At 42.0% G+C, this 121,896-nt stretch overlaps 2 protein-coding genes across 3 annotated transcripts; one reads left to right on the top strand and one right to left on the bottom strand.

Annotated features, from left to right (window-relative positions):
• Window positions 1-1,211: 1,211 nt before the first annotated feature.
• On the top strand, window positions 1,212-2,950 carry gbx1 (gastrulation brain homeobox 1; the record flags this gene model as incomplete). Its single annotated transcript, XM_083990627.1, has 2 exons — window positions 1,212-1,861; window positions 2,436-2,950. Exons 1-2 carry the CDS (start codon window positions 1,411-1,413, stop codon window positions 2,948-2,950), a joined length of 966 nt encoding a protein of 321 aa, XP_083846753.1. The 5' UTR covers window positions 1,212-1,410.
• A 5,512-nt stretch (window positions 2,951-8,462) lies between these two features.
• Window positions 8,463-120,249, bottom strand: agap3 (ArfGAP with GTPase domain, ankyrin repeat and PH domain 3). 2 transcript variants are annotated; one of them, XM_083992269.1, is made up of 18 exons: window positions 119,425-120,249; window positions 69,879-69,937; window positions 66,622-66,709; window positions 63,168-63,253; window positions 60,569-60,710; window positions 59,957-60,091; window positions 57,142-57,269; window positions 56,688-56,843; window positions 51,344-51,427; window positions 46,778-46,882; window positions 44,856-45,027; window positions 38,788-38,937; window positions 32,843-32,998; window positions 23,711-23,865; window positions 23,137-23,227; window positions 21,997-22,219; window positions 12,721-12,976; window positions 8,463-11,617 (listed from the first exon to the last, which is right to left on the bottom strand). In XM_083992269.1, exons 1-18 carry the CDS (start codon window positions 119,792-119,794, stop codon window positions 11,384-11,386), a joined length of 2,790 nt encoding a protein of 929 aa, XP_083848395.1. In that variant the 5' UTR covers window positions 119,795-120,249; the 3' UTR covers window positions 8,463-11,383. The 2 variants fall into 2 exon arrangements, with proteins under 2 accessions (XP_083848395.1, XP_083848396.1); XM_083992270.1 differs by lacking the exons at window positions 8,463-11,617; window positions 12,721-12,976; window positions 21,997-22,219; ... (5 more) ...; window positions 46,778-46,882; window positions 51,344-51,427 and adding an exon at window positions 53,477-53,671.
• Between the last annotated feature and the right edge of the window lie 1,647 nt (window positions 120,250-121,896).

The following is a 121,896-nucleotide window of genomic DNA, read 5'->3' as shown; positions in this document are numbered from 1 at the left end:
TATGTTTATGTCCTCATGCAATCAGACGACCAGTTGGAGAGCCCGGGCACCCAGGACTCAATGGGGCTAATCATCATCAGTTCCCATTGCCATTTAAAAGGTGAAATGATCTGCGATTAAACCTCTGCTGAAAGAAAAAAAGAGGAAAGTGATTTCTTCTTCTTCTCCACATGCATTTTTGATCAGAGGATGAATTGCTGCTCTTATAAACGCAAAACAAAAACGCATCTGTTATTTAATTGATGAAAAAACACTGGGATGCCTAAAATGACAGGCGATCTACATAAGAGCTATTAAAGTTTATGATTTATTAAAAAAAAAAAAATCTTCTCCGAGTTCATACAAAGTAGAAATCTTCTCAAATTTGACTTTGGCCACTTTGTGTCCGTGTCCACACTGCAGTTGACCTCGGGTAAACCACCTTTTATCTGAATCTAATTTCGCACACTATCGCTCTCCAGGGAACAATTGTTGCAGCACTTCTTTTTTTCATTCTGGGGCCAAACGCATTGTTTTTAGCCGCGGAGAAGAGGACAGAGAGCGAGAGAAACATCTGCCTCTCCTCCCTCCTTGACTCTGATGCCCATCGGCCCCAATATTTCCAACAAAAGCCACCGTTGTTTTACGCCGTCCCTTGAATCCCAGAGTAATTACTTATCATCAATCAAAATTAATAATAGCTGATTGGGTTGGTGTGGTCAACGATTATAGAAGGGGAAGGGCTGGAGCAGTCTCTCACACCGTTTTGCAGTCAATGGTGAACCTGGCAAAAGGGGAGGAGGGCCGTTGGGGAGGGAGGGGACGGGGGACTGGGGGGGGGGGGGGGGTGCGACTCGTCTATTTGGTTCTCCACTGGGAAACTACCGCCTCTCAAGACGGCCAAAAAGTCAGAGGCTGAATAAGGAAATGAAGCGTAATTTGAGGAAGATGGATGAGCCCCCAGGGAAACACCCCCTTTTCATTCCTCTTGTATTGCAGATGATAACCAATGTGCACTCGCCCTCTCTCTCTCTCTCTTTCTCTCTCTGCGCGCGCGCACACGCGGTGCACAGGAAAGGGGGCGGAGGGAGGAGGAGGAGGAGGAGGAGGATGGGGGGGAGTAGATAGATAGATAGATAGGCTAGATAGAGAGAGCGTGTGTTTATGTCTCAGTGTGTGACAAATAAGAGGGAAAAGGTAGCGGTGGGGCTCACAACAAAGCGCCCCACTGACTGACGCATATAGAGCGCACAGATCCGGAGAAGCAGCCCCACTCCCAGAGATGACAGCACGGCAGAGGATCTACTTTCATCCCACTCTGTCTCTACACTGAAAGTTTTTTTTTTTATTTTGCGTGTCGCCGAGGGAAAAAAAAGGACACCTGCTTCCAAGTCTACACCGAGTACAAAAAAAGGCTTTACACCTGCAACCATGCAGAGACCCGGCGGTCAAGGGACGGCGTTTTCTATCGATTCCCTGATAGGGACCCCTCAGCCCCGGCCGGGACACCTGCTCTACACGGGCTACCCTATGTTCATGCCCTACAGACCTTTGGTTATACCACAAGCTTTAGCCCACTCGCCTTTATCCTCTGGTATACCTCCACTTGCGCCTTTGGCTTCTTTTGCGGGACGGCTCACCAACACCTTCTGTGCCAGTTTGGGACAGGGGGTGCCATCCATGGTCGCGCTCACCACGACGATGCCAAGTTTCTCGGATCCTCCGGACAGTTTCTACCCGCCACAAGAACTTCCCGGTCCCCGTTTAAGCGCCGCCGATCCCGGAGCGAGAAGACAGGAGAGTCCGCACTCCGATGAGCTGCACAGCCGGGACAAGGGCTCCGAGCTGCTCAACTTCTCCGAAACTTTTCAGACAATATCAGGTAAAGGCTTGGCGGCCCGTTAACTTCAGTGTCTTGACCTAAAAGTGTGTAAAAGACATCCTCAGAGCACAGGTCGCTGGGAAATCATTGGTAACTTCAGAGGAGTGGAATCAGAGAGGGTGATTAGAAAGGAAACTCATTTCACATTGTAGTTTTTTTTGCCTGTCACAAATATTAATGACACCTTTCAACTCAGTAGAGGATGCAACTCTTAAGAAATTAGGTTGAAGCTGCCTCTAAATATTGATTATGCTGTTTTGGATTTACAGCAACATGTACCCAGGAAAAGTTCAGGAAAATTGTTTTTGCTGAGAGGTGGAAGTTGCACCTTTGACACAGTAGCTAAAAATCAGTGGAAACTTCCACAAAAATGCAGTGTTTACACACCTGCCCAGGTCCAGTGTGACTCCAGCTGATGTTTCTACCTACAACAAACACATCCTTGTGAGGGTTTTTTTTCCAGAGAGGTTTTGTCCACAACATGTGATTGATGGCCAGTGTAAAACAGTGCGTAAAGGTTGTTTTTGGTTCACAGACTAATGAATGTGAATGTGTTTCTCTCTCTGTATCTTAGGTGAGACCAAACTCTACAGTTCAGACGACGAGAAGCTGGACCTAAAGTCAGCGGACACCGTGTGCAGCGATCGGGAGGACAGCTCCGCGGACAGCGAGAACGAGAGTTTCTCGGACGGGAACAACTGTGGCTCCATGTCCCAGAAGAACAAACTAAAAACCGGCTCTCAGGAGGCGCTGCCGACCGGCGGCTCAGCGGGGAAGAGCCGCCGGAGACGAACAGCTTTTACCAGCGAGCAGCTGCTCGAACTCGAAAAGGAGTTTCACTGTAAAAAGTACCTTTCTCTGACTGAGCGCTCCCAGATTGCACATGCACTTAAACTGAGCGAGGTGCAGGTGAAGATCTGGTTTCAGAACCGCAGGGCCAAGTGGAAACGGATCAAGGCCGGCAACGTCAACAACCGGTCAGGAGAACCGGTGCGAAATCCCAAAATTGTGGTCCCCATCCCCGTGCACGTCAACAGGTTTGCTGTGAGGAGTCAGCACCAACAAATAGAGCAAGGGACCAGGCCATGAACTCAGACGAAAAACAACACAACAAAAAAATATTAATGATGTTTAAAAGAAAAAAAACAAACACTTACACTGACTCTTTGTTCCACTGATTTGTTGAACGCATGAAGCACAAAAAGGAGGATTCAGTAACTTTGTCTGAGGTGAGACTGAGAGGAGCAGACAGACTCTTTGAATTAACGGGCAATATGCTGTCAATTTTTATTTATTCTTGTGTGAATATGTAAATATTAAATGGGTAAAAATTGGTACAAATGGGCACTATGTGATGAGAGACTGTAAAGATTTTTTAAGTATTTATATGTAGGGCCAAATCGTTCTGTTGGTTATGTGCATGTCCTCATTTGGTGAAAATCCTCTGATTTTATTTTGTATGTTTGTTTTTATTTGTTTCGTGTTTCGTACAATTTGTTGAGCACATTTGCATGTAACTTAAGACGTTTTACACATTTCTTTGGCAACTGTAGGAACCACCTCTGACAGCTATTTGTGAAAAAATAATAATAATAAAAAAAGATGTGAAGGAAATAATGACCAAACAAGGGACAACTGTAAAGTATATTGACCTAATAAATTGCTTTATACGAAAGTTGGAATCCAGGTTGAATCTTTATTACTGGGAGGAGAGAACAAATATGTTTGTTTTTTTGTATTTATGAAATTATTTTATGCTGTTTAAATGAAAAATGTGGCCTCCAGGGTTCACTGATATGAGCTTTTAACAACTCAAACATCTCTCTGACAGTTATTATTAATATATATTTTTTATGATATTATCAATTTTATTCGGCAGATTAAAAAAAAAAAATATTGAGACATTAGTTCAAATTTTATTTTGAAAATAATGATACATTTGCATAGGTTATATTGACAACAGCGTGATAGGCTGCTTTAATCTTTGTTATTCAAACAGGTTCATCGTGTTTTTTTCCCCACTGTAGCAACATCATGTTATGTTTTATTTCTCCCAGAAAGGTTGATGGGGCTCCCCCCCCCCCCCCTTTTTTTTTTTTTTTTTTTTAAATAGCAGCAGTGATTGATTTCTCTTTAGGAGGCCATGTTGTCTCAAGTGGACTGATGGATCTTCGTTAGACTGAGCACATTCAACACACTGTAATGAACTTCTCTATCAGTCACTGCACAGGAGCAAAGCGACAGCAGCTCTTTCTCATCTGATGGATAAAAATGTATTGTACTCACCCAAAAAATAAAAATAAAATAAAAGGGACTCCACGGTAATTTCAGGCGACTCACAGAGGTACATGCTATTTTAAAACTCGCTAATGAAGATAAATGTGTTGTTTCTGTGTCGTATCACAGTTTATCATACAACGGATACAAGACATTTCCTAAGATGTCATTTCTTTACAGAAAAAAAAAAATCTTGAGAGGTTTGATTTGATATACAGTTTGATTGCTGTAGACAATTATAACAAAATAAAACTGCATTGGAGTATTATTGCCCCACTTAAAGACAATCTCATGAATTTCGAAGATTTATTTTTAAAGCTGTGTATAAGCTTCTAAAATTACTACAGACATAAAATCCTTTAGCCAATAAATACAATTATTTCCTGTAGCTACAAACCTCATCTACAAGATAGTGACATAAGCAAATAAGTGCCATGGCGTGCACTCAGACCAAACCTGGAAACTTACATGGCAATGTTAAATGATAGAGCAACAATATCAAAATAATCTGTAACTAAAATAATGTCTGACCACATAGTTATCCTATTACAGGAAAGTGAATAATAGACGGCTTGATGTTTCCCTACAAACTTCCATATGCATAATTCTGGGTTTTTAACAGTTTCTCTGAACTGTTTCCAGAAAAGTCTCATGTTGGAATAATTTCACTTCACCTCAAATGGGAGCAAGTGATTTGTTTCCTCACTTCCAAAATAGACTTAGGCCTCCAGCCATGTTTAAGCTACTGCAGCAGCACCTGTTGAAGTATGATGATAGGGGCGAGACTCTTCAAATATTTTATTAGTATTAATATTTGATTAAATTAACCTGCTCTCATTTAGCCATAATATGCTGGGTTAAGTGACGTCATAAAAAAAAAACTTCAGGAATACACAGGAAACACATTATTATCTCACATTTCATTTCCCTCAAGCCTCTCATGGATGAAAACAATTTTATCTCAGCTTTGACCTCAGAGCATAAACAGACACTTCATGACCTGGGCACCCATGAGTAGTAAAGTTTATTTCACTGTCCACCTCATACATCAAGACTGTGACACTTGGATGGGGATTCAAGGAGTGATGATCGCGCGAAGGAGCAGTGGAAGTTTTATTATGGTCCAAGAGCTGACTAATATAGATGGTCAATTCCACGACGTTGTGCCAGAGTGCAACGGCTATTTCAGTCCCCATGAGCTTGCATGGTGGAGATGACTATGAGGAGCCATGGCACAGCTCAGACACTAATTTCAATGTTGGTTGTTATTATCACGACGCTGTGAGCGGGACTATTTCATTCCAGTTTTATGACCAAGTCAGTTTAGTTAAAGCAAATCTGTTCATAATCATGTAATGTTTAACTAAAAAAAAATCAACATTTGGCACTAAAACACAAAATTAAAAAATGCGTTTGAATATTTTTGACTGACTTTTGTTAAACACCTTAACTGGATATGAGTTTTAATAATCTCTCTGCCATTAGATTCACATCTTAAGTGAACTCCCTCATTCTGTCACTTTTGCTACTTGAATCACAAATTGAAATATCACAAGTTCTCTCCAGCAAAGACATTAAACCGTTTCCATGTTCCCACCTGGAGAGAGATATAGAGAGGGAGAGAAAGAGGGAGAAGAAAAGCGAGGGACCTCATTACTTGCTGGTTGTGTGAGTGTGCAGGCTGCTCAGCACCGACTGGAGGCCTGACTTCTTGGGAGGGTCCGGACGGTCGTGGCTACAGTGATGTATGGGCAGATGCATCAAATCGCACAAGATAAACAAGCGATGAGTTTCATCAGGGCCATCATAGCTTTAATTTGGCTGCCTAATGAGTCAGATCTAGTGGCGGAGATAAGAGTTGTCAGAGGCCCGGCTCTAATGAATTTCTTGCCACTTGTAATCAAGGTTGCCTGTCTGAGGGGGGATGATTAATGGAACCCTGGAGGATTCCCTCGGCCCTCAGCCTTCATTACAGCTAATGCATTCTCAGGCAAATTAACAGAGAAATGCAGGCAAAAGCCAACGGGGAAGGGGAGAGAAAGAGAGAGGGAAGAGGAGAAAGGGCGAATGGGAGAGAGTGATGGGAACAGAGCGTTTATGTAAAACAGAGGAGAGAGAGGAGGATGAAGAGGAAGCATGGTGGGTAAGGCAACAGCCAGGTTGGCAGCAGGAGAGCGACAGGGAGGCAGAGATGAGCTGTAATCCGCTGATTAGTGAGAGGTTCAAGGATATGGAAATGAGAGCGGAGACATGGGTTTGAGGCAGTCAGAAAGGGCAGGGTGCAACATGGATGTACTGGTAGGACATGATGGAGCTGAAATTGATAAATGGATGTTCAGGTCTGGGGGGATTCGGGAGAGGTGAGATGGTCAGATGGAGAGAGCAGGGTGGATATAATTACTGGTTAAAGAGGTTAAAGCGGTGATGGGAGGAGGAAAAAAACAGGAAGCAACAGTAACCCATCCAAGTCAAGACAGGCAGAAACAAACATGTATGACACACCACTGCTCAATGCCACCTTAAAACAACATTTATGTTATGGCCAGGCACATCACTGACTGCTTACTAAACATGCTGTTACAGTGGCCTGTGGCCAAGCAGCTCCTACATGATATGGAAATATGGATTTAATGTTTGCAAATATGGTCTCGTCAGGTCTTTGTGTACCCATCCATCAGCCTCAGACCCACCTCTGCAATCTTGGAGGCAATTTGTCTGAGAAGAGGTGGGCGGCAGAGAGCCCTCCTCACTGTTTAGCAGGCCCTGATGAAATATCAAAACACACAGCAGTGCAAGCAAGCTCTCTAGTCTCACCACAACAAACAGTGGCCGGGGTCTGCCAAGACGTGTGGCATGGTAATAAATTACCGCACTGATTTTTTTTCTTTCTTTTGGTCCTCAGGAGATGAAGAATAAATGGCCATCACTTTAAGTTAATGTAAGCGAGGCCTGATAGTATTGACATTTACAACCCTTTTTGACTTAATGTTAAAGCTGCTGAATTCATATTATTGTATTAACAAAGGGTTACATGTGAAATGGGCTGTCTTCAGTTCTTCTGAACATTTAAAGTTTTTTTAGGCATCTAATCTCAATCTCATAATTTTGGTTTTCTGGTAAATTTGCTAGTTTGTCTTACTCAGTTTTCCCTTAAGTGTCATTTAATAAAAAAGAAAAACTCAGTGGGTGATCCCTGCCCAACACAAAATGTCAGACCAATAAGGTAAGGCACAACCTGGTGGTACCTCAAGAGCCAGATATTTCCATTAGGAGGTGGTGGAGACCAAAATGATAGCAAAAAAATTGACAAATATGTGTCAATTAAATATGAATGTTGCTGCACATTTGTTGAATGTATAAATCTGTAATTTGCAAAAGTTTGCCATATCAAACTAAGATATGGAGGAAGAGATGACTACAGGTGGCTACAGGTTGTTTTATCTGCACTAAATGAACAGAAAAGAGGAAACACAATGATGAAACTTGGCTACAAATCATCAGAATTTCTCTATTAAATAAGGGCTGGTCATCAGATACTGATTCAGATGTTACTGAATCCTGGTTGGTGCAAGAACATGTGGTATAAACATGTAAGAAGAGCATAGAGACTCAAGGAAATGGACAAATCTCTAATGAAATAATCATTCTTAACTGCTCAAACTTTGGCAGAACTGATGTGGCTGATTGAGATAATACGTTATCATGGCCTTTTAGCAGGGCATTGTTTATTGGTGTCATGCCGACACCTTGGGAGGAAGAGGAAAAACTAAAGAGATACCAGGTGATCAAGCACAAACAATGCCAGCCAACAGAGAGAGGAAGGGGATGAAGATATGCCGAGACAAGATTAGCAGGAAATAAGAAGTGGATTAGTAAGGGCTTGACTCCTCTGAACACTGAGACCTTTCACTTTTCCCCACGGTGTTGTGCTGCCTGACACTAAGCCCGGCTCTTTATCTTAATCCTCTTTCGGCAACTGTTGGGGGTCTCACAAGCAGGAAGTGGAGAGGTTGCTTTACTTACCTCGACACAGGGCCTGGTTGCGCGCTCTGCACTCTGCTCTGAGGTTTGGTTTCTCCACGTGGTTCATTGAGGGAACATGCATGCAAAAGGGGGACAACATGAAATGGCAGTGCTTGGTGAAATGATTGAGAGACTTTTAATTTGAAAGTGAGACTCACCTCCTCTGCTTGGTTCCAGCAGGTCAGATACAAAACTGACAGGTGCGGGATGGATGATGAATGAACAACACGTACAGACAAATGCGTCGATTTCCCTAAATCCAGGGAAGGCTACATCGTTTTATTTGAGTGTTTATTAATAGGTCAACAGTCAGCCAAGCATCCAAGCATACAACAAGTTACTCTTTAGCTTTTGCTTTGTTTCACGTTCTGAACGTAAAAGGAATTACAATAGGAAAATTAACATGAACAAAAACAAAACAGAAACAAAAGAAAAAAGATATTTACATACTGCATTATAAATATGTCAAATGTACATCATTATACACAAGTACCAAAGATGATCGGTTAATGTTGAGACCAAACAAAAGTACCTTAAAAATATGCCTAAAGAGAAACAAAAACAACATATCAAAATATGGTTCATGGGTCAATAGGACCAAAACGATTTCATTTAGTTTCTCTAGGAGGAGCTTGTCTTCAGATAAAAGCCTTAAGCTAATATGTACACTTCATGTTGTGTTTAGGGGGACACAGGCAGTTTCTAGTGTTTTTTCTTCACCTAAAGTATGTAAATAAAAGGTTCAGTAATCACTGTGCACATTTAACTCCTCTCATAAATCTCCTCCTACACTGAAATGAACTTACAATAAGTTGGTCAAGTAAAGATCAGAAATAAGGCCAGTACCAGAATACAGTACAGAGAAATTTCAAGGTAAATGGTTGGATTTGTGTTTGGTTGTGTCATGTATTAAGAGGATGGTTTGACATTTTTGAAAAAAAAGTACATTTCCTTTCTGTCTGAGAGTTTGATGAAAGGACAGTCAGGTCTCCTTTTGTCTGGCCTATGTTGAAGTGCAGAGTCAGAGCCAGAGATGGTTAGCTTAGCTTAACGTAACTAGCCTAAAGACAGGAAGCATGCTACTCTGCTAACATATTAACACAATATATCTTATTTGCTTGATGCACACAAGAAAGGAAATGTTAAAAATGACAATTGTGTTTTTAGAGGGAACTAAATGGTGTGCTACTATGCCAGACTGCTTACCGGGCCAGGCTGAACACCTCCCGGCTCCTGCTGCTCTGTAGCCTACTGAACAGACATGGGAGTGGTGTTGATCTTTTCATTTAACTCTCGGCGACAAAAACAGAAAGCACATCTTTCAAAATGCCAACATTTTTCCTTTAACATTTAGCTTTATCCTGGATTCAAAAATGTCCATTTAAACCACATATTCATTTTCTGTAGAAAACAACCAAAAAAAAACAAAACCAAAAAATATCGGTAAAGAAACAACAAAATGGTATTTAAGGTACCAAGTTAATAACTTGCTCTGTAAACTTACATCCTGCCTTTGTAAACTTATAAAATCAAGACGGTTTAAAACCTTAAAAATGGCAGTTCAATAAATGGGAAAATACATTGTAGACATTGTGCCACCTGAAATTATTTCTCGCCCAAGCTCTATTTACTAAATGAATGAGCTTATCATCTCTGTGGAATACTGTACATTTGTATTAATGCAAAGAGAGTCAAATTAATTATACTTCCCTCTATGAATCTCCTTGCTTATTTTAATCCCTAAATGTCACACTGATTTCACTCACTTGAATGCATTTAGTTAACTCCCTGCTTTTAGGCTGACAGGTTCTCAGGATGGGGGGAGAGGGGCACGTAAGGGTTAGGAGGAAAGGAAATGTTCTCTTATGGACTCTAAAAGTCAGAGGAAGTTCTTATAAGGAATAAGGTGAAGGAACAAGAACTACTTTTTACAGAGGTCTGTACATTAAAACACAGTTATGTTCCCAAGTCATCACTGTAGGTGTTTGTCCTCTCTGCAGTGTCCTTTCTCCAATGTTTATGAACAGAAATGCCCAGTCGCTCTCTGCAGCACACGGTCACAGACGAAGATGTAAGCACACACGTATCGTACAGTATGTACGGACATACACACACAGTACCATATATGTATTTCACAGCAACAATAGAGGAAATGCACTCGAGGGTACCAGGTTTACAGCCACAGGAGGTGAATGGATGTTCCAGTAATGTGTGGAAATGTGTGAATCCCTGTCAAACAATTATCAACACAATCTAGTCAATTGGAAAATTACTCCAACAATGACATCATAATAGTACAATTTCACTGTTTCAACCAAACCCTTGAATTTGAATGAATTCTGATTGAAGAGGCACGCGTACAAAGCCTTGTGGCTCAATGGTCATGAATGATCGTGCCCTTTAATTCCTTTACAGTCGTGGACATTTTTACCGGAGAATCACGTTAAAGATGGCGAAGAAAACGACTCACTCTCAGCCCATAGGAATTCTGCAATCAGCTCCTTTCGATGTTCCAAACCCATTTCCCTGTGAATTAAGTATCTAAATCATTTGAACTTCTCAACTATAATTGCTTTGCCTTTGTATATAAATAGTATGTCAAGAGTTTGATAGCTGTGTTGAAGACATGCATCATTACTAAAGCTGCAACAGACATTGATATCATGGAAGATTTAGTTTCTTTCCTACATCAGTGTTTCGTCACTTCGAAAACTATTCCTCACAGTTTTGTGTTATTATGCCGTGGCTTGAAAATTTGAAGGAAGTTTCTCATTCACGCTCATTATAAAATCAATTTACGCCGCAGAAGGGGGAAGACATAAAAAGGAAATGTTCAAGCATTAAGGAAATGCTTTTCGTAGGGTAGGTATGAATGCCAAAGTAAGTCATTTGTTTGGTTGACGCTTAAAAAACATAAAGCTTAAAGCTGATCATGATCTTTTCAGACCAAGACTGAATGAATTTAACTAACGAAACAATTAAAAAATAATAATATAAAAACAAATGTACAATGTCCGGAACCCCATACACCCACTCCTTTCAGCATAGTGGGATATCAACAATGAGTCCGCCACTCCTGATATCTTCCCAATTGGTACTGATTCTGGGTTACACAGTGTGAAACAGAGGAGGAAGTACTGGGAAAAGACAAGGGTGTGAGTGCAGGGTTGTTTTTTTAAAATGTTTTTTTTCTAATGTCTGTCTAGGGCTGCTCTGTGGCTCCTACATGATGCTGATACTACGGTTGAGCTCACACTGGGCATTGTTGTTGATGTTGGGATTGGGGTTGGGGTTTCGACGGCTCATGTTGGGCGTGGGCACCGAGGTCAGGGTGCTCGTATCGTTGGGGCAACCGTGCTGAAGCAAGATGTCTGCGCACTCCTGGCTGCCAGCTCGCCGAGCATAGGACAGCGGGGTCTGGCCACGGGCATCCCGGCTCTTCACATCCACACCGTACTGTAAGAGGACATGAAAGGTGGAAAAGGCAGATAAGAAATATTTAGTGTCACATATATGGGAATTTCATAGACATTTCAGGGAATTTATCAGTATTCATTTTGACTGTGAAAAACATACTGTTAAGGAATTATAACTTAGTAATATAAAAACAAAGTGAAAATGGGATTTTTAAAATATCATTTGCAGTCATTTGTTTCTTTTTTTGCTCAGTTTATCATCAGCAGCTCATTTGAGTTTCCCCATTTTTCCATTTTTGTTATGACTTGACAAACAGAAACATTCCCAAACTGATCACCTCTGGGTGACAGTTCACATTAGTTAGAGCTAAATTTGCTCAGTTTAGATTAAAAAAAACAAAAAACAAAACCCACATTTTTTTATTGTTGCAGTATTGTTGGAAAACTATACACTAAAATATTTAGCCTTTTATAAGATCTTTCTGACTTTTCCTTTTCAATTTGAGTTGGGAGAACTAAACATTTTTTTCAAATTTTATGATAATATCACATGTTCAATATAGTCTGTAGCTAACAGTGTCAACAGTGCACTTAAACTTTAGTATGTAGGCAATTTGATGTTTTTGTTGGTATAATGAAACACTTAAAGAAATACACTACACTGCTTTTTCATCTTTGCACACGTAATATCTTGCTGTTATATTCTTTTTTTTTTTTTTTTAGCAAAGTTTAGAATTTAAACTACGAATAAGTTTAAAAAAAGGGAAAAAGTTTTATTGTAAGAGTAATTTGTAGTTTCCTACTCATTTTTCTGGTAAATTCTATGCAATCTGGTGTTAATTATAGGGACATAATGACAAATGTCTATGACCGTTATCTTAGTAAGTTAATTACAAAATATAAATATACTTTTCTTTGCAGTATCTTGGGGTGACATGGATCTATAACCTCTGTATTTTCAACTGGACCTGCCCTGTTTATAATGAGGAGCTGGCACATCTGGCAAAGTGGTTAACCAGTTGTTGGGCAGGCACTCCTTTTGTACTTCTAATTTTTGCTCACTTGTTTAATAATAAACACAAACACTAACAATGTTCATCTCCCTCTGATGGTTCCCTCACAGAGTCAGAGGAGGCCACTCACCCAGATGAGAAGCTGTGTGATGACCACGTTTGCCATGGCGCAGGATAGGTGCAGAGCGGTGCGTCCGTCCCCATCCCCGTAGGTCTCGTTAACCTCCTCTTTGGTGCCGTGGGCCAACAGCACCACCACCAACCTCAGGTCATCCTCCACCACCGCCCGGAGCAGCTGCTGCCCCAGGGGTACGTCCGACTGGGGCAGCCCCACCAGGAACAGCTTCTGCTCGTACTTGGCTCGGATCCAGCGCTCCTTCTCCTCCCTGGAGGGAGAGAGAGAGAGAGAGAGGGGAAATGACAGGGAAGCTATAGTTCAGGCTGGGTAAAACATGATGAACATGCTCTGTGCATTTTAGCACCTAAGTTAAAGAACTTCCAGCGCATATCTCATAATTCAGCGGCAGCGATTTGAAAGGCAAAAACACGTAGAAAAGGAAGAACGCAGACACACAAGGGAAACATTACAGTAATTGGCCTAAGAGACTCACTGGTGTGAAGTGACATTTCTAAATTATTAGAGCACAGGAAAGGCACTAGCCTCTACTATCGCAGTGGGAAATAATACAGTGAGATGGGCTGGAGAGATGAGAGAATGCCAAAGGGTGTGACGCTTTGGGCAATATTCCACTTTCTAGCGATTACAGTCGACAGCAAGACGGTAAGAGCCTGGCCAGCTTTCTAAAGGTTACATATCTTGAACAGCATGTCTGCTGCGGACAATACAGGAAAGAGGGGGACGTTTTTTCTTTCTCTTTTTTTATTTTTTTATCAGTGCTGTCGGCTGTCAGTCTGAACTGATGGATCCCCTCCACAAAAGAGGCAGTGTGTCTCCGGGCCCCAGTCTCCCTTGGGGTGGCTGGGCCCTGAGTCAGATCGATGGGGCTGAATGGCAGCCAGAGAGGGAACGGTGGGATGCGGGGCTCCTTCTCTCCAGCCTGCAGCAGAGAATAGAGGCTGAGGGAAGACTCCATCCTCTATGGCCAAGCAGAATTCTATCTATTGCTCTTCATCTTGACCTCCGCTTCTTTCACTGCCCACATACAAACTGCCCAAATAAGAAAGAAGTACAAAAAAAAAATCAATATCAATATGTGAATGACTGAGCATGCCCAGTGTGGCACTAACCCTGTGACCCTGTCAGCCGGTGTGATAAGAGGAGCAGAAAGAGGCTGTTGTTTGGACTTGTGGGTGAGTGACAGAGAGGAATGGTTGGTACGGATAAGTTAAAGTGGCGACGCTGGCTGGAGTGACAAGGCTCTCGTGGGACTCACTGTGAACGGACTGAGGCTCGACACCAAGTGCCAACTGACAATCCAATTCAATTCTATTTCATCATAATCACAGCGAGAACGAGCTCCAACAGTACAACTTAATTAACCTTTTTAGATGAGCAATGGAACATCACACGTGCACATTAAATTGTCCATTCATCATTATTTGTCATTATTTGTAATTTGGGATGGTTGACCCAAATTTAGAAAAGTAGTATTATGCCATGCAGGTAAATTTGGTTTCATTTGACCAGGTTTTCAACTATTCATTAGAATATAATTGAAATGTTTAATTTAAAGGATTAGACAGATTTTGTACATTTTTCTACATTTTATATCTCATTGCACACAAACTCTGTAAAAAGGCAGAAATTAACCTCAAATCTACTGGTTCCTATTGAGATTTAACCATTTTAACCAGACTGTCCTCAAAAGAGTATACATCTGTCTGGGACTATTTTCAGCAGTAGATTAACACACATTTAAAGCACTGGTGAATTTACAGCTGTATGTCAGAATTAATGACTGTTCTCTTGTTTGTCATACTGATGGAACATAGTTATCATCGCGGCTTAACCGCACCGCAGGCGATCAAGAACATACTTCTATATTAGACATGATATTGTTATATAGGTGAAGCTGTCCTTTAAGTAAATCCCCAAGTAGCTCATTTTCAATTAACAGCAGCCGTTTTAACAACTGTGACCGGTTCAGCATTAGTCACTCTCCTTGATTACGACCTTAGCGGCTAAGTGTCAGGGCTGCCAACTTGCCACAGACAGCAACCGTTTTCAGACTCATATGTCAGCTGCCAGACTCACTTCACAGAGCAGTTCGTCTTGCACAGAGGAGCCTGGCACCGGCCCTAACTACATGAGTTAAGGATGGGGAGCCTCTATCCGTGAATCAAGCACAAACTGATTAACTGCAAAACACAACTGGAAGCTCATAAAAGCAACTTCACCCTCAAGTTAAAATTGTTTTAAAGCCATTGATTCTGTAAGCTCATGGGAGCTTCTTTTTTTTTGTGATGACCTGGAGGAAGATGTGGAGGAGAAAGTCTGTTACCCTGCTCCACCATAAGCAAATCTTTTCTTAAGGGTGAGGGTATTATGTGAACAACAATACACCCCTAATGGCAGGCAATTGCAGTGGCTCAGAGTTTTATGGTGTAAGACCTCCATCAATCCCTACTCAGTCATTATGTGTGGACAAGCCTGTTAGCAAATCAATTGGCCTTAGAACCAGTGGACTGCTCAGAGCAGGAAGGGGCCGTCCCGCCCTCCCCTCTTATTTCCGGTGGACCCTTTGAAAACAAGTGTCTTTTTGGAGTTGATAAAGTCTGTCTGAACACACTACAACCTATGGAGTAATCCTAACAGCAAATTCTACCACCTTTCATGAAAAAAATAAAAGATAAACATGGTTTAAAAAACAAAAAAACAAAACAATCACTGTCTAAAAGTTTGTTTCAGAAAGCTAGACCATGAATGAGATGCTGAATCTGTAGAGCCCAGTGAATTGATATGAGCTAAATGAGGCAGAAAGTTAGCACCAAGATGTGAAACAAAACGGCTGAGGAGAGCCATTAAGAAGACGTCAACATCTGAGAAAGGAGCCCTGAGGACACTTTGTGTTACCCTCTGCTACAAAACCAGCCCCTGAAGACCTGCAGGGGAAAAGGCCTCACTCACTGCTGACGCTGAGCTCTAAATTCAACCACAGCTCTTTTTTTTAGGATCGTCCACTTTAACAAAATAAAAAATAAAAAAGGCAACCAGGCAGTGGTTTTTAAAAAATTCCCCAGCTGCTGCCACTTGAAAGAAAGAGTGTGAAAGGAAGTGAAATGGTAATCCCCCCTCTGTCTTTTGTTTGAAATAGAAAAACAATCCAAACAGAGGTAGGGTTTAGACAGTCAGGGGGAAAACTGAGACCCTTGAAAAGGACACTTCCTCACCACAGGAGGAAGAAAAATAAAATCAGCAGATTTAGCATGTCAAAAAACGCCTGGTCAGGGCTGGAGCGGAGGGGGCAGAGAGGGAGAGCAGAGTGAATTTTCACAGCATGGGGGGATATTAAGGAAATTGAACTGATGGTTACTCTTATATACACACACACACACATACGCAGACATGGTTTTAGCAGACACCACCCTGGCTTGAGCACATACTTGTTCGAAATTTCTCTGTTGCTTAGGGGACAGAGGGGAGCTCAAAGTTCCCAATAAAAATGCCTGTGTCTCTCTCAGCTAAAAAACAAGCTGTGTTTTGCTTCGCAGTGACCGTCCTCCATCATTCAGAGTTATCTCGCAGCTGACCAGCATTGTTTGACTTTCTTTCAGCGAGTTTTATTTGGAAGAAATCTTGGGCAAACATCAAAATGCTTACTGGGTCTTGAGTGGAAACTGGATTCCTGGTGTCCCCTTTCATTTGCCTATGCAGAGAGCCCACCTAGATAAAAGCAGCCTTAACAGTGGAGAAAGGCCTCTTTTATAATTCTATTAGAGCTCCGTCCCTTCAGCTCTGTTGAGCAATGGATCCTGACCCTGACTTAATTAAGTGGCAAATGGCGGAATGATTCTCCTAAACCCAGCCCACGGAGTCAAGAACACATGACTGAATTCAAATAAAGAGGTACAAACAAGGATAATTAGTCAAGCCTGAAAGACAAAAGCGAACGGGAATTTATAGGAAGGGAAACTGAGACAGAGGGGGTGGAGCCAGTGGTGGAGTAGCCACAGAATGACCAATCTGACCGCCTGCAATAAAGGTGCATTGGTCCATAGGAAGAGGAGGATGTCCGTCCCACCACCAGCCCATCTTTCAAACACATACCAAGTCCTCCTAAACAATCAAAGCCACTAGAGCTCCTCCTCCTTCTCGCCGAGCATCCAAATTCACTGCGGACACATCAAATAGACGCACTGAAGGGGAGAAATGGTGGTGGTGAAGGGTTTGAGGGGGTTGTAGTGGAGAAGGAGGAGGAGGAGCAGAGGAGGGGGCGCTTTGGGTCTGAGCAGCCTGAACAGACCTCACAGTGGGGGGTGGGCAGCTTGTATAGGACTGATTCCCATGCAGCCAAGCAGCTTCACTTCCACAAACCGAGGGGAGGGAAGAGACAGGGAGCGAGGAAGAGGGACAAGTGGACAGAGAGAGGGAGAGGGGGCTGAGAGAGAGAAAAAACGACAGAGATGAGAGGAGAAAAAAAAGCTCACACAACAGGGAGAGAAAGCTGGGCCCCAAAGAATCAAAGGTTGCTAAGGGCGAGAAATGAAGGAGCAACACAGTAAACGCTGGAGCAAAAAAAAAAAGAGAAAGTGCTAAATAAGGCCCCCTATGGTCCAGCGGGTACAGTGTTGACATGGTATGTTGCTGCTGTAAAAGCTGTAAAAGGCTGTAAAAGAATTAATGCAAATATTTTTACAAGTGGAATCGAGGCCACTTTTCTTGCCGAACAGATGACCGCCGATTCAAAAGGTTGTTGTGTGTGGAGCTGTGTGGATAGAGAGGCCAGCAGGAGAGCATCTGGGTGCCGTAGGCATGGCGGAGGGATGAGTTGAATATATTGTGACATTAATGAGGTTGTCAGACTCCTCCGTGATGGAGTGGCTGTGTTTTTGTGCCAGCAAAACTAATACCTTTAAATGCTCATGCTGTTAACCCCTGCTGAACCCTCGCCTCGCATACAAAGCTGAGGGGACGATAACACATGCCCTCGCTTATGTATGCAGCCTGCTCCGCGGATCTACACAACAGCCCTGGATCCTTTTTTTTTTCCATTTCACGTCATCAGTCGAGAACTCTTTGTAATGACTCAGTAACGCTAACAATATTGAAACTAAATTGCATGGTTAAGTGGACTTCGCCATAATGAATCGGTTCTTCCTCTATGTGTACCTGGCTCTGAAACCCAGTGGCATGTGGGCAATTAGCGACTGTGGTACCACTTCTCCCACACAGGGCTAATTACTGACCTGTGGGTTTCATTTAGAGAGAGAGAGGACGAGAAAGAAAAAGAGAGAGAGAGGGAAGGAGGACATGGGAAGACCCAGTCATTCATTTGTCTTAATTAATTACTCTTCCTCCACCAGGGCTCCTGGCAAGGCCGGCTATTCTAAAAGCTCTTCTGAGAGTTGGTGTTCCAGCACTCCTAACCTGTGAGTAGCCTGGACGCTTCTGCTCTGTGTTTTGGGGACTAAAGGTAGAGGACACAAGCCAAATGTGGACGTATCCTAAAAACAGGAGAGTTATCGCTTCGGCACCGATGTCGAAAAATGCAACAAAAAACAGCTCTGGGAGCACGAGGTACAGATGCCACAGCATGCCGGAGTGGAAGGGGTTAAAACAGGCAGTGGGGCCAGGTTTGGAGAGGTTAGCGGTGTGATTCATTTTTATTACCACGCAGCCCCTGCAGGCGGCAGGAGTGGCAAATTATTTCTGAAACAAAGTGGAGGGCTCTCATCAGAGCTATTACCTGCCTGTGGCCGAAGGCAGCACGGAGCCTACAGAGGGTGACAGTGAGAGGCCCGCGTCAGTGAGGGATAGCCGTCCACATCCGTCCACGCTCCAGGACATCTCCCCCCCGCCCCCCAACCCCAAATGAGAACTGGTGTCTGTGTGTGTTTTACTATATGTGTGTGTGTGTCTGTCGTCTGTCTGTGCGTGTGTGCCAGTACAAGGATAAGGGTAAAGTTAGTCGTTGGACCTCCCCCCCACGGTATCCGTCAAAATGGTCTGTGGTGTTTTCTATCATGAGGATGCCAAGCAATTAGAGGTGACGTGCAAAACACAATGACTCCCAGGTGCTAATTAAAAGAACAACTCCCCTCCGATGTGCTGACTGCAGAGATCGGCCACGGCGCACGGCTTCCACACATTTATTACCACACATTTAGCCGCGGCCAGGCAAGATATGATTTCTGCACTTAATGCAGTTAGTACCAGTCTCTAATGAGTCATCCTTTATGAATGAATAATAAAGTTGAACAAATGGCTTCGTTACTGGTTAATAAATCATTGATTATGTATAGATAAGTTGTAAGGCATTAATAGGAGCAACTTTTAGTTTGAAAAATCACGTTGTCTGGAAAAAGGGTGGAAGGAAGAATCTAGACTAAAATCACTGTATTTCTGACAAAATATGGAAACAACTGCCTAAATAATGAATTACGAGGACGTGAAGCCCATGAGCATTTACTAGGAAATGCATTATTACCAAATAGTGAGGACTGACCCCAAACACAACCAAGGTGTGCTTTGTTAAAGCTTTATAGATCTAAAAGCATTAGCAAGTGATTTATTAACCTTTCATTAGTTACAAAGTAAAGATGCTTTATAACAGCTGACTCATTAGAAAGTGGGACCATGTTCTTCTTCAAGTACTAAAAACAGGAGAACAGGTTACATACATGTCATGTACATATGCCTGGATATAAACACATTTCCAATTAAAGCGCCTGTAATCAGTCTGATGTACACCAGTAATTTCCTTGTTGCTGCACGGCTCCGCGTACGACAAATCTATATATTGTGTTCGCTCCATCTTGAATATCATAAGCTAAACCAATCTTGTGGATGAATGCTTTAAAGTTAAATCTCAAAAATGTAAAAGGGATAAAACTAGTCTTGCAAGCGACATTCAATCAGACCCTGAGTTGATATTCAGGTAGTTACTGAATCGTTTAGATTAGGTGTCACTAATGTTTAGCGGGGAGTCGGGAGCCATATACTGCCTGCCTAGGTGCCATCACAAAGCTGCTTCATGTCACCGATGTGACACAATTAAAATCCTCTCATAGGTGCTCCACTCAAGTTAAGAGCAGCACAGTGAGTGAGAGAGAGAGAGAGAGAGAGAGAGAGAGAGAGAGAGAGAGAGAGAGAGAGAGAGAGAGAGAGAGGCAGGTAAGGATCTATTGTGTAGAAAGACAAAAAAAAACACTTTATCCCATTAAGTTGGTCATGATTCATCTTTCATGATAAAGCAAAAATAATTTGATACTAATGTTTACCCCACAAGGCTACATTATTCTATCAGTATCAGTATCAGCAGCACCTCAATAACCAGTGGCCATATGTGATATTTACAACAGCTGTTTTTTGTCTGAGGATTAGTTATGCTGCAAATGAGATTTATTGTTTGACAGTGAAAACTAATGGACACGCTGCTGCGGGATAAGATCGGATTTTTAAGACAATGAAGAACCTTCCTGCTCGAGGCGACGTGGGACTGACAGTGGTAGGGAGAGGAATCAACATCAATAATCTTTCATCAAGTCTACAGTGCAACGCTTTAGCACAGATACCATTCAATAAATAACTGTAGGCCATCACTCAGTTTTGAACTGGCCGGAGAGTGGAGAATAGGAAAGGCCCAAGATACAGCGGACAAAAAAACAACGCCAGACATTTGCAAACTGTGACGATGTGTATGTTTTTAGTAGTGCCATACCTTTTATAACACATGGACATGATTGAAGCCCTACAATGATGAGCTGCAACTCCTTAAGGGATCTGTTCACATTTTTTTTCCAAGTGTGGCTTTAAACAACACTGACAGGTCACTGTAGTTGTTCCTCTTGCCTGCAAAGGCTGTGAAGATTGTCATAATGATTGAATGTTTTTTTTTTAATCATTGATTAACACAATGTTAAGTTTTGTACCATTTTCACTGATTTAACTGGTCATTCTGCCTCACATTATTTGTTATTTACAGCTAATGCTACTAAAGCTAAGCCCCAAAAAATATACTTAAAAAAAAAAAAGGTTAATAAGATATCAAAATGGCTGAAATTAAATATATATAAAAAAGCACCTATATAGCATTTATAAAACATAACAAGTAAATAATTCATCCATATGATGTCAAAAATACGTAATTAGATGACATCACAGCTTCTCTGTAAAGCTTTAACATTGGATTTCATAAAAGTTTGGGTATACAGTAATCAATATTAATATCTGGTAGCAGGACTCTCAGTTAAAAAAGAAACCTGCTATGTCTTTTATAATCACTTTTCCTAACAAAGTTATAAAGCTGTGATGTGAAAACAGTCTAATGCCAGCAGGGAGACCCTACAGACAGTCTTTGCTGTGACACACAGAGTGATGACCCAGCCCTGTGTGATGGATATGTGACAGGGCAGCTTGGGGCCCGAGGGCCCGGCTCTTGGGGTGGGGTTTAGCCATAATGGTGTGCTTAATTACCTGCACAGCCACACAGCAGGTCATTAGTCAGACTGGGACGCTAGGTCTCACCTGTCACCAAGAGATAAACAATCCTCCTACCAGATCTGGGTACCGCAGAGGAAAGGGAGCAGACAGTCGTCGTGGTAAGTTGGAGCGGGGTGGCACAGGGTGAGTGAGGTTTTTTAAGAGATGCACATCAAAATTGAAAGCTACTTGAAGAGAACAGGTTTGGAGTATCTTGTGAGTGTCTTCCTACTAAACTGCTGTCTGTATCTACTGACACTGTGCAGGAACAAAGGAACTGTCCTGGTTTCATATGTGGTTTAGATTACATGATCTTTTCTTGATTAGTGCTAACACGTCAAGTGACAAACTTGATGGATTTGGACCTGGTCAGGGCATTTATCAGCTACGTGCTAAATGTCGCACACAACGCTCCCTCCGTGAATTATGAGTTCCAAGCAGAGTTAGTGGAGGGACAACAGATACTGTGGTGGAAAAAATAGACATTGTATCCTTAAAATGAAGAGACAGAGGGATAGAGCTGCCAGCAACACTACTGCCTCAAATAAAACAGAGGCATTGTGATCACTGTGTACAGAATGGACTCGTACTGAAACATAAAATACTGTGTTCTTGGCTCAATAGACTGACATTTATGGACCCCTGGTGCTTCTTATGGAGCATTTTGTGGTGTGAAGTGCCTGTACTGAAATGTGGGTGGCTAATAAATGGCGGCTAATGGAGAGAAGACATCGCTGGCTTCTCGTTCTATAATCTCTGTACGCTTCATTAAGCAGCACCTTTTATTTGCAGAAGGATGCTAACCTGGTGCTGTCGCTCCCCGGCTTGTTGTAGCCCTCCAAAGCGCCCTCCCACACGCTGTTGGCAATCGCGTTTCCGATGGCGGTCATCACCATGCTGAGCTCCACCGGCCAGTCGTCCAGGTCCAGTGAGCGGACGCGGGACAGGTGGGTGCCCAGGTTCCTATGGATACCCGAGCACTCGATGCACATCAAGGCGCCCAGGTTCAAACTTGCCCAGTCCGGGTCTGTAAGAGAAGTGGACAGGACATGATCATGACGATGGAACAGGAGACGTGACAGGAGAAGCTTTATCTATTCATCTGATTGATAGACGATCTTATAGTTTCATAAGGATTACACTGCATTCATATGTTGCAATAAATATTTCTGAATAGGTTTAAACTTGAAAACATTAGTCTACATTTATCACAAGAGTTTTAAACATCTTAACACCCTTCAGTTTTCAAGATTTTGATTTTTAGATTATTATAGGCAAGGAAAGAACCAGTCTGGATGCCAACAAGGAAACGCTTTAAGATGCAGCTTGACTCACTGTGTGGTATTGCTGATGTTCCAGTGTTAATGCACAATTTTGACTGTGATGTGTTACTATGTGTTACTGTCAGTGACCATGACTTAGAGCTGAGTTGCCGAAATAAAGTCCAATCTGAACCCGGAAACGTGATATTATCGTGACAGCATTTTAGAAAACAAAACACACATGTCAAGGCCCCACATCACAATTCTTAAGTCACAATCTGATATTATTGCGATTTTAAGCATATATGTGATACCCTGGGGACATGTTGTGATAAATCACAATTTAATAAAATAAAATAGATACAGGGCATCAATGTTTTGATACAACATTGCCACACAAAATATCATGACACTGTGCTGTACTGATTTTTTTCTTTCAACTCTACTCAATAGTATAAGTAACAGCAGGTTACATTATAATAAGGTGACACTAATATAAAAGAATAGGCTATTGAGCTCTGAAAAAGTTCTGAAATAATGTGAAATACATTTTTAACCACTAATCAAGTGGTTGAATATCAATGAATATATATATATACAGATCAATATCTATATCTTGGTTTTTGATACAGTACCTTTACCAATTAGATTATTATCTTTTGAGGTGAAGAATTATACTCACTGGGTGCATCACAGTCCACACAAAAGCTGTTCCCCCTCACGTTTCGTATGGACTGAATGGCCATCGCATCACTTTGGCTTCCTAACCGAGACTGTGAGGGAACATATGAAAAGAACAAGTCAGCAGGAACTAATCACTGCAGGAGTATGAGAAGGCAAACAATTATAGCTGGACTGGTATCATAGACGAGCAGTGATGGGAGGGAGGGAAGAGGTGTTTCAAAGTCTTGGGAAAAGACTGAGGCAGAGAAAATATGAATATGAAAATGAGGCCGTGTCTCCCCCGTATGCTGACACAAGCCGTGTTCTTTCTCTGATGTCTGTCAGTTCTAATAAGAGATCCCCCCCACACTGTGGTGCACCTGTCTGACAACCTCCCACATGTGACAGCTTGAAGTGGGTGAGGAGGGGGCAAGGGGGGGAGAAGGGGGGCACAGTAAAGATCGGAGAGAAAGGAGCGAAAGAAATGAAGCAGCATAATTGTAGAATTGATGATGACGATGTCGTGATTAGACGATAATCGCCAACCTCTTTCCAGTCCTGGTGCTTCTTATCTTTCGCGAGTCCCAATGTACCTTGTTTTTTATGCTTTCACAAGACTGCAGGCTGGCGAAGATCTGGCTCTCGATGGCTTGGACCCACAGTTCCCTCTCCTCGTACGTGGACGCTTCGAAGTTCCACGTCTGACCCGTCAACGACACAATGATGAACTCAAAGGAATCCTCTTGTTCTGAAAACAAGCAACACAAATGAACGGTAAATCAGTGTAATCAAAAACTAATGTCGCACACATGTCGGTGCCGTTTCTCCCGGCTGCACAGGTTTGGGCTTCCTTTCTGCTTCACATCTGTATAGTAGAAAATCACCTGTCAGCACATTGAAGGAGGGGATGTGAGTGGGGGGGGGGCACGTTAGGTGGAGCAACACGCATGTCGGTTGTGCAATCTGACTCTGCAAATCAGCGGCACAGCTCAGTGATTGAGGCCCATCTATGCACGAGTGCACTGTGGAATGGGCTTCTGTTAAACTCAGCAACATTCAAGTGATTTCTTGGCACCTCCTGTGCTGCCTGGCACCGCTGTTTGGTTTGATGATGCCTCAAAACCTCAAAAGCATAAGTGCCAATACACGTTTCAGCTCCACCACTGCAAGTACAATTCACCAGAATGACACAATAATAATTTTGTTCAAACTATATTTTTGTGATTTTGCTTTTTTGATGCCTTTAACATATAATTCATATGAATAATGATTTTTTTGGGGGGGGGAAATAGTAAAAAAAATGTAAACTACTGTTTATTATGACAGTGCCAGTAGACCTATGGATCCACCACTGTTCCCACTGTTGGTCGACCAGGAATCCAAACATTCACTCAGCTAGCTAACTCTGCTATCAGCGCCACCCAGTAATATTCAAATCACGAGATCTGTGTTTTATTCTACAAGTTCTCTTGAATAAAGATGCTCCAACACTTTTTGTAATTCTAAATCTTTGCTCTCCTTGTTGTTACTGGTTATATGAAGTGTACTTATGTTCTTGGTATGTCAACTCCCCCTCAGTCTGACTGAGTTAGGCCATAACCATAGCTACGGTGGCCCTGAGAGCTCAAGGCACTGCAATTTCAGAAAACACATGAGAAGAGACAAACAAATTACTACAAATTACAGAAAAAATAAAATACTCAATTTGACAAACGGGGACACAAAATATTGACAGACCTGGCTGGGTCACAAATTTGTTCAATGTTTATTGACTTTAGAAGACGGATGAGTTTGCTTGGTTTATCATAACAACAAAATCCTTTTTCTCAGCATAAACTGAATAAAGTAGAGGCTGTATATCTGTTTTGAGCTCCTTTCTTGTAATTAAGCCCCTTCAAATATAGTCAAAACTATGTTGTTAAAATTAACAGGACTTAATGTTATTAACTTGAAATTCTCCCCATAGTTCACCTGAGTCAGGTACACGGGTGGAAAGTGCTTCCTTATGGTTGTTACTGCAATTTTAAAGCAGAAGTAAGCGATCCGGTCGTTTTGGCTAACTTCTTGTCAGCCGATGGAGTTAGCAGTCCCCGCCCTTCGTCCCTACGTCACCACATTCACGCGCATCCCTTGGCTGCACACACAGAGAGGACCGCCCCTTTAGTTTTCTCCTTGGCTTACAGCAGAGCAGAGTGACTGACAGACCCGTGTTTCAGACCAAACACTCTATAGAAGTGATTGCTGTCGGAAGATATAACTATTTAAGACTTATATTAACACAAATATTCAGCTTACTTCTGCTTTAACTCTGTATTTTTAAGTTATACAATAATATGAACTTTAAGTGCTTGTGAAAATTATAAAAATAAAACTATGCACCAACAGAACTGATTAATAAGTTAATAAATCTGAGGATAAACAGAGAAGGAGACAGAGGAGCAGCATCTGTCCCTTTAACCTTATTGTTGCTATGTTGTATAATAGTATTAGCACACAGCTTAACTACCAAATGCCACTAGATTTCTTTACATTCAGTCAACAACCCCAAAACAATTTATATATACAATTTTTAAATTGCAGGTAACATTTCTTTGAAAAGGAAGAACTTTGTAAATGGTGAATCAACCTTGTTTTCTTCACCTCCCATCTCTTTCTGTTTAACTAAGATTTATGAAAATGTCACCTGTCGTTTCCAAACAAGAGGTCTGACACAACATATGTTCCAACACATGCCGTAATGCCTCTGCTGTTCAGAGGCAATTCATTAACTCGGTACTGTACAATGTGACTCGTGTAACATCTCAGGTCTCTGCACATGCTTGAGCTCATAGCCAAATGATTTGTAATTACCTAATTATGTCTATGCAAATAGTCGTCTCATTTGCATAAACCATGTTTGGAGGACTGGAGGCAAGTAGACACAAGGGGAATGTTTTTTTCCCGTGTAGCTTTGATCCACCATGTCCTGCAAATAGTTCTGCTGATGCGCTATTAATGTGCTGTATTAATTACCCACATAGTTGATATCATTTATCAACACAAGTTACATTATAAAGCAAAGTTTTTTCATTGCATGCACATATCTAGACTCCTACTGTAATACTCTCAATCCATTGTTAAATCAACTCTTTGCATGAATCAAATTTAATCTTATGACCATAAGATCAACAGACAAGTCATATAACTAAATAAATGTCTACTCTTTATATTTATAATCAATTCACCCTCCTTGGTGCAAGACATAGCCCAACTGACAGATGTCTGACGGAGGCCACTAATGTTGCAATCCCTGCGCTGTGGTGTAGGGCGATCTCTTCAGGGGGAAAGCAATAATCCAATTAGCTCGACACTGACTTCAATTATCTGATTTAGTTTGTGGAATTGACTACAGGTCACAGAGAATCAATAAAGACCTGGGAGCCTCTTTATTTAGACTTTAAGTGAAAAAAGTCTTTTGGTGTGTGTGTGTGTGTGTGTGTATGTATGTGTATAGGTGTGTGTGTGTGAGAGGTTATACAGCAGCAGCAGGGATTAGAAGTCTGTCATTTGACTGAATAAAAATGGTCAGCTTGAAGGAACCTGAATAAAAGAGAATAAAAACAAAAAATATGCAAAGAAAATTAAGGTGAAAAAAAAAAAAAAAAAAAAGCTTGATTAATTGGGCTACATGGAGAAAAAAAATCATTTTTTTTCCCTAGTCCAATATACCTTCAGGTACAATAACTAATGCATTTGATTAGAATCTGTGGTTCCCAGACTCAAATGTTGTTATACTTGTGTTTTCATCTTTTTAAAAACCTGAACAAAGCTAATTATTCTGTTGGCTGCCCAGGCAATAAATTGGAGGCATTAAAACACTTTCATTATGGAGATTAAAAAAGCAACGGATGGCTGATTTCTTAAACTGATGAGTATACGAGGGAAAACAAATCTAATTCTCCATGCATAGTAATGCACATGCGAGACATACAGTAGCCACTAAAGAGACAGTGGGACTAGTGCGGCAGGAATCTTTATGGGGGAAACAGGTATTGTCATTACATGCAGCTCTGGCAGCACTGATATTACTTTTTAATGCCGTCCACAGTGTGGCAATTCAGCTCCGTAAGCCAAAGTGCTTCTGCTCCATGTAAGCATGGTGCTGAGGGTCAAAGTGCTGATCTCACACACAGTAAATCTGAGCATGAACAACGTGTCAAAGGTAACGTCGCTATCTTACAGGCACCTGCCATGATGAGCTTGTAAAAGGGCCATTAGTGCTGCCGTCATTACTCAACGGTTGCCGTTGGAACAGAGGCTAGCGGAGGGAACGATCACCTGGTCACATTAACACGAACATTAACCTCCTGACCATATCTATCTACGAGCCGGCGATCAACAAGTTCTTGCCAATTAGAAATAAATTAACAAAGCTCTGCCAGTGGGCGGACAAGGAGGAACACAATTTAAAGGCAGTGGAGGAGCCAACTGTGAAGAATGAGCGAAATATGATTTTCCTTAATTAACATGGCATAATAAAAAGGAAATTAGAGTGTAATGGCCATGGAGCCGCAAAGAGGAAGGAACAGATAAAGATACTCATCGTCCACCATTTACATGGATCATAAAACTGTTTCGGGAACCTCTCAGTTACAGACCTTCATCAGACACTCGATGGCTTCTTGAGGAGCTCTTTAATAAGCTGAACGTTTAGTAGAAAAAATAGATTGTAAATGCATGTTAGTGACCCTGGTCTAGTTGGGAACCATTGAACTACACTTCCTTTATTCCAACTTCAGTAAATGGTCTGCAATAATAAGAATCAAATAATAATGTTGTATATACATGATGTTTTAGATTTTAGATGATCGCCAGAGCTTTCACTTGATGTGTCCTTCCTCCACCACTGACCTGCTGCCTTTAGAGAAAGATCTTTCTCCTCTCTAAAATCGTCTCAGTGCTGTAAATCATACAGATACATGTTTGACCTGAAAATCAAACTGGAAAACTGGAAAGCAGGTGACGTGAGGCCGGCGATCCCCTTGTCGCTGTGTATGTGCAGCAGATGCACCACCGAGGAACCTGCGCACCAGATTATCACCTTGGGGGGGGTTTGGTGCTGAGCCCAGCTGTGCTGTCTATACAGCAGGCAGCAACACCGCATCTATTCTGTCTAAGCCTCTCAAAAGATCCTCTGGAGACCAGGGTGATGACCCTTGGAAAGGACTTAACAAACAGCTTTTAGCCTTGAGGACTCCCCCCCCCCCCCTTTTTTTTTCATCCATTTGTGTGAACACTTGGCTGAAATGATGACAAGGTGCAGGGGTACACAAGGTGAGCTATTGTTGTGGTGTGTAGGATGTGTTTTGTTGTGTCGTATGCATGCATCAGGCAGTCACTTAAAGAAGTGCTCGCCGTTCCCGTGAATTAACGAGCAGTTGGGAAGAACAGGCCAAGGCGGTGCCATCTGTAAATGTCACAGGCACTGCTTGCTCATTTTACACATCATTAAAGCCAATATTCCTAACCTGTATCAGAGCAATCAGGAGCAGGCCATTACTGCGACAGGGGCCCCGGGGGAACCACGACCAAACTCAGAAAGAAGAGAGCAGGGAGGGAGAGAGAGAGAGAGAGAGATAGAGCACACTCTTTATCAATCTGACACACACACACACACACACACTCCTGCACACTTTTCCATGCACACGCACACGCTCAAACAAACAAGGAGCACACCTTCCAACAATAAACAAACACATGAAATCAGTACCAGTACCGCTACCCTAATAGCTAGTGCATTTAACAACTGAGCAGAATGAAAACAGGGCCAATTATACATGTATCTGTGGGCAGTGTGTATAGAGCCCAAATGAGAATCTTGTTATTCCTTTCCCTCCATACTGTGGCGCTCAGAAAGCTAAGCCATTACAGGAGTGGAGGCTCCAGGGACAGCTTTCGGAAATGAGAGCGAGTCGGGGAGTGACAAAACAAAGTATTGAGATAAACACCCACCATTAGCACAGGCAGTTAAACCTCCATTTCCTAATCCTCAGCTGGACTCCAGAGGATATTAACCCTTAGTTTACTAAGGTACAGGACAATAGGATACTGGATTAAGTCGGCCTCACAGTGCAAAATGAACATTGTCGATGATAGACGGTGGCGTGGAGCAGAGAGGGAACATGATCTCTTGTTCAGGTTGATCTGTGCATCAGGATGTCGACTAATTGTTTCTGTGGTGTGTAAATCTGAGAGCAGAACCAACAAATAAAAACTTAAACAACAAGATATAAAAGAAAACAAATGTTGAAGTGAACAAAGTTCGATTCATACATCAAGGTCATTTCTGATCACTGCCGTCAATTTATTCCAGTTTTTCCACTGTCCAGTTAGTAGCAACTTTGTAATTGATCCCCATTGATCCACACAACTTTGGGCATGATGCCCCTTATCCTCACCCTCAATATCTATCTGTCAACATCCTTATTCTGTAACCCTGACAAAGACTGAGCTGAAACTATTCATGCCTGATGAACCTGATAAAGCACGCGAGCCGAGCAGTTTGCCTCGTTACTATTAAGCCCGACTGCTCTTATTTACAAAGTTTTCATTAGCAGAAAAACACAAGATTTAATTTAAGAAATCTTCCACTGTATACGTGTGTGTAAATATACACAGTACATGTTTATTTTCTGGTCACCTTCTACCAGTGATCCATATAATTTAAACTGATTTCATAAGGGCAGATTGCATCATCCCAGGTACGTATGTGACATAAAAACTAATGTTATCAACATCTTGATAAGACTCAGTTATAACGATCCACTTTCTCTAAACATGAGAATTATTTTTCTCTAATTTTGGACCCAATCCAGTGGAGGAGTGCTCAAATAATCAGTTCACATTGTACAATAAAACCAACAAGTACTTAAAAAAATCCATCATTGGATCCTTAATCAAATAAGGTTTATTAACCAACAAAGATTTTAATTGAAAAACTGGAGTTTGTTAAAGTTAACTGCCTTCAGATATGAATACGAGTGATTCTTCTTTTAGCCCCTTCTCTTCGAGCCCTTTTGCATTTGTGCTCAAAATGCGCGTGAATGCACGTTAACTTTGATGAGACTTGTTTTAATTTGATGTCTTTCTCTGAAATTGCATCAAATCAAATCCTGCTGTGGAGATGTAAATGAAGACCTTAAACACCTCCTTTACATTGAAAGCGTTCTCACAAACACTTGGCTCTTGTTTTCTCTCTGATTTCTGTGACCTTCACACAAGTAAATATCTTCATCCATAAAACTCAGAGAGAATCAGGAAGGAGCCTCGCACAACCGCCGTCTCCCTCCATCCCCGCACCTCCCTTTCTGCTCACAGTGGACAAGTTAAAACCCCAAAACAATGAGCATTTGATACACTTTCTTTAAAAGAGAAATACATTAATGATGCTCCCTGACAGTCTGCATTAATCAGAGGGGGCTCCCCCTGAACACAACTCTTTATCGGCCATCGATTTTCCAGTGGGTTTATGGCGAGCGACACACCGAGAGAGCTCGTCGCCGGGTGGCTGCTGGGAAACACATTACGAGGCTGTCAGTTGTCTCGCCATGCATCCTGCATCATTCTTTAAGCACATGAGAAGTTCATTACACCACACAGCTCTGACAGTGCATAGGATATTAGGGACTGTGGCCATTGTGCATACCAGTGGTGGAGGTGTAGCACTGTAGACATAACACAGGATTCATGGACAATCCAAATACAGACTTAAGTTGATTTGAAATAAATACGACTTTACATTAGTGTGAAATAAATGCAATTTAAAGCCAACGCATATAAGTATCATGATTAAGTGTGATTTTTGAGGGCATTTGCTGGACATTATAAGTGGTGCATCAAATGCATTGTTTGTTATTTAGCCTTCCATAATCATAATAATGTTAAATATGTCTAAGATTGTTTCAGCTGCCATGTACAAGAGTCTTGCTAAGTGCTGTGGTGCTACATTTACACGTGGTACATCCTCACACGTTCTATGTTGACCAAAATGATTTTTCACCTTAAGACGCTCATGCTGTTTTGATTTATGATGCTTCACAACTACTGAAATTCAATTTCAGCCTGCATTGCACGCTTCTGATTGCCCCGTAAATGAGACAAACTGATAGCAATTTATTCAAGGATCCCACCTCTCCTCTCCTTTCCTTCCCTCTTGCTCTCTCCCTCTCTCTCTCTCTCTCTCTCTCTCTCTCTCTCTCTCTCTCTCTCTCTCTCGTCTTTTTTCTTTCAACAGGAGACACAACTCGCAGCCCAGACTTGGGTGAATCCAATATTTTAAGTGATACGTCTGTATTCCAGAGCACTCAGCAGAACAGACAAGTTGATGCTAATAGAAAACCTCGCCGAGAACAATGAGAAAGATAGAAAACAATGTGCATGTTTGATGACGTGAGAGACATTCAGAATCTGCTTCCTGCAGTCTGATTACTCTTAGACTTCCTCCTCAGGAAGCCCAGGACTAATCTGGCTTCAATTATGCAAACGACTATACATATATACGACTGTAATCCTGCCAGGAGACACCCATTAAAGGAGTAAGTAATGTCAAATAAAACTGAAGCAGTGGACGTCTCCCAAAAAGATCAGACCTGAAGAGATGTGAAAGATAAAACTCAAACTAAAGCTGGTGATGCTCGGTGTGCCTGGTACCACTGATGCTGATGTGACCACATGCTACTAGCACGCTAAAAACACTAGCACTTATCTCCGAGATGCTGATGATGTTCACTCGAAACAACAATGTGGTCAACAGACCCATTCAGACTTTAAAGAGGAGCTGTCAGAGACCATGATAAAAAAGTGTAATGATTATAAATGCTGAGCCCCATTTAGGAGGCGTCAATGCCATTGTTGTTGTTATCCAGCGTATCAATCTTGTTGATTGATCATCGCACTCTGGTGACATCAGTTTTATGGCCTCTGAAATGCGTCTCAGTGTTTTCACAATGCCGTCCAATTAGGGTATTCCATTCATCATTGGGCTGGAGAATCATTATTAATTGGGTGGAGAGCTGCCTGCCACTCCCCTGCTGAGGAGGGCAACGGCTTCTGGAGATCGGGCCCCATTCATACGCCGGTAAAAGAAATGAGGGGGCTTTGAGGTTGGGGGGCCACATAGAGACACAAAACTGCATACCTTAATCCACTTCATGGACATATTCAATCAGAACATACAAGATTATTTGATCATCCCACAGTGAGTGGAGAAATCTGATCTGTATTAGAAGTTTTTGAACCCAAAGTGGATCATCAAAGTTTCATCATCTTCCACTTTCACCCTGTTACTCAGTGTGGTCAGTTCCCTTTCAATCCACTGACATACACACAGTAATTTACCATTTCCTTTCAGCTGTTGATTGGGAGCTTCACTGGGATGGTGTAATACTCTGGTTTGCCCACCAATATGAGTCACCTGTGCAACTCCCCAGACATGATCCCTCACTGGCTTCCCAGTGCTAAGAAGCATTAATTGTGTTGTTTGGTAACATAAATAAATCACTTCAGAAATGTTTTGATGTGTGATATTTTTCCCTATTTGCATCACTATAGGAAATGATCCTAGCTCTCTACATTGATATGCAAACATCTGGCCTGTTAGGCACCTGTGCAACCAATGGACATATATTTTTTTTGTTTCAGGAGTTTTGGTCATTTCAGAGCTAATGCGGCGATGCAGTTTTTTGTACCTTCATTGCCTGCAGATAAGCCGTCTGGCTTTGTGATGCCCGTGCTCTTTTTCCGTCTGTGTTTCTTGCGGTTGGCGTGAGGCGAAGGAGGTGGCTCAAGTTTAGGACTAGTCGCACTGCCCATGCTGGAATTTGCAGGATCAGTCATCCCATTGGCTGAAAAAAGAAGAAAAAGAGGAAAAACATTATTTCTTTGATCTTAAATAAATGTTTTGGGATTTTTTATGGTTATAAAATAATTTTAATCATTTATTTCGTTGTGACAGCTTCTGCTTGGCATAGGAGAAAGCCTCTTGTGAATTCCAGTAGTTATTTGAACACCTGCCCCCATTGGTGCGTCATTATTACCAGGTTACTAGACTTTGTTTGAAGCCACTAAAATTAGAACATTTAAACGTATTTAGACTAATAATAAACAAACTGCACTAAACTAAATCTAGGAGTAAAAATGAAGGAAAATGCTGAACTTAAAGTTAACTGGGTATTTTTTTTGTTATGTTTATAATACATAAGTAAAGACCTAGAAGGAGACAGATGGAAATGCCAAATATAAAATACTTGAATTTTTTCACTGTTTTCATAATAACTGAAGCTTAAGCATAGGATAGAATAAATTTGATACGTGTGAAATTATTCCTTTACAGATACACTAAGGCAGCTTCAGCGTAAATTCTTCAGTGAGTGAGGAATGGTATGCAGTGTTATGCATCATTGTGAAATGACACTGAGTAATGAATAATGAATGATATTGTTGAAAGCTTCATGCAAAGTAGGGGCAGACTTGTGACAGAAATGTGTCCACTGTAGGAGGAGTTGGAAATGGCTCTGAGTGCTCCAAAAGTAACAGCGTGACTCCGGCTTTAGAGGCAGTGAAGGACAGGTATGGGGCTATCAGTGAACAAATGGTTACCTACGTTAGCCTGCAGCAAAGCTCTCTATATGACTGTCTGAGAGTGACAGGGGGCTAAGAGCCGGTTTTGTTTCTTGTAAGTGATTTTATAAATGTGATATTAACCTGTGCTACCGTTGGGCAAAGGGATAGGAGGCATGGGACGATAGGAGGGAGTTGTCAGCTTGCCATCCTTCTGATTTCCTGACATTTGACATCACTTTCCCTTCTTTCCCCCTCCGGATGCCATTATGAATCTGGGAGTGGGGGCCAGGGGCCTGGGGGGAGCAGGGAGGGAGGGCCAGAAGATGGGCCCCATATTGCTCTCCTCTTACCACCCTGTGTGGTGCTGGCAGCCTCCTCCATTGTCTCCCATCAAAAGCTCATTGTAGTGTGGCAAACTCCATTCATTTCCCTGTGCACCGTCCCAGCCCCAGGGGTGGAGTGCAGGAGGACAAGGGGCTCAGGGATTATTGCTGTTGTCGTTGCCAGTTGCACATGCTATAATGTGCGGCACTGTGCCATTAGCCAGTGTACAACATTAGGCCTAATTCGGTCATTACCTTTAGGGAGATGGGGCTGTCTTGGAGGAGGGAGATGGGCTCAGCAGGGGACTGAAGATGGCAACATGGGGGAAGAGTGGAGCTCTGAGGGCCCGGGGACGCATTGTTTGAGTGTGGGCAAAACATAGGAGACAACACCTGAGATACACACTTCTGTGTCTGTACTCAACTTCAGAGACTCATCAGGATAAGACTTGATTGTACATAATGTCATTACAGGGGAAAATTACCAAATTCATTAAAACTCTATCTAATTTGTTAAATAAAAAAAATAAAAAAGTATTAATCCTTCAGTAAGAAAAAGCAGTGTGATGAAAAATAATAATATTGATTATGTGTCATCAGATTAATAAACATAACATTGGTGCTTGGGCTACATGCATTAAGCTTTCTGGTGTTTTGAATGGCAGCACACCGCCACACATGTAGCAGCTCCTAGTCGAGGCGTCTGTTTCAATTTCCCTGCTCTCTTACAACAGCCCCCCTGAGACGAGTCATTAGCTGGCTCAGACAGCTGGGGGCACAGGGGTCCTCAATGTGCTCCCCCCCTACCACCACCACCACCACCACCACCCACCCTCTGCTTCCTCCTCCCTCTCCATCCCAGCGTCTGTCCCGTCAGCACAGCTCCGTATGGCGAGTGGAAGACTTTGAGCTCCAACCTGCCTCCGACGTGACAGCCAGCATTTGTTTAATGTCGCTTGAGGTTAAAGGGGAGGGCTGCCCCACAGGGGCCCCAACCATGTCATAAACACCTCTAATTATCAATTTCTGCCCCTAATGTTGTGGAAAATTACCCTGGCCCTGCTCATCCTGCACCTGAAACATACACTGGGTGATATACCTCCCTTTGTTTGGACCAATCAGCCTTTAAGAAGAGAGTAACATAAGGTGGAGGAGCAGGGAAGGTACAAAACTACAGGACACACCAGTGAGCAACAGTATCAAAGCACCTGACACCTAATGGTTTTATGTAATGCAACGATGCTACATTATTTTACTTAAGTTGAAAATTATCGACTGATTCTGCAAGTCGAGAATTCACTGTGGCATTATTAGCTGGCTGTTAGTGTGTATGAGGGCCATCAGGACCAAGCTGGGTAATGAAGCACACTGGGGATCAGGAGTCTCTCTCCTACTTTCCAACCAAGATCACCTGGGCAGCAGAATAGGTATCAGCCTACCCTGTGATTACAGTGTATTGCACTCCCACCACGGAGATGACAGTTTAAACATGCTTCAGGATGAAGGCTATATGGGTGAGACAAAGAGGGGGCTGCTAACAGCTTCCTGCCTTTACCAATGCCACGCTGAAAATGAATGAGAATGAAAAAAGGGGTGAGAGAGAGAGGCAGAGGGGGGATGAAGAGGAAGGTGGGGGGAGTCATTTCATTGTTATTCAAGAGGCTTCGGGTGAGGAGCACTATGATTCCGCCAGGCCCCTTGACATGGCAGCCCTGCCTGTCCTCAATCAAAACCAACGGCTGCAATTAATGGCAAAAATTAGAAACAATCACCGCCTCCCCCTTATTATCCTCAATTAGAGCGTACTAATCAAGGCCTGATCGCGCTCTGCTGCTCTCTCCAAACTAAATGTCAAACTTCATTACGGCCTGGCGTCGAAATCAAACGCCCCACATGCTATCACCCTCACATCGGGAGGCCAAGGTATAAAACACAGTGCCACGGGAAAAGGCTATCTGTGCATTAACTACCTGTGTCCTCATATGCAAACTAAGAGGATAAAAAGCACTTAGATATAGATTAGCCCAGGGCGGAAAAGAAACGAAGGACAGAATGAAAAGAGCGAGTGGTGTAAACTTTTCCACATATGAAACTCTGATAATTAGCACAGATACATGAAGATGTAGTAATACTCTGTGTCCAAACTCAACTTAAAAAAAAAAAAAAAAAAAAAAAAAATCATACTCATCTAATTATTTTCATTAAGAATTCATCTCCTGAATTAATTTCCTGATTTTTTCTAGTCTGAATTTTTGAAATGTAGCAAATGTTCTTGTTTAGTGAGACCAACAGATGTAATAAAAACCCACAAGATATTTGGTTTGCTGACATACGTAAATATAAACATAAACAAATAAAATGAACAAATCATCACATCTGAGAAGCTGGAGAATGAAACACCAGTGCAGTGACTTGAGTGTCTGGGCGGATGCTGATTAATTCTTTCTTGATCAGCTTAATTAATTATCAATTATCAACTAATCATATCTGCTCTAGTCTCCACTTAGTCATTAACTGTATTTTACAAGAAGTAATGTGTAATTGCGTATTTTTTATGGTATAATTATACAAATAATAGTAGTAGTTAAAAAAAATAAAAATAATAATACAGCATTGGATTCATTGCAGTCACTTTGACCATGATTTCAGTTATCGCCATCAGCCGTCCTACTTTGCTCTGAAAACGGTTTGAACCTCTTGCTTTTAATTCAGGTTCAAAGACTGAGGTGTACCAAGGAGAGCAGAATCTAAACAAGCACCTGGTGCATTAAGAATGAGTGTCTTTATGAATGCAAGCAATAGAAAAATTGGGCCAGGATTTAATCAAAAATCTGCGCTCAATATTCAAGAGACGTTACTACCTCTGCTTCTGCCTTTGCTCAATAGGTTTACAAATGAGGACATTCTTTAAATAATATGGAAATGGTTACCTGGCTAAGATGCATTCATCCTCCAGTGAATCATCAATCTGCTGTTTTTGCATCTCAGAATCACATTTTGTGTTAACCTGCAACCTTCACCAAGGATAATGGAGTGATTGGGCTTGGTTCAAGTCAATTCAACTGGCAAAACATGAGCACCCTTCGCCGCGGAACACCCTCTATTGATTATTGAAGCCACATTAGGATGAAAGATAAGAGCGTCGCGTTTCAATCAAGTTTATATTTTCTGATCGTCCGGCTCGCGCTGCAGACATATCCTTACATCTTCCTGTTTTAATTCAGATTCTTCAGTTGTGCGGGGACATAAAAACAAGATGTTCGGAGAAAGTTTTTGAGCTGTAACGTTGTGTCCCAGCACATTACCAGCCTTAAACTGTCTGCACTGACTATCCACTGATTACAGACACACTCCTTTCCCAAGGACGAACAACATATCTATCATTTGTTTCTACTATTATTTTCAGCTCATTTGCCTCATTCAAGCTCATTTGTGGTTACCTTAAGAGTAGCATGAAAATAATTGAAGAAAGTAGAATAATGGAGCAAATTGTGGATTTGATTTAGTTGAATACTGGGTGTTGGTTAATGAGCTATGTTAATATTAAAGGCTTTTCAATTTAGCAAACATGAAAATGGGAAAATTCGAGCCACCTTATTTCCACGAGTGCACAACGTTTAGGAATTCCTATTTGTCCTGCTGCAGACCAGCCGCCGAACACACGTTCACAAACATCCAGTATGGAGCCTCTTTTTTCCTCCCACACACACATTATAATACAGACGCAAACACGCTCCGTGGAAAAAACTCACATACAAACAGCGACACAAAAATATTCAGCGAGAACACACACACACACACACACACACACTCTCACGCTCATTTATTTGAGGACCCCACGAATCTAAGTAATTCTGCTTTGGGCATGCTGCTGATGGGAGACAGGGGTAGGGGGTGATGGAAGTGCCTGCGTCCAGGCAGAATTGATCGTTTGGCAGCTCCAAATGAGAGACAGGCTTGTCTGCGGAACCACGAGGGCCATGCAGTTGGACTCCAGCAGCGCTCATAAAGTGCGCTCTTTAAACTGCCGGGGCCCCTGGGAGCCCATGGGGAGGGGGGGAGCCGCCGCCGTGCTAATGAGAACTACCAGAGTGCAAACATGCATGGAAATGACTGTTATTCTGTTGATGTGCATTTAAGTGCTTTTTTACTGCCAACCACAAAGAGAGGGAAATAACTGGTGATGAATGGTACCCCCGAAAAGCATTCATTTTCCTCTTCGGAAGAAAAGAGAGGAAAACAGAGGAGGAGGAGGAGGAGGAGAGGAGGAGGGGGGCAGAGAGTAAGATGGAAGGTAAAGACAGGATGGGTGTGTGTGTGTGTGTGTGTGTTCGAGGGGGGGGGCATGCATGGTGAATATATTATCTTACTTTACTCAAGTACAGTGACAAGGTGCGATGTGACACAAAGGCAGTGAGTGGAGATGCATCGATGGCAGAAAGTTAACCTTCACTGTTCCTCCTCTCTGAGCACGCTCTCTCCATCAGAGAGCGGCAGCCCTAAAAGGTCACAGCGATCACAGCCCTGATCACCTAATCATGAAAATGAGGCTCGTTTCACCTGTCTGAGAAACCCAAGGAAATGGCATCTCCATCACACCACTGCACCTCCACGTCGGATCCATCCAGTCTGTTTGAATTGCCTGAACTTGTAATGTGTGGGTATTTTGGCTGCACTATGCATGATGAGGGCTTTGGAAAAAGGGGGTGGGTGTGGGGGGTTTGTAAGGGACATGTGGAGGGTCTTACGGGCGCCGCTGCTTGTACTGGTGTTGATGGCTTCATTCCACTGGTCGGCGCTGGACACGGAGAAGGAGCGTTGGTGCATGCCGTCTTTGCTGCCGCCGAACACCAAGCCGCCCGTCTGCAGGGATGAGCTGCTGTTGGAGTGAGTGGCGCCTGCAAAACAAGTGACAGACACAAGAATAATGAATCCTGACTTCTCACGTTCTCACGTTCTCTGCAGCCATTTGAATTCTTAACTCCACCTGCTACGGTTTGTTTCCCTTTTGAGCGAGAAAAAAAAAAAAAAGTCTGTAAAAGAAGTGATAATGATGTAATTGAGTTCACAGTTTTTCCGTAGTTTCCACAACACTTCAATGCTGCTGCCGCCGCCTTATTTGTGCACATCTCTCTGTCAAACAACACCCCCCACCCCCCCTCTCCTCCCTTCCTTCACAGAGACACACACAGAACCCCTCTCCCTCCGCCTCTGCCTCTAATTAGCCCTTAATTAACAAGATACACTCTGAACGCTAATTATCTCGCCTCATCCCTCTGACTGCCACATCGATCTCCACTGGCGTCAGCAGGCGTTCTCCCCCTAACTTCCAATCAGGCATGCCACAGACGCCTGGCTCTCTTTACTAATTCATGGGCTAGGCTGCACCATGTGAGGTCCTTCCCTCCTGTTCATGAGCAGTCGCTACAACACATCCTAACTACTCTGAAAAACTCAGCCACACATTTCCACTGATGTGACGGGAAGCAGATTAACAGCTTAAGGCTTTAAGATGCAGCAAACAGTGTCATGTACAATAATTTGTTGCTAACTTGTGTGATTTTGTAAAAGAAAAAAAAAAACACACATACACACATATTTTGTATGTCAAAGGAAAAAATGGCTTGTTCATGAATGAAATTTGCAGACAGTTTCACGGTAAGTAACTTTAAAGTTTCTTTCAAAGTTTTCAAAGATAATAACGCCATAATCAGATTTTAATGACTTAAAGACCGCAAGGTTAAAATTTCACTGGTTTTGTTTTAGGGTGAAAAAAAGAATAAAGAGCCATCTGTAATTTTCTCAACCATGCCTTCCCCATCTTACAGGTATCACACATGAAGCCCTTTTGTTCAACAATTACAAGAGAATATCAGTTTCTGATTGAGGTGACAATAACAGAAAATATAGTGTGTGGGTCGTGTGTAAAGTAAACTAAGCGGCACGGGTGCTTGTTAGGATAATATGTCCTACTCATTATCTAGAGTAATAAGTGTATCAAATTCACATAATCATGTCTAATTAGTATCAGTAATTATCTTGTTGGGCCCAGGAATATTAATCTTCAGGTCCCAGAGGGGAAGGAGCAGAATCGCAGCAAGAATGGGCGAGAGAGCGAGGGAATCATGCTGAGGAGCACTGACTAAATTAGCATGCTGAAATCAGAGCGGAGGAGGAGGAGGAGAGGGAGGGGGGGGGGGAGCGGGGGCAGAGCCGAGGCTTTGAGGGGGATACTGAAAAGAAAAATGTGAAACTTTGTTTATGAAAAAAATAATAGATGAATGACACATAAAATCAGCTCATGACTTCCATAAAAAGGTCTCTGATTACTTGTATCATTACTGAATTAGGAGTATTTAATACTATGATTTATCAATCACTGCAGTAACGCGTCGCTTTGTTTCCCACCAAGCACCCGATATTATACAAATAAATGTTTAATCACCATCATCACTGTTTACATTGATTCCTCTAACAAAATTAATTTTCTACTATTAAAAGGGTCCACGATTTTTATCCCCAAAGTTTTGCTCTTTGACACTTTAAAGAAGAGAGAAAAAAAAAAAAAAAAAACTCAGGTAACTACGAGGCAACTTCGATTGATATTTAAAATTCAACAATCACGTCTAATTGTCAAATTGGATGCTAATGATTAATGAATTATACATGGCTGTATCCATTAGTCCCCAGAGACCACTCCTGCATAAAGGGGAGGATAATGTAATTACAGTGGAGAAATAATCAGCCTGTGGCATTAAAAGCGCACTGTACGCGCAGCTCCAGCCAGGCCTGACACCAGCACGTTTCCCAGCTCCGGCGCCGGCACGTAGTGGACTGACAGTGATGAACTACAAGTTAGGACCAGATTTAATGCAGGACGTCGCCACAGACGTCCACAAAAGTGATGTGAGGGTCACACACAAACATACCAAATATTATTTAATTTCAGTGTAGTACATGTTAATAATAACAAATAGAAGATTTAAAATGGTACTATGATGCAATAGGACATCTTAGGTATGAATACATTATACTATATTAACTTGAGAGTGTTTATTACTTCTTTAATAATTAGTAATGAACACTGTAGTGCAAAAGCTTTTTATTATGATCTTTTGTTCACAGTATCCTTCCTGACATTTGCTGAATACATCAAAGCTGAATTTGATGTGTAGCTTCTGTCGATCAACACATTAACTCCATCTTAACAATTTTTAAAAAATGAAATGGGGTTCCAGCTTCTTTACTGTGTGTAAGTAAGTAGTGTCCTACCAACCAAATGTATGGTACTACTTTACTTGAGTTTTTCTGTTACTTCATACTTCAAAACCATCATATTTTCACTAACGTTTTACACCACCTCGTGTATTTGACAGCTGTGGCTATGAGTTACGTTGAAATTTCAGATTTAATATATAATGCATGCAACTAACAGGGTGTTAAAATTAGCTCCACATCAACCTCAGCTGCAACTTTAAAATGCCTCTTACCCTTTTATGCATTAATGTAAGTAATATTAACATAATGATATGATGGGAAGCCATATGGTTACACAGTGAGGCTGTGTGATAATATTTCTAACCTCAAAGTGAATGGGGCTATTTACCTTTATTGTAAACTGTAGAATTACTTTCACTTCAGTAATAGATAAGTGCTGTAAGTACTGCATACTTCTAAAACGTCAATATTTCATAGTAAACTCCTGCACATTTTTTGTCAGAACTAATAAAAACTTGCAAAGTACAAAGCCCCATAATGAGTATTTCTGGCCGCCTGTATCATCATGTGTATAAAGAGATAACAAAAGCCATACAGTGTGTACTGCAGGCTATCCAGGGCTCGGGTGTTAAGTAGAGGCGATGGATTAGCGGGGGAGCAGCGCTGCCTTGCTTCTCATTTCTCTTTAGACCGGGCCGTCAGTGGGCTGATGAGCCGTGACGAGGCCTGACCCCTCCGTGGAGTTGTTGCCATTATGTACAAGTAGTGGGATAATGAAGCATTCATGCTAATGTGGGCCAGGCAGCACATCATCTGCGGCTGTGTGTAATCCACCACCATCATACCGACCAACGCCCAGATGCCCCCGCCTCCCGCCTCCCCCCTCCCCTCACCAGAACCCACCCAACCACCCCCTCTACCCCTGATACTGCCGCTGCTGCCAGTCTCCACACAAGTCACTTAAACATTCACACTTAGGTTTTTATACACTACAATTTCACAAAACATATGGACAACAACGACAACTTTAAATATCTACTTGACTTACGCATATATAGGCCTACAATACATATTTGTGTGGATATACAGCACACAAATAGGATTTGTGAAGTTTAGCTCTGGTCAGCTGCAAAACTTACATACAAGTGCATGGAAACTTGTAGGCCAAACTGTAATGAAGTCGAAACAGCCATCTAAGGGTGTTGGATTATAGTTGTAACATCCAACGTCAGCCAGAATAATTGGTAGAAGTACAAATTTTCACAAACATTTGTGTTCACATTTACATTACACTTATTAATTTGGCAGACTTTTGCCCAGACGGACGTACACATGAGGCACAATCCAAGACACAACAGTTTGCAGCCTCAATGTACTGTAAAAGAGACCAGATTTAAACACTGACTGCACCAGTGTTGGACAAAGACTCCCATGTTGGCAGTGGCAGTGGCCCTGCTCAGCCAGTATGTGTGAGTGTCTTCTGGTTATAGAGTGCTGAGGATCAGAGTTGGAGACAAACGGTGGTGTAGAGTGAGGAGGGACTGAGCTGAACGCTTTCCTGAAATCTCCAACCTTTCTCTCCTCTACCCTCTCGCAGGATTGATTAAAAGTGACTGGGCCCATTAATACTTTGATACAATGTATCTGTCGCCAGTGACACGGCAGGATGCGTGTTAACAGGGAGGATCATATTTAAAATGGTTCCGCTCCGCACACAGCAAAGGAATTAAACCTGGCCGCTTGGCAAACTCCTGGGCGCATGCGTTCTCTCATTTACTCTCTGTCTTCTCAACCTCTCCTCTTCATCTTCCCATCTCCCCCATCCACTCTGCCCCTCCTCCTCCTCTCTGTCGCTATCCCTCTTCTTCCAGTGATTATAAAGGTCTTTAGATCTAAGGAATGAATGAATTACCAAAGGCAAAGACAAGGCTTGTGATTTGGGCGCCGTGAATGAAAAATTACCCCTTTGTTCCCTTCATCAATTGCATGTCTAATGAAATCAAAATCCCGATCGCATAATCAGAAGAGGGTCCTCCACCCTGAGAGACACCTGATGTGATTTGTAACCTTTCTTCTCCTAAATGGAGATTAAGGCAAATCTCCCTCACATTGTTCCCTGATGCACCAATGGATGGCAACAGAAAATCTAGGAAATTCGCCATTGAGGCGTCTTTTCCGAAGAAATGATTGTCATTGTTGGGTTTGAGAAAAAAAAGGAAACTGAAGGAGAAAACAAACCAGTTGCTGCTGTTTCCCCCCCAAACCTTCTCTGGCCTGTTTTTTGTGGCTCCTTTGAACGTCGCCCCTCAACCCCACACTCAAGGTTAACAGTGTGTGGGATGAAACAACCTCAATCCGGTGTCCTCTGCTGTGTAAACTCCTACATCTTTCTGCTTGTGACTGATTAACCCGTTCAGCGGTGGCACCACTTTGGCCGAGTGGAACAGCGACCGGCCCAGACCGGACAGCGCTAATGGTCCCCGATGACCCGTCTCTGGCTCTGTACCTGCTCTCGGGCCAGTTTAGCTTGAACACGGGTGATGGAAACACTGTGCCCATTTCACAGCTGATGAAGGACCCCGCCTCCCTCTGGGGATCACTTTGCTAATTAGTATTAATTACTCTTAATCCTAAATCCAATCACTGACTTCCAGTTTTTACGCCTGCCAGACTCGCTGCAGCCTCCGGTGGCACGGTGCACTGGGAGGAGAGAACACTATTTTTAAACTTGAGGTAAACTTGAGGTGGTGAGACCCTGACACGATGCTCAGGTCCAAAATGTTATCTGATTCTGTGACCCCTCCACCGCAGGGGATGAAAAATAACTAGGCCAGTCTCATAATGATGCAATCATCCAATAAAAACAAACCTAAAAGTGATGAAATGTGGCATATTGTTTAAACACAATTCTTAAATTCCCTCTCTGGTAATTTGGGGAATTATTAGAATATCCTCATAGATGCTCATTAAGTCACCATTTGTACAGTTTACTATGAGGCAGCTAATTTCCACGAACGAAGCATATAGAAGGAAGATAATTAAGCTGTTGGGACCCATTTTTATGATTAATCATAAACTGCGATCAATTAGTATGGTAATAAAAGACTCATTGAGTAACCATTACATATTGTACCTGTGATTAGGAAATATATGATCTCTCTCTTTACCTAACAAGTCTTGTCTCTTCGCAATTATCAAAAGAAGTGAATGTGATACCAACTACAGAACTTGACCTAAAATAAACAAGATACAATTGTCATTTCCCCCCCAAAAACAAAACAAAACTTCAGGATATTTTCATTAACTCCATTTACACAAGTCTCTTCAGCATAGCTGTAATTAAGGAATATTTTTTATTCCATGTTCAATCTAGCTGTAATTTTCTTGATTGATTGATCCTTTTATTAGGAGAAATGTGACCATTTCCTAAATCTTTAAGAAATGTTTTCAAAATCATTATTTTGATGATCAAGAGTTTAAGCCTCAAAATACACAAAAGTATGAAACACTGAAAAGTGTGCAACCATCACACTTTAAAGGTTGTATGTATTACTGTGGCCTTTAGCCTTGCGATGAGGCAGGTACTCTGGACTCTTACCTGTGTTTCCTATGCCCAGCTGTAAGGTGCTGCGGTCCTTGGTGAGCCCATTTGTTTTGGGACTAGCGGTGGGGGCGACGGTGGCCACCGCTCTGGGTGGTCGCTTCCCAGGAACCTTGACTGTGGTCCTCAGCAAGTCAATCTCTTTCCCATGCACGTTCTGCATGTAGTCCTGCATAAAGTCAAAAAACAAGAAGAGCATGACATCAGTAAGCGGTCGTCACTCTGCACGAGTCCAAATATTTCTAAATATTTCCCTCAATACGGGGAAGTGATTATACACAGTGGACCAACAAGGATCCAGGAATTATGGAAGAAAAACAAATTAAAAGACTATTCAATTTCCATCCCCATTAGTCACAACCCATCTTTAGACCTTCCACTAAGGGTTTGTGATAGTGGAAAAATGATTGTGAAGCCATTATACATCACCTGTGCCCACGCTGTCTCTCCAAACAGCGAGATGTTAGGCTTAATGAATGCAAACAGTCTCACTCTCTTTCAATTTGGCTATTTGATTTGGTTTAACGCGACTACCGCCCAAATGTGGGAAGCCAAGGTGAAAATCATTGGGCTCAGCAGAAAAAGACCCAGATAGCGGCGAGCTCGGCCTTTGCCGTCCCCCCAACGGCTCCTCTGTTTTATTACCGTGTCATAAAGCACTCATTTCTTTCCCAAGCCTCCTCGCTAATTACCCAGTGAGCGCTCTCATTTCATTTTATTGCTGGAATTAACAGCCTGATCGAAGCGTGCAAAGCTATTAAGATGTGTGATTAAGCCACATTCAATTAGTTTCTACAAACAATTTAATTGATGTAGCAGATAGAATTAACAGAAGGTGATTGTGTGGATGGCTTGGCTGACTGCGAAATTAAAGGTTCCCCTCTTCCACTCTCAGTCTGTCTCCCTCCCTCTTTTCTTCTTCCCTCTCTCCTTTCCTCAATCTCTCTCTTCCCCTTTTCTCTTTCTTACTCTGGCTCTGCTCCACTGCTCAAAATGAGCTTGAGCTGTTACCGCACTAATGTAACTGTCTCCCTTATTTCACCTCCCTCCGTAAGTCAACAGACTCATAGATTCATAGATTGCCCCGATGACCTGTAATAGCTGTAATGATCAAGAGATAGCCTGTTCAGTCAATTACATACATCACTGTAGCCCAGCGCTGCTCTACTAATAACTGCTTGTAAATTAAACCACTAACACACTGTCAGTGCAACAAGGCCACACACAAGGTTCACGTCTAACTGTTGGGCTCCTGTTCAAAGTTCAAGTCGTCTCATTAGATGCAAGATGCTGCTAATAACTTCCACCTGACCTGGCCGCATGATTTAAACCTGCCAAACACCGGCGAGTGATGGGAGGAATCAAAGGGATTTCTGAGTGTGACACGGGGGCTCCTGAGCTGTCTGCTGCCAACCAGCCGAGTGTTTAAGAGGTATTAGCGGCCCAGCGGGATTCTGACAAAGATGGATGTGGGAGGCTGGTCAGGCTCTGCTGCCATGCAGTGGGAACCATTATAAATACAAGCCAGCGTGGAGTCCGGGCACAGCGGGCACGCAGCAGCACAGCCATGTCTCCATTAGCCAGCGCTGGGGATGAACACCGCAGGGGGGGTCAGATATGACCACTAGGACACCCCGTTCCTTAATACTAAGCTTAAAGTCACAGGGTTGGCTAAAACAGCCGTTAGATATGTAGATAATTCTCTATAGAAACTGTGAGGAGTTGTGATAGAGATCCACTTCACCACAGCAGTGATGTTAACTGGGTTTTGCATCAGGAGAATCATGCACGCCCTCCCCTACATTAAAAAGCTGCAGCAGCACCCTTGAGTACAAACACTAGTGTAAAACACACATAAAGCCGATTGGAAAAGAAATGGGGAAGGGGAGGAGGGGGAAAGTGGGATTTTTGAAACTCACATGTAAACTGGGGTGGTAAGTGAGGACGCCATTATCACACAGTGTGACATATTTCTTTTTCCACTCCTTGTTGAGGGATTTGCCACTTCGCTTCAGGAGGATTCCCTGTAAGAGACAAGGCATCACGGTGAGCATCCTCTCAGAGCAGCGTGGTGGCTGATGGGAGCCATTTTGGATGTTAAATACAATAAAGCAGCATTATTATTGATATTTCACATTCATTATGGTGGTCATATTGAACACTTTCAAGTCATAAAGCAAACAAAAATCAATGCAAGTGACAATTGTGCAACAGCATGGAGGGGAGAATGGAGAAAATAAACACAACAGTCATTGTAATTAAACCCCCCTTAAACTGTCTGTCGGTATTATCATTGTTATAATTTGTTTGGGTGACGCATTTGATGATTCATTAGTTTTTCTTACTATGAACAACTGAACCCCCAAAACTGGCCAAGTTCCTCTGGCTCAGAGTCCATTCAGAAAGGGAGACAATCCAATTTCCCAGACCTCCTCCCTGCATTCATACACATAACATGCTGAACTCTGGAAGACCTCTCAATCCACGGATTAGGGAGTGTGATCTCCCCTCTTCAAAGACCACTCAGGTCTTATTCTATTCTACTTTATCTTCTGGGGCCTTTTAGGGCCTCACATGGTTTTCCTTATCTGCGGAGTAAATCCACCGGTAAACAATGCAGTTCCTCTGCTGGAGGTGACCAAATGCTGCTGAGTGGAAGGGCCAGGAGGCTCTCTGGGGTTAAATAGTGAGGAGGGGCCCGCTTAATTAGGGGATTAAGACAGGAGGAGGAGGAGGGAGGGGGGGGGCAATGTTTGTGCTTTTACAGCCAGGGCCTGTGTGCGTGTGTATGTGTGTGTGTGAGTTAAAGGGGTGGGGTTGGAGGGGTTGTGTTTTACTAGCCAGCCCCATCCTGCAGGCTTTAATCCTGATTAACACATCAGGAAGAGCTGACCCTTGGTGACCTGGGCACCAGGCTGTTTGCCGACAATCATCCTAATCCGAACCCCGATTCATCCGAGGAGGGGTAGGTGAGGGGAGCTGGGGGGATGTTGTGTAAGTGCTGACTGTTGGCTGCATGCTGTGAGTCAAGAGTTTGGATTTCTTCAAATCTTATCAATATACCTTTCTGTCTGTTAGTGTGTCTCTGTGGCAGAACTTCAAATATGTCTGAAACGTAATCCTACGCCTCTCCTCTAAAGTGATTCAGTTACAAAGTAAACAACGTTATTGTTTTATTCTAACATAAGAAAAGGTCATCTTTACGCCCTATACATGACCACACAGAAAACAGACCTGCATTGATGTGTTCAATAAAATAAGTTTAATAGATTTTTCCTTTTAGTTTTATTTTGAAGTACAAAAAATGTACAATCAGTTGGGGGGAAAATAAATAAATAATAAAAATATTCAAATATCTTATGTATTCAAGGCAATGTACTCCGATTAATTGCTGTTTAATAAAAGAAAAAAGGCCTTGCTCAAAAATAACACTTGGGCATTTGAATTTAATATACACATTACTATTAATATCAGCGAGCATTAGTGGACCATTTTGAAATCAGTGATACTTCTGAAACATTGTGTTCTTCAATCAATAAGTTGCTTACTGCCCTGACTCCTCTCAATTTAGTCAATAAAAGAACTGTAAACACTTTTTAAATGGCTCTCTAATCATACAGAGTAAATGATCCTGGCACAGGGCCTCTGGCGACTTTATAATGCATGTTTTACAAGCATATACAGTATGTTTCTCATCTCGTGGTCCCACTGAAGCATACATAAATCTATACACGCAATCAGTGTGGAGTTTCATATATTTATCAGAGCTGTGAAGCAGATCAATAAAAAAACGAAGACAATTATGTGAAAATCTTTACTTGTGCAGACTAATTTTTCTGCTTTATCTGAACAGTAACTCATTACGGCTGTTATGTATCTTTCATAAACCATGTCACTTTATGTAATTGGATTTGAAATTATTTGTCATAATTGTTTTGCACACTGAATTGGCCACGGTGGTCTTAATGTGATAGTTTGACATCCAAAGGTAAGTGTGGTTCTGTGCTTCCCCCTCAATGACACACACACACACACACACACACAGACACACACACAAAAAAGATGAGTGTGTTCATCCTGTGCGACATAAGGAAACAGGCCGATAGTCAGACGCGCTCTCTGTGTCCACACAATTGTCATATCTACACAGAGGAGATAGTGTCTTTCCCTTCTTTTGTCAGACGACCAGGAGAAAAGCTGCATCCTGCCACTGTGGCTGACTGATAGGCTGGCCCTTTGTAACCGTCCAGGGAGAGGGTGTGTGTGTGTGTGTGTGTGTGTGTGTGTGTGTGCTGGGGGTGAGGGGGGGTCAGTGATGGAGCAGGAATGCACTCACTGCTGAGCCCCTCAGCAGTGAGTGCATTATTATCCTCACTCACTATTTTTATAGATGGGGGGGCAGGAGGGAGAGAGGAGGAGGGGGGGTGGTATTCGGTGTGTAATTTGGCCTGATGGGGTGAGGAGGGGGGAAGGTAAAGAGGGTGGGGGTGGGGTGGGGGCAGTGGTAATTAAGCTCACATTGACACTTTGATCTCCTTGATTGTGCATTTGACTGGCCTGGAGACCAGTGCCCCCCCTGCCCCCTCTTCCTCTGTCCCTCCCGACACATCTGTAACCAGATACCCCCACACCCACCCCCTGCTCTGAGAAAAAAACTTCTTTGGAGATAAAGAGGGAGCGGGCTTATCTTGTCAAAAGTTGCATTGATACCCCAGACTCCTATAACGTAGTGGATAAGAAGAGTGGGCGAGCTTAAAGTGAAGGCTGCTCAGAGGGGGGATCTGTTTAATCTGTGACAGTCAACCTGCAGCTCACCTGCAGATTAGCCAGGTTCTGCAGGGAATTACACTAATCTACATAAAAAAACAAGAGCTGCACTGAGATCAAACAGAACCGCCATGTTTCTGAAATGGCCTGCAAGGTTTAAAAATCTGCTGTTTTTTTTAGGACATTTACAGCCATTTTTCAAGACGTTGTGCACAAATCAAACCACCACTTTTAACTTCTGTCGTCTTATTCACTGGTAACTTTGATATGAAAAAGATACATATCTACAAGTATAAAAAATAATTCTGAATCATAAAAACTTGCAACCATTTCATGAACATCTATTTTTACTCACAGACAAATGGACTGATAGATACTGTATCGGTCTAACAGTGGTTTCCCTAAAGCGTTATTATCTGATTGAGTGAGGGGGCTTGGAGGTTTCACCCTGCCATTAGTTCAACTGGACCAAAGCCTTTGCAATTTCCTTTTTTTTCCCTTCTTCTTCTTTTTTTTTGGGCTCAATGTTAAAAAAAAGACCTTATCTTCTATCATTTGCAGGTAAAGAGGATAATATAAGGATGCTGACCCATTTTCAAAAGCCCTCATATAATCATGAGTGATTACTAATCAATGTGTCAATTACTTCTCCTTCAGTTATAACTCGGACCTTTGGAAAGGATCCTCACTCAGATGTGTAATTCAGTGTTCACTACCACTCCTCTGCTCTTTTAAAGCAATGTGTGAATGTATATAAAAAAATAAAGAAGGAAATCATAATGAAATGAAAAATTTCTCATAGATGGAAAAAAATGAACTATTTCAAAACACAAATTACTATGTATTATCATTTAATTTAGTGCAAAGTGACACAATATGAAACCACCTTTAAAAAAATTAAATAAATTGTCAGGCTAATGATCTAATGAAATTCTGCGCTAATTAATGTCTGTCTAAGTTGATTATATGGACGCGCATGAATTAACTTTTATGAGGAAATTCTACCCACACACACACACACTTATCAGCAATAAGAACATTTCCACTTGGACCAAATGCTTTTGTATTAAGGTAAAATCCATGATCCAGTTTATTATCAGAATTGATCACAGAATTGGAATGATCTTCCACATTAATGAGTTTGAATTCACAGATTAACACAAGCCAATAACATTTATTGTCATGCTGTTGGAAGTGTATTGAGATTGGTACTAAATACATTTATTAAAAATTATGATTAAAATATTGCTATATTATCTGTTACGGTCATTTGAGAGACATAGAAAATGATTATTGTCATTGGCCATGAAGGTAACTCTTCAATTACATAATTTATGAAATCAGAAATTAAACATATGTGCCTTTAAAATAACGCCGTTGTATATTTTAAGTTTTATAGGTATGTGATTTACACAAACAGGGACATTTCATCGCAAATAAGTGATCTGATGTTACGTCTGAACCCCCAGGCTTCTTCTCTCCTCAGCTACTCTGGATGTATAATGCTGTATTATGTCGACATCTAGTGGTCACAGCAACAAATGGCATTACCCAAATCACACTGGTTAGCTCTATGGCCTCATCACTGTGATTAAATCTTCAAAGCACAGAATATCAGTGTTAAACAGAAAAGGGACATCCACTGGCACAAAAGGGATCATACTTACCTACAGAGTTATGGGAAATGTAGGGGGAAAGGGATGAGTAAAACTGCTTACCTGCTTGATAGGTATGGCCCTTCCACTGCCTATGCTGTCTGTTTTACTGTCAACGCTCTTTGCTTGTTCACTGGCTTTCCGTGACTGCAAGGAAACAAGAGAGTCAGTCAGCAACTGAAGCCACAGACTGACAACGAGGCACAGTGGGTTGTGGAGGGGGTGTGAGTTGAGGTTTTGGGTGTACTTGTATGTTGGGGTGAGCGTGTGTGTTTGAATGTGTGTGTACGAAAGAGAGAGGAAGAGGGAAAGAGAGAGAGAGAGAGAGACTGGAGGTCAGAGGGGGTTGAGAGATTTTTTGTTTTGAGCATTTGCAGTATTTGTGGAGAAACTCGACGTTTGCAAAATAAAAGTCTCAAAAAGAAGCTTGAAATTAACAGACAAGCAGACCAGCAGAACAAACAGCAGTAACATCGACGTGCAAGTTCAAAATAAAAAAAATAAAAAAGAGACCAAACCAAGACCACACTAGACACATCTCAACACAGAGGAGACCAAGGACGACCACACATTGAGTCATGACTCAGCCCTGAAACCCTTTGTGAGGGGGGAGAGGGGATCCTTCCCTTGCCCTTAGTGGACCTGCAGACCAACTGCTGCTATACCCAGTGTAGCTTCAGCTGCACCTTTAGCATAGCTGCACTGATAAGGGCTTTTGTGGTGCGGTACATGAGTTAAAAAGTAATAACAGGTTAAAGGGAGAGAAGGGAAAATGGTTATTTTAAGAAGACTTCAGTACAAGTAGGTTCCTCTGAGCTTTGCCCTGTGAAACCTGGTGGGACATAACATTCTTTTGCAAGCATCAAAACAATTTAAATGTCAGAAACATGAAGAAATACATGAAAAAATGTCAAAGTCTGGTTCGTGCCTGTGGAAGCAGAAATGGTTAGAGCACAGTACAGTAAATATAACCTCACAAGGAAATAAATCATGTAAAAAAAAAAAAAGTACCTTCCCACCCCAACACAAATAAAGAGATGAGGTACAGGCAGGGACAGACATGAGTGTGTATGGTCTCACTCAGAACATGAGAAATGTCCAGTCACCAATGGAGAAGAGGTAGAGTCTGAGTTCAAGTAAACCAACTCTGGTGTTTATATTTTTTCCAACATTTTATTTTTTTATGATGACTTGTTTAGCTTCTATACAGACACCATACAAAGCAAGTCACAAATTCACTTCAAAATATTCAACAGATTGAGCCAAACATTGCAGTTCCCACAAAATATAGGATGGACAATAAAGGCATTATTTCATATATTCCTTATATGTATGTACTTTGTATAGAGTACCATTGTAAATAAAATACAATACAAGATATACAGCAGTCTATATTTTTCGTCAATCCGTTCATGATAGAAAAGCGATTATGCAAGAGTTCATAATCTCTGTACCAAACCTAAATTGAGGGAAATTAAAATAAATAAATAAATAAATAAATAAAATAAAAATTGGATGTGCAAAAGTAAATAACTTAAAATAAATAAATAAAGGGAAAATAAATGTTAAGTTTAACTACATTCATACAAGTCGGTGCAACCCAGTTTCATTTGTTGGCAACTTTCAGTATAATATCTCTTTAATACCTCAACACCCTGGCACACTACCCTGATTTTTTATGAAGGCCTTCATAAAATTATCCCCAAATTACTCTAATCTAAAATACCTCTATGATAACACATTTATACCACATTTTTCAATTCAATACTTCAATACTCCCTGGAAAATAAGAAGGAATCAAATAAAAAACAGACCAAATGAATGTCGGAAAATCTAAAAGGAAGAACAAAAAAAACAACTTGGCACCTCTAGTCCTTGAGTCCTCATTTATGGCAAAAGGCAGTGTGATGTCATGTAAGGAAAAGGTTGTGTCCTTTGGGTGGCTGGATAACAGTTCCAAGAGTGACTTGACTGTACAGCGTGTTTTTGTATGGCATGTCTGAATGAGAGTTGGCGGGGTGGTTGGGTGGGCAGGTGGGGGGCTGGGGTGGACGGGGCATTTCCAGAAGAGTCCCTACAGTCTGTCTCACTTCGTGATTTTTTGACAGTCTACTTTGAGTGTGCTCAGACACTCAATGGACTCGACTTAAGCCTGCGTTAGACGCAAAGTCCTATGGTTCCCGTATAGTGCGAGTTCTATGCATTACCCTCAATGCCATAAAACACAGAGGGTAAAGCAGTGACAAGCTTTAAGTCCTCAATCAATAATCTCCTCTCTATCAGGATAGGCAAAGCAGGGGGACTCTTTTTTCTAACCATCATGCTCTTCTAATTCGGAAGGAGTTGGAAAGCCCTTTTTGTTGAAGAAAGGTTGGAAACAGAAGCACATATCTGCAAATATTGAAAAACAGTGTCAAATGGTTATCAAGTTTGTTTTTTTTTCGTTTTTTTTTTTCTGTTGTCGTTTTGTGTCATACGTGGAGATCCAGTAACAAGTCAAGGGACTAAAAACATGAAATGGGAAACACCGAATGGCAGACATTAATAAATGGGACTAAATGAAGATGAATAAATGAGTGGGATGGATTTAGGTATAAAAAATGTCTTAATAATCTTCTAAACTGCTAAACAGTGTGCTTTTCAACACGAAAAAAGGGACAGACAGCCTGAAGACGTCAGGAAACCACAGACAAGTTACGAAACAGATTGTTTAGAGTTTTAGACCATGGAAGCACTAGGAAAGAATAATGTGTACTGTGCTGACACCTAGTGGCAGAGGACAGTTATGGTAGAAAACTGGCTTGAAATGAGTGTGGTTGGTGAGATTGATTAGTGAGGGCGGTGAAAAGACGGCGTGAAAAGACTTTCTGTAGTAAAGCTTTGAGTTTTAACTACTCACTAAAAAAAACAGCAAAACTAATATACTGATACTATAAAAATGATTCATCGTCTGCAGGGGGCTTCTCTAATAAACTACATGTGATGTTTTTGTCCTTTGAATAATCTGAACCCAAAAGGAATCATTCTTAAGGTTACTCACCAACACTGTTAACTCAATAAACTGCACATTGCAAAGGCTTTTTCCTTGAGAGTCCCAATGCCAGTCCCAGGAATGTTACAAATATTATTTTTATATCTGGTTACTGGAAAAAAGTTCTTGCAGCAATTTTCTCCTCTGTAATATTAGAACAAAATACCTTGTATGTAATGATTCAGGTGAGTCTGTTTCGATCTGACAAAGCTCATCTCTTGATGACATTAAGGCATATTTTCTTTCATTGAGTACTTCTCTTCAAACTCTCAGAAAATCAACAGAAAGTGGACTACTTACAAGCATGGCTAGAAAACATTGAATGGCAACCTGCAGCCTATCGGTGACTAGCAGGACTTTAAGGGAACTTTTTTTTTGTGAACATATGGGTCAATTTATTTTTTAAATGGACAAAAAGCTAGGAAAGGGACATCCTCGACACTGCTGATGGAATATTTTGTCTTTCGGTTGTTTTGTAAAATGGCAAAAAAAAGGTTGGCATCGTACTTCTTCCTCTCCTGAGCCCATCACACTCTTCAAGTGTCACTGAAGAAATGTCGACATCGCCCCGTTTAGTTTCCGTCCCCTCCTCCTCCTTCTCCTCCTCCTCAGCTTCCTCCTCCTCTCCTCCCTCGCCCTCCCTCCTCCCACCCTCGGCTCGCCGCTCCTCAGAAGGTCATGAGCTGAAACTCCCGCTCTGCTTGCCACTCCGGCACCCACACTGGGTAGGTGGCGTGCTTCGGCATCTCCATGATGCGGACGGGGAGAGGCTCATTTCTCTGGTGGACATGGTTAGTCACTACCTAGCAGGGGGGGAAGGGAGACAACAAGGGGAGCTAGCACACAGCCTGTACTGCTCGGAGGCCACAAAGCCTGCGGCTCCCACAGCAGCTAGGGTAACAGGGTGAAGGCGGTAGGAGACATAGAGGAAGGGGGGGAGTAGATAGGGAGGTTAGAGAAGGAGTTAGTTAGAAAGAGATGGGGGAAGAGAAGAAAGCAGGAGATAGGAGATGGGATCAGAGGGCAAAAGGAAATAGGTGATGGGGAGCAAGACAGGTAGAGGAGAAGGGATTTTAAGGGGGAGGGGGTGTATTTACCAAGGGGGGGAGTTAGGTAAGAAGACATCTCATGTAGCCTGATCCCTGCCTCATAAAGCTCACAAAGTTCTGAAGAAACTTTAAAACAGAGGGGACATCTTAAGTTTTGGGAAAGTCAACCATTCAATTAGTCGGGCTTTAGAAAATACATTTTTGGAGGCACAAACAAGCTCTCTATAGAATTATGTCCTTGGCCTAAGGAATAACAAGACCATATTTGTCAGGATTTCTACAGACCTTCCTGAGCTTGAAGAGGCCGCGGTCTGGCTATGTGAGATTAGGAGAGGCTTAGCAGCAAAGAAGGAGGCTGGAGAGAAGAGAGAGGAGGAAAGAGGGGTGCAGGCTGGGTAGAAGAAGAGGGCAGAGGCTACAAGTGAAAGACAAGCTTAGGACAGCTAAGGAAATTAGAGTGGTTAGTGCACACATATGCTTTTGGTTAGAGCAAAGGGAAAATACGACAGGACATGGGGGTAAAGAGCAGGCAGACATGGGGGGGAGTCCGGATTCTGGTGTGGTAGTGGGTCTAATCACGGTGTTCGATATCGGATTCGTGGCCAGAATAAAAGTGAGTGGGGTGAGGATTGGGAGTGGGGGGTAATCTAGACTCAGCGAGATAGTTAGTGGACAGTTAGAGCTTCTCTATGTGGGGCTGGGGGGGTTAACAGGCAGCTGGCATGCGTTCTTAGCAGCGTGTATATAGGTCATAGGCTGGCTAGGACTTTTTTTTTTTTTTTTTTTTTTTTTTTAAGTTTAGCTCGCTCAGGCAGGAGAAGTGGCATTGGCGGTTTGTTGCTGCCGTCCCTCCCCAAAAGGGAAGTCACTGCAAAGAAAGGATCTAGTAAAAATAAGAGGGGTGGGGGGAGGGAGGTCAAAGATTTAGACAGCGCAGAGGGCCCAGTTTGTTATGGGTGAGATGAGAAACTTAATCCATGTGCACTTACTACATCCAATTAGAAAAGAAAAGGCATGAAACATGAAAAGAGTTGACGTTTTTTTCCACAGTGTTTATCTTTGATATTTGCTTTAAGGTTTTATTTTATTATATATATATTTTTGGAGCGTTTTTTGGGAGCTAATGTAATTTCTATTTAGTCTTTTTCTCCTTTGCCCATTGTGCTGTGTGAACAAGACGCTTTCTTTGCCTGCATCGGAGGCAGGAGAGGTGGCTTTGATGCATTTTCGAGCTACCTGTCTCCCTCTGGTGGACAAAGTGTGCTTGGCAACATGCCTCCTAGTAGTGTGAGTGGGTGTTGCTTTGCATCAGCTGTCGCATACTTACTGTGAAAATGTTGGAGCGGCGCTTTGACTGCTTCCGGATGGGCGTGGGTGTGTTGGAGGCAGCGATGGTCTCAATGCGCATCTCCCGCTGACTTATGCTGGGGGTGGAGGGAACAGAGGAGGAGTAGTCACTGAACGCACCCCCACCGTTGGCCGCCTGGGGAGGGAGAGGGGGAGATTAAGAGGAAAATGACAGAAAGAAGAAGGGAAAATACCAGATGAAGAGAGGGAGGACAAGAGAGGAAAAAAGAGATTCAATCAGAAGATGGAGAAGGAATACAAACTATAGCAGGTCACTGTGGGGTAGATTTGCCTGGACGTAACTAAAATGACATTCATCATCATAATAACAAGAATTACATAAAGTGATTGTGGTGGAGACTTAACATAACAGCACTAACCTGAGATTAAAGTGATATAACCACTAGGTCAAACTCTGAGTTAGTGAAACTTACCTGGTTGATGTGAACAGAGGGGATGGATGCAGCGGGGACTGATGAATGGCTAGGAGAGTTAGGGAGAGATTTGCATGGACCAATTGAGAGCTGCTGCTTTTTCCTCATGGCCACAACCTTCTGGGCAACTGGAGGAGAGAGTGGCAAAGACACAGTAACAGACCGTTCATTAATCCAATCACATTCCTGGCTCCAGTGAATGAAGTGGTGAGAATAAAGAGAGCAGGAAAAATCCAACTGCCCCTGTAGATGGCTCGTTATAGCGCTCCCTTCTCTCAAATCTAGCACGGGCTACATACTGTGGTGAAATATGGGCATTTAAGAGCTTGTTGCATTTAGAAAACTACATCGTTAGCAATTTTATGTCTACATCCACTGGAGGGGGAGAAACTGAATAAATGATCAATAAAACGAAGGCAGATGGTCCCATGTGACAAGGGGTCACTGGAAGGTGTGATGAGTATGAAAACGATGTGAATCATACGCCTGCACAGTCACCAGATCTCAACCCGATTGAATAATAACTGTCGGTGATTTTGGGCCAACGGCTCGCTCCATCATACTGCATCATCAAAATACCAAATGAGAGAATATGTTTTAGAAGAGGTGTTCAATCCTGCAGTAGATGTACAAGTCAAATATAAAAGTCATATAAAGCACAGTGGATCAGCATGCGGTTGTTTATCTAAGACAGTTTAAAGTAATAAAATAATATTTTCAATATCTATGTCATATACTACATAAGAGCCTATGGGAAGTCCATTGTTGTTGTTTGTGATAATTCTGGTCAACCAAGTCAGCATGCAGCCGTAGCACAAACCACTAGTATATCAACAAATATATATTAATAGCATTGGGTAAAACTACTGAACTTTATCTGATGAGAGAAGAAGAAGAACATGCTAATCAGTGCCTCTGGTCCATGGAGATGTCTGCAGGATGTTTAGCTAACATCATACATTTCAAGGTTGAAATTTTCTTCCCAGTGCCATTTTAACTTAGCTTTCACTCAGCTTTCTGTACATAAATAAAAAATGTTGTAAACCTGGCAACAGGACACTTCATTTACGTGAGCTGCAGGTCTGAGCACACACAATAAAAGGGCAACTACAGGGGATAGTATCTCTGCAGGTTTACAGGAATACACGGTGTTTGGAAATGTCAGTAATGTGTTTAGTGTGTGCTTCTATTGTCCATTTTCCAAAAACACAACACTGGCATTAAGGCACAACAAAGTAAGCAAAGCTAATTCCAGTCAGGGGCATGAGAGTACATTATCTAAACCACCTCAAGGCCATTTGTTTCCCAGTCAGGAAATAAGCAGCATATTGTTAAGTGGCTTATACACATCTTGTGGGGGGAGGAGGGGGAGTGTGGAGGTACTTCTATTTTCAATTTCAAGAAAAGTAATCACTCAAAATGATACTTGCAATTTTTTCCTGTCATTCACTGTGCTTTGCAGTGTGATGCTGGCGAAATGAGACTATAGTCTCCATCTGAACAAGCTGATTTGCCATGCAGTTGTTGCAACCCGTCATTTAATTCATGGCACACTCGAGTGAGGGACTGGGTGGAGCGAGAGGGAGGGAGGGAGGGGGCTGTTCGTGGCTGCGTGATGTGAATTAGCACTGAGGGAAAGAGAGATGATTTGAAGTTGTGCTGACAGCTGGGACCATAACGCCTGGCTGCCTGCTGCAGCATGGCAAATACGGAAAGGCACAGGCACATGATACAGAGCGACTTCTCCAGACAGCCAGCACTCCTTCATCTCTTTTAATTATTTCAAATTGGGCTTCAGGAAGCAATTAAGGCAGGGAGGGAAGACAATGTGCCCGTGCATCAACAGTCAAAGAAATGCAAAGTGAAAGTTGTGTTACATATTCAGATGTTTTGTGAAGGGGTGACAGGCTCCTGAAAAGGAGCTGCAGCCTCAGGGGATAATGTGCCAGAGTTGAAGCAGCCGAACTTCCAAATGACAGTTTCATGACTTCAATTATGGATTCAGGGAAAACTCAAAGTTTCCACTTTTAAGACACATTAAATGTATATTTCACTATTCATACACAACTGTGTATTAACTTGTTTTTCGCCTTGAGCTTCCTCCACATTTGTATGCAATTCTACATCAGGATCTTAGCTTCGGTAATTACTTATTTGTAGTGTTTGACAATTGTAATAAATTCAATCTAAAATACCTGCTGCATCATTAACTGAAGACTTACACTGCCAATCACAGCTGCTGAGCACGTATCATTAGGAGCATTAGTGCACTACGTAAACCACCTCATCTGAGTCAGGCATGTACAGGCATTTCTGCATGTTGCTAGCAATAACTCAAACAGTTTGACGTGCTTCATAATTAGCCCGTGGTGAAGAGAGAAGAAAGTCACGATCGGTAAATTCTAATTGAGGTTCCACTGATGTTCAACAGAGTGACGCACAGAAGATGACAAGGAAAGTGTTGATTGAAGATTAACGAGTTGATCTAATCTGTTGTCGGAGGGCATATCTGATTCATTATCTTGAGTTGTTCTGCACTCACCTAAGCAAGACCTAATTTCTTGAGATGAGAAGAAACAGAAAAGATCTTGTATCTCTGTCATGTTTACATCATTCCTACAAAATGCTGCTAATTAAAAGCTGTGATATCTGTGCTTTTTAATGAATATTGGCAAGAAACCCTGTAGTCTTTCTTAACTATCTGAAATGTGACTGTTTGAGAGTAAACTAGGACTCCACCTGCTGTAACCTCAACCATCATCGTGTTCAAGTTGCACCTTTGCCCTTCCACCTTATTAGAATTCACCCCTCTCACCATCCTGGAAGACTCTCTCCACATTCAGGCCATAGGTGGAGCAGGTCTCATAGTACGTGCAGCGTTTCAGGTCATTTGACAACTTTCTGGCCCGTGAGTCATCGATCACTCTGGGGTTGGCAGCACTGATTGCATCTAAGAGAACAAGGAAAGAAAAAATATTACTCAAATGTTTCATTTGAAGGATTTGAGGGATTTTTTAAAGAATTCGCTGGGGGACTATTTTCATCTGTGGATTAATACACATTTGATGTGCTTGTGAATAAACAAACCAGAAGGTGTATGGGATCTAATTAACTACAGTGCTTTATTCACTGTAATGAACATGTCACCCCTTGTAATGTTTTGCACACTCTTACGTCCTTAAGTTTAGTTTTGGTCCAATATGAATCTCACTGCTCACACAAAAACACTAACACTAGGAACAATTCATTATTTTTTTTGCATTTTAATTGCATTTGTTGACAATAAGAAAAAAGTAGTCAGACTTATACCTTAATGATACTGCAAACACAGTGTAAGCACATACAGTATAGTAGCCTACTTCCTGTTCCATTATGGAGCAAACAATATCTTGACAAAACATAAATATATCAGGTGAAGGGCAAAGACCTTGTGTTCCAACGAGGACCATGGGGACCTCAGCTGCGTTTCTGTAGGTGGAGAGGCGCAGAAAGTAATTGTAGACTGTCTGGAAGCTGATCTCATCCTCCAGGCTAAAGACGAAAACCACCGCATCCACCCAGGCAGCAAACTGAGGACAGAGCAGAGGAGGTACTGTGGAGTAAAACCCGCCTGAATACAACACGAGAACATTCACACAGATCAGCAGTTTTTGCGTTAGAGTCACTGTGTCCATGTGATAATGTGATCAGTTTTGTGACATCACATCCCCTTTGTAGCCAACCACTGGAGATTACAAATGAAATTTTTGTAAAAAAAAAAATTTGTGTGAAATTATATGAGGCACACATTCATTTTAATATTGTTACACCTTAAAACATGTCACTGAAATAAGTATTGTTGTTGCAGACATTCACTACCGATTCCATGTTTTTGCAGGTCATCCTTTGATGGAAGTTCCTATATACAGACAGAAGGGGGCAGTGTAGTTACAGCTTAAGCACCCTGACAGTCTTGTTTTGAGGCAATGTACCAGTACTACATAAACTGACAGTGAATGATTAAACACTACTACTGAATCTTAATCTGTTTTCTGTATTCCCGTCGCTATCATAATCTTAGGGTCTTTGTATTTGCTGCGTCATGTACATTTATAATCTCTGCCTACTTAATGATCAAATGCCAGAGAAAGGTTTCCCCTGAGTGGAGGAAATCAGCACTAATCACCATCCATTGTCTAAGGAAAGAGGCTAAGCAAAACCGTAGTCATAGGCTACTAAAAGTGACAATCAAGCGATGACTATTCCCTCGTATTGCCCCTCTTCTTCATTCAGCTTTCACGTCCCGCTCAATACCCCATAGGGAATGAATGGGAAATCAAGCCTCCAAGCCACAACTCTGCTGAGCCTCCTGCGAGTGGGAACATAACGGAGGCCTTTAATTATGCCACTAATTATACAGTACAGGCAGCTGACAACTGAGCCCAACCTATTCCTATTCCCTCACTGACCATAACGCAATCGTCAGACGGAGCGTTGCCAGGATAGGTATCTGTGGAAACGCATGATAAATTCACGTCAAGATGACATGAGTCAAGAAGACACAATTAATCTAGTGAATGAAGCCTCTAAAATGTCTGCATCTGTTCTTTAGTGTTGCGACTCGTTCCCATTGTATCGATTCTGCTCATTTAATCCTTATCAAATTCTTAAAGATATAGCTTTAAACAACTTTTGGCAACAATATTAGAAAGTAACATATAATCTATATGCGACTACAAGAATTATGAAACCATGATACAAGCATCCATCATCCCATATTATGTGACCAGAAGAAGGAAACACAAAGCGAAAAATAAAGGTCTGAACTGAATTGTTGATTTGTAGAAATGGGATATTATAGATACACAATTGAATATGTTCAGTTTGTTCTTTGCTAATAAAGATTACATAAAGATAAACGACTTGGAAACAAGCTGCAAATATATCTTGTCAGCAAGTATTTAGTCATTTACACAGACAAACATTAGCATTGGATTCCTGTTTCTGACCACCTGACTGAAGTCCAATATTCACAAATTTTTCCGCAAGAAAATATCTATTTTACAGTTAAGTGTCCCACTACTTAGTAAGTAAGTGCTGGTACTTACTGATGTGTCCTAGATGCTAACTTTGTCAAATCAAAACAATGAGCTCAGAGATGCTAAAACACACAGAGCTGAGGGGTTCGTCACTACTAGTACCAATGTTCATAAACACAAAGTTATTTTGGCCATTGGTGACCGAGATATTTATATCAGCTGCTTTGAGTGCATTTTTGAGATACTTGTATTTCACAAGAGCTATTATGCTACTTTCTCTAGTGCCCCACATTTCAGAGGATAATGTTGTATTTTTTCTCCAACCATTAGTATCGTAAGATAATCCACATACTCTATAACCATGCAAAAGCAAATGTTAGAAGAAATCCCTCTCATTCTCTCATGGGTTTCCGACAGTCTGGGCTGGGTGAAGTATCATCAAACATCCAACACGCAAAGTCAAGTTCATTTAAGTTCTGTCAGATCTGTAAGCGGGAGGTAAGACCAATGGTTCAAGAATGACTAAGTATTAGAGTCTGATGGCTGCTCCCATCATTAAACATGGCTGGATTACCGGGAAGCCCTTCACCAATTTGCCCCCCTTTGAAAAAGATATAAAACAGTGTCACATCGCATTATCAATATCAATATGTCCTTTTCTGAAGACTTAGTAAAACTCACTCTGGATGAACTACTGGCTCCATTACTCTTCATATTCCCCCATACTAATAGAACAATTAGATGCTGCATTGTCTCTTTGACCACAAAAATGATTTTGGCTCGGTTTACTCATTGATCTGTTGCTGCCCCTTAAGTGCTTTTGGTAGGACAACCACAGAGTGCTGTCACACCGCTCCAGGCACAGCCAGTGAAGTAATGGCCTGAATAGTTCCTGTCTGAATGACAGTTTGCAGACAGTCTCTGCTTGATACATCTTACAACTTTGGAGAAAATACTTTTTTCTTTCTTTCTTTTCTTTTTTTTTTTTACCGGGATCAACACTCTTACCTGCAACTCTGGAGGCCCTCCTTCATCTCTGATCAGGAGTAGGTAGCTCTGTCCATCCACAACTATTTCTTTCTTGAACCGTCCACCTGAGGAGGAGATATTTATTTTTAGTTTATTCCAAAATTAGAATAATGTCTTTCTTGAGATATGCTACATACCCACCAGGGGTTTCTGAAGTAGAAAAAAAAGACTCCAGACACATTTCACACTCAGTCATCATAAAAACAATGATGATGCACCAAATAAACCGGAATTTAAATATCAAAACACAGCTTGACATGACTCATAAAAGTTTGTTGAGATGTGTACGGATTAAGTGCAGCTTCTCAATTTAGACCCCTTCCAATGTGTTGCTGTTGCTATCACATGCCAACAGGAAATCTGGTCTCTCAGGAGCCAATTATGTGGGCAAGAAATTGCCATTTAGCATGTCTAATGCACAGCTGCTGGGGAACCAGTTCAGTGCCACCGTCCCTGAAACCGCCACAAGTCCTGGAAAGACCCAACTCCGAGTTCATTATCGGGCTACGAGCTCCGTCTCCATCACTTCACCGCAAGCACTTCTTCGCAAGCGTGTTCGCAAAATTTCACAGCCTTAACAACATAACTCATTACACTTTGCTTTGAAATGATACGAGTAATGGAGTAAGTTTAATGCAGAGACTAAAAGAGAGGGATGGAAACAATGGGAGATAATATCAGAGGCAGAAAAAAAACTTGTCTTTATTCCGAAGTGGTGCGCCTCAGGTCAGACCATGGCCACAGGACAGCAGAGAGGAGCTAACATTTAGCTGGAGCTAAGTGTAATGCAGCCTTGAATTTCTCTCCCTCCCCTATTCTTCATTTCTTTTCTAATACAAAGTCATATTCCTTGCCGCTGGCAAAGCTGGCTGCAGATAAAGAACAAACCAATGGGAGAACAACGCAATAAATTAGATTCTGCATATCATTTGAGTGGGTTGCGATCCTTTGGAGATTAAAAACATTCAAATGAGAAAGCTGTAAGGCTAGAGATGTCCCTGGGAGTAAAATCAGTGCTTATGAATTCAAAAATATGCTGAAAGCAATTTGACAAAATTGAATAACACAAGCTTAAAGGCCTAGGAATGACTGTGAAATGTACATATATAAATAAAAGTAAGTTGAAGACAGTAGATGTGCAGGCCAAATAAGATTACACCTGTTAAACCTTTCCAGGAAAAAAGTAGACATGTTAGCAAAGATTTTCATATGATTAGATAATAAGGTGTCAGAGATCACGCTGTTCAACCGGCATATTAACTACACATCTCATATTACAGAGGAGATGCAGGGACAACAACGTGGCCAGGGCCTGTCATTTGTAAAAGGCAGAAAGTATTCCTGTCTCAGAAAGCAATACATATCCACTTGAGCCACACTTCCACCCTGTTAAGTCGACTTCAGTCCGTTAGGCAAATAAGGGGACTCTCCCAGCCCTGTGCACAGGCTCTCAAGCCCTGGTGGATACTGGTTGTGTAACAAAGAGAGAGAGAGAGAAAGAGAAAGAGGAAAAGAGAGAGAGAGAGAGAGATTCATGTACCACAAGCCAGGTTTTTTTTTTTTTTACTGAACTCACAGAGCTTTGGAGACTCTAACAAAAGGACTGAGAAACTATGTGTCTGAGTGTCTCTGAATCCTGCTAAAAAAGTGGGGGGAAAAAAACCAAAGATTGATCAGAATACAAAGTTTGTCTGTGTATAAGCAGGCAGCACATACGTACGCCAGAATTGATTATTGGAAGACTCTAAAAAACTAGCATCTGTAATGAGAGCGTACGGCTGCAGCAAAAACATGTGAGGAATTTGAAGTAAACATTTCAGTTACATAATCATCCAGGATACCGTTGTCTCCAGTAAGAGACTCAATGCTGCTACACATGTAGAGAGAAGCCAGTGCTGAGAACAAAGCTACACTGCCTTACTTTTCTCTTTCTTCAGGCGTGACGGAAAGTAAGCATGAATTTTAAAATGTGTCGTTGGGCCTCATGTGAAAGCAGGTGACTAATAACCCTGCAGACTGCCTACGGAGAGACGGTAAGTTGGTAGGCATGGTTAACACGCAGCAAGCATACTCTGCTTACAAGGAGGCTCAGACCTTGACACAGAGCCACAATCCAACGGAGCTCCATCCGGTGTTGCCATGGCAACACAGCCCAGTACCTTTTTTCAGATATCATAGCAAAAGCCCAGGAACAAAACAGTGAAGAAACAGCCGCGGCTGAACCTTCCTCTTGCTGGGCAATGCCTCTGCAATGTAAATATACCCAATCTGGAGTAAGGCCAGTGTTAAAAGCACGTAAAACAAGAGAGCCTGAGCAGCTGCCAATCATGAGACGCACACACAGCGCGCAGCGATGTGAAAAGGGACACGGGCATGTATCTGAGCTGACATGTTTCCCTGATTACAGCAACAAACGCTCGTTCTGTTTTTCCAGCATTTCCACCATTGATTTCTCAAGGACTAATTAAGCTATGAGAATTTTTCTCCCTCGGTGCAGAAAAATGTCAGAAACTAATTATGCGCTTCATGTCTCATCCTCACTATAATTACACTAAAATGAAACACTGCAAACCCCTCAAAGATCATCAGTTAACTCTGGGTTTGCCAACATCTTTGTGGATTTCTAAGAGGAGGCTTTACCTTTCAGGCCGGAAGGGGGCATTCTCATTATGATCTCACTGATAAACTGAAGAATATCTGATTTTAAGATTCAACCAGTCAATTAAACTGGCAGGGGGTCTGTCTCTGGAGATGGCACCTTATGAACATGTTCAACTGGCTCAGGACATCCAGGAAGAAAATAGTTTATGACTGTGATAAAAATAAAAACCTTCCCACATAACTTGGTTTAGTTTTACCTTCATGTTTTAACAATGAATAATCTTCACAGCCCTAATTTACTGGAAATGTTACGGTTTGTTATAATCTCAGCAGTTTTAAGGGAGGAATTAAAAGGAAACTTTTAAAACTCAACCAAACCAATTATCAATCATGGCAACTGGAAGCTAGATACGACCCAACACACAACATTTTGATACAAACTAATTGGGAAAATATTCACGAGGCGACCAGCACCATGCATCAAGTAAATATCCTAACACAGCCCTCCTAATATGGGTATCCCTCTGTGCAGCGCTGCCATCAGTGCCAACATGTTTGACTTTCTTCTTGTAAAAAACAAGAGAAAACTAATTTAGCAGGCAGCAGGTTTCTGTGTAATTACACTTTGATGCTTTTGAAAAGCATCATTGCGCTAATAACGGGGCTCCACCTCAATTGTGAGAGACAATGTGTTTTATATAATGAGATGTGAAGTGAATCAGCTTCGCAACGCTAAGCTGAAAGACCAACGTGCAGGCGCCGTATAGATCTGAACCTTTATGTATTATTTGAGTATCTGACGTGTTTATAGACACCTCCAACAGACTCTTACCTTCAGGAGACTCCTCCTGCACATATGTGCCTGTCAAGTACCGGTGAACCAAGGCAGACTTCCCACTGGACAGGTTTCCCACGATGCCCTGCAAGGCCAAGAGGAAAATGTTGTTATTACTGACAGGTACAAACCACAAGAGTATCTAGACATAAAAGCCCATAATCGTGACCTGACAAAAAAAAAAAGAGGCAGCAGCGGATATTTTTTAAGCTTTCAACCTGAGTACGGCCACAAAATGTGTTTCAAAGTGCTGAAAATACAATGTAAGTTTTTATTTTTTTGGGTCAAGCCGCTCTTCCCAGGGTCAAGGGAGAAGCTTTAAGGTCAATCATAATGGTCGGATTTTGAACCAATTATTTGAGAAATGTGTTGCATCAAAAGCTATGTGATTGAAAATGAAGATATTTTTCTACAGACAGGATGAATAGAGTAACAGAAATCTGCTCATTTCTTTCATTCAAAAGACTGTTGTTTGTCTGACAAGTGTCCATGAATGCACAATTCAGCAAAAGCAGCATTACGAGAGCCTGACTGACAACTCAAAAGCTGACACATTAGTTTCTAATAGAGCTGCTATCAGATTTTCACTACTACAGGATTATTGTAGAAATTCAAGATAATTATATTATTGTGATTTCTATAGATAATTTGTAAGTGTGACATCAATCAAATTCGTCTTTAACACAATTTTCTTTCATTGTGTGTTTTGTTTTTCTTTTGGAAAATGGGTTGGACTCAATCTGTGAGTGTAACTCTACCAAAGCACAAATCAATTAAACTTGAGGGATAGTGAAACTGCAGGCAGATGGACTGATAAACAGAATGTCCACAATGTCTAGCATGTACCATCACAGTATTATCATGTGTTTATCATGGTTATTGTCAGTTCTGGTAAATCACATCCCAACTTGTTCTAGCTAAAGTGTGTAACTTCTGTCGACTCCTAGAGGAATTCTATGTTATTACAAAAACACTCCCGGTGTTTTCACATCGTGTCTGGCAGTAAAGGCAGTCACACATACATGAATGCGGTCACCATTAGGCAAAGCATAATTGCCTGCCTGAATGTGGCTGTGGCTGAGGCTGTGGTCACACACGTGTCGTATGCGAATAACAGTGGCGACTGGAGAGTATGCCCGTTCACTTCCAGTCTATGATACAATCCACTTCTGTACCCTGTCTTGGGCGCTTCTTCAGGTTGTCGGCCATGTTTCTAACTGGTGCTAGGAGACTCAGTGCTCCTCCTCCCCCCTCCCTTCATAAGTTGTGAGGTAAAACATAATTTCCTGTGTGCAGCGTGGGAATGTTGTGATCAACATGAAATTCAACAAATGCTGAAAAATAATTTGTGGAGCTTATAGGTTTAATCAGTTGAATTATCTCATCTAGTAATGGCTTGTGTCTAACGGATATTTTATGGACATTTACAAGTTACCACAGTTATACCATGTAGGAGTTTAAACAACATGAAACTGAAGTGCAGAGATCAATTTCTTCAAGATGGAAGACTTCCCACAAGTAAGTTTAATCATTAACTCTAAAAAGCTTCATATGTATCCTAATTTACTAAATGTTTATGTCATGTGTTTGAATATTGTTCCCAGGTTATTAAACTCATGAACTGAACTGAATGTATTGTATCCTAAGAAATGGAGATTACCATAAAAAACAAAAACAGCAAACATGGAGGTGTACGTGAGGTTGAAACATTTTGGAGGAGAGTCCTCTAACACTCGTCGGTTTGGTTGCAATCTTTCCCCCTGCTTCCTGTCCCTGGAGTCTAGACCAGGCCTCACTACAGCGCCTTCAGGGTGATGCATGGTAGAGGTAGAGGGTGGGCTGATGATGCCAGCATGTCTAGGAAGAACAAAGGCTGCAACATGCCTCATCTCCTCCCTCGCCTCCTCCTCCTCTACCCACCACCACCTCTTCTTCTCCAGATCATTAGTGGGTGTTCAAGTCAGGTATGGTTCTAATTATAGGGACATTTGAGGCACAAGAGAAAAGACCTGTTGGAGGTACTTCCAAGCCTATCCTCCCTGTAATGGATATGTGTGTATATGTACTATATCAGGAGGTACTCAAGCAGAATAAGAATGAATAAGCCTTAAGTTAGCAAAAGTTGTAGGCTGTGTGAGGTGAAAGCTATGAGTCAACAGAAATCGACTTTGAACGTACCACAGCCCCGGTGCTCCTGCTGCTTTAACTGCTCAGCTTTGTGACCTGCTGCTATATAGGCTTCATGAAATCAAATTGCCGTATCAGCACTATCCCAGTGCAGAACTTTTACTCTTCTTTGCAGATGTTTAGCCCAGATCTGAGAGTATTAAAGAGTGTGGGTTTGACTATCAAAGACCACAGTTAAGCCGCCACCAAGAAACTACAATAGCAGGGTGCAGCAGATGTTTCGAAGTTATTCTCACGCGATTATGATCATCGTTTCAACTATACTCTGCAGGGAATTGACGTCGTTATCATATTGGAAAGCTTTCTCAAACATATGACCAGTTTCTTTTCAGTGTGACCTTGTTGCTGAACAGTAACTCTTTGACAGCTGTGAAAGAACAATTTCTGTTTTGCAACACTTAATTCAGCCTTTCCAGGTTCATTTAACAAACCCCTGTGTGGAAGCTGCCAATTAACACCTCAGAAATATAAAAAGAAACAGGCGCATTTTAAGTACTTGAGAAAAAAAAGAAGAAGCAAGTCGGTCTTTGAGCTGCCTGTAAATTTTCCTCCTGTTTGTTCCATTGAAGTTTCCTCGTTTGCAAGGTGCTACAACAATGAATACACCTCACATGGAACTATTGTGTGAACTGGCAGGATGGTGAAGTGCGGTTTTTCAAGGTTGCTTGTCTTTATGGGTGGAAGACATTAAATCATGTGAGGATGTTAGCTGTGCATTTGGCAGTGGCTGTGTGAGTGCTCCAGTGGCGGCGTGGGATCAGACCCAGGACGTGTCACGAGTCTAGCCCAAAACTGTCACTCATCCCGCGTCCTGCTGCAAACCGCCCTGCAATCTCCATGCCAACGCATCTCATTAAAAATCACCCACTACGAGCCAGGGAAAAGTTCAGCCAATTTCTCAACTCTTCTCTCCCTTTCGTGTAAAACGCTAAAACTGGTGTTACATGGACAGAACAAGCCCCCTCCCGACATTTAAATCGATCAAGAGGATGAAACCTCTGAGGGCGAATCAAGAGAGGAGTTGTTGGAAATAAATTAATATAAAAACTTTTTTTTAAGTTACTCACCACTTTCAGCTCTGGCACTGACCGACTCAATGTCCATTCCTGGCTGTTGACGAAAGAGTCTAAAAAAGGGGAAAAGGACAAAAAAGAAGTGAAGTTGAGCAGCAGTGAGAGGTAATCCGTGTGTCTGTGTCCCGTCTGACCCCAGCTACAGATAATATGGTATTAACAGTATTTCCCACTGGATGATGGTAAAGCAACTTCACAGCTGCAGTGTACAGACTGCCAGTGGTGAGTGCAACAAGTTTTAGGACGGACTGTTTGGCTGTCAAACACATGTAACAGAATAGAGAAGTCTTTCTCGAGGTATCTAGCACATTTTAGGCGATTGGGACTTATTCTTCTAACAGAATATTCACTGTTACCTTACATCGTTTTTTTCCCTTGCACACAAACACAAGTTCACCAACAGGACTGTATCATACCTCTATGGACAGAAGTGTAGATCTGCAGTCATTTACAACAGCAGGCAATAAATCATAGGGTAAAATGGTTAGTAGGACAGAGCCTTTCAAAGCGGCACAATGTGACCTTTATTTCTGCCATTACCCCCAGTGACCGATTCCCTTAAGAAGCCATTTTTGTTTTCATATTCTTTCTTTGCTCTATTCCCTACTATAAGATTTGATCAGAATGAACAGCTAAGCACATTAGAGCTGCAATGATTAGTCAATTCATCCATCAACAGAAAATTAATCTGCAACAATTTTAATACCAGATTAATCATTTGAGTCATTCGTTGAGAACATTGGATGGTTTTCTTATAGCAAATTGAATAACTGTGGGTTTGAATGGTAGCTCAGACATAACAAGCAATTTCAATAAGCCGACTTATTTGGAACGTATCTGGCTCGGGAACATTTTTTCTGACATTTGATCAATGAAATGATAAAGAGAGAAAATATTCTGCAGAGGGATTAACAATGAAATCAATTGTTGGCTGTAGACCTAAAGCATATTCAAAGACATGACCAGTCCATAGAGATTTCTCTATCTCTCTCTGACTAATTTGCTAAGGTCTGATTGTGTGTTTACAACTAAAAAAAAACAAACACACACAACTGCCAACAGGGAGTTGAGAAACATCCCTGTTAAGTACAATCTATACAGGCTACCTCAATGAGGTTTCAACACGGTGCAATTTCTGAAGGGGATTTAGTTAATCCACTTTAAAAGGCAGCTATTAACAGGCTTGATTGGACTTGTTGGATTTTCCAGTGACATTTGGAGACGGACTGGATCATAATGCTTTGAAAAAGGGTAGTGCTACAACAATACAAACCCTGAGCAGTAAAAAAAACAACAACGCACAAATGACAACTCCACACAGAGAACGCCGTTATGTGTCATAACAACCATTAGAACAAAAAAAAAGCCACCTTCCTGTTTGGGATCATGGCTTTGTCATCACCCCCCCTCCCTTTTGCAAAGATATCATCTCTAATACGGGAGTGTAGACTGCCTGTCTCCAGACAACAAGGTGTGCAAAACCGACCTTCCTCTCATGTCTAAACCATAACAATTAAAATGTTCATCCAGCAACAGGACAGTCATCATTACTCTAAGCCTGTTTGTTGCAGTGGTGGTTTCCCCCTGTGCCCCCGGTGATGCTAATGTGAAACGAATGACAGCATAAAGAGTAAAGTAACCACTGTCACTAAAACACATGGTTCTATTTCCTCTTCAAATGTATGCTAAAAGCACATATGACTCATAACCGAGCAGACTTGAGCCAAAAAAAAAAAAAACCTTTTATAGTAAGTTAAAAAAAGAAACCCTCTGCTAAAATGTTTACTTATTTCTAAACTCCATTTACAAAGAGCCTTGTGCTGCTCTGGGTGTCTCACTTGTTGTGGGAGAGGAGAGGAGTGAATCCCAAACAGAAGGGCCTTTCACCAAGCATTGTGTGGGGCAGAGTAGTCTTTAAACAGCACGCCCCGTGTTAAGCCCTCTCAGTGTGGGTTTGACATGTCGGGACATGAGAGAGGACACCCATCTGAGTCAGTCTTTAAGTGCAGGAAACCGAGTGCAGGTCACAGCGCTCTGAGCCGATGTCAGATAAAGCTGTTGTCTCATTACCTTAGATTTCCTGCCATTAGTCCCCCATACGTGCTCATCTACTTTATATGATGATTTTCATTTATATTATGTCAATTTAAAAAAAAAAAACATAATTAGAGGTTGGATAAAAATGTAACAGTCACAACTCTGCAATTACACAAAAACACATTGAAAGGTTCCGGTCTTTAGCACTTGCTGTGGTAAACCCCACATTAATACAGAGGCAATGAACTGAGAAATTAAATGGAAACAATAAAAAGTCATATTTAGAAAATAATCAGGAAAAAAAAGCAACCAGATGCATTGATGTTTTTCTCCCATTTGTTCGGTCTAGACTTTTAGAAACGGGCCACATTCAAACGAAGGCCCATCCATAGATAACAATGCAGGGAAATCAAGTGTCATCCAAAGCCAACACATAAATGGAGGTTTTGGCTGCATTTCTGGGTGGACCCAACACAAACATACATTTTGCACAACATTTAAAAATATTAATTAGGGAATCATCTCATATTTTTCCTCTCACAAACAAAGCCATTGAGTTTTTCAAATGAAAGGGTTAGACCAGCTTTTTGCCATCCTTGGAGCAGCGACAGACCAAACCAGTTTGGTCGCCTGCTTAGAAAAAAAAAAAAGTCCAAATTGAATCCATGTGCTCTGTGTTACATCATTCTTTAAATATGAGCATCCTCCACTTCCCTGTGTCCCAGAATGCCTATGGAAACAGAAAGCCCCGGCGTTTTGTGATGCTTACAGAGGACACCAGTGTCTTTGTCTCTGCCAGGGCAAAACTGTGTTGCCAGCTTGTTTGTCAGGTTTTTCACTTCACTGCTCATGTCCACTCGGATAAAAATGGCCATTCAGACTGAGGTTAGCAAAGCACAATCACCCACCATCACCCCCTCCTCCTCCTCCCCCCCTCCTACTTATTCCGTTTCATGAGGGTAAAAAAATGCAATGTGAGCAGAAACCCTGTGCATATGGTTATTTGAGTGTGGGCGCAAGCGTGCGCATGCACAGATTTCTATGTAGCAGTGAATCTGAAGTGGTTTCTTGGAAACCTTGAAGTCGAAACTTCCACTCTGCCACATTCTGACTTTCCGACCATGCTTTCCCACTATCATAAATTACAGTGCATGGATTTAGCTACCAATCAGTAATTCTACTTCCCCTAATTTGGCAAACCTCATGACCAACCAACAGTCCCTGCGTCTGACATACTTTTGTCATCCACATCTTGACAAAGTGGTCCTGTAGCATCTTCCTTTTGTGCGCTGATCTACAAAGCCACATTCACAGCAAGAGCCTGTGTCTTTGTTCTGTGGAGCTCCCAAACTCCACTCTTGTTATTTCTATCAAAGGAGCTAAGTGAGAGAGACAATCGGCAGACAACAAGGTAAAAATATTCATGCCATGCCAGTCTAATGCGGTCTGGATGGCCTGCCCTACTTAAAGCATGTGTTGTCTGCAGACGAGCATTGATCACTTCCCGGAAATAAATTGAACATCCTGATTCAAATAGGATTCCCACTTAAGATGAGCTGTGTATATTGGGTTTTTAAGAAGTATTGCAGAACAATGCCTACATCTTGATGGACTCAATTTGTGGAGCTACAAGAGTAATGTGTCAAACTTGGCTTATGTTTTTTTTATATATTTTTTTGGCTACACAAAGCAGTGCAACAGAACAGACTGATGGAAACAATCAACTGTGAATTAAAGAGAGAAACAGCATACAGCTACAAATTGTAGACCCCTACTCACACCCCCTACAAATTCAACACTTTGTAGACTTGTTGCTAGAAGCTGAACATTTCTAGATGCAAGAACAGCAGGATGCTTCTCACCTCCTGAACCACAATCCTGAAGAATAAAATGTACCCGAGAGGAGATTCACAGTGGCAGATGCTACAAATTACATTCGGATATTAACAGATCTCTCTCTGCTCATGCCCAGACTGTGCTTCACACAGCACAATATCTCCCCGTCTCCCTCACGTCTCCTGCAGCAGGTGAGAGGGCATTATCACAGTGTCACTGTTTGTCCAAATTTCCTTGAAAGTGTCTGTTTATCTTGAACATAATTACATGCTGGGAGTTTGGCTCACCCATCCCCGCTGCTATGAAACACACAAACAAACGCGTCTTTTTTTAAAATTAATTCTCAATCTGCAGATTTTTGGGCTAGGCAGGCTGATTCCAACTGCAAGGTAAGGTTTGTACAGGAAACACTGTTGGCAGGGATCCACAGGAAATGGTATCAAATGGGACACAGCCAAAACAAGGGAGAGAAAAAAAGAAGCAAAGGGAATTCATGAATACATTTTATAATCTGATTCAAGATAACGGAAGATGGATCACATAGACGGGGGGTTTTCTTCAAATTGTCATAATGGCAAGTTAAGGCAAGTCAGAATAAATATGCATCATGAGAACTCTGCTATCTGCTTGATCCTGTTGACACCCTACAATGAGGCTTATCACAAACCCCCACCCACAGACCCATTCCCACCCTCACGAGATAAGTGTGCTGCTGGCCACCTCTGCCTCATGACAAGTGACCACCCCCTGAGAGCCCCCCATCCCAGCACACGGTCCACTGATCACTCATCCCGTGGATGATCACGCATCCACAGGCACGACAGAGTGGCTTTGTTCATCCACAGGTGGGGGTGGGGACACAGTCAGTCTGCACCTCAAACCCCCTCATCCTGTTACCTCCCCTCCCCCGCAAACTTCACCAACACACTAAACTAAAGCTATGCACATGTGTGTTTGTTTTAGCTGTGTGGGACGGCTGGGGCTTCAGCTTTTCTGGATTTAATTTAGAAGCAAACACTTCAGCAGGTAACAACAGGCAGCGAGTCCCGCCCAGGGCATTGAGCACCTAGCCTTACTCGGGCTAATCGGCACACCTACATTCCTATTGCCTGACTGCCTGAGTCTGCAGTGGAATAAATGGACAGATATGACTTGACAAACCACCGCAAAGGAAAAGGTATCCTTGGCAACATGTCATGTGCGAATACAAATAGACCGAGAGATCAACAAAGTTGACCTCAGCACCTATTACGAGGTTTATGTTAGCTAGAGAATTACATATACGCTTTGCTGGTTCAAAGGTTGGCTTAATGAGAATGAATACAGCATATGTGCGACCTGACACTGTTAGACGTTCTTAAGTTGTCATGGATGACTAATTAGGTCTTTGTGTAAAGGTGTGAAATTGGTGCTTGACACACACAAAAAAAAGTAGCAAATCACAGCCATTAATTCAAAGAGTTGCAAATATTTGCCTCTCTCTCTGCTCGTCCAGGAAACTGGACAAACACCCTCGGCTGTCAGAGTTAACCTTTAAACACAGTGCTTAAGTCGTCTTCTCTTCTCCCCATCATTATAGCATGTAAGCCCTCTTAATTTAGCCTTCCTAGGCTGCCAAACGCATCCCCATTACAGCCACTAACTGCTTTAATGCTACTACTTTAAGCTGCGTCTCTCTGTGAGGCCAACAGACAGCATTATCCACACTCCCATGTCCTGTGTCTTGGTGACACAGAAGACAGAATTGGAAGTGTGTTATGACACAGTTACACCCCTTTCAAGCAAACCACTATAATGTGTTTTTATCAATCACTGTGGAGTTAAATTTACCGTAACTGCCTACAAATTCACTGAACTGAAAAACTTCATATAAAGCTAAGTGATTACTGAGTCATTTCATACATACAGGCAGTTCACACAAAAAACACTGGAGAAGTTAAGCACCCAAAATAGAAATTCCAAAAGGACTCTCTGGAACCAGACGTTTTTGAATGCCATCCAAACTCACAATTCCCCATGTGTTTTTCATTTGCCTGTCTTCCCTTACACACACACACACACACACACACACACACACACACACACACACACACACACACACACACACACACACACACACACACACACACACACACACACACACACACACACACACACACACACACACACACACACACACACACACACACACACACACACACACACACACACACACACACACGCTTCTACGTTTCTCTTGAGCTGCAACTTTCTGTGCAGTGAACGAGGAGCTAAAATGGAGAACTGAGCTGCAAAATAAATTCAGCAATCTTGCAGGTCTTACCTTGACCTTTGTGGGAGTCATTGCCTGCCAGAGTCTCTATGGAGACCGGCTCTGACTTATTATCCCCAGCTAGGGGAGTTTGGCCAGTGTCTTTGCTCTGGGACTGCTGGTATTCACATTTGCCGCTGTATGGCTGCTCTTTCCTCCTGAAACGATTGGTTATGAGCTGCCATATGCTTGGTTCTTCCTGAACTGGTTTGGAGGACAGTTTTGTTGGACAGAGGGGCACTTCCATGACCTTGACCTTCCCCCTGCTGTGGTACTGAATGTACTGCATGCCCCCATCCTCTATCTGCTCATTAGAAGCTGGAAGCATTCTCCCTGTGAGGTACGAGAAAGGCCGTGGAGGCATTGTTGTCTCCTCAGAGGTGCTTTTAGTCCGAGAGCGCTGGTTTAATTCTCCTTCAGACCCTAAAGGAACTTTGGGCCGAGTCCTCCTGATTCGTAGGCTGAGGCTCCGTCTTAAATTGCTCAGTGTACTTTTCGGAGCATCAGGTTTGCTGAGTTTGGCGGATGATGCAACATCAGTGTCACCATCCTTCTCCTTGGTCTTTTCTGGAGATCCCTTGCCAAAGAGCCTCCAACGGAAGCCTCCTTTGAGAAAACCTCCATCACTGCCTGTGCGGCCACTCTTCTGGCCGTCTATCTCATCATCAGATCCCCTCTTCCTTAGCTCCAGGACTGTCATGCTCACAGGCCTGGGCCTCCAGTTACTCTGCCGGACCCTGGGGGTCACCTCAGCAGACACTGAAGGCCGCTGAGCCACCATAGGATTGAGGCCATCCACTGCTCTCAACTCAGCCTTTCTGCTCCTGTACTGCTGGCTGTTTTCTACGACGCCTGCCCTCCTGGAGGGTTGCTCGGTCCGGGTTTCCGACAGGACTGGGCCTGGGCCTGCCAGCATGCACACACTCCTGGGCCGACGCAGCGGTCTGTCTTGTTCAGGTTGAGAATCTCTTTGCTGCTTGAGTGGGTCGCCATACATGCTCACTGTCCTCCTGCCCTGCGGGGCTTCTTCCTGACGGGGCCTTCGCAGCACGGCCCTTGGCAGAGAGCTGTGTCTTGTAAAAGGACCATGTTCCCCAAGCACGAGCCCTTTAGAGTGGACAGTGACGGAGCGTAATGTGGAGCTCCGAATGCGTTGCTCCTGCGTGTCCAACTCCGCCACGTCTCTGCCTTGCTGTGAGGAGCTACCTGAGTTCTTGGAGGGTTGTGTCAAAAACCTGTCTGTCTTCATTTCCCCCCCCACCTCCTCCAGCTCCTCCTCATTCTCCTCCACAACTACCTCCTCTTTTTGCCTCCCAGCTCTACCTGTACAGCTCAGGGAGGGCCACCTGTCAAGCTCGTGCCGTGCCCTGCCCAGCCTGGGGCTGCTCTCCATTGGCACCAGGCGAATCATCTCTCCTCCTGACTGGCAGTTGTCCACCTGGGTGTGGGTGACCCGGCCCTTTCCCAGCACATCTTCCTGTGTTTCTTTCAGGATTACAGAGATGTGGTAAATGGTTTTCCCCTGCTGCAGTTGGCCAATAGCTGTATTCCTTGGTGGGGTCGCATCCACCGCCCCACTGCTGAGGAATAGCATGGCACTTCACTCAAACTCATTCACACTTACATCCTTATTGACACACCAATACTAGCATGTAGCATGGATAAATGTTCACATTCTGCCCGGGAGTTGCTGAGATCAAGCTCATAAAGTCATTCATTTGAAGACTAAATTCTTTTGCACGAAATAATCCTTCACCTCTGACATGGGACAAAAAAAAACTTCAAACAAGTTAAAGCAAAGCCACGCTGCCACCTGCATCCAATACGGCTCCTCCACTCAGCAAGACTCACACAGCTGCTTTCCCTCCCCGGTTTGTTCTACCTGTCCTGCACAAGCAGATGAACAAAAGAAAAACAGGTTATCCAGAACTTGTTTAGCAACAAAGTTAAATCTATAGTAGCTGCAAAAGATGCAGCTCAAAAAGAAACTGAATCATCCTTCTTCCTTGGCAAGTTACGAACAGTGAGCAATCCTTGTTGTTGGCGGTGCAGACAAACCCCTTAATCTCTGAGCTCTTTCCATGCAGAGCATGAGGGAGTGTGTCTGTGTTTGAACTTTCAGCTGCCTTCCAACCCCAGGGATACATGGAAAACAAGGAGTGGATCCCACGGGCATTAAACACGCCCTCCTGATTCCTCCCGAGCTGCTAGTAGCCCCCAGAGACATAGACAGACAAAAGTGAACACAAGTTTGAGAGAAGACAGAGCTGATTACACACGGCTGTAATCGACAATGACTACAATCCACAACAAACGGCCATGAATGGACACATTGTGCTCCTCTGACCGCTGGCAAAATGCTAAAAGGGAGGAAGGGGGGTTCTTTTTCATGTTTAATGGAAGAAGAGCACGTATTTTATTCATCAATCCACATTTTAGCGACCACCAAATGGTATTAAATTAAAGGATCCAGCCCAGCTTCACTGCTTAGGCTGTGAACACTTTGGTCAGATATCTTTCACAGGAAAAAAATTTCAATAAAAAAACAAAAAAAACAAAACAGCCTGACTCTCACCACAGGACCTGAGAGAACACGAATACGAACGTAACCTGTGTTAGTAACATGGACTATCCACACAACTACACATCACGCTTTCAGCGGCTCCCACCACACAGCCTACACACTGTGGGGGAACTTAAGTTTAATTCCAAGATTGGCTGACAGCTTGCCTATTTATGGTGAGGAAATTGTATTCTGTTTAAAGCTGTGGTAGTTACTGTGGAAGAAAGTGGCACATTGGACACGAGTTAAAACACCACTCAACTTGACATTGTTGCCTATTTACAGATCTGGCTATTCACCATCTAACTTCATTAAGGAAACAGACACACTGCCAAAAATCCTTATGTGAACTATTGCATGTTTAGATTAAAAAGAAAACACTGTTTTTACCTCCCCTCATCTCAGTGCTCTGTGTTGCCAAATATAGGCCAATGTACCATAAAGAACTAACCCTAACTGAAGTAAACCAGATTTTACCTGCTCAGCTCTGCAGCACTAGCTGCTGGTGTGTTGTTGGACTTGGGACACTGCCCCCTTGTGGTCAAGTAGAGAAAAAAGAAGGGAGAAAATAAAACTAAGAATTTCAATTTAAACAATTTCCCTCGGGTCACATTGATACCAAGTTAGTCAACATGAACGTCAGTGTAATTTGTCTGAATTATGTTTTTATGACACAAGATCAGAACAACACACTCACTCACAACATTTCCTATGTTACATATAAACCCTGAAACAGGTGCATGATTAGAATTAAGCATTAGTACTGGTGAGAGTTTTTGGCAGAGAAAACCTACAGGAAAACTGGCCGGCCTTTCTGTGAGTGCGTCACAGTGAGGAATCCAGTACGTCAGCATGACTGCGTTGTCATGGGAAATCTACTTTAACCATAAGGCTGGAAGTTGCAGCCCAAGCATCACAACAGCCAGTTCTTACCAGCAGTTGATTGCAACCCCCCCCCCCCATAAAAAAGTCTTCTAATGCCTGACATGCTGATCACCACAACACTCACATATACCACCACTTTGACCTGGCAGCTTCTGTATCTTTTGTGCTCTTATCAGCAGACTGGGTGGTGTTAGGAAGAAAGCAAGTGAAAACATTTAAGGCATTGTTCCAGGAAACCTGTTGCTTTACTTTTTAGCATGACCTGTCAGCACACGGACGAACGCGCAATCAGGGAAATCTTGATGTGTCTTATCTGAGAGGGTGTGTGTTGAATTGTAGTGTACCTTGATAGTGAAGTTAACTCCTGTATTAAGCTGTCAAAGCTCACTGGGCTGTTTTTTTTTTTTTTTTTTTTTTACCTTGGTCGAGGTAGCAGGGGTTTGTAATGATCTGAGGCTCAAAGTCAAGCAAACAGTCTTCTTCGCTCCACTGGTCCTGTTGGTGTCGATTTCTACGACGACTCCCAAAGCACAGCAACATAGTCTAGCTGTAATATAAACAGTAGTTATCCATGACTTACAGAATATCCTTAAAAAAAAAAGGCCAGTGTGCTTGAGATATCACATGTCCGTCCAAATGATTGGTTATCTTTTCATTGTCCTCTTTTCCTGGGCTTTGTCTTCTTTCAGGCATTTCTGTGAAATCCTGTCTCCCCTCAGTTCCAGCATGTTGGTCTTCTGTAGCTTCTGTCCAGCACAGCTACTTAAAACTCTTCCTGCATCCTGCTGTGGCCTGTGATGTGCCTTCCATGCAGACCTGCTGAATGTGGTCACCAGCAGGAGCCTGAGAGGTGAGTGGACTGAGGAAGTGGCTGAGAGGGGCCATGTGTGTCATACCTCACTCGGCGTCATTACCTCCTGGTGCTTCGTAATACAGGTGTTGGTTCGCGGGGTCCTACATAAGAAACACTGATAGGATTAAAGTTAATCCACTATCCTGTTGTCTTTGTTGCGGTTCGGTCCGGGGGAAACCTGCACCATGGTAAATCCTGGGATTTCAAAGTGCTGACCAGGTAACAGAGCTTCTCTTGTGTGCCCCTCTCTCCTCCTCTGCCCCACGGCTAAATGCTTCTCCCCGTTGTAACCGTATCTTGATGGCAGCTGGGAGGGTTTCTCAGAAAAACAGGATTAACATGTTTTCAGGTTCTGAATTACCCTCCGCCTCCTCCGCCTCGTCTCTATCTGCGTTGACGCACACACCTGCCTGGTTGTGTGCAAGGTCCCATACTGTGCATGCTGGCCATTTATCTAATCCGTCACTGTGACTGTACTATTGTCACTTTGCCAACGCGCCGCTGACCGGACTTTGAACTCTACTTTCCTCAGTCCCTTAAGGTTTTACTTTTACTTTACACATCTCTCGTCATATATTATCACTGCCATCTCTGTTGGTTATTTCCCCTGAGCCCTCTCTCCTTTCTCAAAAATGAAGCATTGCATTGTGAATGCACAACACATCCGTACAGCTGATCTAAAATAAATGAGAGTAAAAGAGGGGAATTTTTTTGTTTGTGTTGTTTTACGGGAAATAACACCTACATTTAATGCGGTGCAGGAATCATCATTTAGTTCTGTTGGAAAATCTTATTACAAACCCTAATTAGACAGGCTGTATTCCTGCCTCTTAATTGAAGTCAATTAGAGCCCATGTTATTCAACAGCATTTGCATTTTCAGTCGACATTATTCCACGCAATATACTTGTCACTTCCAGAGGGGGGCAGTCACAGCACTAAGGAGGAGCTGCATACTTACTCGCAGAAGGGATTTTTGGAGTTTTTTCAAAATAAAAGTAAATACTCATGTGGAAGTTTGAGTCAAACTTTTCAACCACCACCACCACCACCGTCATCATTTGGATGTTTTCCATGCTGTACTCAGCTACTGTACGCCTGGAGATAGTAATACGCAATTTCAGGGCTTGTGCTACCTTGTGAATACCTATATAGCAGGGACCACAGGGTAGATATGTGTGAACGGCAGACATGACAGACAGGCAGCACTGTGGTGTGTTCATAGGAGGACGCAGACACTGTGCGCAACAAACACTGGCATTGTCTAGCAGATTGCGTGATGCATCCAAGCCACATGAGTAAACCTTACCAACCCCTCGTCAGCATTAGAACATGAGTCAGTGTGAAGAAGACAGCCATGCACATATGTGCGCTCTCTCATGATGACAGTTTGCTTCCACGGGCAAACACGGTTACAGGAACAGCAGATGAAGGCGGCTCCCTGACTTAGGATAAACAGCGGTAGGCGGAAGGCGGGGAGGTGGTTGAAGTCAAACACTGCCTTTTTCTTTCTGTCAATAAGGTGCCACTGACCTCATTCGCACATGCACAACAACAGAAGCACGACTCACACCTGATGGGTGCTCTGCATCCTCAGGTATCGAGTACAACAGACAAACCCTCTGGTGTTATCTGATTTCCTAGAGCACAAACACACGTGTGTCACCTGCATTATTCAGAGGTGCAAGGCGAGAGCTTTGCATGACAAATCAGTGTCAAAGCTTGAAGCAGTGACTCACAAGGTCTAATGAGAACAAAAATGTTCTTGAGTTTCTTAGGTAATGATGTCATGGTCATATTAGCTTTGTGTGAACATGTGAATTGTACATGAGTGTTTTACATATAGAGAAAGCTGAAGACATTATTCACACCTCTCAGAACGTCTTTGATTGAGGAGACGTCTGACCTAACTGGACAGAGTCAGAAATTAGTATAATCTCAAACCAGACACAAGACACAAGACCAAACCAGACATATGAATTGCTAATAAGACCCTGTGTGAGATTCGGCCTGAGGCTTCAGTCAAACCAAACGACTTCTGATGCCATCCTCTGGATTTTTCTTTTTTTTAGTTTCTTGCCTGCCAGCAACAAATGTTTCTAAGCAGGAAGAGGATGGAAAACATGAGACTTTGTTCATGTACATAGAGAATAAGTGTTCCTGAGCATTCTTAGAAATAGAAAGATGTGGGTATTTGAATGAATGAGGATGAACAAGACAAGCTGAGTCATGACAAGTTTTCTTGTCACCCACTGAAGCATTTGGAGAGGCTTTACCAGCCCTACCAAGGTCATCAAATCATTGGTCCATGACTCAGTGTCAGTACATTTCCTTCCTACTCGAATGGCATTAAACTGATGAAAACTCCCCAATTACTCAAACTGTTTTCAAATATTCAAAGATAGCTCTATAGAAAGAAAGAAATGCTGAGCTATATGTTTACTATAAATGTATAACTTGTAACAAGTGTTGTTGTTATTGTAACTACAATACTTATAGATGTAAAGTAAAGCACTGATTGACTTAATGTGCTACAATAATCAAAATATCTAAAAAAACAAACAAACAAACAAAAACAAAAAAAACCACACACATATGTTTACATTACTCAATTGTGAGAAAACCCCATTAATTAATTTGGCAAATTTAGCTAAACATGCTAAATGATCTCTAGACTGAATATCTTTAGGTAATAATGGTTGATATGAAAAAGAAATCAGATGACATCAGTAGCTTTGGGAAAGTGTGATGGGCATTTTTTTCCCTTTTTTTTTTTAAAAGAAACTAAAGGATAACGATAAATTGCTAACATTAGGATTTGTTACCTGCAGCTTGAGTGTCATGTAATGAGTAAAGCCATTTAGATACTGTAACAGAATTGTTGAACCAGTCTGACAAAACAAACTAGTGCAAGTTGTGTTTGTTATTTGCTATTCGGTGCCACGTCCAGCTTCACATTCATCTAATTGAGCATCTTCCTATGAAGTCTCCCTGACTGTGATCCTGCTGTTGTAATACCAACAACCTGAACAGGGCAAAGTAATAAGAGAAATGCCTTTTCTCTATGACTTAAAAACAAAAAAAGGGGGGGTGAATAAATTATCACTGTTAATTGTGAGTTCCTCTGGAACACTAATGTGCTCCTCTGTGCAACTACTCAGCTCTCTGTGGCACAATTAACACTTAGTATGGCTTCCCGCAATAATTACAAACAGGTCTGTCAAACAGTGAATTCCCTGGAAACATCGGGATATTTTGATTGGGGAACAAAACACAGTAATGACTGTTAGAGCTGAAAACTGAATGAAAGCGGTCTCTCCCGGCAACAATATTTACTCCCAGACTCCTCTATGGCAATCTCTAAAGACATAATGTAAACAAACTGCAGTTAGGCAGTCATACAAGCCAATCTGTGCATCTGTGCAGGAACACATGTGCTCATACACTGAAAACCACACACGCTGAAAATATGAAAACATGATTTTGACCCTCCCCCTCCACACACACACACACACCTAGGTGATTACACACAGCACCAGCGATTACACAGTGATCTGCCAATATTCAAAAAGCAAGACCCCCCCACCTTCCATTTGCATCCTCCCCTGAATGCATCAACACTGAATTAACATCTGCAACTAAACAAGACAGGAAGAGACAGAGGGGCTACAGACAGCAAGGAAAGTTTATGATAATTAGGCTTGCAGTAGTGGTATTGAGCGTGGGTGGAGAGCTTTTTAAAATTCAGCTGCACTAGCTACAAGCATACGTCACCATTGCTCCACTGCAGAGAAAATGATAGGTTCGAGGACGTCTGTGGGAGGCTGTGAAAAAATTCCAGACGCTTCTGTCTCTAAAATTCTGGTTTCAAGAGAGCGTGCGCATTTCTATATCGTGTGTATAAGAGAGAGAGAGAGAAAGAGAGAGAGAGAAAGACAGAAAGAGAGAGAGAGAAAGACAGATAACGTATCAGATTGAATGAAAGAGGGAGAGAGAGACAGTGAAGCAGAGTGTGTATTAGTTGTGTAACCTAAGCTGCGTATGAGGCATGAAATCCCCTTATTAAAATGTTTGACATTCAAGATGCTCGCTGCTAATTTTCCTGTTTCCTTTGACAGAAAATAAAACATTAAGCACCAGGGATCAGTGTGTTTTTTGTTGTATTTGTACCTGTAACTACGTGCTCAGGTTGGCGGGAGTCTTGACTCTCTGACTTTTTGCTCCTCGCTAACCATCACAAGCACCCCGGCAGCCAATATGTTACTATTGGCTTGATGTCTCTGAGCCAGAGGAAATTGGAAGTGCAGGAAACTGTGGGTGAGGGTTTGCAGACACTGGCTGGAGAGAATGGAACAAATAACCACAGGAGGAGAAAAAGAAAAGGGGGGGTGGCAGTGTGAATTTCAATAACTGGGAATGGGCAGGGAAACATGGAGGCAACATCCTGGTTTGTAGAAGATGACAAAATGACCAGTGAGAGGATGTAGGAGGAAGCGGCAGAGAGAAGCACAGCTTTTTTTTTTTTTTTTTTACAGGCAGGTTTGTGTGGGCTGGTGGCTCCCAGTCCTCCTCCTCTACATATTAGTTTGCAAACCCCCGCTTACTTCTGGTGTCATCTTTTCAAAACTTGCTTTCGAACTCACTTTTATGCAATAGCTTTGATGTGGTACTGCATTCTGTAATCTTTATTTCAATGTAGGAGTAGCAGCAGCAGCAGCAGCAGCAGCAGCAATATATCAGTCTTATTTTGGGTATTATTACAGAGCAACACACACAAAAAAGAGAGATCATCTTCAGGGAGAAGGGATGAGATGCGCTTGATTTCAGAGAATGAATTCACTGACAATAATGGACAATGATTGCTGTAATGCGCTGTAATTTGTTGATATCTCGGTAAAGCAGCAGACCATTGTTAACTCAGAGAGGTTGTGGTGAGGGCACAGTGTGCGAAACCCACTTTAAATGGAAAGAAATCCTTTTAATCAGAATCTTTTAGGAGAAGGGCCGACGAGTCCATATCCAGCCCTGTATATTTCACTATCTATCACCAATACATGTAGCCGTCTAGTCGTGTGATCATGCTACCTGGATCCTCCAATTTCATTCTTCAAACAGGAACATGAAATCTGTCACATGCCATCTGGTTTTTCAGTTGCCACTGCTGTTAAAATAAATGGAACTGCCAATCACAGCATCAGTCGACCACAAACAGATGTCACCTCACTACAACATGGTAAAGTATCTTCAACTTTACACGAGCTCTGGGTTTTATATACCCTTACTGCTCTTCATTAGGTCGCAATGATGCTCTTGAGATGAGAGTCATAAAAAAAAAAGCCTATTATCACCACTTCTCGCTGTGGTTTGTCCTGTAAAAACCTCACTTCTGTTGTGTTCCTACAGTATAAGCAGTAAATCTACAGTGCATTGTTTTAATTCTGTTCAGTCCTTTTCAAGGTTCCTCATTCCGTGCTGTTCCAGAATGAGGGCCAAGAATAGCGACACATTTGGGCACAAGCTCCCATGTAATTTCCCACGCCTTTTGTCTCCGTTCCTATGCCGCCCATGCACGCTGAGACAATAAGCTGGTTGCTTCGTTATGAAGTTGACAACGCCATTTTTTTTAATTTTTTTTTTACAAAAAGGAGTCAGGAGTAATACTGTCATTCCTACCAAATGCCATCCACAAGCCCCCAAACCTGCATCTCCCTCATCAGTGCTAATAACAAGCAAACCTGCAACACCTGCTCACGGCTTTAACTAAAGTTTCCATTTGTTTCTATAGAGCTAATGCAGTTCATGATCCCCAGGTCTGCAAAAATTTAAAAAAGAAAAAGAAAAAAAAACTGTGTGAATAGAGTCAGTGTTTCTCCCGTGATACGACACCGTTGGCTTGCTGCAAACTATTATGCAATCGGTTTCCAACAGATAATGGCTCCAGGATAGTGACGCATCATAGATTCTGTATTCAATATGGGATTAATTGTTGTTATGTTCATTTAACTAGCATATCTGTGACTGATGAAAATCTTAGATCCTCAGCCTGTGAAATAGCCCTGGGAAATTCAGCTCCACAGGTGACTGACAATTAAGCCACGCTCTACCAGTTCAAGTTAAGTGGGGGGGGGTGTGGGGGTGTAAAGCATGGTGCTAAATTGTAGGGGAAGACAGAGGTAAACATATCCAAGTCTGAACAAAAAAATCTATCTATAATCTCTTGATTTAAAAATGCTGAACTAACAGATTGAGATTCCCTCCCTCGGCTTCCACAGTCCTGAGATCTGCCTGGGGCTTCAAAAAGCCGGGCTTTGGCATGAAATTGAATAACTTTAAAATAATTTAAGGTAAAACTCTATCAGAAATGACATGCCATCAGTATTCTGGATGAGAGCACGTCCCCAGTCAGACAGCCAGACACAGAGGCTTAGTTCCAGCTCACTTGTCGTCTACACTGGCTGAATGACAGAGACACGGAGGCTGGAGAGGCCAGAGCAAAACATCTGGATCCTAATTGGTGAAAGTGTCGTGACAGCTCTATTTGTCAAAGTCAGTTACATTACACTCTTCTTGTGACATTTTTAGGTGCCCTTAACATAATGACGGATCATCCTGTATCTTCCAGGTGACTTCCACAGGAGCAAGCCTTTCATCATGCTCGTTGTTTCAGCTCAACGTGACGAGGACGAGAGCAGCAGGTCGAGGTGAGCGTGGAAAACCTGAGTGTGATCACAAAGGAGGACGGGGACGGATACGATGTGAGTGATGGTGCTCAGTGCTCAGTGCTCAGTCAGTATTTTCCGCAATTTGGCTCTTTGAGAAACAAGTCCTGCTGGAGGGCTTTTGATATAATGTCAGCCAAGTCTGAAAATGGCAGCGGTGAGATGGTTTTGATGGAACATTAAGAAACAAATACAACAGCTTAACACACTAAAAAAAACATGATGTCGATATAAAAAAAACATACGCTCGCTTGTTGTCACTTTTTTTCCTCCAGTCATCTTTAATGTTAAATGTGAGGATGTCAAAAGTGCTGATCAGAAGATCTGATTCTCTGCAGGGAGCCACGGTGTGCTGAATACACACTTTCTGTGCCTCCATCTGATATTTTACTGCAGAGTCTTCATCAGCTTTTGACAACCAAAAGATGTTAAGTATTACATAAAGAGATTGGCTATCAAATCCTGCCCCACAAAACAAAACGCCACAAACACGGAGCCAAAAACACACCATGTGAGAGATCACGTGAAGAGACGAGAATATAAAATGTACTCAAGGCTTTATATTAACTGATATCCATCTACACCACTTTCTCTCTTTTTCACCACAAAAGATCATCTCAACTTGGTCAGACTTAGACCCAGCCTGGAGATTGAATTCTTCCAAATGCTGACAAGCCATCTTTATCAGACAAGGACGGGGGGTTGTTCTTCCTTCGGGAAGTGTCAGAATCTAGTCAATTTAATGGAGCCACATATCTGCTGTACCAAAGAGATTCATTTAATAACTTCTGCAGCTCTGTGGAGAGTGTCCAAGCGCGCAGTTGCCCCGCGTGCACAGTTAAGACCTTGAAGCAAACATCCATGGGAACGATGCAGTCATTCTCACTGAGGATCTGTCATCAGAGCCAGAACAATGCTGAGGCTGGGCTGGCGCTGCACTAATTTCACACATTTCTGCAACTTTTGCACATGAAACTAATTATTGGCAGCAAAGAAAATGGCAGCTAAATTGCAATTAATGGGCATGTAACTAGCAAGAGAGAAATATGCTGCACTTGAGATGCTGACGAGTTTATGTATTTAATTTCCCAGAGACCCCTTGACTGCACTTAATCACAAGTACCTTGTATGTTGAGCCTGTGAGGTGTGCATTATTCAACATTACTGCCTCATTGAGATTTGAAGTGTCATAACCTCCTACACCTCCAATCCATGCCAACTTTTCAGCAATTGATCCCCCCACCCCCTTGCTGCTGAGGTGGATTGTGTTTGTGACACACACAAACACAAACACACAGACACACACACACTCACACTCACTCAACATGCATCTCATGTCTTCCCTTGTGTAATCCAAAATGAAAATAAGCAGCCTAATGAGCTGAGAATTTAGGTTTGGGGCTACTGGAAACAATCCTTAGCAGCAGAAATGACACATGAACGTGATCTCCTCCAGGTTTCTCCTCCTCCCTCTTTCTGGGTCTCTTCATCTTAAACTCGATCCTATCCGCCCACAGCCCTCTAGCCTCCAGCCTTCCCAGGCTCGCTGAATACTGCATCAGTAGCATCCCCATGAGAAAGGAGGACCTGTTCTTTAACTAGACCGTTACGAATAACTGCCACTTAAAAAAAACAAAAACAAGATGCGCCGCCTTCATCTGCACCCACACCTTCTGGGAAGATGGGATTGTATAATGTGATTCTCTTTTACGTAATCCTGCGTGATAAATAACTGTAGACACTCTCCAAGATTAATGAAATTCAGGGGAAGCCCTCCCCCCACACTGCCTGATCTACGGTACTAGCAGAAGATGACGGTTCTGCTATTTTTACTCAGGCATCTCCATAGGTATTATAGTTTCTGAGGTCACATGGTTGCCCACCCCTTTGGTGAAGCTCTCTGCTGCAGTGCACTATTTCTGGGCTCCTGGCAGGAGGAGACAGGTGTGAGCGCTTGTGGAGGAAGAAACCTGCTGAAAGGTGCTACAGCACTCGGCTGCTTCATGGCTGACGGTGGAAAGATACCGCAAGGTGCAAAAAAAATAACTGGGATCCCAACCCTCCCGCTGTTTTTACCTCTAATGTGACGGAGGCAGTTTAAACAGTTGTGAGTCAAGGTCAGTGTTTGAGGGGGGTGGGGGTGGGGTGGGATGGGGTGTGTGGGGGGGTCAAAAGGTAAAGGCACGTGTAACCTGCTGTTATTTTTGACTGATAGGCCCTTTGTCTGTGGCGAGTCTGAAGCGGCTGCTTGGCCGCTGCTGCTGCTGCTGCATGCCAATGAGAGCAGCACAGCAGCAGTGTCAGTTTTGAGCCTCATCACAGTGACAGCTGCAGGATGGCCAGCATTACGTCGACATCCGTCTTCCTCTCTCATAACCCAAGTCTGGTCTATCTATTGAAGCACAGTGCCACTGTATTCAGAGAGCTGATAAGGAACTTTATGAATAACAGCACGAAGAGCCACAGAGTTGTTGATAACTGAGGAGAATTTTGTGATAATGGATATCAAAAAATGCCATCTTTTAGCGTGTTATTCCTAACAAGAAAGGTATCCAATATCTCAGCAGCATGCTGTCTGAATGCCAACCAAGCCCTGAGCACACAGAGTGTGTATCTTGTGAAGCAGAAAACAGCATCTGACACACAGTGCACTGATGTTGTGTTATGTATCGGGACAGTGGATCCACGCCCTTTTGGCTTAAGACCCCCTAAAAAGAGGCAGTGTCTGCTTGTGAACCTTTGTTGTGACCTGTTATTTCACCAGATATCAATGTATAGGCCTCACAGTAGGCCAAACTACCCAATCATTTCAAATACAAAAATCAAAGATTTGGGGAAAGTCTGAAGAATTTAACAACGTTGTGCTGCCAAAATATGTCTATTTTTCTGTTATTCCATCCTTGTAAACATCCCATGGCTCCCGGGAACCATCCTGCATCTCCCTCGGAGCTACTTTCATGAAGCACGGAGCTGCCTTTTCTTGTGGAAAGAAACTGAATTGCATTGGTTGAATAATCACAAATCTCTAAATGGTAAAAGTCTCATGCAAGCAACTACAAAAGGTCAAGGTCCTGAATAAGCTCTGTGACCAGATAATGCTAATTTAAGTGTAAAGTGCAAGGATATAAAAGAGACGCTATTTGTTTTGTTGCGGTAAATCAGTTTCCATGGCATGTTCAGAATAAAAACCTTCCAGTCTTTGAATTTGGGATATTTTGGGGAAATGATGTAACAGGAAAAAAACAAGCAATCAAAAACAAAACAATCAAAACTGAATACCACTGAAATTATTAGAAGCAGCAGCAGCAAAATAAAGGCTTTCCCAAGGACTGTGTAACCAACAACTCTATGTCCTTTGATGATATTCCTTTGTGTTGATATGCATTCAGAAGCACTGATGCAGGGGGCACCATTTAACACAATCAAACAGAAGATTGCAGTCCTTGAAAGCTAATAAAGTTGCCAGAGTTTGAATCGTAAACAAGCTGAAACAGGTTCTCTTCACATCAGTTATTAGATGGATTATTTCATGGTTATTATTATATGGTTATTTCACTGGGTGCAAATCATTCTCACTGCAGCACATTTTCATTATTGGCTTGCCACCACCTGAACAGTTCAGATGACATCACTCCTTTAATCTTGTATTGACGGACAGTGATAATCTCTCACCTGATGTGTTCTGCAATACAAAGCCTGTCGGGAGCTACCGCCACAATGAGCGATTACTCTAAAAGATCGTCGTCATTATCCAATATTCTGTAGCAGAGCGGTGATGAGATCAAAATCAAAAATGCATAAATTAAAGTGGCGGTAATGGAAACTCTTGAACTGTAAGATATGAATTCACTGCTCGTAGTAAATGCTGGAGACAGCGAGTGGAAATATTCTTTTACAGTCCGACACAATGACAAATAAAAGTTATTTCATTCATGGATTTTATGGGCATCGAAGCTGTAAGGTATAAAACTACATTCTGATGATTTACCAGGGTTAAGTGTGTGAGATGAGCAAGCAAACCATGATAATATTAAAACCACGGGGAAAAAAAGAGATACTATATGGTGTCAATCTCAGTGGTAATTTCCTGCTACTCCAATGGCAAATTAACTTCCCGTGTAAACTGTGTAAGGAGGTAAATACATGTTTGCTTGTGAAATACTCGACAGATAAGCAGCTGCTCTCGGGATTCAGTCTGATTTGCGCTGGCTTTCGCTTCCTCGGCGCTAAGTAGACTCTGCTCTGAAAGCACACATTGAAAAAGTCATGACACATGCACATTCGGTATGAAACAAACACCACTGAGAATGCATTACTTACACTGAGGCCATACTTGCCAGGATCCTGCGGGGCACTGCCCATGAATAAACTCTCCTGACTATTCTAATGTCTATTCTAATAATAAAAATATGTGGGAGACAGATTGCTAATTATCCACTTCACATGTAAATAGCTGCTTGGTCTACTGTAGTCCTGTTGGTGTCTCCATATCTCCTAATGGTCCAGCAATGACTCATGCTGCAATAAAACTAAAGCCTAGGGAAAGATGAATCCATCTATCAAGGTATTCTATTCATAAGGAAAGCTTTACTCACTCACGAGTAAGTCACTTGGCGTATTTATGCATTTTAGCATAAAGGAACCATTACCAGAGCAAACCATCAAAGACGACATGGCAAATCCAAAGACCATCAGAGGTGCAACTTGAATGTTTGGATTTGGCTTCATCAACCCTCATTTTAATTGATTTGTTCACCATGTGTCAGGCTTTCCATTTCTCAATGAGCATCTGTGTCATCAAACATATATAGTAGCTGGAGGCAAAGTCACAGCGCAGCCCCTTGAAATGGTAAACTTCTGCCATAAACGTGCCTTGTGACTGAAACAACGTCACTGCAGAGAAAACTCAGAATGTTTATTTAAAAAAAGAACATTTTCAATTAAATATACAGGTCACTTGGGGGGAAAGTGCCTCAGCTGTCCCGGCTCGCTCAAGCAAAAATGCAGCGTAGATGAGAAATATAGTCACTCAAGTGATAAGGACATTGAATTATTCTGACACACTGGCCTTTTCGGATACTCCAGATAGACTATCAGATCCACAGATAATAACAAAAACATAATAGCCTCTGTGCACAGCCCCCGGAGAAGGGACAGCTGCAGAGAGTATACAAATAGCTAATCTGACTTTAGCCAACAACTGAGCACTGCCTTGACACAATAAACGGAGGAGATTCATCTAAATCCCGACATAAGCCCTGCCCACGTACTGCGCAGAGACGGGCACAACACAACAGAAACCCTTCATTTCTGCAATCACCCCCCCTCCTCCCCACGATGCTCATGGGTAATACAGTTTGTTGCTGTGGCTCCTTTGGAGTCCCTCTTCAATTTGATGGGGTGTACCTACTTTGTTCCTCTGTCAGCTGATATGCATAAACACAGTTCCACCTCAGAGGTCAAAAAGAAAAACTCCTGATGGTGGGTGTGTGGTGGTGGGGAATCACCACAGGGGGTCGCTGTTGCTGTATGAGAACTGCTAAATAGACAATCACAAAAACATTTGTACTTACAGGCCTCTTTTACTACCATCACTGAAAGCTGATGTAGGAACAGTCAAAATACAAACTACATCACTTTCTGTATGTACCCACCCAAAATATGAGAATTTAGAAAATATGAGCCAAACATATTATCTTTGGCTAATATTTTCTAAATTCTCATTAAAATGATCTAAAATATATCTTATGATGTCTTCAAATCTGTTTTAAGATTTATGCGCAGATCGGCATGCATTACACAGCCTTCTTGAATTGTAAACCACGCTCACACAAGAGCACTTCTCTGCCAGCCTGTGCTCACTGTGGACAATCCACCAGCAGCGTGCACAGAGAGGTTGGAAGACGGATATTACATAAGAAGCTCATCAGTGGGGTAGTGGCCCACGCACTCCGCATCCTCTGTGGAATCTCTCACTGTTGATCGGCCTCTCACTCAAAGTAAGAACAAAATGGCTGAGGTGACTGGCTGTGTAGAGAAATGCAGCAGGGAGGCTGCAAATTTATGTAAATAATTAGCCATTATGAGAGATGCTACTCAATGCAAATGAACTGGGCGGCTTCAGGTTTATAGGGAATGCTAATTAAGCTCTCACAGCAAAAACAAACATTATTCATGCATTGCATTAATAAATGTACCTATGGCAGTTTCTCTTGTCCCCACGTTAACCCACTGCCTGTCTTTATAGCCCAGGGTGTCATTTACAGCGCAAACTGTAAACAGACAGCAGAGTGTGGTCAGTGGGGTCTTCACTGTGGTTTCAGTGCCTACTAATGAAAAAACCTCAAGATCCTTGACCTTTAAAGAGGAAGCGGCATTTTTTTCTACACAGCGATTTCCACAGGATTCAGAGCTTCTAACATCTGTCAGCTGGAGAAATGGAAATATTGTTTGCATGAAAATGCCATCCCTTGCTGTGACAGTTTAAATTACAAGCATTATTTTGCATTGCATATTAGAAGTAGTACAGGGACTGCAATGATTTTATAGTGAAGGAATCCTCCAATGATCAATAAAATGGCTGGAAATACAAACCACGATATCCTGCAGCTCAGGTCAACATACTCAAATGACTTGTTTTGCCCAAGCCAGTCCAGAACCTGGATCGGCAACTATTTTAATGGTCAATTTAATGGTCAACTGATTAACCTGATTAATTGACTATTTTAATGGTCAATTAATCAGGTTAATCAGTGTGTCAAAATAAAACACCCAATACTCTCATATTCCAGCCTCCTGAGGAGTTGCTCCTTTTCTTTGTCATAACTGAATATTTAGAGGTTTTGGACTATAACGGTTAAAAAAAAACCCAATACATTTCAGAGCCTCACCTCAGGCCATCATGAATTATAACCGTTTTTTTTTTTTACAATTTTCCATCACTCTTATGGATTTTACCACATTAGGATTCTTTTATTTTAGCGATGTTATAAAACAAATTAAATTCAGTTGAACTATCAATGGAAAATTACATTGTTATAAGATATTAGAAAGCTGTCAAACTGTTAAAACAGGTATCAAACAGATAAAAAATGAACATTACTCATAAACATTGAACATAACAATAATGACAGTCCCTTGCTCTCATAAGAAATGGACATGAATTCAGAAATACATACAAAGAAAGAGAGCCTTGGTCATGTATGAATGTGAGGCATGACTTTGAAGTGTTTTGAGCTGTGTGTCTGGCTGGCTATATAATGTACAGTATATGGCTATATAAATGCAGTCCATTTAAAATCACTCTTTTTTTCCTCTCTTTTATACTAGAATCATCAAAACGCATAAGATGATGTCAAATACACTTTTAGGAAAAGTAATTGACTGGGAGACATAGGGTTTTTATGCAAACAGAGTTGGATGCATTTTAAGAAGAGAGAGAGGTCAAAATGACCTCACAGCAGTTCTAGTGTTCAAGCTCTAAACTTATGACGACGGCATTATTTGGCACGTGACCCTCTACACAACATTCAGCACAGGCTGCAATTCAAAAATCAACAGAGGCTGAAGAGAGGACAGATCCTGCTCCACCAGGTGTTCCCTGATTGTGATGTTTTCACAAACTGCGGTCGGCTTCCTGCCGTGGCCCGGCACCAAGTCAGGGTGTGTGTGTGTATTCCCAACATGCCACAGTGTTGTGACCCTCCTTATTTCCCAGCAGATGGACGAGGGTCAACACCACTGTCAGATCATCAGCAGCAGGCCCCTGTGCGGCATGCGCTGTGCCTGTGTGCCAATCGCCTGCCTCCGCTCTCACCGGCCCACAAACCCCTGTTGACTCCACACCCACTTGCCCATCCATCTCACAGGCAACCAGTTGCCTAGGCAACCTCAAAACCCTCGTGCCTGTTTAAGTGTCAAGACAAATTTTATTTTACATTTTATTTGCTCAGCAGCTCATTTTTCATTCATCCGTCCATTCACTCATTTATTTCCACATCGCCTGTGAGCAAACCTGAGGCTTACATTTTAACTCCTCAGACTCCAACAGATAATTGTGGGATCTGACATTAGGGACATTTGGAAAATTAGGGAAACAGCCATTAGGACACTGCTTTCAATCCATCTTACAGATGACAAGAAGTAATAAAACTGCCACAGTCCTCCATCTTCACAAAGTAGGTCACGAGGAGATCATCTACTAATAGCTCCGATAGATAAGTATCATCTGAATTCCAATTACTGCGCTGTTTCCACTACAGTGATCTATACCTGTAGATAAAAAGCCAAAGGCCTGATCAAAATCACTTATCAAACACAGAATAAGCCTGATATCAGCACATGGCATCATTTCAGTTACATAACAGCAGATCCAACTTACCTGTTCAGTCATGGTAGTAAATGCATTGAAATCTAATGTTCATGGGAGATGATATGATTTATCCATAAAACTATACGTTGGATTAATCAGGCATACAAGATCCCAAGAGACAAAGTTGTTAGTCTTTAATATTAAAAAAGGACCTGGAGGTGCATTAAAGCTTAAAATGAAATTAAGATAATTCAGAAGCTGCTCATTTTAGAGGCATCTCATGGTACTATTCTCATTAATCCATTCTCCACTGCTTTTTGGTCACCCATCACCCAGCAAGCCATGGCAGCCTCCACTCCACACCCTGTTTGACTGCTGTGCAGCCATCCGACTAACCAACACCATTTTCTCTCTCCATCAGAAAATAACATGGGTTAGGAAATTGAAAAAAATGTCCATCAGTCGTTCGGTTTTGTATCAGAGAGAAATCGAGAGAGAAGAAGAAAAAAAACAGACAGAGAGGCAGAATCACAAATAACATTCAGTTAAACCCAGCTGCTGTTGCATTCATCAATGCCAGCGCTCTGTCAAAGGGGGCGTGACATGCACAGGCAAACTCACTACGAAGCACATGCATACACAACCATAAACACACGCACACACACACACAGTGAGGCTGATGCTGTGCTCATCAGTGTCACTGTTGCCGAGCCCCTCGCTGCACTAATCACAGCAGGAGTGCAGACGACGGAAGGAAAAGGATGCTTACATAAAGGCAAACATAGAAACAAAGGCATTATGGGATGCAAACATCCTCTGGCGTAAACACAGACACAACATCCAGCATGAGAGAGAAAACCATCAACGCTGCAGATTAGTATAATAAATCTGCGTCAATGACAGACTTTCACTTTCAATTAAAAACCTCACGCAATGAACCTTTGTATAAAAGCTAGAGTGTCGCACACAAAACGCACCACAAAATGGTGGTGCAACACAACTGTCGGCCCAACAATTGCACATCCACAGCCCCAAAGACAAACAAGCACCTTTAAACTGTCTCAGTGTTTCCATGGGTGTATTTCTTTATTCCTCATTTCTAGTCTACATTCACCAGAGCGCTGCTGTCATGCTCTGTACAGCCGCCCACGTTCACCCTTGCCGAATGTGAGGGAGAGGGGGAGAGGGAGAGAGTGGTAGAAGAGAAAGCCTTGCTCTCACAGCGAGAGACCCACAATGCATTATGGGAAGACAAACCATATTGCTCCATGCTGTTTTTCTTACAAACCAAACAATACGTGCTCATAGTGTACAAATCCAAGGTGGCACGCCAAGCCTTAATTACCATGGCCTTGGTTGCACAGCTGAATAGAGCTGAAACACCAATATGTTGTGTTTACCTTCTATCTATAATGGAAACATGTTCACCCTCTCTAAACTTCCAGCAATTTCCTGCTGGTAAATTAATCTAAATGACAAAAAAAAAAACAACTCCCCATGTTTGAGGAACCAACTCAGAAGACTCAGTTACTGTTTATCCCTCAGGTCAGAGAAACATTGATTTTTGTACCGGAAAAGAACAACTTCGGCCTCCATGTTTTTGTAACACATGAATCCTCTCAACAAAAACATAAAAAACCCGACTGCGTTCTGTCTAGACAAGACTCAGAGACTTCAAATCCTGAATACTGCAGCATCATTATGAAAACTGTGCGTCTGAAACTCAGTTTTCATAATTAAGGAGCAGAGAGAAAAAAGAAAAAGAAAAACAAAGTGCAGCCATGTTATGTAAGACCAACAATTTTCCATCCTAAAACCTGTAAGATCTTAAAATGATATGAAGGCAGATGTGGAGATGTGCGTCGCATGGAGGTGTAGCTGCAGTGGCCTGAGAAGACTGAGGTCATGTCCTCCGTATTTGTTCTTGTGTTAACAACCTGAGGGGAGTCTCTGTAACTTGTAGATAGACACCCTTATGAGCTCATTATTATGTTTTAATCATATTTTAATTAGATTTAAATGTGATTGAATGTAGTGCCCATTTAAACAATAGAGAAACTATTAAGGCTCTCACTCCAAGACAGTGTAGAAAGGGCTCCAGACCTTCATATTGGAATTATTTATATGTAAATGACCAGTCAAGTGAATACATAAAATGTTCTTCTGAAAGTTTTCTGGGGATGCAGAGGATTATGTGGGTGGGACCATTTCTAAAATCCTGGCTTCTGCCCTGTCTGTACAGGCTGTTTACAAAAAAAAAAAAAAATACCAACACTGAGTAAACTGCTTGTCATGTTGGACTTGACGGGTCTGTGTTATCATCTGAGGATCCCTGATGACCGTGACCCATATTACTGCAGGGGGGAGGGAATCCATCAGAGGCAGTTCATCAGTGAGGATGAGCGTCTCTCATGGGATGAGAGTCATGGCTCATATTCAAGACCGGCCGTTTGAGAACACACATACACAAACACTGGCAAACCCCAACCCTACTCCTCTCAAACGGCCTATCACAACTTCCTGCCTCCGTCTGCTCTCCACTGCACAACACCGAGCTGACGGGGTAGAAAAAGGTGAAAGCAAAGCAGTGGCCTCTGGTTTATTACAGATATGTTTAACCCACTAGTAGTGATGAAGTAAAAGAGGTGCAGAAAAGGAGATAATCAGATGCTTTGGCACTCAAGTATACTAAAATTATTTCTCCATGCAGCCTGAATTCCATCTGGCTTACCAATCGCACTGTCAGAGACAAAATGTTCCTTACTGTAGCTTGCTGTAAGCATAAAACCTGGGTAACCATGGAGAGTGGATTACTGCATTCTCTATCACTGCTCACATCACCAATTAGCCAACCTGTATTGAATCAAATGACAAGAGGGTCAAAGCTGACAGCATCTGATGCACTCTCCATTATATTCAGCAAGAACAGTATTATTAGTAAAGAGTGTGGCACATGGCAGCCAATATAAAAGTACAGCACATGATATGAACACATGCTCAGTGGGTCTTTGGGCTCATTATTTTTGTAGCTGACTATTAGGTAGCTAGCACTCTCATTATCTGGAGAGAGACAGCTCTCTGCAGTTCAGTGCTCTCCAGGGGAATAGAGCTTAGAAAGAGAGCATGCACCTCTGCCTCAAATTTGACCTTAACTGCTTTAAATTAGGTGGTTACCGCAAAAAAAAAAAAAAAAAGGATGGGGAGCGAGAAAAGCCGTTTTATTCCGTTGAATGAAACCTGCAACGCAAAGAATATAAAGAAGGCAAAGATTAAAGAGTAACTGCATTGATCTAGGGTGCAGCTTGGTTGCAACGCACCCTAAACTGATGCTTCTCTGCAGCCTGTGACTAATCCACGATCAGGGGATTTGGTTTTACGGGCATGTTTTGGATGCCAGATGAGCTAGATGTTGTCTTGTTGAGAGGCAGGGCAGTGTACGTCAGCACCGCAGGCTGCTGTCCAACACCGCAGAGCAAGGACGCAGGACAGACAAGCATGAACTGCAAAAAGGCCTTTTCCCTCCAGGATTTTCCTCTCGAGCCTGGCAGCGCTCCGAGCCTGTGAGTCTAATTCTGCCACCGGGCCAGTCCCTGGCATCCTCTCCAGATGGTGGTTGAACAGGGGGGTGAACAGAGAGATTAGGAAGAGAGTGATGACTGGTTCCTGACTACACATCCGGTGGCTGAGTCCCATTCTTCTCCTCATCCTCCTGTTATATGCCAGGCATGGCCACGGAGACCGGATGCTCCCCTGTCTCTGTGCTTAAGCAAGGTGTTAAGCTGTTTATTAGTAACACGACATGATGCTATGAGGGTGCTATAAAGTCAATGCAAAACAAACTAAGGAAGGCCATTACACAAATTACAACAAAGTGGAAAAAAGTGTAGTGCCAAATAATGATTTGTTTACATCTGCACAGGCATTGTTCTGCTTCATTCGATAAATGACAACTAGTAAAAAGAAAAACCAGAGAGAAAACTTGTACAGTTATAATGAAATTCTATTAGAGCAACCGATTAAGAGTGGGCAGAAACACTTTGTGTAAAAAACATTCCCCTAAAAGCTATAAACACATTCAATTTGAGTTTTGTTGTAAATACTTCGTCGAAAACAGCAGTGCAAACTAAACCTTGAAATAATTTAAGCCCTCCAAGTATGAGTAAATCTGTGTGTGAGAACAAGGAAAACGCAAAGAAAGAGAAGAGAAGAACTGATGTAAACTGTGTGGCAGAATGAATGAGAGATGGAAAAACATGGAGGAAAAGAGGACGGGGAGGGAGGGAGAGAGAAAGAAAGAAAGAGAGAGTGAGCGTGTCACAGCAAATTTCACACTCCAAGACCGGCAAAGCGAATCATCTGGCCAAAAATGCTAAATTCAACTAGCATGGAAAGAGTTGCATCAGCTTCTATTTTCTCCAAGTTTTGGAAAACTTTCAAGAGATGCTCTCGCCAAAGTCTTACGATGTGATGCTGAAAGAATGCTTGAAAACAGTAGGAAACATAGAATCGGAGGCTTCCCCCTTCATTTGGAAAAGTTGATGAGACAAGGAAAAGTGGCAACTTTTGCAAAAAAAAAAGAAAAAGAAAGAGAAACCATCTACAAATTATGGCTCAGAGTGCACTGCAGTACAAAAATGTGAAGAGTAGTGGTGATGAGACGAAGGAGAAGACAAAGGTTTTTTTTGTCATTTTAAGTCAAATTGCTATCATTACCAATATTCAAATTCTCAGAGCCCGAGAACAGTCATGAATCATTAAGGCTGGTAGTCTTATAAAAATGCTACAATCATCCCCCTAATTTCTATCTCCTCCAGATTACATAAAAGAAGGAGGAGGAGAGAGTGAAGTGGAAGACACAAAGGAACAAGAGATGAGGAGCACTCTGAACGACTGAGGCAAAAGTTGCTGCATTGTTGTGACTGTGCCGCTTGATTTATGACTTGCCTGTTTAAGTACCAGGCTGCAGATGTTACGTAACTCCATTCAACTGGAGAAGCCATGAGCCACTCCACAGGGTGGCGATGAATGATTTCTGTTCTGCCTGTGCCCGTGCGCCTTTGTCAAATCCTTGATTTGTATAGTCATTACAGAAACAGGACTGTAAAAGCAAAGAAAGCACAGAAAGACTGGAGCTGTCGGGATCACAAAAGCCTCCCATCACCAGATGCTGTTGTCAAGCCTCATCTCTTCAAGTCAGTTACAACTGTATAGTGTGTGATCTTAAAAAAGGCAGCCAAAAACCCCTTAGAAGCATGCTTAAAATCATTTTCTTCTTTGATCCGACATCATATTACAATATGTCTTTAAGTAAATTATGTGATTTTCACAACTATCTTAAGAGCTAAAACGCAAACCCCCCGCCACAGTCTCACAGCAATCGGACCGTACAAGTTTCGCTTTTACCATGCACTAGTGTCATGCATGCGCGCTTCTCTGTGTATGTGTGTGTGAAAATGACAATAACGGAGAAACAGCGCTATAGGGAGATGAATGAACGGAAAGAGCCAAAAGCTGACAAATCTATTTGTGGCGGACATAATTCATTTGTGGCGGGCCGCCATGAACAAATGAATGTATGGGAAACACTGACTTCCTTACAAATAATGAATGCAATAGTCCACTTCAGTGCCAATGAATAAGAGGTCAACTATGTAGGCTACAAAAAATAACAGCAACTTATAATTATGCTTCCAGCAATTTGGTGTAGACATCCATGTAGCCAACAAATCCAACAACTTTTCCTCTTGTGCTATACCAAATCAAAAATTCACTTCTTCCAATATTTTGATCACTCACAGAGCTCCAACCATAGATGTTCACACAGTCGTACTCTCAGCTGGTGGAGAAAATGTTATTGCAAAATGAGCAAAGCTGAAATATCCTTAAAATATCTGAAAGCCTATATATTTTTTCGCCTTGTAACGGTGGTGTGCTCAATTTTTTCCTTCCCTCTTAGAAACACCAAATAAAAATCAACTGGGAAGTACAGTAGCGTGTCGAGAGTTGTGAGTGATTATATTCTCAATATTTAGTGTGATTTGATGAAGAAAACCTTGATGTGCTTGAATGATTTCATAAGGTCTACTGAAGACAGGTTTGATGTCTGATTAATGCTTTGGTACATTTGGTGAGAGCAATTATTACATAATATGCACATTAGCCAAATTGTCAGTCGTGCATCGTGGCCATTAACCGCCCTAAAATATATTAGATTTTTATTACACATGCAAGGCAATGCCAAGTCCGCACTCTCCATGTCAATATGTTGATAACAAGTAATTAAAAGATGTAAACAAAGTCCAAATCATCCTGCAGGTGCCAAGTAGATCTTCAAACCTACACCTCTCACCCACGACTGCAACACGACCGTAGGGATTTCTATCAGTCCATTAAATTGAGTCAGAGCTGAGGGGTCGTAGGTGTTGCTTTTAGACTGACACACCACATTGTGCACGTGTTTAATGATAAATACTCAGGCAGGTGCAGATGGTTAATGATAAATTGCAAATTAAGTTGATGAATCACGTTTGATCAAATGTAATGCTCTGAAAAATATTTCTAATGACATATGACTCAGTCCGAAGCGTCCCACAGGAGGAACCACGTGTTAAAACTCTACTAAAAGACACCAGGTTTATTAGAACTGAAAAATAAGTTGGTTTCCAATTTCACTCCCCCTGGATTCTTTCTTGGCCAGTTCAAAAAAAAAAAGGTCCTTCTGTTTAGGTTAGTGAGAAAACAATATAAATGGACAGATGCACGAATCAAACACAAGTGAGCTCAGATCACAGGTTTGCATTCAGTTCCTGATACACTGTGGCTTTCCTTTCAAGTGTGAAGTGGCTACGAAAAAAAAAAAATACCACTGCCCCGTTTCCACCAGCTCAGTACAACACACCAAACTGCCTGTGATCATATGCATGTCGATGGCAACTACACAGCCGCAGGTGCTAGTGCTCACCTGCAATTATTGTGGTCCTACTTGTTACAGTCTGTGCCATCAACAAAGCCGTGTTATTGAGCTAACATCGATTGGCATAGCATGTGTTACCATGCAGGTGAGAAAGAAGAAGGGGAGCAATTTTCATTTTCAAAAGCTGTACAATGCTACCGTAAGCCTTCAGCAATTTCATAGTTCCTGTGTGGAGTAGTTTCTATGGAGATTTGTTCTATATATGTTCCCATTCTTACTTTCTTGTTTTTCACAAGGCCTTGACCGCAGCACTGTCGTACCAACCGTATGGAAATTCAGCATACAGTAAGACAAGTGTCTCCCACTGTAGCACGGCCAAAATGTACACAATAATTACATGGCTGGCTTAGCATGAGAAGAAGAGCAGGCGGATTGGACAAATTGCTATGTGTGATGAGTGGTAGGGAAGTAGGCCAGCTGAGAGGATGGCAAACCCATCTGGGATCCTCTCTGGTGGTTATCACTATGAGCAATCCCCCCCTGTTCCAGATGAAGATCCAGAAAGATGCGTTCCTAAGACCTCTCCCTACGTCATCAGCACTGCCCTGCTTATAATCAGCCCAGGGGTATATACTCCTTTCCCTTTTGCAGCGCATATGTCAGAACTAATCAAACTAGAAATCTATTCAGCACAGAGAGCAGACAGATCAGAAGTCAAAATCGCCTAAGTCAACATATCAGAAGGTTTCTAGGTAGACTGCACATTGAGAAAAAGGTATTGTATCATGTCAGAGATGTTCAAACTCTTTGGGTATTTGAGCTCATTATAATTATTGTGGTACTTCTTATTCAGGTCTTATTGGGTCCTGTGACCCTCAGGGTACCTGCTGTCACACACAATGTCCAGATGGCTGTGGCCACAATGAACAGCCTCGCAGATACACAGGTACTAATGCAATCTAACAGCTGGCTGTTAGAAATACAGAGGCTGAAAGGGCAGTAAGTCAAAGCTGTGTCTGCTGGAGGCTCTGCAGAGCAGATGGGAGGTGAAACTCTGCCCAGTATGGCAGGCTAGCTGACCCTCCAATTCTGTATGCATCCACCCAGTTGTGTCATTTAACAAGCACTGTAACTGTACATCTGTGTATCTGGCAATATGGTCATGGTTTGACTGTGTGTTCATAATGGTTTGTGTTTGTGAGGCTTACCTGCAGAGTTGCATGATGTTGAAAATCACAATGTTCCAATGGTAGCGCAGGCATAAGAGGGAGAAAAGAAAGAAAATCAATTAGAAGCTCAATAGATGTTAAGTTGAAAATAAATCAGTTCAGACTAAGGTGGGTGACTCAATTAGGACAGGTCTTTCATTATGAATCAGTTCTATCCATTTGCCTATATCCTAATCCAGTGGTACATGACCCCGGAGTCTACATGCTGACATATGCAATCCTAGTCCATTAAATCCAAACATTATGGATCACTGATTAAATCCACACATTTTGGATCACTGACAGCAGTTTAGTATAGCCATTAATACACTTATTGTGATAAAATAGAGAAATCTGTTGACAGACTTGTTATTCTGCCAAAAATAGTGAGTTAGGGGTGTGCTGTTAGCGCATATCAACTTCATTGTCATTGTTAAATTCTCATTTACTCTAATTTGTCTTGTAATATGACGCCAAGCTTGACACCTTTCAGAATAAATTCCCAACCAACCACCTGCATAAGTTTTGTTTCATTAGTGTAATAATCAGTGTGTTCGCTTGACAGTTTACTTTGTTGACAGTTTGTTGATACTTGCTCATGACTCTGCAATCTGACTAAGGGAACTCAATAAAGGATCTGAATAATGTATCTCATGATATCAAATGAATAATTCATGAAATCATCACAAAAGACACAAGTTGTCAGGATACGATTTATCCAGTACGAGTCCCCCATATGTTTGACACTTTCACATTTTTTGTAAAATGTCAAAAATAAGTCGGGGATGTCACATCAAAGCCGGAAACTTTTCATTTCATAACAGCGTGGGCTTTTTGTGGGTTAGTGTCAGATTTGACTTGCAGCATTACATCAGGAATGCTACACTTATATGCAAGCTAAATCTTTTAACAATATCAGATATCAGATGATTCTCCCGTTGGGTGACATCACATTGAAGCAATCACGGCCATCAGAGATGTTCCTTATTGAGTTTAGATAATCTTTGCTTGGGCTGTTCGATCTCTAGTCCACAAAATCTGCTGACTTGCAGATGCTTAATTGAGTTAGTTTAATATCCATCTAATCCATCTACCCCTGCCCCCTCTCCCTACTTCTGTCTAACCTGATAGAAACAAGCCTGACATACATACCAAGAAATCTCAGAGGAATGCCACTGAGCAGACAGTATGTCAAAACACTTTCTTTGTCACTGCCCTGCATTTACTGCAATTTTCGGTCCATCCAGAGTCATTCAGGTCTCTCAGACTAAATATTAAACCCAGTACAAGTTCAAGGCAACCTTTAAGTAAACAATCACATCAGGAGTATAGCCTCACATGTAGATAGAAAACCGTGCTTTGCTACTGCAGTAATTTTGCAGAGGATGATTGATAAAGGGTAACGTATAAAAAGGTTTTTACTATTATGTAACATTCAGAACATTTCTTCATCATCAAGGGATCCAGAAAATACTGCTAAGTGTGGGTGTTATTTTCTCCAGATGGACACAAGAGGACAAATTATCCAGGATGTTCGAGTAAGGCTCCTTAGAAACAACCAAACAAACTAAACTGCTTCCATGTTGAGGAAAAATTAATGTGTGTAGTGCTTAGTCTCGGTTCCACTGTAAGTCCAATAACTCACAGTCATCCAAAACCGCTCCATGTTTGGCTTTGCAGTAGCTATCCTTGTCCTTGAGTCAGTGCAGACTGAGGTGTTGCATTGCTCAGCACGAGGTCATATGCAACCAGAACAATTTTCAATGAGTCATCAGCATACCAGTTAATTCACACAGTGCATCATATAAGAGTTTGTTTAATTTCACCAGCAGCCAAATACGTGTATCCTCAGACTCTATGACCAACAAAACATTCAGCACAAAAAACAAAAAACAAAAACAGGCTAGGTAGTGGTAGTGGACAGTTCATTTGTTCCAAGGCTGCAGTTAAATCAATCTGCCAACTACTTTCTCAAATAATCATTTCTCGATAAAATGCCCATTATAAATGTCCAGAGACCAAGATGACATCTTGTTTGGTCCGACTCCAACCTTCAGTCCGAAAGATATTTCATTTATTTCCAGAATAAGTTGAGAAGCCTGTCAGTGTTAATGTGCATGTCTGCAGAACGAGGCCATCCAATGACAACATGTCCCTGCCTGTTCCATCTCACTGTGACCTTAAACATAACTAAATGGATATTGAAAGGGAATGAATTAATGTTTGCGGTTGACTGAAAGGTTAAAATTTCTCTCACGTGTGATTGCACTGCTGCAACCGAACCTGTGGAGATGCTTTAGGTCGATCTGCCCTCCGGGTACTCTATCTGATGAGGTCTGATCCTTTCATTGTCAGAAATAAGGATGTCTACTCCCGCACCAGTAGCAAACAAAGGGGTCTAAGCCAGAAGTCAGTGCGATATGGGGTCAATTATCAGCACAGAGATACTGAGGGGACGAAGAAAACAAGTTAAAAAAAAGTGGTTATAATCCTAGAAAATTGAAATCGATAGAATGATTCTCCCAGACCTGCAGTGTTGAGAGGTTTCCTCGACAACAGGCCAGCCCCAGCAACTTAAATTCCTGACCCTTCGTCACAACATGACACTGCTGCAATACAGCCACCATCCCTACCCCCCCAAAGACACTAACCTATAACACCAGCACAGCCATCTCCTCAGGCTACAGCTTTCAACAGACAGCAAACCAGGTCAGGGGCAAAGGCTTGTGTGTGTGGGGGGAAATTTCACACAACCAGAAACCACCACATGCACACCACAAACACACTCACGCACAGCTACTCCAGCCACCTACTAGTGTTACATAACACACACCACTACCTACCCATCCACCGGCAGATCTGCACTACAGTCACCACAGCTCGTAAGCTGCAAAAGTGAAGCAGTTCACTTCCCAATCTCTCTGCCTAGTAGACTCATTTCAGACAGGAGGACAGGTCCTCTGGGCTGCTGATGCTAAATGACCTGTGTCTGTCCTGACAGTGTAAACCGAGAGTTCAGTGAAATGGACTTTTTCCCAAACGTGACATCTGACAATCCGAGAGGGTGAGAGTGGCCAAAGGATTTCACTTCAAAAGTGGGCCACTAATCATGGCCAAGCTCTCACGCGCCAACCCACTTAAGGTAGGGCCCTATTTACTAAAAGCCCTATTGGCATGAGGAGACCACAGGAAAAGTTGTTTTATTGTTTAAACAGGCAAAAATATAGCTTTGAATTATCTTAGGCCTAGATTATCTGCCAATTTTTCAGGACAAAGCCAAATTTCATCCCAGAGTCTGTCACAACACAAAAGCCACCCCTTTCTGAGCTGAAGTCTCTTGTAGCCAAATATGTGAAAAGCCACAATTTAGTAGTGTGAACACCTTCAGAGAGGCACTACACAAACATTAGTAAATGTGAGAGACATTTGTTATGTGCAAGTACAGCCAGCAACTGGACAAATGGCACAGAAACCTGCAAATCAAGACCACAATGACTCTAAGAACCCAATTTTCTGAAGAAATAAACGTCTTGTTAATGTCTTGCAAAATGGATACAAATGGTTCTTGATGCTTTAATACAGCAGCAGGGTGCATCTCTAGACAACAGTTGGTCCAATTTCACAACAGAATGGGCCCAAGAGCGCAGTGGGGCCCGAAATGTACTGAGTGGCAACACAAGTGTCATAATTCCTTCTTTTTAACTCCAAGGTATTTTATTTGAGGCCAGCAGTTCGTTCCACTTCGCCAACACAAAATTGAGGGAGGACTCATCTTCTGAGAACAGTGTCAGGCTGCTGAACAGTGCACTTTTCACGCCAGGCTCCTCAACCAGGAAAATCTCATCATCCGAACCAGAGCTCTTGAGAAGCTGCGACTGCCACAGCCCTGAGCAATACACTGAACATCTTACTGTATAATAAATGGGCAAACCACAGTGTCCAGTCACACTGGCGATGATGCAGTCACTCAGTCTCATATCACTGCATTGATAAAAAGAAACAAATGGTGAACACTGTAACATCCTGGTAGCCCTCATCTCCCAAATCTCCATAGTAACATTGCTTTCAACAAGCAATGTATTTAGAACATGACTATGAATTACTTTCTCAGATTCTAGACACTTCGGCCTTGTGCTGGTTGGTGTCTGGCATTTTGTGGCCTACTATAATTTTGGCAGAGGCGTACAAATATAACCTTGTAACCTCATCTTGAGGCAATCAGAATTGACTTCAGATTCTACACATGCAGGTTTTTTTTATGTCCTGTTGACCATTGAAAGTGCAATTATGGCTCTCTCCCTATTCATTTAGATAAGGGTCTGGTCTTGTTGACCCAAAAATAACTACCCAGGGGCGTTGCTAAGATAGTTTCCAAGTGTCAAGACTTGTCTATAAAGACTTTAGCTCCGTTTTTGTAACATAAGGGAAATGCTCTTTTTATGACTTACAGTATGTATATGCATACAAAATGCTGCAGCACTAACGCTCCCTCCACACAAAGGGATATTAACCATTCTGCCTCTAAAAAAGTTAGATCATGAGGATGCAGCATACTTCAATAAACATAGACCTTGAAACCACACAGGTATAATGTTCTGCCTTATTGTTTTTGCTTACTAAAGTCATCATTTGTTTCAAAATGGAAAATGGTTTTGAAGTCTAAATTGTTCCATAGTTTATATAGTTCAAGTATTATTTCATTAATAATGCAGTTATCAGATATAGGCAGCATGTGGTGTATTTACAGCAGACAGCAGGGTCTATTCAAAGCTCAATGGAAACAAATACAAGTTCATACATGAAAAGAGTGAACAGCATTTAGCCAGAGTCCTACAGGAAGTTGATCTTTACAGCTCAGAGCCAATGTCCTGAGTTAACAGCAGCCATTCTAAAAAACCCCTCTGATGTCGGGTCCAAAACGGGACTGTGTTCCTAGAGGGGCTGTACATGCAGTTCACATACCCCACCAGTCCTGGGTCACGGCCAGAGGGATTCAGCAGTGGAACAACTTTAGGTTATTCCAGTCATAGAAAGCAGGAAACGGGGGGTATAAACAGTAAATGGGGGTCACATTATACTTCCTCTGTGATAATTCCCACAGAATAAAACATCTCCTCACAACAAACCCTCCTCCAGAGTTTTGTTATGTTTCACAAAACAAGTGACCAAAATATCACAGTTGATCCAGAGTTAAGCTGAGTAACAGATGCATCAGCTCAGAATCAAACTTTTTTTTTGTATTACTTATCAAAGCCAACTGTCCACTGCTGATTTTTTTTTTTTTCCTGTTACAACGATGACATGCATTTTCCCATAATCAGCTAAAAGATAAACTGGAAAACAAGCACCTGACATATGGCCTGAGAGAAGCCTTTGAAGCTAACAAACACAAGGCCAGAGGACATGTCGAAACACCATCAAAACAGTGACATCTACAAAAGGAATGTAGGACCTGTGTGATAACAGTCAGCTGGTACATGTTAAACAAGCCATAGTGACAAGAGGGCTAACCTCAGGAAAGTCGTGTTGGCAACACTTATTATCCATTTTGAGTCTAATGAAAATCAACTGAGGAGAAGTAATTTAATATATACAGTGAGGGCTTTCAATTCACAGCCAAGTGAAGGAGCAAGTGTAGAAGCAAATGTCAAGCTACTATATACACATATTGCTTTAGCTACTACAAATACACCATGTGATTCTGCTTTTGAGGTGCCTGACACAAGAATTATTATAATAGTATCTGATTTTAGCCTCAGAACAACTTGGTTTGGTGTCATTTTTCAAATGCTCTGACTTTTACGGGGGGGTTTTACACTCAGTCAGGCCATCAGATAAGGAACAATGGAGCCCTTCAGAAGAGTGCAGAACAGGACAGTAACTATCATGAAAACTGGCCACCGGCCTCCTGTGGAAACAAACAAACTGAAAGCATGTCCTTGAAGATTGACTGATGCACCAAAAAAAAAAAAAAAAAAAAAACTGTGACATGTCCCTGAGCTATTAAGAGAATTACAATGAATTTCCACAGGCCTGCAACCTTTAAATAGTCTGTGTGTTCTCAATTACATGGTTCTCCAAGAGCAAGAGTGAGTGACTTCTAACACCACATACTGTACACTGCCATAGCCTGCCCTGCAGCACCATGGCCTCACACACTGCAGGCCGCATTTGATTATTAGGCATTTTCCCTAGTCAGTGAAGAAAATGTGCTCCCTGAGGGCCAGAAAAGTTCCTGTATGATATTTCTCTTCAGACAGAAAAAAAGCAACTGCAGCTTTTTCTTCCTAAAGAACAAGACAACTAAAACCAAATCACTGCTTTTTTTTCTTCTAAATGGCGTTATGTAAAACTGCTCCTGTGGTCCACGTTGATTCATTGCCACTATTCTCCATTCATCCCCAATTAAATAAGATCTGAATCCTCCCACAGTTAAGTTTCCAGAGACAAAATGGTCTCAGATAACTATTTCTATTATAAGGACACTTCATTCTTCACTATGATCCTCTATCCATCCCCAACCTGGACAAGGCCAGAATCTTCCCACAGTTAGTCACGGGACTGCTGGCAGGCTGAGGGGACTTGGAGGCATATGCGCATTTCCATCTGTTGCTCACTCACTGCTTTCCAAACCCCTTCCTCTGTCAGCAGCCATCTGTTTCCAGCCCTACCCCACTGGCAGGAAACATGAGCACTTCCACCATAGGATATGGATGATGCACAAATTGAAAAGAAGGAGAAGAGCCCACAGTACATTTAATTGACAACTGACTCTGCCTTAAAACACACAGAGTAAGTGTTAAAAGAAGAAATGATGAATAACACAAGAGCCTACACCCTTATCTGTTTTCCTGGGTTTATCTGTTGTGTGTAGATCTGCGACTGTTTGTCAACTATTTTGATTTTATCTTTAAGCAAAAATGCCAAACACTTCCTGAAGTGATGCAAAATATGATGTTTTTCTTTGCCATTCATGACAGCAAACTCAATATTTTGAGTATTTTGACATAGGGTAGACAACACATCACCATGGAAAATTTAAAACAGGACTGTTTTCATTTTTTACTGAAAACGTATAGACTTTTTATAGATAAAGCAATTAACCTGGCAATTAATTTGCAGACTAACCAATAATAAAAAGAAGCTGCAACCCTTACTCTCTAAAGGGACATTGTCAAATTGCTTATTCTGTTTTACACATCTTCGTGTTAAAGACAGAGAAAAGCAGGAGAATCCAAATTTTCTGTATTTTTAATAGATATCACTGTTTTTATTGCCAATTATTAATTGTTTCCACTCTTCTTGGATTTAAAAAGGCAGCATGTGCTATGGTGAAATAAATAGATTGTACTGTATGAAATTGCATTATGCTGTCTCATTACCATCTAGTATCACATATATTGTAGCACACCTTCATTTGAAATTTAATTGGAAAGGTCACATCTATAAAAATTCACACTATCCCTGTAGCATAGGAAATTATCACCATAAATCTTCAGAAACTACCATTTTCTCCCTCTTTCTTTCATCTGAATGTAATGAAGCTGCTTAATGCTGGATCACAGTTTCATATATGATCTGGATAAACATGTTATCTCCAACTCCGTATTGAAATCAATATGATTCAAAATGAACTCGGCACAGAATTTCAATGGCTCTTCCCTTCAATAAAACATTAGATCAGAGCTACTCCACACTACCCATTAACTATGTCAGAATATGACAGAGAAACCCCCCCCCCCCGCTCCACTTTCTGCTTGTGAGAGATTCGGATGAGTATACTTAAAATATTCCTTTAAAAGAAAAAAAACCCTGACCAGCATAGCACTGCCCCTCCTCATTCAGAACACAAGAAAAAAATTAGCTGTCCATCAATGGGAAAGAGGGAGCCTTTGTTCAACGGCACAATGGAGGATATTCTGCCGTGAAGGATAGCGTCACATTCAATAAGCCAATGCTATGGTGCTGCAGCAGAAAGAGGACAGTGGGGCTGATGCAGAAATGACACTCTGACCCCGCAGACCTCCCATACCCTCAGACCGAGGCTCTGTTTACAGCCCGCCAGTTCAGCTCATCTCTGCTGACCCCCGGTCAAAAGTCAGGTGCAGTGTTAAAACGCATTACAATGGGGATGTAATGAGCATTTGGAAGCTGTAGCAGGGAGAAACAGTACAGGCCAATCATGAAAAAGGGAGTCTTTTAAGAGTAAGACATGTGCAAACCCTGATAGCTGGCGTGCATCTGTCAGGGGGAAAGTCTGTTACTACTACACTCACACAAGAATAAACCTGTGACGTAAACTTGATGCACAGTGTTTTTTCAACACAGCTCTCAAGGATTAAACATGGCTGAAATGTGATACATGCCATGCACAACACAGAGGTGGTTCCGTTGCTATCTGACAATGTCTTCAAGAGAATAGGAAATCAAAAGAGGCTTATACTTTATCAATCCCCGCTTGGGCGACTGACATGGGAGCTTCATGCACATTTCAGGTGCTGAGATTAATCAGTGTTGCATCACATCAACAGGCTCAACTCAAAGCTTGACAGTGGTGCTGTAGACCTTTGAGGCATAAGGAGCTCTTTCCACCTCAGTAACTGGATCAGTCTTTCGTCCAGCACAGAGGCAACAGAAATGAAATGTGTATTTTCCTTTTATTTTTTGTGCTTCTTTTCATTTTTCAGCGGAAGCAAAATAAAGGACGTCCTTGAGGTGCATCAGTCAAGAGATATGTCATTTACAGTGGTATCCCTGATTCAGCTCGAGCACTGTACTTCTTATTCATGTTTCAAACTTTCTTATACAGCCAAAACCAGAATAACATTTTTGTAATTGATTTATTTTTATTTTCTCTAAAAGGAGTTACATGAGATTCCATACAGACATCAATCTTGTCTGTACATTGAAGGGACAACGAGGAGTTTTGGAAAAGCGAAGCGTTTTCACACTACATTTATGAGCCTCCGCGCGCACCGTAAAATTCTTTTGACCGGCGCAAGACAGACTCATGTTTTCATTCATCAAGAATTAAAGTCAGAGGTTCAAAGAGGTTCACATACCGTCGTAGTTCTGACCATAAACGGCGATTCAGCTGCGTTATTCTCATGACTCGTTGCCAAACCGAAAGTAAAAAACGCTGGTCGGCTCGACCAGCATCTCCGCCACCACTAATAATAACAAAATAACGATAGAGACAGAACGATATATTTATCGAAAATGGGCCCTATAACAAGTGTGGGTAGCGGAGATTCATCCACATTAACGTGAGACTTTTTTATAACCGAATAGAAACTCCTCGTTGTCCCTTTAAAGGAGCTATTTGTTAGTTTAGCTATTGCTACATGACCAGCTGTTAGAGCTTCAGCCATCGTTGTATTTACATTTGTAGTACTAGTGCATGAGGGCAGAACGGATGGGAGTCTGACTCGGTATTGGAAATTGGGCTAGCTTGTTAGCATGCTAATTTCAGAAGAAGAAAATAAGTGATAGAAACAGAAGAAAAACAAGAGGGTAGCCACTGGAGCAGCTCTTGGCATGTAAACAAAGGAAAGTTAGATGCTAAACAAGCACCATTTATCTCTAAATTGGTGGGCAAACAGCTGTTAGTAATAACTTAGCTATACAGCAATAGCAAGACTTACAAATAACTCCATTAAGAATAAAGCTAGAGACGTGAAGCTTCGTCATAGCTTGCCTGTCCTTTTAAGGTATTCATACTGACACCTCTACATCTACCTCTACACCAACTAGCCTAAGCAGAACCATCCTCGAGTTTTGATGCTACAACAAAGTTGTCTCATTTGTAATTTAATTTCCTGTTTGTGTATGGAGTGAACTTTATGGCATGTTATAGCCTACATAAGTGCCTAAATGTAAAGTGTAAAATAAAAAACAAGTATCACACACCTGCATAATCTACCAATATCCTACCTTAGCCTGTCCTCCTGTGTATGTGAATCAGTGCAGAAAATTAAAAGAAGAAAAACAAGACAGGCCATGCTTGGGCCTATTCCATCCTTCACAGATGTATTCATGTGAGGCTTTATTTGGGCATAAGATCTACAACTAGTAAATACTTACTGAGCTTCTCCATAAACACCAGCATTCCACATAAACAGCAATTTACATTGACATACCATGCAAAAGACACAGCTGGTGGTATTGACATACATTTCTAACTCTATAACAGTTTCTAATCCATATTCACAGATACGGTTTTGAAATATAATGAGCACATTGTGAAGATTTCACTTGCCAGAAGTGGCAGTGGCATTCTCCTGACACAGATGGCCCACAGTGACAGTAAGCCCAGTTCATCAAATCAAATTTAAACCCCACATATACATGCACTTTCAAACTCAATGGAGCTACAACCGACTGGAAAACCTCAGTAAACACAGGCTACATTTATTTTTTTAATGAATAATTATTAATCGGGACTTTATTTACCATCACGATTCTTGAATTAAGCCACAAAAGCGGCATTGTACATACCATCTGCTATAGCATGGGAGCATGTGGTCAGTGGAAACAATGTTAATTAAGATATTTTGCTGTTGTGCATCTCAGTGGTCCTAAAGAAATTAATCCTGCCTCAGCAGCAATGGAAACATGCATTATATTAATTCTCTGCTTGTGATTAGCAGATGAACGCTCTGCTCAGGCTCTCCCTGGCAGTTGACTACAAAAGAGATGCAGTGTGTACCAGGGAGCTGCTTAGGTGCCACACAAAGCCAACAGAGAGCTGTGAGGCTTCAGTCTGCATGCTTTTTGTATCTCTCTGTGTCATCCCTATTGCTGTTGGAACACACAGTGTCCCATTGTGCAGGCTTATTAGTACCGTCTTGAAATCCCAAGAACCCCTCTTGAGCAGCAGTGGATTTAGGTGACTGCCCTTGCTCTGACTTTGGACTGTCAGAAGGAGACGTTAATGACACAGGGAGCTTTTTGCCGATTTATGAATTACAGTTATTACTCAAGACACATGATAACATGACAACAATGCAATGTATCATCATAACACTTGGCTCAACTAAATCCCTTTAAAATACACACAGGTCAGTGCCTGCAAATCATCGCCTGCTGTTGAGAAAGTACAATGCCACCTTCTACCTTTATATCATGCCAGCCCTGTCCATCACCTCTGTACATATCTTGCACTATCTATATGTGCTTTTATACCTTATATACACATTTAAGTCCACATGTCTTTGAACTACCTCCAAAAGTCCTCAACTAAACTAAACTAAAGCACATTGCACAAGTTTGAAAAGAGTAGAAATTAGGGTAGAAATCAGAATTCCCATTGCAAATAGAACCAAAGAAAACAATTCCCAGGGCATAGTCTTGTTAATGGAACACTCCTCCAGTTTGAAATGAATGGCTAAAAATATAACGGAAATCTGATGCTATTTCGAACAATCACTCAAGCAGTAAAGGCATGGTATCCAGTGTCTTGGCAGATGACTGTTGGATATTCATTAGCTTGGTTAGCTGAGAACTAAGACTGGTAATATTAAGAAAACTGTTCATGTTAGCCTTACAGTTAAAGTGAGGATAACATGTTACTATGAAATTCCCTATAATTATGCCTACATGTGACGGGCTGGAAACTATTCTATTCAGCTTTGCATCTTACATGTTGTGCAAAATCTTTCTTACCCTTCTATTGCCATTTCCCCCCCTTTCTTTCTTTGAATTTCAAATGCATAAAGGGAGTTTTAACCTGATAGCAGTTGATCACTGCCGTGGTGCCATCCTCAGCTAGAGTTGTGTTTTTTGGCTGACAGCTCAACGTTCGTCTGCAGCAAACTTCATTTTTTCTGCTGCATCATCAATGTTGCTTCACGGGGAAGCTTTAAGATGGCCACTGGCAAGAGGGCTGGCCTGTGTAATGTAGCAATGATTAGCAATGGAAGATCAAGAGAAAGGTTTGGCTGTCAGTGAGGAAGATGGAGCTACCACTAATAATTATACATGTTTCCACACAAACCAAAAACATTGTGGTTTTCATCAGATTGCAGATAATTATCCTCCTTTTTTTTTCTTAATTAAATGGTTCACATTTTTTTCCACCATTATTTCACACAATGAATCAATTATCCTAATTGTGATCAGCTTTGTCCTGACTTGCTTTGTATACACTGAGAAAATATTTGCTCATTATTATTTTTAGCAGGATCCGGCCATTAGTATAAGCCAATGTGTTGGTCAGTGTGTCCATCAGTGAAAAAACAAGACAACAGCATACCAGTTATGCTCCATCCTGGGACATGGTAGAGTCTCTCAGTTGGTCATGTGGAGATGAAGTCGTGTCCTACATATATTAATAGAGTAATTCTTATTCTTACATATATTTCCAGACTAAAGACAAAGATGGCACAGACACTGAAAGCTTATGGATTAGCCCAAATTGCTTTTGGTAATTTTATCACTTGCAAATTTGTCATGAGAGTTTGCTCAATTATCACATTATCTTGTGGCCCAGAATCTGGCTTAAACATCTTCATCACTGTGGTTCACATTATGCTCTCTTAGTGCATTTTGTGGCTGGTTAGTGTCCATGTGTGTGTATGTGTAAATCATAATCAATCTGCCATCTATAGTTTTCTGTGTGACTTGTACTTAGAGGGACCCAGCAACAGATATCTTACCCATGAAGTGTTTATTCCAGTTTTTTAATTGGAAGCAAAACAGCTAAAAAAAAACAACCTTGCAATCCACTTATCTATGCTTTGTCACTGCCTTTATGCTCACACATTTTGTGGCCTGATCATTCTCAGAACATATTTAATTCAGAGAAGACATCCGCTGTTTTACACACAATCATTATTTAAGAAAATACAAAAGAGAAAAACAAGCCAATACTTGTTCTTACATTATCTGTAATTATAATAGGAGTCAGCTAACAGAGACCAAACAACATCCTGAATATCAATCACTCGAAAAACGATGTGAAGCAAAAAAAACAACAACAACAACTGAAAAACATATACAACAAAAACCAGCATGGTGTGTCATCATCGTGTAGAGGTCTTGTTATTCAAAAAAACAGCAGTGAGACCTAAGTAACGAAGGGAATTCATTTTGTAAGGGCTGTAATTTCTATTCACTCTTTCTTCAGCATTTTCAGCTAAATGCATGAGCTACTGGTTCCTTAGCAACAGACTCTGCAATGGTGCAAGATTGAAGAGGAACAGATCTGCAGTTCCACGGTGTAGGTGAAGGCAAGTTGGCCAGTGTCTCCTGTTGCAGCTCTTCAAAGCTGCTCAAAGTGACAGTGATGCACAAAATGCACCAGAATATAAAGCTAATGCAACATTTGTTTTGTGAAAATGATATCAGAATCAGTTCTGTATTTTGACATCAATCCATGCACTTTAAATACTAATCGCAGCCTACACATGCTATCAATGTGCTAAATCAACTAACAGAATAATAGTGAGTGTGTGCTGCCTTGTATTTCTAACCCTGTGTGCTTGTGGATTTTTTTCCTTTGGGTTTAAATATTTTCATTCACAGTATAACATTTGGTACAACCCTGCAGGCGTGGACATAATGCCACAACATCAGTTTGTTTTTATTCCCAAGGCTACCTGGCCAAACACAAGACAATGTGACAATCTACTCAGAGCTCGCCCAGGTTTAGCATGCAGCAATTTGGAATCAGAGAGAGAAGATGTATTTCTAATCCTCTGCAATCAAACAAGAAAATAAAAAAAAAAACAGAGGGAGATGTCACAAAAACACCAATGTCTTCACCGACAGACGCTGCAGTAAACAGTGATGTGAATAATGCAGCCCATATGCCGCCTTTTGAGTGCAGTAAAAGGTCCAGTGGCCTTCACACATTGACAACTCAAGAAGCTGTTGACTAGCTAGCTGTATGTTTTACTGTTAAAACACAATCTTAGATCATTGGAAATATGCTTGCACTCTGAGGGTTGTTAAAGGCCTGCTGGGAAAGAGCAGAAATCCTCTTACTGAGGAAGACACACCAGCTTGGGGAAGAATGAATCCACGATGAAGAGTGAAGTTCAACACCACACAATTAGTCCCTACAATGCTTTCCAAATGTACGACGAAACCCTGCAGTGGAAAAGCTCTGACTGTGGAGTTTCCCTTGGGGTCAAGTGTTTGCCAATCTTTTTAAGAAGAAACAAAATGTTTGTAACCAAACTTATAAATGGAGCAAATAATAACCGTTCAGCTTCTTAAAGGTACATCTGAGAGATAACACACAAAAGACTCTGGTGTCGTTCCATCAAGACAGAATAAAGGCTTCACTGAGTAAATTATGCAACCAACCTAAGGCATCACAAAAAAGGGAAATTCATCCCATCCACAAAAGGTTGAACTGGCCCACATGTTGATTGTTTATTTCCAGATGAGGGTGATTTTCATTTTCATTCTGATCTGTCTGAACACAACACGCAGCATAACACACTGATCCCAACCTATAAAAGCTAAAGTAGCAACTCCCTGTTTGTGACAGGTAACACAATAAACCTGAATGTACACACCCACGGGTACATGCACAGCCTATAAGTTGTTCTTTTTACTCATATAGAGGATAAGAGGAAATATTATCAAGATCCTCTCTGGTGCTTCTTAAGTGTCTTTATAACCTTGAGGTACTGGCATTACCAATCTACATGCACAAGTGCACTGGTCCTTGACTCACATGTATAGTTGCATTCAGTGACTGTTTGCTTAGCATTCAGCTAAATTTCCCATGAATCTTTGCTACTGGCATGCTGTCAAAGCTTCACTCATACTGTAGCTGTTGAATGCTGACAAAATAACAACGCCTCAAATGGCACTGTCCACTACAGAGCAGCCAATGCTGCTCTATTTTATTGATAGTGTATTTTATTGATGGCTGGTTTCAACATGACCTGCGCCTATAAGAAATGTATCTAAATGGAGATAATGCTATCACAGGAACTAGTGGTTGAAATGTGTATGTCAAGACAGTTGCTATAACACTCCTCGAGCCCTATGACAGCTGATTTTGACGGGCAGTACCCCAACTGCAGCCACTGATTGGATACATGGGTGTGTGAGTAGCAGAGAGAAAAACATGAGAAACTGCTACCACAATTTAAGACACTCAACATCTGTCAGTGCACCATCGTCACTTGAATTTGACAGGCGGCTAGCAGCTTCCCTACACACTGATTGTGCGGTCTGGTTTGCAGTCACTGTCACGTCTTCCTTGGACAAGGTAATGACATTTTAGACTTGATTTCCAGAGTGACAAAGAATGGCCCCTCTGACTGCCTTTTGTAACAGACCAAATGATGCATCATGCCATCTCTAGTGGTATAGCCTACATCATTATTTCCCCTCTCCTGCTCCCTGTGCAACAACTCCTTGTGAGTGAGTAGCTTATGCCACCTCATTGTTCAGGGCAGTCATTGCTTCCACCTAACACGTGATTTTTACATTTGGCAGCCTCTGCTTCACTGACATGGGTTCAAAATATAATAAATAAAAACTCTGACCCTTACTGGAGGTCAGGCTGTTGTGGATTGAGATGGAAAACAATATCTCCTTCAGCAGATGTCATTATGCAGCAGAACCAGTTTCTGGGAGCTAATTACAATTGCACAGGCAGCCTCTTGTGACTGCAATTGAACATTTCGATGTAGTGCATGGGGGCGATTCAAACCTTGAACAGCACTATGAGGTCGGCTACGCCCCCAACCTCAAAGTGTGATTGTTGACACTGTGCTATGAGCCCATGACAATGTTACCAAGTCTACATGAAAGGAAGGAAAAAGGAGACCCCCCCACCACCACTGCCTCCTCATATCCACCAATTCTCAATGAATGAAAGGCACCACACCACAGTGAAAACCCAGTATGACCCCCCCACCCCCTTCTCCTCTATTACTCACCTTCAATGGAGATTACATGCTCTCGGATCTGGTTCTGCAGGGCCAGGTCATCGATGCGCTCGATCAGGTCGTAGATTGCGTAAATGTTCGGGTGGACAGACTCGAACCGATGGATCTCTGCCCTGATGGCCGCTGAGTTGGACAAAACAAACTGCGACCCCGCTTGGCCGGGCTGGGCAGCCTGGCCCGAAACAGTCCCCGAACCGAACTGGCCAGCCCCTGAGCTTGCAGACGATCCGGATCCGAACTGGGACGGGATGGACTGGGGCACTGGGACGGGAACGGGCGCCGGGACCGTGCCTGGAGTGGGCATGGCTGGCTGAGACTGCTGCGAGATACCGGACCCTGGGACGCTCGACTGAAAATTCATCTTGGGGGTTTGTTTTTTCTTGTCTTTTTTTCCTCTTTTGGAGCGACTAACTCTTGTCCTACAACGGCAGCACAGATATGCAGGCTAGAATTTGGGATTGAAGCGATGCGAACAAAAGAAGTCCGCGCGAACTGATGGTCTGGAAAACGATCGGCGCAGAAGCATCAATAGTTGGTCGCCAATTGCAACAAAATGCGGCTCTTGTTCATATTATTAAAACTTGACTGTGATTCATTTTCCGTTATTAGCCAGATCTGTCCAGGGCCCCCCTTTTTTCTGTGGCTTACAAACCCGCAATGCCTACCACTTGGACACTCCTTACTGGGCTACACCGCTGTTTTGGTCAAACCCGTTTTCCTTTAGTTGCTCTGTTTGAAGGAGACAATGGGCTAAGGCTTCAGCACGGCGCCCTGGTCCACTGCCTTGAATGCGTTGTTTCTGCTGCTGAAATGAAATAGCGTTTAGTCCTCTTTGGTCCAAGTGGTCCCTGCCCAGCGCCCTCCTCCGCATGCTGAAACGTCACCCATCACGTAATTGTACTTGAGATGGGGGAGGGTGTGATTGGATTTGGTGTAGGGGTAGAAAATCGCAACGTGCACATCATTATAATAACCTACCTGACAGTTATGCAACCACAGAAAGAGAAAAAAAAAAGCCACTGCAAGACACAACCGTATGTGTTGCATTTACATTACGAATAATGTGTCTTTAGTTGTTGTCGTCTCGTTTGCCCCCCGCCCTCCCCCAAAATAAGGCTGCTGTTTCCTATGTAGGCCCACGCAGTAACACTTTCACACGTGCACGCACGCGCATGCGGACGCGCGGCACTTTGTAACATCCCCAAGTAATTACAAAAAAGATATTTTAAAAAAATACAACGTGTTTATTCACAATTTCATAAAATCGAACACAATATTAGTTGATGAGTGAGCTTGTCAGATTCAAAACCACAAACACACTCATAAATTATTGTGTGTGTAATGAAACTTGTAGGCTAGGGCTATTACTCTTTTGCAAGAGGTTCTGTGGTCCTATCTCGTACAAGCACACATTTGTATTAGGCAATGGGAGAGTGGTGAAAAGAAACAGTCAGGTTTTACTTCTAGCAAACCAAACCAAAAAAAAAAAAAAAAAGCGATAAAGTATTCTCCCACACTTTTTTGTTTCAGGCCAGTTTTCTCCAACAGCATCCGCAGGCCACTGTGGCGAATATCACTACAAGCCTGTGAGGTCTCACATTAAGAAATCTCCTAAGAAGTGGTGTGATGTGGAATCACAGTTGATCTTTCTTCCCCTGCAAAGGAGGACACGGAGCCACCTGCTGGTCTGAATGCGCCTCACAACAACAGCTGTTAAAGGCCATACGTGACTGTCACAGTCAGTCAAGCTTTCCACTGCTGTTGCAGCAATGTGCTGCTGCAGATAATGAACAAAGACAAACAAAGGCATGAGTGTCATTCGTATGTCACACTTCTCAGGTCAGAGTTAGACGATGCATTAGAGGAAAAGAAGAACAGGGCCAAAATGAAAAGGGTTTTAGATCAATGAAAATGTAATTCAGCAAAAATTATGGCATTTCAAGCAATAAACAGTTTTGCACTTTTATTGTTATTCGTGAATTAATAACAGTCTAACAGCCTAATCATTTTTTTTATTATCCTTTCCATCATTACTTTTGGGGATTAATATTGATTTTTATCACAGAGTTATTATCAAGTGGCATGAAGGTTGATAATTTGAAAATTGCCTATTATAATTCTATATATATATATATATATATATATATATATATATATATATATATGTATGTATATTTTTTAGAGAGGCATACAAATTCTGCCAGTAATGTAATCTAAATATGTGCTATCGCTGTATTATTTTTATTCTGGCCCGATCTTTCTTTTGTGTGTGTTTACCTAATTATGTTTATTTGATTGATTATGTAACCTCTTGTGGTGGCTCAGATGATAATGCACACATCTCTGAACAGCTGCATTATGACACACAAGTTTTTATTCTGTGGCACAGCAGTGTCATTGTCGGAGCAAATGTGAATTCAGCAGCCACAACGAACCTGCTGCTTTGAAGATTAAGATCATTAT

The sequence above is a fragment of the Trachurus trachurus genome, assembly GCF_905171665.1.
Source record: "Trachurus trachurus genome assembly, chromosome: 17".
NCBI classification, from domain to species: domain Eukaryota; kingdom Metazoa; phylum Chordata; class Actinopteri; order Carangiformes; family Carangidae; genus Trachurus; species Trachurus trachurus.
The sequence above is the reverse complement of the archived record's forward strand: the minus strand, read 5'-3'. Positions and strand labels throughout refer to the sequence as shown.

Excerpts from the sequence above, each read along its gene's own strand:
- agap3 (XM_083992269.1), bottom strand. The coding sequence starts at position 119,794 with ATGAATTTTCAGTCGAGCGTCCCAGGGTCCGGTATCTCGCAGCAGTCT. Across the intron at positions 56,844-57,141 it reads CCTCTGTTCACATCAACCAG|GCGGCCAACGGTGGGGGTGC; the intron begins GTAAGTTTCACT and ends CTCCCTCCCCAG. Across the intron at positions 23,866-32,842 it reads CTTATCTGCAGGCAATGAAG|AACAAGAGGATTCCTTTGAG; the intron begins GTACAAAAAACT and ends GCTTGTTTTCAG.